General features: G+C 41.9%; 4 protein-coding genes and 3 long non-coding RNA genes across 14 annotated transcripts in view; 4 read left to right on the top strand and 3 right to left on the bottom strand.

Moving 5' to 3' along the window:
* Positions 1–16,581, top strand: part of LOC121694795 (ATP-binding cassette sub-family C member 12-like) — a 55,939-nt gene extending 39,358 nt beyond the window's left edge. For all 4 annotated transcript variants that reach the window (XM_042075143.1, XM_042075139.1, XM_042075142.1 and 1 more), the window contains 9 exons: positions 731–868; positions 8,366–8,552; positions 10,965–11,054; positions 11,410–11,599; positions 11,763–11,922; positions 13,058–13,136; positions 13,962–14,075; positions 14,549–14,713; positions 15,501–16,581. In XM_042075143.1, the coding sequence (XP_041931077.1) occupies positions 731–868; positions 8,366–8,552; positions 10,965–11,054; positions 11,410–11,599; positions 11,763–11,922; positions 13,058–13,136; positions 13,962–14,075; positions 14,549–14,713; positions 15,501–15,593 (1,216 nt within the window). In that variant the 3' untranslated portion in view covers positions 15,594–16,581. The remainder of the gene's footprint in view (positions 1–730; positions 869–8,365; positions 8,553–10,964; positions 11,055–11,409; positions 11,600–11,762; positions 11,923–13,057; positions 13,137–13,961; positions 14,076–14,548; positions 14,714–15,500) is intronic.
* On the top strand, positions 2,985–5,682 carry LOC121694798. 2 transcript variants are annotated; one of them, XR_006025890.1, is made up of 3 exons: positions 2,985–4,165; positions 5,118–5,265; positions 5,495–5,682. It is a non-coding gene; the product is annotated as an uncharacterized LOC121694798 (long non-coding RNA). The 2 variants fall into 2 exon arrangements; XR_006025889.1 differs by having other exon boundaries at positions 2,985–4,463.
* A 2,612-nt stretch (positions 16,582–19,193) lies between the features above and the next one.
* On the bottom strand, positions 19,194–52,481 carry LOC121694794 (ATP-binding cassette sub-family C member 12-like). 3 transcript variants are annotated; one of them, XM_042075136.1, is made up of 31 exons: positions 52,219–52,481; positions 49,649–49,739; positions 49,207–49,365; positions 48,698–48,844; positions 46,827–46,974; positions 46,404–46,640; positions 45,690–45,866; positions 45,294–45,441; positions 43,930–44,078; positions 42,786–42,893; positions 42,489–42,677; positions 41,480–41,551; positions 40,684–40,808; positions 37,517–37,589; positions 36,942–37,145; positions 35,421–35,555; positions 33,781–33,874; positions 32,140–32,226; positions 29,002–29,274; positions 28,788–28,891; positions 28,496–28,687; positions 28,165–28,391; positions 27,346–27,483; positions 25,572–25,758; positions 24,565–24,654; positions 23,413–23,602; positions 22,824–22,983; positions 22,576–22,654; positions 21,301–21,414; positions 21,013–21,177; positions 19,194–19,801 (listed from the first exon to the last, which is right to left on the bottom strand). In XM_042075136.1, exons 3-31 carry the CDS (start codon positions 49,230–49,232, stop codon positions 19,709–19,711), a joined length of 4,131 nt encoding a protein of 1,376 aa, XP_041931070.1. In that variant the 5' UTR covers positions 49,233–49,365; positions 49,649–49,739; positions 52,219–52,481; the 3' UTR covers positions 19,194–19,708. The 3 variants fall into 3 exon arrangements, with proteins under 3 accessions (XP_041931070.1, XP_041931072.1, XP_041931071.1); XM_042075138.1 differs by lacking the exons at positions 29,002–29,274; positions 49,649–49,739 and having other exon boundaries at positions 52,219–52,477; XM_042075137.1 differs by lacking the exons at positions 49,207–49,365; positions 49,649–49,739; positions 52,219–52,481 and having other exon boundaries at positions 46,827–46,969; positions 48,698–48,785.
* An 18,723-nt stretch (positions 52,482–71,204) lies between these two features.
* LOC121694796 (carnosine synthase 1-like) lies at positions 71,205–102,019 on the bottom strand. The gene is made up of 8 exons (XM_042075144.1): positions 101,911–102,019; positions 96,387–96,476; positions 90,799–91,256; positions 81,416–81,617; positions 81,205–81,290; positions 80,344–80,566; positions 73,365–73,627; positions 71,205–73,233 (listed from the first exon to the last, which is right to left on the bottom strand). The coding sequence occupies exons 1-8, from the start codon at positions 102,008–102,010 to the stop codon at positions 72,019–72,021; spliced, it is 2,637 nt and encodes an 878-aa protein (XP_041931078.1). The 5' UTR covers positions 102,011–102,019; the 3' UTR covers positions 71,205–72,018.
* LOC121694801 lies at positions 93,309–96,517 on the top strand. The gene is made up of 4 exons (XR_006025892.1): positions 93,309–93,396; positions 93,528–93,751; positions 94,331–94,422; positions 95,961–96,517. It is a non-coding gene; the product is annotated as an uncharacterized LOC121694801 (long non-coding RNA).
* A 914-nt stretch (positions 102,020–102,933) lies between the features above and the next one.
* On the top strand, positions 102,934–105,205 carry LOC121694797. Of its 2 annotated transcripts, none has more exons than XM_042075145.1 (4): positions 102,934–103,136; positions 103,474–104,364; positions 104,471–104,684; positions 104,921–105,205. In XM_042075145.1, the coding sequence occupies exons 1-3, from the start codon at positions 103,042–103,044 to the stop codon at positions 104,517–104,519; spliced, it is 1,035 nt and encodes a 344-aa protein (XP_041931079.1). In that variant the 5' UTR covers positions 102,934–103,041; the 3' UTR covers positions 104,520–104,684; positions 104,921–105,205. The 2 variants fall into 2 exon arrangements, with proteins under 2 accessions (XP_041931079.1, XP_041931080.1); XM_042075146.1 differs by having other exon boundaries at positions 102,934–103,359.
* A 242-nt stretch (positions 105,206–105,447) lies between these two features.
* Positions 105,448–106,368, bottom strand: LOC121694799. Its single transcript, XR_006025891.1, has 3 exons — positions 105,989–106,368; positions 105,697–105,871; positions 105,448–105,592 (listed from the first exon to the last, which is right to left on the bottom strand). It is a non-coding gene; the product is annotated as an uncharacterized LOC121694799 (long non-coding RNA).
* Between the last annotated feature and the right edge of the window lie 37,811 nt (positions 106,369–144,179).

The raw sequence follows: 144,179 nt of genomic DNA, 5'->3' as shown, positions 1-144,179 counted from the left end.
GCCACACGCATAAAAAAATACATTTTTTATAGCCTATAATTTAGTATGAAAAGTATTTGTTTTAAAATATTAATTGCTTAAAAATACTGCTAATTTTATGCTGTTTAACAAATGTATAAATTGTGCACTGTCGCTTTAATTCACGTTTATTTCTCAATGATCTTCTGCCTGCTCCGCTATGGCTAGTGCTGTACCTATACGGCTGGGCCCTCTCACAGTTTTTAAATGGTCAGTAGTGGGAACTACTGTTGCCTTCATGATTTCCTTTTAAAACTTTCTTATAAGAAGCAGATATCAATTATCAACAATCACAAGCCAGCTGGAACCTGCGGCTCTCTCTCCCTCTCGTGAGTGCAGACGTGTTCCCAATTAAATGGATTGCATAATGCTCACGTTAGATCTGCTGCAAAGGAGATAACTAAGAGTTAACTTAGTTTAACATGATGTTATCTCTATTTAACATGATGTTTTGACATTGACATTGTAAACGTTATCTAAGGAGAGTGAAAAGCAGTTTGCAGTAGAGCTAACAAACGTCGTCTCTATCGCAGGAAAAAAATAGCGAGCAGCCTGATAACTAAATGAAATGCTCGGCGGGCCGGATGAAAGTGGGCCGCAGTTTGCCCACCCCTGCTTTAGGCGCATATTGCAAGGGAAAAAGTGCAAATGTGTTAGTACAACTGCCCCTTAGTAAACTTGTGTTCGTAAACACTGTGTTTGTGTTTGTCAGCATGTTCCAGCGGAGCATCCGTGAGATGAAGCGTTTGGAGAATGTGAGCCGCTCACCATGGATCTCTCTCACTACCTCAGTCATCCAGGGCCTCAGTACTATACACGCCTACGACAAGAGAGAGCAGTACATCGAGCAGTAAGAAATCACACACACACACACACACACACACACACACACATCATCATCATCATTAGCTCTTTAATAATCTTACTTCTTTTGATGTCCGGTAATGTGTATCCAAATCTGGGGCCTACACCTCCTTGTATCAATGTATCTACCCCATCTGACTTCAAAGAGCCCAATGGCCTTGGTTTGCTTCATATTTTTCTTTCTGTCACTAATAAACATGCCCCCCTTAGACACTTCATATGAATGTCAGAAGTCTTGATCCACAAATGGATCTAGTCAGGGTTTGGGTCTCTACCTCAGACCCTAATATCTTAGTATTATCGAAGACCTGGTTGAACAAATCTGTTTTGGATTCTTCTATTCAAATTAATGGCTATAACATTTTCCACAGTGACCTTCCAAGCAAGGGTGGTGGTATTGCCATTTATGTTAAAACCAGGTTAGCTGCAGAGTAACAAAATCATTCTCCCTTCCTAATCTCTTAGAGCCAAGTTCAATTCACGTTCACGACGACGAGACGGCACTAATGTCCTGAAACACTAACTAAGACTATCTTAGACTCTCTTCATTTTCGTCTACAAAATGAGAAGACAGAATATCTAGCTGTTACGTTTTCAAAATATTCTGAATGAGTTCATGCTCCTGTAGGCTAGTCTACGTGCTGCTGCTGCAACCCTGTGGCTGCAACACGAAACTACATGGAACAAGAACACCGGAGATTTCTGCCAGAGTTAAGCTAACTACCTAGCTTTATCACACAATGCTACATACCCAGAAGTTGAAGCTTCTCTCATACAAACTAACATCCCCCAGAATGTCCATACGAAAATGTTTAGCATGCAATGTCAACTATTTGACTAGTTACACTGATGATGCAAAGTTTTCTAGCAAGTAAGCTAATATGGAAAGTTCGCTAGCAAGTTAGCTATGGATAAGATGGAGAGTTTGTTTGGGGAATGTGTTGCCTTTGGGCGCATATTGCCATCTAGCGTGGCGGAGTAAAACATTAATACTTGGGTCTACGACAGTGTTTCTCAAACTTTTTCAGACGAAGGACCACCTAACTAACCTGACCCTAGCCAGATGAATTTCGCTCCGCCTAGCTCCACTCATCCATCTGGAACCGATCAATTGAAGTGTTGCTTCAGAAGGCTGGGCCTAATCAAAAAATGCTTGCATATGATTGAATAAGCCACTTGTCCGTCATCTATTGACGTGCTACTTCAACCACTCACATCGAAGCCAACCCGTGAGCTAATAACAGTCTCACAGTCCCTTCTACGCTATGTCACATCTATGAAACTCCCGCCCTGCGTCCTGATTGGCTGTACCATAAAATCGGTTGCAGAAATCACTCTCAATGGAAGAGGTCCCAGATGGATGTGAGTGAAGCTAGGCGGAGCTAAGTGGAACGACATTCATCTGGCGAGAGTCAGGTTACCACGTAACTAACCCTAGCTAAAAAAAAAAGAAAGATTAGACCTACTTCACCAGTATATTAGTCTACACAATAGGCCTACTCACTGAACCACCTTGCTTATTGTCTTTGCACTTTGCTTATTGTGTCAGAGGATTCATATGATTTAAACTGGCATATCTTACATAGACAGTGTTGCAGAACTGTTTGGATTTACATACAAGTTGGTTCAATATTGCAAACAACTCATCTATATTATATTTTACCACGTCTGCTCGCGGACCACTTGGGATAGCTTGCAGACCACCACACTTTGAGAAACACTGGTCTACGAATATCATGACAGTGGTCCAGTCAAATCTTTTACTGTCTATGGTCAAATCCCAGCCGAGCTATAATTGTAGCTTGACTTACCTGTGCATGTAAACATACTGACAAAAAATCAGAATGAGTAATTATAACAGACGAGTAGCTCTGTGGACACACAATATTGTTGGAAAATTGAGATGTGTGAAACACTATTTGACTCAAATGGTAATCAGAAATAATTTGTTATAAAAAAAAAAGACTAAACTGTTTTGACTAAAACTGACTAAGACTAAGATACCTTTAGTTTTCATTTGACTAAAACTAGACTAAAATGACAAAACTTTTAGTCGACTAAAACTTGACTAACAAAAATGATATTTGAATGACTAAATATGACAAAGACTAAAAAGGACATTTCATCACAAGACTAAGACTAAATTAAAAATAGGTGACAAAATTAACACTAAGTCCCTAATAGACCTAACACTCACCAATACACCACAGATATATCCAGCTGTATGTGTATTCTCAAATGACATCAGTGACCATTGTGCAATAGGTTGTGTCAGGGACACCCGGCTTCCTAAAATCGAGCCTTGTAACTTTAGAAGGTTTGTAGAACAGGCCTTTCTACAGGTTTACACAACTGTGACTTATCTAGAATTAGTCTTATTCCCGGACATTAACACTGCCTGGAACTACTTTCATTCAATTTCTGTCACTAATAAACATGCCCCCCTTAGACGCTTCAGTATTAAGGGGCGGGAAAACTCATGGTTTTACCCTTAACTGGCTTCTCTGATTTATGAGAGAAATGTCACATGAGCCTTAGCAAGGAATTTCAACTCTCAGTCTGACTGGACTGACTTCAGTTACCTCAGAAACAAATGTATCGGTAATCATCGCATGAGAAAATGTAAATCTGACTTCTTCCTCCAGTCAGTTTCTAGTAATCTGAATAACCCCTTGAAATCATGGAAAATTATTAAATCTCTAATATGCCCTGTTACTGACACTGCCCTCACCCAACATATTGTACAGGATGCTCAGCAAATCCATCCTGACAAAGCTTCCTATCCATATGTCTCTCCACCTAATAACTGCTTCTCTGGTTTATCTGCCCCTCTGGACAGATAAGGTTTGACTTTGAATGCATCCCCTTTTCTTTTTTAAGGGTCTTAAAGGGGTGATAGAATGATGATATAGGGTATTTTGTGCTGGTTCTTAAGGTCTCTGAATAGGGTGTGTAACATTGGTTGGGCTGAAAATGGCATATGTGCTGTTCTGTGCTAATGCAAGCCTGGTTAAAAGCCCTAGAATGAAACGAGAGGTTTTCTTCCTTTGATGGTATGCTCATGAATATTTAGATGACCTGCGTGCTGATTGGTTGGTTTACAATGCGCGAAGCTCCGGAACAAAGACGCAAACATGGACGACAGCACTCACTGAAACAGCCAAGGTGGAAATACTATGGAGACATAGGTGGTGAACAGCATATTTGAGCCTGAATCAAAGGAAGAATCTGAAATAGAGGAGCAACCAGTCGTCCATAGATTGGAAATGACTACTTCAGAGTGGTAAGTTTTGTCATTTACTTGAGTTTGCCACTCGTAGCCCAGTTAGCTAGCTGTAATACTCGCACGTTAGTGTCGTAGACTAAGCTAAACATTGTATTAGGTTCGTTTTTAGCATTGTAAGCAACAGAAGTTATTCATTTGCACACAAACAAATGTTTTACAACTTGTACCCTTGTGCAATTTTTGTCAAGATGTCCAGTTAGAAACTAGCTGAAAAGTTTGTAGCCCGTCGTGGGCAGTTCAGGCTATGCTGTAGTGAAAGGAGTGCTGCTTGCAAGGAAAGTACTCGTTTTAGTCAGTAAGTATATTCTCCTGGTGAATAGGTCATCTGATTAGGAGTTACATACATTATTGTAGTGGTAATATGCGATCTTACAACAGGACGTCCAGTTAGCTGGGCAGGAGCTCTGTGCAGTTCGTAGGCTATAACGTTATTGCTGAAGTGAAACGAGTAGCCTACTGCTCGCGTCAATGAAAATATTACGTTTGTGTCAGTAGGTCTAATGTACTCGTGTAACTACTATCCTGCTGATTAAGTCATCTGATTATCGAGATTTTTACGTTCTTTCCATGTAGTAATGTATGATCTTACAACGGGACGTCCAGTTAGCTGGGCAGGAGCTCTGTGCAGTTTGTAGCCTATGGCTGAAGTGAAACGAGGTCAACGAAAATATTACTAGGCCAATTTGTGTCAATTCAAAAACACTTATTTATCCCCAAGGGGACATTTACATAGTAGGCTACTTAAAATACAGTAGGTACAGTCAGTGTAATGTAATCTTGTAACTATCCTGCTGACATCTGATTGAGATTATTACCTTCTTTCCCTGTAGTAGCCTAATATGTGATCTTACAACTCTGGTAACTAAAACTGGAGACATTTGCTACTTTGTGCTACCTGCTCATTCAAAATTACAAAATAACAGCAGGGAAATTATGTTTGTTTTTACAGGTTATTAAAAGAATGACCCAGGTTCCTGAGGAGCTGACCTGAATGACCCATCATGGCCTCAATCCGTTGTGCCTCTATAGTCTTTGCAAAATGCAATGAATATTTACTGAGCTGACCATGGCCGTTTGAGAATCAGAGGAATGGAAAGGTGAGGACAATCTGATACAAGTGTTAGCAGTTACAGAATATAAATAAAATATTTTTAACAAATACACATTCGTTATTGGTTCAGCATATTGCAAAAACACAGTTTGATCAACACCACAAAATGATAAACTTTATTTATTTTTTTCAACAATCGTCCAGTGATACTCTGATGTAAAATATAAAAAAATAAATAGTAAAAAATTTGCTTTTCCACCCTGTTCTCGTTGCAGGCAATGAAGTGACTTGGCCTACAGGTCTTTTGTGAGCAGGAGCTGGGGTTTCCTTAGAAGAAGTGTCCGTGTCATGATCCCCTTGTGTGTGGTGCTACGCATATGGAGGGAACTTCCGGATACTTCAGGGCAGTATGTTGGATTCAGACCCCTTTTCGACTGAACCACGTGACACATGTTCAGCAACAGCATCCTCCATGGAAGGTCTGTCTAGCTGAGCACACAAGTCCTGGGGCACAGGAATCCTCTGGACGGCATCCCAATAAGGAAGAGGGTCTTTGATGATCTCGAAGAGGACAAGAAAAAGGACTTATATTGGATACTGTAATACAGTGCATTGTAGGCTATATACTGTACAATAAACAAATTGTATGGCCCTGAACATTGTGCTTTGTTTACAGTACTGATGATGATTGACACCAGTAGCATCAGGTCTAAGACAGCCTGTTGTGTGTGAATCGATAAGTTCTTTTTAGTGCCTATACTGTTGCACATTTTGATTTGTTGTTTGTAATAAAAACATATATTTTTATTAAACTTACAAATTGTTTGGCAAGTCTGTACATAGTTTCTCCTTGGCTGTCTTCTGTTGTGGGGACTCACCATTGTCATTGAAGTGCATGGCTGCTAGATAAAACCTAAACCAAACAACAGAAAGTTGTAACACAAGTGAAAGTCACTTTTGCATGCACACACCAAGCTGTTAACTCACAGCAAAAGCATTTGCTAATATTCTAAGCTCCGCAAGATGCCACGCATCTGTTTGGCATGCTGCCGTTCTTGTAATGTTCTAAAATAAGAACGTGCAAATAAATCCATTGTATCTAGACAACACGGTTTTCAACATATCGACTAGATATCATTTGAATTGATAACAAAGTTGTTTCCACTTCTGACGTCAAAAACGTATGTGTTATATGGGTATGGGTTATATTACAGCTTAGCAACCAAACTATCGTGTTACTCAGCTTCAGTTAGCTACTGTATCTTGCTGAGAACATAACCTGTCAGAGATCTCGACAAACATGCATAGTAAAATGTAGGTTAACATGACAACACAGGTTTTATCCGTGTTGTTTATCCGGAAATGTTGCTGCTGCAGCTGGCGTCTTTAGGGGAAAGTCCGTAGGAGTCGATTGCCGAGTGTGGAGTAACACGCTCTGGAAATTCACAATTTCGTTGCCGTTTTTTTTAAAAAAAAAACATAGTCCAGTATTTCTTTCGAAATTGAAATGAAGTTGTATGGACTGGACTATGTTTTCGGCGACGAAATTGTGAATTTCCAGAGCGTGTTACTCCACACTTGGCAACCGACTCCTACGGACTTTCCCCTAAAGACGCCAGCTGCGGCAGCAACATTTCCGGAAAGGTACTGGCTTGATGAAATTCATTCTGGACTCTCTATCCGACCACATAAAGACCTCGGGATACTTCGGTTTGGCTTTAGGGACCCTCTACTCACTACCACGTAAGTGTAATGTTGTTTGGAACTGTAGAAGAGGTATAAAAATAGCGTTTTGTAGCGGCAAAATGACTTGCCCTGGTCACTTCCAGGCTAACGAGTTTTGACTAAAAACGGTAAAATCAAACTTTCTCAAAACACATCCGAATGACATGATTTTGATGTCAACTCAACGTATGTACTCCCAATCATCCGTAAATTGATCTAAAGTGCATTTTACTCCGGATAATTCCTTTAAGTGAATGACGTGAAAGTGAAAGTAAGACATTCGAAAGGCCAACGAAAGTTAAGGTTGCTTTTGGTAGTACAAATACTTTCACCACAAAAACTGGTGCTCTAAATAGCGATTCTGTTGGCTTTGAAAGGTTCTCTTATTGACGCATTGAACTGCAATTTGGATTAACACCTGCTTTTACAAGGCGGAAGTATTTAGGTGCAGAATAGACGTGCGCTTTCAGGAGCAGTCTTTGTACATACCGCAGAATACATAATTAGGCGCTCTTTACTCTTCCCCTCCCCCTTTTTACGCTAAACTCCCACTTTCCCTTGGATCCTCCCATGAATGCATATGCATGACATGACAAACGCAATCTGCCACTTTCAGCTCCCGCGACAGGCAGTTTTTGCGCTTTTACATCATTGCGGCCTGTTTGTACATACCTCGCAATGATTTTACACGCACATTGCGCCTGAAGTGGGCGTAAAAGCGTTAGTACATCTGGCCCTGTGTATCATGGTGCATTACGCTTCATCACAAATCCCAATGCATGTATGCATCATGACTGTCTTTTTACAAGATGGCTGGTTTTAGTTCTCTTGGTCTCTGTAGATGGTTTCACTAGCCTTCTTCATTTGGAATCACAGTAAATATAGTCTCCGTTCCAATAAAACCCTGCTCATTACCATACCACAAATGGCTCAGAACTGGGAAAGATTGCTTTTATACTCTGCCCCTTGGTGCTGGAACCTCCTTCAAAAATAAACCACTCAGACCACTCAGACATTTTAAACATTTACTTAAGACACTAATGTCATATCACTGCACCTGTTTCACCAATAACCCTCTCCCCTTTTTAGTTTTTGTCTATATATGTATTTGGCTGTTGTTAAATGTAGCTCTTTTTGTTATTTAACCTATTGTTTGTTGTGTCTGGACCTGTCATTGTTTGTCTTTGTTGTATACCTTTCTGTTGTTTTTGTTGTATACCTTCTGTTCTCTTTTTTTCTGTACTTTTGCGAGCCCAGGGCTCCCTTAAAAAAGAGATGTAAGACCTCAATGGGACTCACCTGGTAAAATAAAGGATAAATAAAATAAATCAGCTAAATCACCAAATGTAAATGCTTGTTGTCTATAGTAAAAGGTGTTTTGTGGTGCAGAAGAAAATGGTGTGTGTGTGTGTGTGTTATAGATTCAAACGTATGGTGGACACCAACTCAAACCACTTCCTGCTGTTTAATTGCGGCACGCGGTGGCTGTCCTTCTGGCTGGACTTCATGTCTGCCTTAATCACCCTGACGGTGGCGTTGTTCGTAGTGCTCAGCCCAGACACCATCAGCCCCTCCTTGAAGGGTCTGGCCCTCTCCTACACCATACAGGTGAGCAATACACCATCACTACACAATACAGGTGAGATATACACCATCACTACACCATACTGGTGAGCAATACACCATCACTACACTATACAGGTGAGATATACACCATCACTACACTATACAGGTGAGCTGTACACCATCACTACACCATACAGGTGAGGTATGCACCATCAGTACAGCCTACAGTTGGAATATGTACCATCCTCTCTTTGTTTCTCCTGCCTAAGTACACCCCAGTCATCAAACTTGTGAAACCAACAACAAAAGCCGTTAAGGTCTGGATGGAAAACGCAGACTCCACTCTATAACAACAGTTCCAGCACACTGACTGGAATGTGTTTGCTGCTGACGCCTCGATGGACTCCCATACAAACATTCACACATACACCAACTCTGTCCTGGATTATATCAACAAGTGTGTACAGGGAGTGACTACACATAAAACAGTGAAACTATTCCCTAACCAGAAACCCTGGATGAACAAAGAAGTTTGCCTCCCCCTCAAGGCTAGGGATGCAGCCTTCAGGTCGGGAGACCAGGAGGCCTACAGCTCAGCCAGATCCAACCTGAGGAAAGGAATATCCAGGGCCAAACACACCTACAAGAAAAGGATTGAAGACACTTCAACTTCTCCGACCCCCGGCGTATGTGGCAACTGGCAAGGTCTACATACAGTCACCAACAAATACCCTTGCAACTCTTCCCTTCCCTCCCAGACGAGCTGAACCACTTCTATGCTCGATTTGACCGAGAAAACAAGGAGGCAGCCTTTAAGTCAGCTGTTTCAGCGGACGAGGACATACTCCAATTTTCCACCTCAGAGGTCTGCGACATCCTGGGCAGAGTGAATGCTCGGAAAGCTGCTCGGAAGGAGTCCCCGGACGTGTGTTGCGAGCCTGCTCGGAGCAGTTGGCTGGTGTCTTCACCAACATCTTTAACATGTCTCTGGCCCACTCAACAGTCCCCCACAGTTTTAAATCTGCCACTATTGCTCCGGTGCCTAAATAGTCCACAGCCAAAGAGCTGAACGACTTCCGCCCGGTTACACTGACACCCATTATTGCGAAATGCTTTAAAAGGCTGGTCCTCTCACAGCTGAAATCATTTCTGCCTGTTACACTGGACCCGTATCAATTTGCGTACCGACGCAACAGATCAACAGAGGATGTCATCTCCACTGCGCTCCATCTGGCACTCACCAATCTGGACAGTCCCAATACATATGTTAGAATGCTGTTCATTGACTTCAGTTCAGCATTCAACACTGTGATCCCATCCAAGCTGATCTCCAAGCTAGGCCAGCTTGGCATCAGCAACACACTTTGCAACTGGATTATGGACTTCCTTACTAACAGACCCCAGACTCTCCTCCACCATCACTCTGAACACTGGCGTGCTGCAGGGCTGTGTGTTGAGCCCTCTGCTCTACTCCCTCTTCACCCACGACTGCGCCCCTGTTTATGGCTCCAATGCTATAATCAAGTTCACAGATGACACCACAGTGGTGGGCCTGATCAGAGAGGTTGATGAAACAGCATATAGAGATGAGATTCAACACCTACTGTAGCTATGTGGTGCAAAAACAATAACCTGGCACTCAATACCCAGAAGACCAAGGAGATCATTGTGGATTTCAGGAGAGATTTCAAGAGCAGGGCACACATCCCCCTCCACATCAGCAGTGCTGTACCTGTACTCTGCTAAATGACAATAAAGTTGAATCTAATCTAATCCAATCAGGTCACCAAGGAGGTCAGCAGGTTTAGCACTGCCCTCTGGTAAATCATGAGGTGTGTCCTGCCAGACTGGTTTTACCACTGTGGAACTGATCCAAACACTTTAAAGCTCTAAACGTTTAACTACCATCTGAAGCTGTACATTATAGCTACTGGCTCTGGTCCAATCTGAGAGATTAGGGGTAGAGGGGTAGCTCTCTTTCAGGAGTTAAGGCAGTGGGGTACTTCTTTATCAGGAGTTTGAGGTAGTTCTCTTTCAGGACTTTGGGGCAGTGGGATAGTTCTCTATCGGGAATTTGGGGCAGTGGGGTAGTTCTCTATCAGGACTTTGGGGCAGTGGGGTAGTTCTCTATCGGGAGTTTGGGGCAGTGAGGTAGTTCTCTATTGGGAGTTTGGGCTTTATCTGTTCAAGGGTATTGTGGGAAAGGGGCTTAATGGATAAATCCGGCCGAGGTAACCAAGTACTGTTGGTACGAAAAACCCCCGAAAACAATCCGTTTTACCTAGCTCGAGTTGCTACAGTCAGCAGCTAACGCAGCTACAGCGCTACACTCTGGGGGCATGTCTGTGAGCTCCCATGTACTGTAGCTGCCTGGCTGTGCCTGACTCCCCCCCCCCCCCCCTCTCTCTCCCTCTCCCCCCTCTCTACCTCTCTCCCTCAATCTTTCTCTTTCAGCTCACGGGAATGTTGCAGTACGTTGTTAGGTTGTCTACGGAACTGGAGGCCAAATTCACCTCCGTTGAACGTCTGATGGAGTACATCACGGTATGACCCCCCCCATCTCTATCATCAGTAGGTCACAGTGTATCCATGAGCATTTTTTCATTCTCTCATCTCTCTTTCTGTCTCTCCTTCCCCCTCTCTAATCTCATCTGATACATCATAAGGGCAAAAATGCCTCACCACATGTTTCATATTCACTGTATTGGAATATTATGCAATTATATATGCCATAGTTGTATTTTGAATGGGAAAAGAGGGACTCTTTCACACAATGGATCTGATTCAGTTTGGACACTGTGGCTCTAGTTTTGGACAAACACCATTAAACATGCCAGAAGCTAATGTAACGCCACTATAACTAATATATTTCTGTGTGTGTGTGTATCTGTGTGTGTAGGGTTGTGTATCAGAGGCTCCTCGGCGGGTGAAGGGGGTTAACATTCCGGAAGGTTGGCCCCAACAAGGTTCCATCACCTTCAAGGACTACAGCATGCGTTACCGTGACAACACACCCATCGTGCTCAATAGTCTACACTTCACCATCAAGGGAAAAGAGAAGCTCGGCATTGTGGGAAGGACTGGATCTGGTACACCTTAACTTACAGAACTTAACTTACGACTACTCACAAATACACACACACACACACACACACTGCTGTTGCTGTTATGTGTGTGATGTGGTTTTATGTGTGTGATACTGATGTGAAATTCTTATGTGTGTGTGTGTTTGTGTGCGTTTTTTTCTTGTAGGCAAGTCGTCTCTGGGCGTGGCGTTGTTCCGCCTGTCTGAGCCAGCAGGGGGCACTATGTTGATAGACGATGTGAACACCAGTTCCATCGGCCTGCAGGACCTCAGGAGTCAGCTGTCCGTCATCCCACAGGACCCAGTGCTCTTCATAGGAACAGTCAGGTAGGACACTCTCACACACACACACACAACTCAGACAAACACATATAAACTTTCAGTCATACCACACCCAGTGCTCTTTATTGGAGGAGGTTCATAGGAACAGTCAGGTAGGACACACACACACACACACTTTTATTTTGCTGCCTTTGTACAGCATTATGTAACTAATGGCACGTTCCAGTTGTCTCGTAAAACGACTAGTTATTCGGAATGATGTCACATTATTATGCATTTACATTGTACATTTATTAATCTACATTTTTTCCAAAGCAACTTAAATATGTCAATTATATTATATTAAGGGCCATTGGGTTTAAGTGCCTTGCTCAAGGGCACAACGGTAGATGCTGGGAATTGAACCCACAACTTTTCAGTCTACTGCATGCTTGCTAGTATGCTAGCTAGTTCATGTAAAAATCTGAGCTGGTTGTGTTCCAGTTGTCAACAAGTTGTGAAAACAAAATGCTACATTTGTTCGACTGTTAGCAATTTATTGTTACCAGATATAGCAATGGCAGTTTGTAATGAAGCATTAAATAGTATTTTACACAAACGTCATAGCAACTGCATTTCATTGGCTTTGTACCTGTACTCTGCTAAATGACAATAAAGTTGAATCTAATCTAATCTAATCTAAACATGGCGACAGATAAAGGGTTGGACACTATTGTTTCTACGACTGATTTAATGTGAGACAAATTGGACAGAACTGAAACCGATATCGACGGGTCGCATTTACTGTTCTTGGAAATTTGAACTTGGGTTATTCTGACTTCGACCAAGCTGAGGAGTCGGGATAGAACTTCAGGGGCGTTCCTTTTGCAACTTTCTGTTGCAAACAACTCTGTGACCAACTCGGGTGGACAAATGGATTATGGCATTGGCATTACATTACATGGCATTACATTACATTACATTACATTTGGCTGACACATTTTTAACCAAAGCGACTAACAACATGGAAAACAGTTTACGTTTTAAAGCAATTCTTTCAACAATTTTAGGACAATTTATAAATGGTAGAGTACAGTAAGAATAAGTGCATCAGTGAGTGCTGTTACTACACACACAAACTGCCATCTGTCCTCTCTCCTCTTACCCTGCTTGTGTGCTTCTCTGTGGGTGTATCCTGCAGGTATAACCTGGACCCGTTTGATAAGTACAGCGATGAGGAGATCTGGCAGGCACTGGAGAAGACCTACATGAAACCCACGGTACGCCTCCCTACTGCTGGTGATAACAACAGCTTGTGTAGACTATGAAATGGCCCTCAGTTTCTGGGCCAAAGGGGTGCTGTACTAGCCTGAGCACCTTCTACACGTTTGTAGAATCCCATTTTACATCTTAAAGATGGCAGTGGTGGTTTTGCTATTCAGTAGCCTAAAATATGCTAATATGACTAACAAGGTTAACTAGGCTGCATGGCTAAAAAGGTTACCTAGACTAACATCAGAGAGGGTTAAAGCAAAGCTAGTAATCAAGGATCTTTGCTAACATGTTCCGAGCCTCATACCTACTCTTCAGAAAACCTTTGGGTGATGTCACAGACATTTCAAAAGGCTTGAAAGTGGTCAGAGAAGTCCTACTATAAATGTAAAAATCATTGAGTATGAGCAAATGCTTATGAAGGGGGTCAATTTATTCATCTAATCTGCATATTATGACATCACAGGATGGCAACCACCTTGTATTATGCACCTTATGTAAAACAGGAAAACAATCAAATGTAAACCAAAATTAGTAAACTATAACCACAAAGCAGGCTAATAAATCTGTTCCTATCTCGGGTGACTGTAGTTCTTCAGAGCCCTATTCTTTACTACCTCTGCAGTCTGTACCACATCCATTACGAACACTATGATCACATTTACCACTACCACCTCCAACTATGTTGGACAAATGGTCAAAATAAACATGTGTATGCTTAGTGGACACTGTCGTGCAAAGCAAATACGCACCTCCATTCAAAGACGCACCATGACTATAGGTATGTTTTATCCAAACTATTATGTGTGTGTGTGTGTGTGTGTGTGTGACAGATTACAAAGCTCCCTGAGGGTCTTGGGGCCCCGGTGGTGGAAAATGGAGAAAACTTCTCAGTGGGGGAGAGACAGCTGCTGTGTATGGCCAGAGCACTGCTGAGGAACTCTAGAGTAAGAACACACACACACACATACACACACACACACAATGGTGTTTTAAGCCCCCAACGTCATCTTTCAGGCAGCCCTGCCACCGTTGACTTCAAGGAAAATTCCGGTTTTTAGCACTTTTTTGAAAACGAACGTTAAGGGTTGTTTTAGGACATGTTTGAGTAGCCTACTACAGTATGCCCATTGCCAGCCACCCTGAGAAACGAGTCAGAAAAGTCGAGACAGGACCAATCGTCAAAATTTCGGTGTCCACCACTCTAGTTCATCCAAAACAAACCAGAAAAGGGCCGGAATTTTCCTTTAAAGGCACCTAATCCTAACCTTAACCCCTAACCCTAGCGTCTTCCAGGCAGCGCTGCCTTGAAGACAACGTTGGGGGCTTAAAACACCAAGAAACCACACACACACACACACAAGCGTGCGTGTACACACACACACACACACACACACACTGACAGTGTTTTCCTCATCAGATCATCTTGCTGGATGAGGCCACGGCCTCTATTGACTCGGAGACGGACTCTCTGGTGCAGCAGACCATCCGGGAGGCCTTCAGGGACTGTACCGTCCTCACCATCGCCCACCGCATCAACACCGTCTTACAGAGTGACCGCATCCTCGTCATGGACAATGGACAGGTACACACACACTCACCACTTGCGTAACTATAGGGACTGCAGAGGGTGCAATCGCACTCGCAGACTGACAAAGCCTATTGTTTTGTGACGCAGCTAAACACTGCGCTGGGGTCTTGTTTCGCCCTGAAGGGACTTATTTTCCCATAATGACCGGCGTTCTATACATTATCCCGCTTATTATACGGCTACTTGCCAAAACGAAAAAATAAACTCCACGATATGTCTCTTTACACTTAATTGTTACCGTTTCGTCGTGGCTTTTGCTGAGAAACAAATAGTTCGCAACACACGCTGAACTTGAATCAAACATTCTTTAGAACACAGCTGATCAACCGTCTGCTTTCACTTTTGAATGAAGTTCCAATGCAAGAAGTGACCGGAATACTTGCGGAGTGATATGATCAGCAGCACAAAACCCGTTGCCATTGACAGCGGTAATTATATGTTTGCAGCGGTAATTACATGAATTTATTTTACCGTAGAACGTTGGGAAATCACATTCAAGTCAATGGAGCGTTCTACTAGCATTGTGAAGAGCCGTATAATAAATCTATGTAAAGCAGGTAGAAAGTACAGAAACAAATTTATAACACCCATGCGCACGGGAGAACCCCCTCTGATGTATTACAGGAGTCCTTTAAAGACAGCGTAATCATGTAATCAGCTGTGTTATAACAGTGCTCTCCTCTTGTTATAAACATGTAATCAGCTGTGTTATAACAGTGCTGTCCTCTTTTTATAAACATGTCATAAGCTGTGTTATAACAGTGCTGTCCTCTTGTGTCAGGTGGCAGAACTGGATCCTCCAGAGGTTCTGTTGCAGCGGCCAGACTCTCTGTTCTCCTCCCTACTGGCAGCAGCCAACCAGGTCAACACGTGATGATGGACACACACACACACACACACACACACATGAGACCTGAACACACACACACACACTTACATGCACACACACCTACACATACACGCATATAATTACATACATATACATGCATACATGACATACAAACACACTCACACAAAGTTGGCGTTGTCATGGAGATGGCATAGAGCAGAGGTCACGTGCTTCTGGACCTATGTGTGTTTTCACCATTTAAAGGGCCCTGATAGCTGTTTGGATGACTTTATAATGTGTATTGTAAATTATTTATTTGATTTTATATGTGTATTAATATAAAAAGCACTGCACATACACACATGCACACTCACAGAATTATGCGCACACACACATGCACACACAGACGGGTGTCCCCTGGGCTTTGGAAGCCAGGGTCAGCAGAGACAGAGACACAGCCAGGACATCTGCAGAGAAGAAAAGACGATGACGGACACAGGCAGGATGTCGACTCCACAGAGAAATGACAGATGGAGGCAGGGCTGGAGGCCAAGAGCAACAGAGCAGGAAACCTCGAGGAAATTATTTTGTAATATGACTATATCACTATTATTATGATTCAACTGTTGAAATGTGCCATTTTTATGAAATAAATGTTTAAATTGTTGACAAAATGGGGGGAAAAAATGTTTGTTGTGAAATCACCAATATGTCAACATGTCAGGGTATTGCTTATCATGACCTGCAGAAGTCTCCTGCAGGGCTGTAGTAGAGGCTAAACGCACATAAACTCTGTTTACCTACCTGCTGAATTTCAGAAATGGTGTATACGCACCTCTAAATTGTACATATGCACCTCTAGATCACATTTATCCACTTCTAAATAGCTAATCGTTCTTAAGCCATTCTAAATTAAGCTTATGTCATTTTACAATTGTCTATTGTTTTGTATTGTTAATACATGTTCCTGCACAAAGTGCAGTTTATCCAATGTTGGTTCTCTCTTTATTGTGATTGAATAATCTTTATATTATTCCTTCTGGAGTCTGTTGAACTATGAGTTTGGATTCATTGAATAGTGATTGTGTGGCCTATGATGGAGACCCTGCAATACCCCTGGTGCAATGATGTGGTCAGGATCCATATATGCCATGATCCACCTTACCAGTGACCATGGTGTGGTCCACTTGATCACATACTTTATAGTTTACCCACAACTTTTTATTATCACACACACACAAACCCCTGGTCACCTGTGGTGGTAATTTTGATACCACAGATGAATGAAGACCCAGTCAATGGTATTTTCATAATTTTGCGTTTTATTTACAATGATCGCATCAAGGGCAAGACATCATGGCTTCACATACAGTAAAGGTCCACCAGCTACTCTTAACTAAACAAGTCAGGGTTTTAGTATCCTTTCAGGTTGACATGAGACAGTGCTGGTCATTCCATCTTACCATGACCACACTGAAGCGCCAACCTGGCAGTCTCGCCATATTATAGGCTACATACTTGCCAATGGTAGAAAGGGGGTGACACCTCGTTTCCACCCAGTTTTGTGTATGATCATGAAGACGCTGTCACCCAGCCATTCCTATGGGAACCTCTGTGAGGTCACCCTGCCATTTCTATGGGAACCTCTGTGAGGTCACCCAACCATGTGAGGCAAGCACATCGAACCTCTGTGAGGTGGCTCAACAGGTAGATCTATTGATAGGCTAAACTCATTTTTCAGGCATCTGACCGACCGGGTTGACACTTCAGCGTGAGAAATCGGGGGTGTGGCATGTGAAACTAATCAAATGCGTGAGAGTTGGCAGCTCTGCAATGCACAATGACAAAGAAAATAGGTAGGCTTCCTAATTCCGAATTAATTTGATATAATAAATACAACACATTGGGCTTGGCAAGAAATTTGGCAATACTTTCACACAAGTGATGGCACCCCTGGCTCCACTATATATATGTATGTTGCTATGGTTACAATAAAGCACTACTTGACTTGGCTGTTAGGCCTACCTGTCCACTGGTTTAGCCTAGTCTGTTATCTGTTGGCTGACTTAGACTAGTAACCATAGTAATGGTGCTCTTGCACGGTCCGTCTCCGTCAGCGGATCCCATTCACGCCTGTGTGCAAATGTCCTGACAGAGTTATCAAGTGAGAAAAACAATACAGCAAGAATGGCATGTTGGCACAGAATACTTACCAAAAGTTTCACTCCAACTCAAAGCACTCGTCACGTTCTATGGTCAGTCGTCGGCACAGAATACTTACCAAAAGCTGCACTCCAACTCAAAGCTCTCGTCACGTTCTGTGGTCAGTCATCATTTTCTAGGCGCAGCTACCAGATTAGTTAACACGTTTCATTGCTTTTACGTCACGTCTATGTCACTAAATTGTGCTTGGGAAAGGTAAGGCAAAGCAAAGCAAGGCATGGCAAGGCAAGTTTATTTATACAGCGCATTTCATACACGGGGCAATTCCATGTGCTTTACAAAAGCAAATAAATCCACAAAAGGTCAATATAAAAAAATGCAACACAGATAGTAAAGATCACAGTGTTTTGCATAAAGCACAATCCGTGTGTTGCTGCTGATTTGGAAGTGTAATTCAAATAGTGCATGTGTGTATGTTTGTTTCAGTGTCTCTCTTTGGCATATATGTCAGCTGTATATCCAAGTGTTATGACTTATTTCACTGTGTGTGTATGAGTTTTTATGAAATAAAAGTCATAATGAGCCAAATTCTGCAAAAAGTATATAAGTGTTGCACGGTGTACCAATACTAGAAAGGTATCACACAATGCCCTCATGCAAAAAACGATTTCGCGGATAGTGAAGGCACGCCATTAGGTACACTGAGGCCCATCTGTAAAATATGTTTCTCCTCCCCCAGAAAATTTTTCATTTGTTTGATGTGATTTCCTGTATTCTGGTGCATTTTGGGGATGGCCAATACTAAATTCAAACAGATTCATAGCCTACATCCTGATTTGTTGATATTGAGGTAATGATTCCATGCAAAGGCTTGGGCTTCAGGGCCCCCCTGACCCCTTGGGCCCCTGGGAATGGGCCCGGTAGGCCCTTGCAGTAATCCATCCCTGATGTAATGTATGAATGCACACACAGATATATTGCAACAGGTAATGGTGTATCTGATAAAGAACTGAGTGGTTGAAACATACTTATTAAATCACAGAAAGGCCAATGGTAGCCTACATCAGATGGCCTAATACAGGGCCGTAGTCACCATAGACTTTGGGGGGGACGTGTCCCCCCCCCCCCCCCCCAATATTCAGACGTGACCAAAATGTCCCCCCCAATATTCGGACATAGAAAAATAAATAAAGAAAAAAACGCTATAGGCTTACAGGAAACCAACCTACACTGAGTGGTTTGTCCTGGAGGTTTTGCGTTTATCGTTTGAGGCGTGCGCTATCAAAAGCTTCCTGCACCCTGCTGCGGTGCGGGCTGTCACAATATCGCAAAAGATACCGGTACAATTCTCACAAAACTTGTTGAAAAGGTGTAGCACTGTCTAAGGAAACCCCATTCATTTTTGAAGCTGATCAGACTCAAAGGAAACTTTGAAGCAATTCCATATTGTAGCCTATTTTCTTGCAATGATAGCGAAAGTGAAAAAGCGAAAGTGTCCTTTTATTTGAAATTGTGCGTGCCTGTGTCATTCATTTGATTCATTTTGTGATATTAATCAAAACAATTTTTGACATAGAAAGCTTAACATGTATCGATTCCTGAGACTCAGCTTTCAAACGAGGTATATTATGACTGGTGCTTCATGCTGTTGGAGCCGCCACTTAACTCAATAAAAATAATAAACATGTAAGAAGTTTAAACCTGCACACTACCAAAGTGCACCAAATTACACACAAATGACTCCGTACACATGGAGGTCTGCGTCCTTTCTTCTCCAGGTATTTTAAGATTTTGCCGGAATATTTATGGCAGGTTTTGTATCGCAGTCATAATTTTGGTATTGTGATAACACAAGTGTGTAAGCAATAGGCAAAAACGAATAATTAAAAAGTAAAGTACACAAAATAGAATAATTAAAAGACCTTAAAAAACATTAAAATACAGGGTGCAGTCAATATGTGGAAGGGTCTGGAGGATGTTTGTGTGTGTGTCCATCATCACGTGTTGACCTGGTTGGCTGCTGCCAGTAGGGAGGAGAACAGAGAGTCTGGCCGCTGCAACAGAACCTCTGGAGGATCCAGTTCTGCCACCTGACACAAGAGGACAGCACTGTTATAACACAGCTTATGACATGTTTATAACAAGAGGACAGCAATGTTATAGCCAGGGCCGGCGGAAGGCAATCCTGCGCCCTGGGCGAAACAGGAATATGTCGCCCCCATGTTCATAGACTGTGTGCCACTTTTGACTGTGTGCTACCTTCGCAGAAGCCCCTGGCTGCAGTGTGCAGATCGGGGCTCGTTTCAATGTGTGGGGGAGCTCAACGTTGCTGCTTTCCAGTGCTACTGGACCACACAGAAAAATAAAAGTTGCGGGACAATTGCGACCAGGCCTCACAGAAGAAAATGGTAGCCTACAATTAAGCAAGGCTTTCACGTAACATAAACATATTATTATTACAGGCTATTACACAGAAATCGGACTACCTATTTAATATGATGCCGTCTGTTAGGTGTGTATTTAAACAGGACATTAGGAACAGGCTGAAGATCAGCACCCATATGTGGGAGAAAAGTTTTTCAACCTGTGCACTTTTCTGTATTCTGCAGCACTAGGCTTTGAACGTCTCATTCATGACTGTTATTTAATTTAACCGATATCACTGAAAATGAATTACTTGCTGCTCCCGCATTTAAACCGTCTATGTCATTATTTGAATATGAATGTGTTTTCAATGTTGTAGCCTATAGCTTGCCACGCTGTGGCACCCCGGTAGTTTGGCGCCCAGAATGCCCATGCCTTCCACCGGCCCTGGTTATAACACAGCTGATTACATGATGCTTATAACAAGAGGACAGCAGTGTTATAACACATACAACTATGCTCAGTATCCTGAATTTTGCATGGCAGTTAAAATAAAGTTTAAAACATCTTGTATCTGTCCGTTGTCCATGTGGAGGACGCAGTCACTTTGTAGGACGTGTTGATGTGATGGGATAGTGCCGTGTGTTCTAGAGCCGACCGATATGGGATTTTGAAGGCCGATACTGATTTCAATATTTGAGTTTTTTTAAAAACGATATATTGGCCGATAGTCATTTTTAACAAACACAATCTAAAAATGTTCTCCCATAAAAAGGTTCTGATCAAGGTGGGGCATTATGTATTTGAATAGGCCTAACTATATATTTTTTAAGAAATAAAAGAGTGTCTGGTCTTTGTTCTGTGATAACCACATTGCCACAATCTACAATCTACCCAATCTATGTGTGTGTGTGTGTGTGTGTGTGTGTGTGTGTACCTGTCCATTGTCCATGACGAGGATGCGGTCACTTTGTAAGACTGTGTTGATGCGGTGGGCGATGGTGAGGACGGTACAGTCCCTGAAGGCCTCCCGGATGGTCTGCTGCACCAGAGAGTCCGTCTCCGAGTCAATAGAGGCCGTGGCCTCATCCAGCAAGATGATCTGAGGAGGAAAACACTGTCAGTGCTTGTGTGTGCGTGTGTGTGTGTGTGTGTGTGTGTGTGTGTGTGTGTGAGTATGTGTGTGTGTGTGTGTGTGTGAGTATGTGTGTGTGTGTGTTCTTACTCTAGAGTTCCTCAGCAGTGCTCTGGCCATACACAGCAGCTGTCTCTCCCCCACTGAGAAGTTTTCTCCATTTTCCACCACTGGAGCCTCTAGACCCTCAGGGAGCTGTGAAATCTGAGACACACACACACACACACACACACATTTCTTACCTCATTATCATTATAACCATTATGGACAGTCATGTACCAAGGGAAAAACACAGGGTCTATTCTGTGGTCTTTTGTCTCTGCACATGCTCCCACTAGGTCTAGGACATCTTATTATATGGTTATGCATGATTACTTCCAAATGTATGTACAGTATTTTTAAAACATTGCTATATAGGAATACTCAATGAGTGCATTGTGGGTATGAAATACTGTATGACTCACAGGAAATTCTAGTTCTAAATTAAATGTTGGCAAGAGGTTGTTTTGTTTGGCCCTGCCACACTATCCAAGAACCTGAAGGATAACTTGGGCTCTCTAAGCCACTTTAATAAAACAGGTAAAACACCTTTGACACAGTTGATATTTGATAAGCACATCAATGCTGTGGCTATTGCTTCCTGCTTGGGAAATCTCCTGACTATTTTTTTTTTTTAAACATTAGATCTTGGGAAAGCCATACATTCATTTGTCACATGTAGACTGGAGTGCTGCAATGATCTGTGAACAGGAGTGAGCAAATAATTAGCTTTTTTATAACGAGCTTGGCTCAGTATAATGCAGCGAGCAGGAATTGAACCCCGGTCTTCTGCGTCATAGAGTGACCTGTTACTGACAGTCCTATCCGTGTTCTCGAAGAAAATGTTCATATTGATTCTATATTCCGATAATGTTCTATATCATACCAGCTATGCTTTTTACAAATATGTTTCTGATGGAAAAGCCAAATTGCAAGGCTGGTTTTCTGCCTGCGAAGTTGTACCAGCCATGCTAGCTGCACGATTTGGCTTGTTACACGGAGGCTTCTTTCCCCTACTCAGTGCTTGGCTTCCCTTTTTTCATGATCATTCCTCTTTCCCCTCTACTATTTAGTGTTGTTATTACTATGATTGTTACTGTGTGTACTGCAGTAAAGGGGAATTCTGGCCATTTCTGACATAGATATCCATTTCTCGAGGTCACCGAGTATTGTCAGTACGAGAAAAAAAAAAACACTGGAAAACCAAAGCAAGTCAGGGAGCCGTGGTTATTTCAGGCAAAACTTGCTAACCAATGACGGGACTCAATAGAGCTGTGAACCAATTGAAGATGACATTTCATCGTCATCAGCAGCTGAGAGACGTACCGTGGGTTTCATGTAGGTCTTCTCCACCGCCTGCCAGATCTCCTCATCACTGTACTTATCAAACGGGTCCAGGTTATACCTGCAAGACACACACGCACACACACACATACAAACACACACACAGACACACACACAGGCAACAAACTGTTATCTGTCCTCTCTATCTCTCTTCTTATCCTGTTTGTGGTTCTCACTCTATGTGTGTGTGTGTGTGTGTGTGTGTGTGTGTGTGTGTGTAAGTGTCCTACCTGACTGTTCCTATGAAGAGCACTGGGTCCTGTGGGATGACGGACAGCTGACTCCTGAGGTCCTGCAGGCCGATGGAACTGGTGTTCACATCGTCTATCAACATAGTGCCCCCTGCTGGCTCAGACAGGCGGAACAACGCCACGCCCAGAGACGACTTACCTACAAGCAACCACACACACACACACCAGCATCACACACAAACACACACACACACACATACACACAGACACACACACATCTGTTTATAGATAATATAGCATATATAATTATTATATCTTTCATTACTTTGTTCATAGATGTACTTAGCTGTTATTACTTTACACTTAGTTTAATCTGCAGTGAGTTTATAGATACAGTATGTAGTTATATCGGCTTAATTACTGTGATTACTATTACAGCTGGCCTTTAAAGCAATGGGATATTTAAATATTGGGAACTTAAATGTCGGGTAGATGTTGCAGTAGATGTTACAGTAAATGGTCAACCACATATTGTTAATATGTGGTTGACCATTTGTATATGTTTGAGAGACAGAAAGAAAGAGTGTGTATGTGTGTGAGTGTGTTTGAGTTGTTAGTTAAGTTGTACCAGATCCAGTCCTTCCCACAATGCCGAGCTTCTCTTTGGGCTTGACGGTGAAGCGTAGACTATTGAGCACGATGGGTGTGTTGTCACGGTAACGCATGCTGTAGTCCTTGAAAGTGATGGAACCTTGTTGGGGCCAACCTTCCGGAATGTGAACCCCCTTCACAAGTCGAGGAGCCTCCGATACACAACCCTACACACACACACAGAGATCAAAATTAACTTTTTGGCCTACCAGCCAAAGTGGCTAGTAGATAAAAAAAAAAAATAATAATCCTGGGCAGACATATTTTTTACCGATCAAAAGTAAACAAAGCTTTTCATAACTATTTTTTAAAGTAGCCTATCATTAGCTTATTATGGGCTCTGTGCACTAGCTTACTTGAAGTCGGCAAGCCAGTTTCCTTTTCTTTGACATTGCTGTCAACACACACCTGAAAAAGTGTGCTCACTGAAAATCCTTCCCCCCTTTATTTTGTGCAGCCACTGAATGTAGGCTAGTGTTTTTAGGAAAAAGGTGAAAGCTAAAATCGCATTTATAACGACTTGAAGCCGAGCAGAAGGGCACATAGCAGTGTTCCTTAGAGCCGCCCATGGACATTAAGACTCAGGTACATTGGATTTCTTATGTTTTGGTACAACTAAAGCACTCATCTTCAGGTGCTTGTTGACAGGAAACTGGTTTGCCGACTTTAAGTAAGCTGGTGCACAGAGCCCATACAGCTTTTCAGAACACTGCAGAGGTTCACACGTTCGGCTGCAAGTTCCATTCAAATGAACGGGCCTTCCCGTAGGTCCAATAATTTTGTAGCCATTAGATAGTCTTGAAGCGAGCAAATGAATTACGTGCCTCTATCTAATCAAGGACCTCTGCTATAATGACCACTGCGAAAATATGACAGTGGCAACGGGTTTTGAGCTATGAATCACGTCTTTCATATCATTGTGGAATTTCACCAATAAATTGTTCATTACTCGAGAGTTGGTGAGGGTTTAATGAAACCATATGTCACAATCTACATAAACAAAGTGTTTATGGTCATTTTGAGCCTTATAGTGTAATTTGTTAGTGTTTCAACTCATGCAGCCACCACTGCCTGGTAGACATTAGCATACATGAATACAAAGAGAACAGAGATAAAGAGAGAGGAATACCGTGATGTACTCCATCTGCCTCTCAACAGAGGTAAATCTGGCCTCTACTTCTGAAGACAACGTCACCATGTAGAACAGCAATACAGTGAGCTACAGGAGAAAAATGGAGAGGTAAGTCAAAGTAGCATTGACCATTCACAAGTCCCAACCCTTTTAGTTACTGTTGCAATATCTGACAGATTACAGAATGTTCACCTCTGTCATGCTCACATCAACAATGTGCGTAACACCAACATGGAGTAGACTACATCGCAAGGGAAAATTAGTGATCTAATTAAATACTTGTTGTGTTGCCATGGAGGCTGAAAGGGTTATAGTACGATGACTACAAGACGCAACTATTAACTGAACCAATGCAGAGCACCCAGATCCTGCAAAACCCCATTGACTCATTCTAAAACACAATCCACAACCACCTTAACTATGAGAGAATGCTCTGGCACTGTTGAATACCCGGTAAGTTAACTCTTTCAATTACCGGTACTGTTGGAATATTTATGGTTTGTAAAGCCAGTTAACTCAGTCAACACATTATTTCATCAGCCTAATACAATGAATGCAACAAACAAGTCCAATAAATCTGTGTGTTTACCATGAGCTGATTTGTTTTTCTTGTAATTAGTTAGTTAAAAAAGAATAGATAGCTGCAGCCCTAGTGTATAGTTCACCTATAGTAGTTTACCTATAGATGTAGTAAAGGTGTACAGCTCACCTGTATGGTGTAGTGATGGTGCATACCTCACCTGTATGGTGTAGTGATGGTGTAGTGATGGTGTATATCTCACCTGTATGGTGTAGTGATGGTGTATATTGCTCACCTGTCTGGTGTAGTGGTGTATATTGCTCACCTGTATGGTGTAGTGATGGTGTATATTGCTCACCTGTCTGCTGTGGTGATGGTGTATTGCTCACCTGTATGATGTAGTGATGGTGTATATATCACCTGTATGGTGTAGTGATGGTGTATATTGCTCACCTGTATGGTGTAGTGATGGTGTATTGCTCACCTCTATAGTATAGGTGAGGGCCAGGCCCTTCAAGGAGGGGCTGATGGTGTCTGGGCTGAGCACTACGAACAGCGCCACCGCCAGGATGACTGAGGAAGACATTAAGCTCAACCGGAAATAAAGCCAGCGCATGCCACATTGAAACAGCAGGAAGTGGTTCGAATTGGTGTCCACCATGTGTTCAAATCTATAAAGAAAAAACAGAAAAAAACACACACACACACACACACACACACACACAGCAAAAGACACAGACACACAGATTTAGCTTAGGTCTCTGTCGAAACTTGCTGATTGAAGCACTCCTCTATCTTGTGTCTTGGCGTACATGGCACCAAGGCTGTGTATGTGTGTGTGTGTGTGTGTGTGTGCGTGTGTACCAGGGGCGCCTTAATACCACCTGAGGCCCCTGGGCTATATGTTTTTAAGTCCCATCCCCCCCCCCAAACCGCAAATATTAATTATGATACCCGGCCCGCGATCTGACCCGCCTATTTACATAACGTGCACTTTTGGTTGATATAGCCTAACATGCAGTGTAGCCTATCATTATTGAGCCTATGTAAAACATTTACATAAACAGGAACAGAAAGCCCTTAATCACGTCAGCCTACCCATGACATCGCTTATCAAAAAGGTTAGCCTACTGCACGAAAACAACAGCGTTGAACTTTTACAACACTATAGGCTAAGTTAAAAGATGGGTTACACATATGGACGTTTCAAGCTTTTCAAAAGTGCATGTGTTTGTCGTGTCTGGGGGGTTCCCCAGGAGGTTTTTTGAAATTCTGTCTACTTAACACACCATTCTAACACAGATTGGGAGGGACAGAAATACTATGTGACGTGAACATTGGCTATATGCATTATCACTACACTTCCCAACATGGAGACATATCTCACGTTAACAATCAGAAAACATAACATAGGATATTATTTGTGCGAATATGGGTTAGCACAAACTTAGCTTTTGGTGAACGGAGATGCAGATCACTAATTAATTTCTTTGCGCAACAGCCCATGTTCTGCATTCACTCCAGTGAGACAAGTGAAATAGGCCTACATGTTTTTAAAGCCGTTTCATTGCCAGGCTATTTGCTACGATATTTACCTGCTATGCCTTCTGTTTTCATGGACAGTTACAGGAATCCACGTCATTCGTTTATCGTTGCTTCAATCCAACCCACGTTATCTCCAGAGTTTGTAAATTTGTTAGTCAGTTTCAGCCTCTCCTGTAGCTCCTCTACTTTGGGATTTATTAAGTTTTGTTACATTTTGTTACACTTCAGAAGAGAAGACAAAGGGGGCCTCTGCATCGATGTCATTGTAGAGCAGTGCAATGTGCTCAATTATGTGGGCTAGCTCCAGAGTAGGCTAATGACTGACGCCGCGAATACGGACACGGCCGTTTATTATTATTGATTCATTATTATTATTATTAGGAGGCCCCTCATTGGTCGAGGCCCCTGGGCTTCAGCCCAGGTAAGCCCCTGCATTAAGGCGCCAGTGGTTATTACTGCTCGATGTACTGCGCTCTCTTGTCGTTATTGTGCGTGTATTGTGTGTGTGTGTTTGTGTGTGTGTGTGTGTGTGCGATTTCTTACTGCTCGGTGTACTGCTCTCTCTTGTCGTCGGCGTGTATTGTGTTTGTGTGTGTGTGTGTGTGTGTGTGTGTGATTTCTTACTGCTCGATGTATTGCTCTCTCTTGTCGTCGGCGTGTATTGTGTTTGTTTGTGTGTGTGTGTGTGTGTGTGTGTGTGTGTGATTTCTTACTGCTCGATGTACTGCTCTCTCTTGTCGTAGGCGTGTATAGTACTGAGGCCTTGGATGACTGAGGTAGTGAGAGAGATCCATGGTGACCGGCTCACGTTCTCCAAACGCTTCAGCTTACGGATGCTCTGCTGGGACATACTGACAAACACACACACACACACACAACTTACAAAAGGGTTCAAAGATTGTACCAACGGAGTGTTTAAAAAGCTTGTCCTGTAGGAATGTGTGCTTGTTAGCCAGTGCAGTGTGTGTGTGTGTGTGTGTGTGCTTGTTAGCCAGTGCAGTGCGTGTGAGTGTGTGTGTTGTAGGAATGTGTGCTTGTTCCAGTTCAGCAGTCATCAACAGGTTACAGTCTTACATTGGAGCATCACTAATACTGTTACTGTGTTAATACTCATTCAAACTGCGAGGGACTAGCAACGAGAGCCCATGGAGGGTTAATGTAATTCAGCGCACAGTGTAAATAAACCATTAGGGCATGGACTAGAGCAGGTAAAACAACAGTGAGCAATCAAAACAGTTGGGTCTGTGGATGCTACTGCTCCCAATGCGGCTGTCATTTTGTTACATTTAGAATTTCAGCTGGTTCAGCTGAAAGCCTTGCAAGAGAAAGTCCTTGAAATATGCCTGAATTGTTTTTAATTTACTGACAAAACCCTTTTTCAAAATAATTTTGAGCCTGGCTTTATCAACCGATCTGATTTTGTTTGTAAGCAAATAAGTGCATATTTAATGAGATAGGGCCTCATTTGCATATTTAAACATTAAAATAGAAATAAACATGCAATGCACACACAAGAGTGCTGAAACACTAACTAGAAGATGAGAGCGAAGACTGGTCCGAGGACAGCCAGGACCGTGAGCATGTAGGAGAACGCAGCAGAGATGATGATGAGGGTGAAGATGATCATGAGGTAGCACTGCAGCAAGCTGTCCATGTTGATTGGCAGGGCCGTGTCCAGCTCATCCTGGTCCTTGGAGAACCGGTTCACCATGCGGCCTGTGGGCGTCGTGTCAAAGAAGCTCATCGGACTGAACAGGATCTGCAGAAGACATGGGGGTTAGGCCCTGTGTGTGTGTGTGTTTGTGTGTATGTTTGTGTGTGTGTGTGTGTGTGTGTGTGTGTATGTGTGTGTGTGTGTCTTACCTTGTGGAACATGGTGTCGTGGAGTTTGGAGGAAGCGTGTACCGTCACCTTGGTGAAGGAGTAGCCTTTGATGAGGCTGAACATTATCATGGCAACCACAGAGAGGCCGTAGACCATGTGGTAAAAATGGAGGTCTGGGTTCAGGGAGATGTCTCCTGCAGACGCCCCCTCAAGAGTAGAGTTAGCACAGCTCTGCAACGCAACACAGACATAAACCCTAACTAAATTACCTAACCTACTTAGAGTATACTGCTGTGTTTATGTTTCTGTGTGTGTGTGTGTGTGTGTTTACCCCTGATCCTTGTTCCAGCCAGTAGCTTAGCCACATGTTGCTGAAGGCCGTTGTCCCCACCAGCAGAACAAAACTCAACATTATGAAAAAGAGAAGGATATAACCTGGAAACACACACACACACACACACACAATGATCAACAACAGGGTCTACCCTGGAGAGATCATGGATTATGACGTAGGTATATGCATGCAGTCATCTTGTTCCCCTCACTCCCAGTAGGTGAGAAGAGGGTCTGTAGTTGGGTCTGTGCTCCCAGTAGGTGAGAAGAGGGTCTGTAGTTGGGTCTGTGCTCCCAGTAGGTGAGAAGAGGGTCTGTAGTTGGGTCTGTGCTCCCAGTAGGTGAGAAGAGGGTCTGTAGTTGGGTCTGTGCTACCAGTAGGTGAGAAGAGGGTCTGTAGTTGGGTCTGTAGTTGGGTCTGTGCTCCCAGTAGGTGAGAAGAGGGTCTGTAGTTGGGTCTGTGGATGCTACTGCTCCCAATGCGGCTGTCATTTTGTTACATTTAGAATTTCAGCTGGTTCAGCTGAAAGCCTTGCAAGAGAAAGTCCTTGAAATATGCCTGAATTGTTTTTAATTTACTGACAAAACCCTTTTCCCTTGGAAAAATAATTTTGAGCCTGGCTTTATCAACCGATCTGATTTTGTTTGTAAGCAAATAAGTGCATATTTAATGAGATAGGGCCTTATTTGCATATTTAAACATTAAAATAGAAATAAACATGCAATGCATTTTTTTCTCATCTTAACATAAGTAATCAACTGAGAAAGTTTCATGGTGATAGCTATAATTTAAAAAATGTACCCTATTCACACTTTAATTTATCTTATTATGCTAATTATGCAAATTTCCCAAGGTGCAACTTTTAGCAACCAAGTTGAAATCCATCCACTGGGCCTATATATATAGAAATAATAATAATATATATAATAAATAATAATATATATAATAAATAATAATAATAATTATATAATAAATAATAAAAATAATTAGAAATAACCCGTGTCCTCCAAAGTCTCCCTCTGTGACTGTTTGCTGTAGGGTGTCTGATTGACTTCACCCCAAGGACACAAACATAGCCTAGGCCAGGTTAAGGGGTCTTGTAACATCCTTATCTCTGTTGATACTAACTGGATGGATGGATCATTGTTGGGGGTAAGTTTCTTGTGATTTTCCATGTGTGTGTGTGTGTGTGTGTGTTAAGAGTATAAGAACTGGCTTCACCCAGAGATGTGTGGGATTGTTACTTGACATTTGCTGTGGGTAACAGTCTCCCGGTATTGTGAATAAAGCTGCAGTCTCACACCAGTTGCCTTGACAACAAGCCCTCTCCTCTACTCCAGTGTTTCCCAAACTTTTTTTCTGGCGACCCACTTTTTAAAAATGACAGACCATCGCGACCCATTTCACTTCAAATCTACCCTGCAACCACCAATATTGTTTTAGGCCACAGGTTCTCCAACTTTTCTATGCCTCCCCCAACCATACATTGCTATAGGATCTCTGCTTTGAACACGGTTGTGTTGCATTTTGAGCACCATCAGCATGAAAAGTTGGAAATGACTACTGAAAAGATACGTTTTAATGCGCATCCGAGAGTAGGGGAAATTCTCGCATGTTGCGCAGTCGTCATTCGTCAGCATAGTAAGCTGTTCCTGTATTTCTAAAAATGTTGTAGGCTACATTGCGTTGCAGACAAATGGGTCCATAACACTGTGGACGTCAATTCCAATGTAAACAGCAAATAACTCCAGTCGTTATATTGTTGTATTATATTATATTGTATAGTCGTTATATCAGAACAAGAGGCGTTTGCGCAATAGCCGGAAGAATGCGCCTTTACTTTGGAGTTAGCGAGGTAGAAAACGAGAGGAATAGTGTTTAAAATGCCCATTTAAATTGTAAACTAATATAATGCACTGTTGTGCATTTTAAATCAGAAATAATGTGAGGAGGTTGCTATTAACTTTAAAGATTGCATCTGCAATCGAAACTATGCAAATTGAATGGCCTTATGTTCCGGTCTATGGATGTCTGCTTTAGTTGACAGCACGGTCACTAGATTTTAATCGGTAAAGTTGAGGAACTGGTATCTATTAATGTGGCAAATAGGCGGATTCATGTCCCTTGCAGTTTGCAACTGCGAGGTACATGGCAGGCGCCCCACAGAACGGTTTCATTTTGAGAGGTAGATATCCATGCTCAGGCACCCCCTCTGCGATGCGTTCGTCCCCCAGTTTCATGCGCCAGTTTCATGAGCTTTTATGACAAAACCGTGACTGTGGTAGTTAACAATCTACATCCTAATAGAAAACTGTTAGCTTTCCTGGTATCAAATGACAAATGGTATCAGTTAGGCCTATAACACAACATAAATTGTGCTGGCGACCCAAATAAAATCTCCTGCGACCCACCTGTGGGTCGCGACCCAGACTTTGGGAAACACTGCTCTACTCCCTCTTCACCTACGACTGCACACCATTGTCAAGTTGCAGTTACAGTGATTGGTCTCATCAGCAACAACGATGAGACGGCCTACAGGGAGGAGGTCCAGCACCTAACATCGCGGTGCACTGATAACAACCTGGCTCTCAACACCAAGAAGACCAAAGAGCTCATTGTGGACTTCTAACAGGAAGTCTAAAGCTAGCACACACACACCCATTCTCATCAACAAGACTGAGGTGGAACGTGTCACCAGCTTCAAGTTTCTGGGTGTCCACCTTTCTGAGGACCTCTCTTGGACCCTCAACACTTTTACCCTGATCAAAATAGCTCAGCGTCTCTTCTTTCTGAGGAGGCTAAAAAAGGTCCACCTGTCTCCTCAGATCCTGGTGAACTTCTACCGCTGCACCATTGAGAGCATCCTCACCAACTGCGTCACAGTTTGGTATGGCAACTGGCCATCCAGGGCAAGCGATGCTTGCGTAAGGCACGCAGCATCATCAAAGACTGTTCTCACCCCAACCACAGACTGTTCACCCCACTCCCCTCAGGGAGGCGTTACAGGTCTCTCCGCACCCGAACCAGCAGGTTCAGAGGAAGCTTCTTCCCTGCGTCTGTCACCCTGAACCCCCGCCCACGCCTGATGCCTCCTTGCCTGTGCCTGTTGAGGTCCTACCCTATCCCACCCATAGTGTTCTATTTATTTACAAATGTAGATACTGCAATTACACTTTTATAGCCATATTCTACTGCTCTTCACCCTGCACATATACAGAAGAGCTGTGAATGTTGGGCGCCCAACTGAAAGGGTGATCTGGGACCTGGGATCTGGTTGATTTGATATGGAATGACTGGTGTGTGTGTGTGTGTGTGTGTGTGTGTGTGTGTGTGTGTGTGTGTGGCTAACCTCCTGCAGCTTTGCAGTACTGGTGATATGTTCGCCATGTCACTGATCCCTCCTGAGTGACCTCCTGTTTGATCAGCTGTTGAATCTCTGCTCACACACACACACACACACACACAGACACAGGTCAGTGTTTAACCTCAATTTCCATATCGGCAAATTACTCTCTTAACTTCTAGTATCTTTGGGCATCCACAGGAAAAGGTGTGCTTTTTGACACTTGTAGGTCATGACGTCAGCTAACTGCCACCTAGGTGTATATGTATAACAGCATAACATGTAGATTTAAATGCCCATTGAAGAGGTTTTTTTTTACCTTAAAATAACGGTAACACTTTATCATAACTACTCACTATTAATCATTAATTAAGCATTTGTAAACTATTACTAAATGCATTATTCCTCATTTGTAAAACATTTAGTTTTTATAAATGATGCAATAATAATTTGTTAATGTAATAATCTGGACATTAGTTAAGTAACATCCATTATTTGACTTATTAAGGAATTGTCTATAGTTTATCAGTTACAATGGGTATCTTAATTATTAACAAACTATTTACACCTACAAAAATAATGATTAATCGCTTATACACAAAATGTACTTAACTAATTATTTCTAACTCCTGAGTTAATCATGAATTATAGCATTAGGAAGTGGTTTATAAAACATGTATCCACACCCTAACTCATAAGTGCATATGTTTAAGGCATGCATACATGTATGTGTACATTAGCAACCCATTATAACTGATTTTATAAACAGTTATAAAACTTAGGAAGTTGCTGTTTGGGTGGGAGCACTCCTACGATGACCCTTGAGGGAGCAGGGGTGTGGCCTTCATGTATATAAGTATAAGTATATAGTATAGTATACTTTTTTGATCCCATGAGGGAAATTTGGTCTCTGCATTTATCCCAATCCGTGAATTAGTGAAACACACTCAGCACACAGTGAACACACAGTGAGGTGAAGCACACACTAATCCCGGCGCAGTGAGCTGCCACTGGAGCCTGCTACAATGGCGGCGCTCGGGGAGCAGTGAGGGGTTAGGTGCCTAACTGTGTGTGTTGGTGATCCACAAATGCAAAATTAGATTTCACAAAGGCAATTTTCAGTTTTACAAATGTCATTTCATTTACAAATACACATCTACAATTGTGAAAACCAATTTACAAGTTACAAATATGATTTTTTTATTTGTGGATGCAAGTCAAGAAATATTTGTGGATGTCGCCATCCACTGGATTGCGATTTCTGTGTGCCGTTGAATTAAAGTAGGCCTATTTACGTGTGGATTTGTGTGACTTTGATGTGAAGAAAGTCTCAAAAACACATCACTTTGGAAAGCGAAGAATGCGTGTGCTGGTGATCCACAAATGCAGAATCACATTTCACAAATGAAATTTTCGGTTTTACAAATGGCATTTTATTTACAAATGCACATCTATATTTGTAAAAATAATTATACGAGTTACAAATATGATTTTTTATTTGTAGATATCAAAACACACATGCAAATCAAGAAATATTTGTGGATCCCCCTCTGCGCATATACAAATATTATTGAGACAAATTTAGCTCCATACTAACTACTGTCAGAGTTCTGAAGAAGTGAGATTGCAGTGGAACGCGTGACGTACCAGGGTTGATGACTCCGTTGTTCTCGTGTTTGTCTGCAGTCAGCTCTGGAACCTCAATTTGCTGCAGATCAGCTGGTGGTTCCTTACTTTCCTCCTTTACAGAACATATTAAAGAGAGACACCAATCACTATTTTTGCAGAACATATTAAAGAGAGACACCAATCACTATTTTTGCAGAACATATTAAAGAGAGGCACCAATCACTATTTTACAGAACATATTAAACAGAGGTGTAACAGCGGTCGTAATTCGACCGCCGCTCACGGCCCTCAAACCCGCCACCTCGACACACACCGGCATGGGAGTCGAACGCTCGAATCACTATTTTACAGAACAAATTAAAGGGAGGCACTAATCACTATTTTACAGAACAAATTAAAGAGAGGCACCAATCATTCAGACATGGGCAGTATTTCAATTAGATGAATTTGAAATACATATTTAATTACTTTAGCATATTTTTGTAATTTGTATTTAGCAAAAAATCAAAAGTAGTTTGTAACAAAATACTTTGAGGGATTGTATTTACAGTATTTCAAATACTTAAATACTGAAGAAAAATATGTATTTTTTGTGCTCAAATAAGCCAACATGAGGCTATGTTTAACACCATAGTAAAACATTTTGCCATATTTTCTGATGTTGGTAATGTCAGGTTAGATGCACGAAAATAATGACACACCCTGGGGATTCCCTCAGCGAATCAGCTTTGAACACAGGAGAAGAAGCGACTCTGAACACAGGAGAAGAAGCAAGCAAAACCCATTCACCAAGTGAATAGAGTCACTTGTGATTGGGAATCGATAAAAGAGAAATCCGGGAGATTTTTACATGGATCTTGATCGCTAGATGTCAACAGGAAAAAAATAACAAAAATCGGTGCGACCGAACTGGAGTAGCTGCAGCTAATGGCCAGTACACTCTTAAAACGAATGTGTCCCTATCTGGACACAGAGATGTGTTAAAACAACACAAGTTGCGTTGTTTTCAACACATTAATTTTAAGAGTGTACTCCCAATCAGCTCCAATGCTAGGTCTGGGGGCATCATCTAAACGTACCTTTTACCGTCATTAAAGGTCTGCACTATATGAACTATATGAGTTGTTATGTGACAAAACGATGCGTTTTCTACTCATTAGCTGCAAGAAACCGTCTAAATTCAAATTTGCTTCTTACTTTTCAAAATATGCATGTGCATATGGACTTTTGCTTGGTGGACTTGAAGAGAAATGGACACACACACACAGACTTAAGAAGACACTCTTAAAGGGTAGCTGCATCAACCAGCAGAGGGCGTGAAAGGGAGTGAGACTTTCAAACAATTTTTTTTTTTGCTTTAAGTTTGCTGTGCACGTTTGCAACACACACACACACACACACACACAGGAGAGAGAGAGAGGTGAGAGTCTGATGAGACACAAACAGTATGAGGTCTCTGGACGTTGGGTTACTGCAGGTCCTCTCTGGACCCTGGACGTGGGGTTACAGCTGAATATGTATGTTTGCCTCAAACATCCACCTTCGTTCAGAGAATTTTGCACATTGGGAGTGAAAGTGTTCTATCCACAGTGAGTGTTCTATCTGGAGTGAGAGTGTGAAAAAGAGTGAGTGAGAGAGACTGTGTGTTTGTGACGTACATGCGTCTGCTCCAGCTGGAAGTTGTTGATGAGCTGTGCGTAGCGCCCCTGGGCCTTCATCAGAGACGTGTGTGTCCCCGCCTCTTTAATCTCACCGTTCTCAAGAAGCATCACGTCGTCACAGAACTCCAGGTACTACGCCAGAGGAGAGAAGGAGAGGAAGAACAGGGGAGGAGGAGAGGAAGAACAGGGGAGGAGGAGAGGAGGGGGAAGAGGAGGAAGAGGGGAGGTGGAGAGGAGGGGGAAGAGAGGAGGAGAGGTGGAAGAGAGGAGGGGGAGGAGAGGTGGAAGAGGGGAGGTGGAGAGGAGGGGGAAGAGAGGAGGAGAGGTGGAGAGGAGGGGGAAGAGAGGAGGAGAGGTGGAAGAGGGGAGGTGGAGAGGAGGGGAGGTGGAAGAGGGGAGGTGGAGAGGAGGGGGAAGAGAGGAGGAGAGGTGGAGAGGAGGGGGAAGAGAGGAGGAGAGGTGGAAGAGGGGAGGTGGAGAGGAGGGGAGGTGGAAGAGGGGAGGGGAGGTGGAAGAGGGGAGGAGGAGAGGAGGGGGAAGAGAGGAGGGGAGGAAAGGATGGAAGAGGAGGAGAGGTGAAGAGGAGGAAGAGGGGAGGAGGAGAGGAGGGAGTAGAGGGGAGGGGAGAAGGAAAGGAGGGGAGGAATTAGTAAGTAGGTAAAGTAAGTACATTTTATTTATATAGCGCTTTTCACAGACAGGATCACAAAGTGCTTGACACAAAAGTGCATGAAACATAAAAGCATAGGAGTAAACAAGAAACAAGAAGAAGCATAGGAGTAAAACAGATACAATCTGCAGTTGCCCCTTAAAACACTCTCAAGTGCTAATTGGACTGACTAGTGCTAATTGGAAGAGCATTCCAGAGTCTGGGGGCACACTCTTAAAACGAATGTGTTGAAAACAACACAACTTGCATTGTTTTGAACACATCTCTTGTGTCCAGATAGGGACAACACAGTTTGTGTTGTTTACTTTTTTTTATTTGTGACACAATATGTGTTGAAAATAACACAACTTGCATTGAAAACAACACAACTTGCGTTGTCCAGATAGGGACAACACATTTGTTTTAAGAGTGCAGTAGAGGCAAAAGCTCTATGAGAGGAGCTCTAGGAGAGGAGGAGAGGAGTGAAGGGGGGGGCAGGAGAAGGAGGGAGGGACAGAAGCTGGGATGAAAGAAGGAGAGGAGAAAAGGAGGGAGGAGGAGAGGACAGGAGGATGAGATAAGGAGAGGGATGAAAGAAGGAGAGGAGGGGAGGGAGAAGAGGAGGAGAGGACAGGAGGATGAGATGAGGAGAGGGAGAAGAGGTGAGGAAAGAAAGAGGGGAGGAGATGAGAAGAAGAGAGGAGGTGGGGAGGACATGACAGAAAGAGGAGAGGATGGATATGACAGAAGGAGAGAGGGAGAGGAGAGGAGAGGAGAGGAGAGGGGAATTATGTCCACCAAGGAGTGTTGGGTTAAGAGCCTCTCTCCACTAGGGGTCAGTACAGGGGGGTGTTAGGAAAGGTAGTTACCTGTAGCTGGTGTGTGACCAGGATGACAGACTTGCCCTTCAGGGCTTTTTTCACACACTCCTCAAAGATGTGTTTGCCCACGTGAGCGTCCACTGCAGACAGCGGGTCGTCCAGCAGGTAGATGTCCCGGTTTGAGTAGACCGCTCGGGCCAGACTGATCCGCTGCTTCTGACCGCCCGACAGGTTCAGCCCACGCTCACCAATCTGAATACACACACACACAGATTTACACACGCACACACACACACACACACAGGATACACATGCACACAGTCACACCTATGCACACAACCATTTACACACAACATACATACATACACACCCACCCACACACATGTAACGGATGCCAGCTAGCTTATCTGTGTGTGTGGAACGTTGGTAAACCTCACTCCCCGACACCTCAAGAGTGCTGCTGGCATGCGAGCTAGTAGCCTGAGGTGCTACTGTTCGCGGGGCCTGTGCAGGGCTGACCCATGCAGGTTCAACACAACACAGTTTGCACACACACACTTAAAAGACATATACACATAACAGACAGGCAAACACACACACACACTTGGGTGTATACTACTCACCTCAGTTTCATCACCATAGTAGAGTATGGCCAAGTCTGGCTTGAGGGAGCATACGTTGATGACGTCATTATACCTGTGAGAGAACACACACACACACATGGAATATCTGGGACCTAAGACTTTTCCTGCACATTTATAGCCTACTTGCCATAAGTTGACACATTTGATGATTTAGGATAGCCATATACCGGTAGGCTATGTGGAGAGGATTACTTTCTCTTTGGAAAACACTGGTTTCTACGCTCTGTTGATAAATGAGGGCCATTGTGTCTACATTGACCCTTGCATCACCACCACTTAAGCAATGTGTGTTATTCTGCAGAGACAATGTAAGGGTCTGCCGGACCTCTGTGAAGTTACTGTTACACAAAATGTAGGAAGACTGGTTTTGTTCAATCAGCCTTCTCATTTAGAGCAGTAGAAAAGTGGAACTCTCTAATTCTCTAATATCATTTTCTATTTTCGGTCCATTCATGGAATGGACTTTTAGGTTGCTAGGTTACTGGGAAGCTGCGGACTGACGCCACTCCGTCTGGCTTGTTTTTGTTTGACTTTTAACTAATTTTATGATTTATTATAAATATTCATCAGATCAACCTATTGTATTATTTAGTTTAGTTACTTTGGTGTATATTTTTGTTATTTTTATTGCATTTTTCCCTGAGACAAATCAGTATTATTGCCTTGCCCTGGGACTGTCACTGCACTGAGTGGACGATAACGATACTGCTACTTACAACGCTACACTACGCTGAGGACTTCAGCGGTGTGGCTTCTCTATCTGGTGGATGGCTGTTCTTGTTTGCCATCTCTCCCTCTTCCATCACGTCTGCTATCTACGGACCTGTTTCTGGGTATCTAGCCGGTTGACTGACCAGCTAAACTGAGAGGAGGTTTGGTGTGACTGCGCCAATAACGTTAGCCCATTACAACGCCACATTTCAGACTGATGATTTCAAGATACGTGTTGGAGCTTGTGTTTTGGCAATGGGGGGGGGGGGGGGGTTCACTACACAGCCCTTGTACTTCGGTAGCGCAACTCAACCAAGTGTCTCACAACCTAACAGGATAATTTCTATTAAAGGGGTGATAGAATGCCAAACCGAGTTTACCTAGTCATAGTTGAATAACGGCAGTTCCGTATGTAAAATAAACATACAGGGAACTTCAAAATCCCATTGTCACCTCCTTCCTATGGAAATCTTTTTTTTTTATTATTGCTTATAAATGTTGCTTATTTTGCTTTAGTTTATTTGTCCATCTCACTATAACAATTGTCTACTATTTATTTTGTTGTTATATATGTTGTTTTGTTGTTTATTTTATATTATAATCTCTGAATCACTGAAAATGAGGACTCCCTACAATGAACCTCCGAGAATAAAGGTTGGATGGATGAATTCATTCATGTGATGAGAGCAGGGCTGTAGTCAAGACCACCTTTGTCGAGTCCAAGACAAGTCCAAGACCAGGACTAGTCGAGACCAAGTCAAGACCGAGTCCAAAGAGGTTCGAGTCCAAGACAAGACCGAGTCCAAAAAGGTTCGAGTCCGAGTCAAGACCGAGTCCAGGATAGGAAAAAAAGTCTTGTGCATGACAGTATCAAGACAATCATTTTGGGTTATTATTATTATTATCTAAAAGCAAAAACAGTGTGAACACACCCAGGATTTGTAAGTGTAGCCATTCCCCTTCTCCAATATTATTATAGGGCTGTCAAACGATTCAAAATATATATTTTGAAATGAATTAATCTCGATTAACCGCAATTAAAAAGTTCCTAAAGACTAAAGCTTCAACATAAATCACAAAATGAATGAGTAACCACAAAGGTAAAAGTAAAACACTTTTATATTATTTAAATGATAATACTGACACAGTAATTGTGTTTTAAAGTATTAATTTCTTAAGAAATACTACACATATGATGCTGTTTAACTCATTTGTAAATGGTGCACTGTTACTTTAAGCCCATTGTGGCCACGTTCTTATAATGATCTTTTTTTTACCAGCTCCATTGAAATATAGCCTATAGCTAGTCCACAAGCTCTAATATTGTTTGTACCACATGTATTGTACAATATTAACAATGATAAGCATGATATTAAGTTGGTATAAACAGTTTTCATTCCTTTGGAAATAGAAGCATGTAATGACATGATGCTAGCTAGACATTTTCTGTTTACAATTAAAAGTGAATGATGAGCCTGAGCCAGTCACCTAGCTATCTGAATGGAATGTGTTTCAATCGGCATAATATGTGCTTCATGTAAACAAATTATTGAAGACTTCAAGACTCACCAGTTCCATTACACAAAGGCAAAGACAACTCTTCATATTTTTGTCCATTTTTCAAATCACAGTGAGTGCAGCCTACATACATGTTTATAACTGGTCAATAGTGGAAATCGGATAAATCCGCAATCTCCTCTAACCTCGTCTTTGTTGCCTTCCTTTTATAAGTTTCTTATATTAAAAAGGAGATATCAATTATCATCAACAACGACAAGCCAGTTGGAGCCTGCCAATCGTTTTCTCTCCTTCTCGTGTGCGTTCAGACGCGCTCTTAATTAAATGGAGTAGCATACGTTCAAGTTGGATCTTAATGGAGAGGAGCCGAAAAGTATCATCTTTATGTAACTGTTGCAGTTGGTGCATTTTGACATTGTAAACGTTATCTAACAAGAGTGAAAAGCAGTTTGCAGTAAAGCTACTATTTGGCTAAATGTTGGTTCCTCTTTATCTTCAGCTAACTCCACAGACAGTAAAATAAACTCAGGCTTGCGGTTTTAGGTTTTGCGGCTTCCGTTACGTGACATCAGCCCCCCACAAAGGTAAACACTATTGAGTTAATATTTTGTAACGCATTATGTATTTCAAAATGAATCGCGGCGATTAACACGTTAATTTTGATGGCCCTAAAGACACCTGGACTCGGTCGAGACCAAAAGCCATATTTGGCAAGACCAGTGGCCGAGACCGAGACAAGACCAAGTCCAAATACTAGCGAGTCCGAGACAAGTCCGAGACCATAGAAAAACGGTCTCGAGTCCGGACTCGAGTCCAAGACCGGACTCGAGTACTACAGCCCTGGATGAGAGTGTATGTGTGTGTGTGTGTGTGAGAGAGAGAGAGTGTGTGTGTTTGAGTGTGTGTGTGTGTGGTACCTTTGCTGGTTGAAAGGCTGTCCCATGAGGATGTTGTCCCTCACGGATCCGTGGAAGATCCAGGCCTGCTGGGAAACGTAGGCAAATGTCCCGTCTGCAATCACGGATCCCTTCAGCAGGTGCATCTGAGAAATACACAAACACACACACACACACACACATCTCTGTTTCAATCTTTCACATACAGTAGATCTCTGTTTCTCAAGTCACCTACTGTCGGTATGGAAAAAAAACCCGAAAACAATCGGTTCTACCTATCTGGAGTTGCTACAGTCAACAGCTAGAGCAACTCCTGAACATGCCCCAAAGTGTAGTACTGTAGCTGCCTGGCAGCTGCCTCCAGCTAGGTAGAACCGATTGTTTTGCTTTTTTGGTGGTGTTTTGTATCGAAAGTACTCGATGACCTCGAGAAACAGAAATCTATGTGAAAAATGTAACAATTTTCCAATTAATGTTGATGGCATATGGTCAGGTAAAAGACAGATAAACACACCTGCCATCTAGGCCATGCACTTTTGATCTTAATATAACATTAATAACACTTGGTTATATTTATTTTTTGCAGTGTGCAAAATGATTGAAATAAGAAAATCCCATCAATGTTTATGGGCTGCCTAGGTATGGAAACGTGATTCACATGTGATTTCAGAAAATTATCTTACATTTGCATGATACATACACGTTACCTGTGATGCATGTACTACATATTATTAGAAACATCACCGACTGACAAACGGTCGACTCAGATTCCATTTCCTGTAGCCCTCCATATCTATAGCCGCCTGCATTTATTTACCTGTTCTAGGACGCTGGATATGAGTGATGTTTTTCCACTGCCCACATTTCCACAAACTCCAAGCAGGTTTCCCTGGAAAACCAAAAGATTATGTAAGTCATGTGTAATGGTAGCCAGGATGTACGTTGTGTAAACCTCCCTCCCGACGCCTTAAGACTTGTGCTAGTGAGCGTTCTAGCAGCCTGGGCTTTTAGCTCGATTACTAGCACGCTAGACTTCCAATCCGAAGTGCTGCTGTTTGCTGGTTCAAGTCCGGGCGAGTGCAGGGCTGAGCATCACGGTTCAACACAGCTGGTAGGTAAGAAGGTTACACATGGCCATATCTCTCTCTCTCTCTCTCTCTCTCTCTCTCTCTCTCTCTCTCTCTCTCTCTCCTTGTTGGTGCCCTCATCAAAGGGTTACATTTTGTTGCTGATCGGGTCACAGCAACAAAGAGGTATTTGTGGCCGCATCAAGGGCTTGCGGTTTCTGGTTATATTGCTTATCGGATCATAAACGGTCACAGTGACGAAGAGGAATGGACAAAATATTTGTCAGTATTTGTTGGTAGAGAACCCATTATGAGTACGGATGGGGGTGTGTCTGGGATGCCAGACACCACTGCTGAGCCTTCTGGAGATGGAGTTGTGGGCCTAATACAGCAAAACACCAATTAAAGAAGATTCCTACTTGATAACCCCAAACTAACTAAAAACTAACATCCATGAAGTCCACTCTGTCACACCACCGTCAGTCCAGTCACACAAAACATTATCAAATAACCAAAAAAAATTATTTGAGAAAATATTGATGAATCGATTTGTCAACTGATGAAGGTGGGGGTTTACTGTATATCCTCCATCGGTGTTTGTAAAAAATCTCCTTGGTAAAGGTGATGTTTTTTGCAACTAGTCCTCCATATGACTCAATGCTCAGATTCAATAAGAATATTTTTTGCCCAAAAATTTTGAAGTGACAATGTGCGTTTCTGGTAGAATATACAGACACATACACACACACACACACACACCTTGGGCAGGGTGAAGCTGATGTTTCTGAGGGTGAGTTTGTTCTCTGAGGTGTGTGTTTCATTGTTCGTGTTCTCAGGTGAGCTGTCAGGTGACTTCCAGCAGAAGGAGGCGTTCTCCATCATCAGAGCCGCTCCTAGCCCCTTCTTCTGGGTCAGATAAGACTCAGGGTTCTGCAGCAACAGCAGCTTCTGAGGACGAACACACACACACCATATATATTACACACACACACACATACACATACACGTCATGTATATATCATGTCCGCACACACACACTACACATTTCATACAAACCTTGAGTCTTGAAAGGGACACAATGCCCTCCGCTAGACATTTGATAAAGTAGGGCATAAAGGCCAAATAGAAATTCATTGTGTTAAAGACAGCCATGATGGTGAAAGCCTGCAGAGGAGAGAAGAGGGAGAGGAGGAGGGAAAAAGAGAGGGAGAGAGAGGGAGGGAGAAAAGTTGTAAATATGGACAATCTACTGCAGCCTGCCTCCCTTAACAGTTCCAACAACCAACATTTTCATGGGCACTTTTACTTCCATTTTAGAACACAAAATCCCAACTAGAGACGCTTGAAAATCTTGTTTATGTGAAACTATCAAAGGGTTTATTTATTTATTTATTTTTTTTTTAGAGATCAAAATTAACTTGTTAGGTTAGGTTTATGTTTCATTCAAGAGCTTGACAACTGTGATGGAATGAAATACAACGGTGGAAATCATATACCTTTTTTTGTTAAATGACTCATAGCAATGAGCAGGTCTATGGAATCAAAATTGACTCATATGTTTTGTACGTGTGTATGGCATTTTGAAACTGTAGAAATAATTTGTGACAGTGAAAATGATTCGTACAAGTAATCGTAAATATTATACACTACACTTTCAATCTATTCTACGAGTACAGATCGGTTTTACAGCTACAAATCATCCTACGGTTAGAAATAATTTTCCATTACAAATATATTCTACAGTTACCATTCAATGCTCTACATACAAAAAACTGTCCTACAGTTACGGATCTTTTTTGCAGGTACAAAGACTTTTGTCACATTGAGAATCAAAACAAAACAGAACAAAATAAAAACAAAATATATGTTTTACAAAATGATAAAGGAATGTCACTGTAATTGGTTTAATGGATGTTACGCCCAAAACTCACCCATGACTAATCAAGAAACATAAGAACAACCCTTTCGAAACCATGCACCTGGCGTGTCATAACTTACTCACTTTGAACCGAAAGAGCAAGAGAGAGAAAAAGAAAGAAAAAGAGAAGAGAAGAGAAGAGAAGAGAAGAGAAGAGAAGAGAAGAGAAGAGAAGAGAAGAGAAGAGTGCATTAGACCACACCACATTAACAATACATACTGATAGTGCTGCTAATGCATTAGACCACACCATGGGGGGGGGGGGGGGGGGGTTGTACTGACCGTGGAGGGGTCCAGGGGGAGTCCGAGGAGTGTGTGTACAATAAACGTGAGGATGGTTGCCAGGGTGGGGACGATGGCCGTGTTTGCAGTGTTCATACTCTGCACATAACCCGCCTTCTGAAGCAGGCTCCTCTCTTTCATACGGATTTCTACACACACACACACACACACACAGAGTGAGAGAGAGAGAGAGACCTCTGAAACTGTAGGATGCCACATGCGGCACACTCGGGTTCATCAGAAAAACAATTTGTTTTTGATGACAACTTTGAACTAACTTTTCAGGTTCCAAACCAATTTATTTTGGTCAAAATGCTCAAAATGTTCAAAACGGTTCAACATGTTGAGCATTAACCAGAACGGAACCCATTCTCTTTTTGTGGAAAAGGCCTATATGTGATATGAGTGGATCTCAATGACAATTTTACTTGAAACCGAGGGGTAAGAAAAATTCCCAACATACACCGCTCACACTAGAAAAACAAGCACCAAGATAATAATAATAATAATAATAATAATAATAATAATAATAATAATTAGCTTTATTAACGCCACTAACCACTAATAATAATTAGCTTTATTAACACCACTAACCACTCGGTGAGTTGCACAGTTTTGAAAACGAACGTTAAGGGTTGTTTTAAGGACATGTTTGTGCATGCCTGTAGCAACCACTCTGAAGTAGTCAAAGGCGATTCAAAACGAGTCAGAAAAGTCGAGACAGGACCAATCGTCAAAATTTCGGTGTCCACCACTCTAGTTCATCCCAAACAAACCAGAAAAGGGACTCAAAGTGCTAAATACCAGAATTTTCCTTTAAAATCAATTATATAGGAAACAGAGCCAGTGCAGTTCAGCTAACACAGGGGTGATGTGCTCTCTCTTCTTAGTCTTAGTTAAAAGTCTAACAGTAGAGGTCTGTATGAGTTCCAATTTCTTTATATGTTTTTTTGGGAGACCCGTAGAAAGTGCATTGCAGTAGTCTAACCTGCTAGAGATAATGAATGGATTTGTTTTTCTGCATCTTGATAAGTTAAAAAGGGCCGCACTTTGGCAATGTTTCTCAGGTAGAAATAAGCTGTCTGGGTAACTTTACTGATATGGGGCTTGAAGCTTGACTCTGTATCTAAGAGGACACCTAGGCTTGTTACTTTTGGTTTGACCTGGTGTGCCAGGTTCCCAAGATAACGGTGTCTCGCTTTAATTTTGGTCCAACCAAAAGTACCTCATTAATGTAAAACTTTGGCATTAATAAGGATTCTAAAAGTAAAATGATAATTGTTTTAAGTTGAATTCAATCTTGTGATGATATTGAAGGTGAGTAGACCTCTGATATAGTTGCTCTGAGTGGATCATGCTGGTACCTGTGATCTTCTTCTCAAAGGACTCTTCCCAGGCGTACATCTTGATGAGTTTGATGCAGGTGAGAACTTCATTCATGGTGCGCACTCGGCTGTCAGTTACCACAACAGCCCTCCTCCGAAAGACGTTTATCACCTTGGCAGCACAGAACTACAGCCACACACATTGTCAACAGGAAAGCACTTTAAACACACACAAACAAGTAGCATCAACAGATCCAATTATTCTGCACAGGTGAACAGACACAGAGGTATGTGTGTGTGTGTGTGTGTGTGTGTGTGTGTGTATTCATGGGTGAATGAAACCCAGATAGACTGAGATTCCGATGAGGGCGGTGTATCCGAAAACGTAGCAGGAGAGAGCGTGTGTGTGTGTGTGGAGGGGGGGGGGGGGTGTACCTGTATGGGGATGAAGCCCAGGTAGACGGAGATTCCGATGAGGGCGGTGTATCCGAGGATGTAACAGGAGTAGGAGATGCAGAGCAGAAGTGCCAACAGCACGCCGGACAGCATATAGGAACCGTACACCACTGCCTCAAACATCCGGTAGCTGTCCACCGTCAACACGTTAATGATCTAGACAAAACATAACGTGGGTAGCAGCAACAAACAACGTAGCCTATTTAAAACAACAAACAAAGTGGATTCTTGCTGTCCATGAAAACAGGATAGAGCCTGGCTAGATCTTTAAATTGACACTAGTTAAGCATGTTTAAGTTAGGCTAATGAACATGTTGCATTCTATACTGCCTGATTACGTCATTCTTTAAGCTACTGTCTCCTTGAATTTCCCCTTGGGGATCAATAAAGTATCTATCTAGTTTTCCTCAACTTGACTAATTAAGAAGCGATAATAGGATATTTGACCGGCATATCATCAAAATGTCCAGTGTCACTTTGACTGGCACCATTTTTTTCAAGCAGAAACTCTGGTGTGTGTGTGTGTTTTTTTTTTTTTGTGTGTGTGTGTGTGTGTGTGTGTGTGTGTGTGTGTGTGTGTGTGTGTGTGTGTGTGTGTGTGTGTATTTGTGTATGTGTGTGTGTTTGTGTATGTGTGTGTGTGTGTGTGTTTGTGTGTTTGTATGTGTGTGTTTGTGTGTGTGTGTGTCTCACCTGTCCCACAGACACACCGGTGATGATTCTCAAGTTGATGATCTTCCTGAAAGCGAGCATGGAGAAGGCCCCTTTGACGCGAGTGGCCGTGCGCAGGCTGATGGCCCATGTCAATGAATATAGGAAGGTTCTGCAGACCTCCGAGCTGAACAGGGCGAAGCACATCCCCAAACCGTAGCTCAAAGAGTACTGACCTGGAGTGTCCACATAGCTCAGGATCTCATACACCAACACAGCCTGGGGAGAGAGAGAGAGAGAGATGGCATTACAGCATATTTCAAAAAAAGGCTTTTAAATGTGTAAAATAGGACAGTCTCTCTTTCTGATGTAAGAAATTATGTGGCTCTGTTTCTGTCTGTAACAGTGTACAATGGGTGTAGGGGCTTCAAATGGGTGAAGATGTGTGTGATCGCAAAGACGTACCGGCCCCAAGAAGAGCACTACCGTCAGGAGGAAGGAGGAGAGGACACTGAGGATGAGGCGGGTCCTCTGGAAGCGCAGCATCACCCTCCCCAGAGACGCTTTCTTCAGTCCCACACGAGACACCTCCTCCTGCCACAAATGCTCTAACCTTACACACACACACACACACACACACAGAGACACACACAGACACATTTAGTAAAAAGAGATATAAAATGATATAAAATGGAAAAGATGAGGCACAATCAAACCTTGAGGAGAAGCAAATATTTCCACACTTACATTTAGTACTTTATAATGCCCCCCTTCACCAATAAAAGGGTTGTTAGTGTTCTGCAAAGTTACAGAATTAAAAGCAAGGGGCCGTTTCTGCTTAAAGATTCTCCAGATCGTCCAGATTCCTAGGTCCTCTCTATTGCATCACACCATTTTTGCATCACACCATTTTTATGTTGATCTGGACCAATGCTTTTTATGACATTGTCCTGCTGGATGACCCACGTCTAGCGTATCGGCAGAAGCAGTCAGATGGCGATTTAAAATGTCCAGCTATGTTATGGAGCTTGTGATGTCAGGTCCCCTAAACAGGTACACTGACTGGAGACACAGCTCCACAACATCACAGACCCTCCATCAGATTTATCAGTGGGCATGGGGTTCTTTTCACGCCAAACCCACTTTGTGTTTGTTGCCAAAAAGATCCATTTTCTTTTTATGTCACCATCACAAATCATGGGGATTACTATATGAAGAGTTTGGTTTCAAAATTCTATATCTGTTTTTAAAAACATTACAAAGTCATGTTATTTAATTGTGTATTTCAGGTAATATCAATCAGATTGCAGTTGTGTTGTTTTGATTGAGTAAAGATAAATCAAATACTAATATACTCAATTACAGTTTTACTGAAATTACTAGGAAAATAAAACGTAAAATAATATTTGTGAACATTCATTAAAATGGTGGCGTTTTGGAACCAAACTATTCATATGCATGTATCTATCTCTGTAGATGTATTAGTGAAAGAGACCAAAGGATGCTTTTCTATGTATTCAATAGACCCTTTCAACAATAAAAACAAAAACAATGCTTGAACATTCTATTTGGGCCCCAATCTACTTCCTCTGCATTAAGATAACATATGGAATGTTAAAAAGTAAGTCTTGTGGGGCCAACTATGATGCTGATAATGGAACTCTCTTGAAAGGGTCCATACTGTGCATCAACTTTGCTTTGTCTGTCATTTGCTCTCTCCATGTCACGACTTTCTAATAAAGTTCATGCAACGCCCGAGGCAGAACAGGAGAAGGAGACGGAGCATACTATGGCAAGAAAATGCTGAAGGATGTATTGTAGGTATTGTATTGTATTGTACTGTACTGACCTATTATCTTACTTCCTTGGAGTAGCCACATGAATTGTATTGTATTTCTGCATGTATGAGGAGTTTTGGAAAATACGTATGTCTTGTGTATGTTCAGGTAAGAAGGATTCATATGATTTGTATTACTACGATGTAACTAACTAAAGTATAAGATGGGGTCTTGCCCTAGAGAACTCTGGGCAGTGTTACTGGAACATGCTGTTGCTGGTAACACTATAGCCTGGCGTCGTAAATAAACCGGCAGTGATTTTTCACACCTGAGAGTGCCTGGAGATTTTTGACCACAGAGCAAGGAGAAAATAAGGACATATCAATCACTACTCCAGGTTGAAAGCGCACACAAACGCATGCTTGCTCACACACACACATACACACACACAGTTATTAGTTATCGAGATCATTAGTTAGTAAGTATCAGGATTCTTTGTTAGTCAGTAACTGGTCTGTTTAGTCAGTGGCAACAAATGTGGAGTGCAAAGGAACAGACCGGTCCCCATTGGTCCTGGCTCCGTCGTGTGGCGAGATGATCAGAGAGCTTTGGTCTAGACGGTTCCGTAAAATTCTCCACATAACGGGCGTCATCCAGGAGAAGGAGGCAAAGGAGAAAAACCCTGCATTGTCCAAAGGGTGGGACCTGGAGACACACACACACACACACACCACATCAAGGACAGGTACTCTTAGGATCTCCCCTGAACACCACATCTGCAAGTCATGATGTGTGGAGTTGCTGTCCCCCCACACAAGGCCCACACTCCACACAGTTGTTATTTGGCCATTCAAAGGCCCACACTCCACACAGTTGTTATTTGGCCATTCAAAGGTGAAGTACAGTGTACTATGTGATCTGAAAGCTGTGGTACTGTAGTAGTGGTGGTGTTGTGTGGTGGGTGTGTGTGTGGTTTTGTGTGTGTGTGGCTGTGTGTGTGTGTGAGTGCATGCATGCATGCATGCATGTGTATGTGTGTGCATATGCATGTGTGTGTGTGTGCCCACCCTGATGGCATGCAGAATGGGAACATGTTCTGTAAGCCGTGGTGGTAGCAGTGCCGCTCTGGCTGGGGGGCTGTGGGGGGGGGTCTCGTCCACCGGTTCCCCCACTGAAGGCAGCTCCTTTGTTAGGATTGGCCAGTAATCACTGAACCTACACCACTTCTGGAAGTAGATGGGGGGGGGGGGGAGAAAATAGCTAATTGAAGGTTTTCTACTGGCAAGAACAACAGACGGAGGTGCTGGATGGGTGATCTCGAGATGGACATTTGGACATGTACATCTAAAAGGTCGGCAACAATATTCTAACAGATAATGTACAAAACTAAATAAGCCTGCTTATAAGCCCTGTTATTCACACGTTCACATCATTTTATTTTGGGGGTCTACTAGAACAGATCCTCATAATTGAATGTTCCAAAATTTTTTATATTTTTTCATTATTTACCTATTCGGTTGCTAAGTATGATGTCACATGTTGATTCTGGGCCCTCTCATTCCAAAAAGTTTAGCGCAAGTAAACCCTGTCAGCATCAGCCCTGTTTTAGTGAGGGTTAGACCACAATGCTACATCAACAGAGCAATTAGTGTAGCTATGCAGCCAGATGATGTAATCAAGGGTAACGTCCAGGCCTCCACAAAATAGGATTTGACCAGGCAGCAAGTGAGCAGCAGCATGACACTTTTCTTGTAGGAAACTGTAAATAGTGTTGTGGGATACGATACTGCAAATAGTGTTGTAGGATACTGTAAAAAGTGTTGTAGGATACTGCAAATAGTGTTGTAGGAAACTGTAAAAAGTGTTGTAGGAAACTGTAAAAAGTGTTGTAGGATACTGTAAAAAGTGTTGTGGGATACTGTAAAAAGTGTTGTAGGATACTGTAAAAAGTGGGAAAAAATGGTTTATTTTACTGTCTATGGAAAAAAAGTCAGTGGAAGAAAGTAACTCTGCTCTCTGAAATGGCCCTCAAGATTCAAAATTCAAAATGACTTTTATTGTCATTCCAAAGAACACTAGGAAGTGCAGTGTAGAACGAAATGTCGTTACGTAGGACCACCATAAAAACAGACATAAAAAACACCATCAGCAGCTAGAAGAATGCAATTATAAATAAATAAATATGGTGTATTAAAAATATTATATATAAATAAGATTGAGAAAAAATAACTGATTACAAAAAATAGCGCAGATTAATCGATTCCGTATGACCTTTGACCCCGAGCCGTTCTAGTCAGTAACCATTAGACTGTAAAATGCGAACATGATTGGGCGAAAATCACTCAACCCAATCTGGCAACACTGACTGTGACTAGAATGTGAACCTCCTAACCGGACTGTTCAAACTCATTCTCATTAGCGATAAAGCTGCTAACCTGACTCTTCAAACAAGTTGGAGGCCTGCCACCCATTTAAAACAAAGAAATGTAGTAGTTTTAGGAAAACAAAAGCATGTCGGGGTGGGGTGTTTCAGGAGAGAAATAAGCAACCGGGTTTAAGGAAACAAGCCCAAAAGAGGAGACACCTACAAATGTATTGCAGGGCTTAAAGTGGAATAAAGGGGGATGGGGTGGGGCTGGGGATGTGATGGGGCACCCAGTGGATTGGGGGGGGGGGGGGTTGTAGGCTACATGGGGCCCACAAGTATTGGAAATACAATCTATAGGACCAGAGCTGTTAATCATAATACTGCTGAAAAAATAAAAATGATTGTGCACATGCTTTATTGACCGTGTTGCCAATTTAGCAACTTTTGGCCATCCCTAGCGACAGAAAATGTCATCTAGCACCTTGAACAAAGAAAAGTAGGCTACAACTTCATTCACAAGCAAAGCAGATAGTTCAAAATTGAGCATTCAAGTTAGGCAAACCTACTGTATAGCATTCTTTTAGGCTATATAGCCTCAATTTTATCAATGCAGGACAGACTGTTGGCTGAGTAAAAAAAAATGATGTCGGTCTGTCCGAGTGACATTTAAGCATATATTATGTGTATCCTAAATATATCCAAAATATAGCCATTATCGTAAGGTTAAATTTCGTGTAGCCTATGGTAAAGTTATAGCCAGACTACAAGCAATGCAAAGCAGATGCAGCAGTTGGGAATAGGTTGAAAATGACTGCTTTTCAGCCACCTGATATGCAAGTATATTTGGGCTATAAACCTGATTTACATTTTACATTTCTGGTGTAGGCTATGACAAGATAGTATACAGAAGTGCAAAGTGCATCAATGTACAAGTAGGCCTATATTAACACATATACTTAAATAGGTTTTTAAAGTTGCCTATATGAGCAAAAGAAAAGCAAACTGGTGTAAAGGTGAATTAAAAGGACATCACTGGATTTTTTTTTTGGGGGGGGGGGGGGGCACACGGCGTGCTGGCGTCATTGATATGCAAATTAGCGCTTGGTCATCTAGTGACCTTAAGCGACTTTTGCATAGGACTTTAGCTACTTTACATTTGAAATAATTGGCAACACTGATTATGCATGCAGTCGATGCTTTCAGTGAAAGCCCTTTCAACAGTACGTGTCCACTGAAAACATCATCTGATGACTGCTTTACAAATAAAACAGTTAATTCTAACTACAAATGTAGGCTAATGTCAATGTTCCATTGTGCTCAATATGATAGGACTATATTGGTTGCATGAGAAAAAAAATCCCGAGCAGTTTTCAGCCATTACTTTGAGAACTTTTCTTAGGCAAGTGGAAAGAACATTTCGGCCCACACGCATTTTTATAAAACGTAGCCTAATTGTTTGAATGAAACAACCGGTTACTTCGGCGTGGCTACAGATACATTGGTGATATAGCAAGAAAAAGAATCACGTTATATTCAATTCTGACTAAACACAGTCCTCCTGAGGATTAGCAAGTCTATAATTGTTTTTAAAAAGCAGTCGTTGGAATCCACTTCGTTGTAGGCTAAACGCTGTGGATTATCTGATTATCTGCAGCACTAGGTTGCGAATTAATTCACTCGCAGACGCGCACATGCATTGAGCTCTACCTACTGTAGCCTATGTTGTGCCTCCGCCTTTGAGAACACCACATAGTAGCCAACCACGTATATCTTGATCGAGATTTCTTTGTTTTCATTTTCTAACGCTCCGTGATTTCACGACACCATCATCAATGATCATCAGGCGAGTGACAGAAGTGTATACTCCGAGTCCGTAGTAGGCTACTTCATCTCGCACTCCCCGCGACACTGTGGTCTACTGAATAGCCTCTCTTCTTATAAGAACGTGCACCCAAGTCCCGCCCTACTCTGCTTTTGATTGGCTAAACACGTTTGTTAAATTGAAAGCGAGAGCTGCCATTGGTAGGTGAACTCAGAGCGGTATCTCGAACCACGAAAATGATGACTCTTATATCCCAACTTTTTCTCCTGAGGAAATTTTTTCTCATAGCCAGGACACCTAACACGCTACCGGAAATACTTTAAGCGGCCCTTTGCCAGGCTACTGTATAGACATACTTTGAAATTCCCTTTGAGTCGGACCTGCTCCACCTTTCCACCAAGTTTTGCAGAAATTGTGGCCGTGGTTTTTTTGCGATATTGTTGACAGAAACTATTTGTGTGGTGCAACCTGTTAAATATAAGTAGTTCATAAACTCCAACGTAGTGCCAATTTAGATTGAAACTAAACTAAGATGGAACATACGTTCAACTTAACGTACAAATGTAACTAGAAAACGCAATTCCAGGGAATTACCAGTGCATGAAAATGCAAAACATATGGTGTGAAATATATTGTTAAAACAGATTATGTGCTAATTGGCAACCAACATGATGAGGTTTAATATAGTTGAAATGACTGAACTAGGTAGATGAGGTTTAATATAGTTGGAATGACTGAACTAGGTAGATGAGGTTTAATATAGTTGGAATGACTGAACAGATAGGTGGATAGTTTAAAAGGTTAAATTATTTGCTAGGTAGACGAGGTTTAATATAGTTGGAATGACTGGACAGTTAAATAGGTGGATAGTTTAAATGGTTAAATTATTTGCTAGGTAGATTAGATTTAATATAGTTGGAATGACTGAACGGTTAAATAGGTGGATAGTGTAAAAGGTTAAATTATTTGCTAGGTAGATGAGGTTTAATATAGTTGGAATGACTGAACTAGGTAGATGAGGTTTAATATAGTTGGACTGACTGAACAGTCAAATAGGTGTATAGTTTAAAAGGTTAGCCTGAGAAACTGATAGGGTGCAGGTGGCCTGGCCACCTGGCCTAGGAATCTAATTCTAACGGCAGTCTTAATAGAGCCATATTGTATGCTTAAAGCCTGAGACAGAGTATATAGTTTTAAAGTTAAATGTAGATAGTGTAATGGATGTTGATAGACAGAAAGTTGAATGGATGTTGATAGGCAGATTGTTTAATGGATGTTGATGGATAGTTTAATGGGTGAATGGTTTGAAGAGGATGAATGGATAGAAAGTTGGATGAAATGTGTCTTATATCCTTGTAGAATGGAGAAACACAGAGAGAGTTGGTCTAGTTCAGTAGAAAGCAGTTGATACAGGTGCAATCAGTTGAACTGATTCTTTGAGTGGGCCTAGATGAGCAGCTGGAAGATGATACAGGTGCAAATCAAGTTAATTAGTCCATTGTGATGTCATCAGCCCATGTTAAGTCTATGGGGAAATTTTGAGTAGTTTTTAATTAATAGTTTAAAAAGTATAAAAGTTACAAAGCTGAAAAATACAAAGCCCACATGTCCTAAGTAAGACCTACGCAACATAGTTTGAATGAAGTTTCTACGTTAAATGGTTGAAGCTGCATTAACTGCGTTAGAAGAAGAAAAATAATAACTAGAAAAGCATTTCCTGAAGGAAATACAGTGCATGAAAATGCAAAAATATGATGTAAAATATCATACAGAGTAAAAACAAACTATATTGGTTGCTAAGTAGATGAGGTTTAATATAGTTGGAATGACTGAACAGTTAAATAGGTGGATAGTTTAAATGGTTAAATTATTTAGGTAGATAGTTGACGATAACTGACAGTTGGAATGGCTCTAATGTTTGCAAGCAGTTATGGTAACTATGTTAACAAAGATAATAATGTTAACCAAGTTACTATGCTAACTAGCATGCTAGCATGCTAACTATGCTAACCATGTTACTTAGCTAACTTAGCTAATCATTTTTAGCAGTTTTGCTAAAAATGTTAACTAGCATGCTAGCGCTAGCAAGCTAACTATGCTAACCATGTTACTTAGCTAACTTAGCTAATCGTTTTTAGCAGTTTTGCTAAAAATGTTAACTAGCATGCTAACTATGCTAACCATGTGACTTAGCTAACTTAGCTAATCATTTTTAGCAGTTTTGTTAAAAATGCTAACTAGCATGCTAACATGCTAACCATGTGACTTAGCTAACTTAGCTAACTAGCTACACTGGGTAGGAGTCATAGTTGATGACAAGTAACAGTTACAATGGCTGAACAGTTAAATATGTGGATAGTTTAAATGGTTAAATTATTTAGGTAGATAGTTGACGATAACTGACAGTTGGAATGGCTCTAATGTTTGCTAGCAGTTATGCTAACTATGTTAACAAAGATAATAATATTAACAAAGTTACTATGCTAACTAGCATGCTGCTAGCATGCAAACTATGCTAACCACGTTACTTAGCTAACATAGCTAATCGTTTTTAGCAGTTTTGCTAAAAATGCTAACTAGCATGCTAACTATGCTAACCACGTTACTTAGCTAACTTAGCTAATCGTTTTTAGCAGTTATGCTAAAAATGCTAACTAGCATGCTAACTATGCTAACCATGTGACTTAGCTAACTTAGCTAATCATTTGAAGCAGTTTTGCTAAAAATGCTAATTAGCATGCTAACATGCTAGCATGCTAACTATGCTAACCATGTGACTTAGCTAACTTAGCTAATCATTTGAAGCAGTTTTGCTAAAAATGCTAACTAGCATGCTAACATGCTAGCATGCTAACTATGCTAACCATGTGACTTAGCTAACTTAGCTAACTAGCTACAGTGGGTAGGAGTCATAGTTGATGACAAGTAACAGTTACAATGGCTGAACAGTTAAAAAGTTCAGTAGTTTAAAGGGTTAAATTGTTTAACAGTAAAATATTATAGTGAGGACTTTTATTTTGAAACCGTTTTTGGCAGAGGAAGCAGTTGATCAGGATGTGTAGTCTTAATAGGGCCAGTTTGTATGCTTAAAGCCTGAGACTGGCAGTTGATTCAGGTGGCCTGAACACCTGCCATAGGATTCTAATTGCTTAACGGCCGTATTATGATGTCACAATGGGCAATGTTAAGTCTATGGGGATTTTTAAAAAGTTTTTCTTTAATAGTTTAAAAAGTATAAAAGTTGAAAAGACATAGCAGCTTGGTCCGTTTGAAGACCTACGTTACAAAGTTTGAACGAAGTTTCTAAGTTAAACTGTTCAAGAGAAATTGAGTACGGAAAAAGTGGTAAGCGGAATAATAATACGAAGTTGTTGATGTTGTTGCCTTGGAAGAACAGTACAGTGCATTTTCATGCACTGTAATAAATCGGATAACAATAGAGTGCATTTTCATGATAAAGTGCATTTTAATAATAACTAGAGAATGTAATTCCAGGGAATTACGAGTGCATGAAAATGAAGCTAGGACAGGCATAGCTTAATAAAAAGTTGATAGTTTAGACGTAGACAGTTTAAAAGTTGAATCTAGATAGTTTAACAGTTGTTAATAGACTGATAGTTTAATGCGTGTTGATGGACAAATAGTTTAAAGGCTCTATATACTGTATGTCATGCATATTTGTATTTGTTCGTCTCCAGTTTCCATCAGAAAGTGACAAATCTGCAAGCGGCCACATCTGTCAAAGAAACGTCATCACTCGTGAAACGTCACCAACGCAGCCAGTTAACATGGGTGCCAGTTGCCATGTAACACCGGCGCTGGCCACAACGTGAAGCCGAGACCTAAATGAATGCGTTAACGCCTCTCCATAGAGAAACAATTGGCCAACGAGGCGTTTGACGGTAGAAGCTATGCCTTGAACTAGAACGTTAACGTTACATGACCTTAGACCAGCACATAATGTAGGATAGATGTTGCCAACATGCCTGTAATATAAACCTCCATAGGCATATGGACAATGGATAACAGGATGATAAAACACAAAATCTACCCTGAATCCAATGCTATCACATATTTTCTCTATGGTGGCGAAAAAAGATCTAGAAAATCTATAAACTTAGGAATATATAGCCTATCAACTTATTAGTACACTTATTTTCTGATTCTTATGTTACAGCAAACAAACTTATTTCTAAGTGTGCCCCTAATAGCCTACTTGTGTTGAGTAATTATGGTCACATATGAGAAGTAGTGCTGCATTTTGTTAAATTAACATACTTGTGTTGCATTGTAATGTTAGAGCAGTGGTCACAATTTCACACAAGTTTCTTTATTCACCACAGCAAGCAATAGTCTTTTTAAAGACTTTCTCCATCTCCATCTTCCCTTGTGGTGCGGCAGTCTTTGCCACAGAAATACTCCAAGACTCCCATCCTGTCTTCCCTCGCTGTGCTGCAGACTTTTCAGGTATGTCATTTTAATTATTTTTACTGCTAGACCAGCTATGCTGCTTGCTTACACTTCTTGGTTACACAAACATGTAAATTGTGTTTTTATTGACATTGAAGAAAAATAGCTACTTCACTGATTTAGTGTAGACCTACTGTAACCTATAGAGGCAATGTGACTGACAAAACTAGCAAGTTAGTTAAACTAGTTGACTTGCAGTTTGCTTGTCTTGATGTCAGAATGGTCAGTCCTCCATGTTTTTAAGTACCATATCGGCATCGACAACTACAAATGTGTCCAAATGTATTTTTATTAAAAGTAACCATCATATCACATAGCCATAGCAATCAACCATCACATACAGTAAATCCTGGGATTTTTTTTAACCCTATAAAAGGGTGACTACAGACAATCTAATGTGCAGCTGCCTACAAAATCTGCTCCTGATCTGCATAATATACAGCTGAGCTGAATTTTGTATTAGTTTTCTTTGCTCACTTCACTTAATTCATCCTATGTCATTAAAACCGGCCTATTGCTGAAATTGATAGAACCGAGAATGCTTTTTTACTGTGGAGCGAGCAAAGCAGCAATGTTGCCGTGTGTGTAGGCTTGTTCCAGACCAGCCCTGTCAGAGTGGTGTCTGCGTGTCACTGCCTGTCATCGTCTGCTCACACTGCACTGCACTCACATACAACAGAACCCACTAACGCCTACCTGCATACATATCTACGACAAGAACTGAACACTTACTGACTGCACATACTTGAATACTGAGAATACTGGATTGAGAATACTGAATACTGAGAATACTCGATTGAGAATACTGAATACTGAATAGCTAACAACATTGCTGACAACAGAACCCACTAAAAAACATAACGGCATACACATTGGTGACAAAACTGGTTAACACTGTCTGATTATATATCTTGGCTGCACATACTGAGACATATACTGAGAATACAGAATACTTGAATACTGAGAATACAGAATACTTGAATACTGGGAATACAGAATACTTGAATACTGAGAATACAGAATACTTGAATAGTGAAAATACAGAATACTGAGAATACAGAATACTTGAATACTGAGAATACAGAATACTTGAATAGTGAAAATACAGAATACTGAGAATACAGAATACTTGAATACTGAGAATACAGAATACTTGAATAGTGAAAATACAGACTACTTGAATACTGAGAATACAGCATACTGAGAACTATACCTGGGAACCTCTTCATACAGAGAAGTTTATCTGTGAACTATACCTGTAAATTATAACTGTAAAACCGCTACAATACATTTTGATCATCTGTTCTGTGAAAGTTATCTGTGCTGTTAGATTTGAGCTTTTAGACCTGAGGTGTGCTGCAAGACCAGATCTGCGCTGTGAAGATTTTGAGATTCCAAGTTCTGCATAACCTTACCACCTTCAGTGCTGCCTCTTGTTCTTCAGTGCATCATTAAGTGTGATCTGTACATTACCATTCCTAGTGCTGCCTATTCAGAATTACCACTGATGGTAATAAAATACTTAAATAAAGAATATTGTGTATATTAAATTAATTAAATTACTTTTGTACTGACTTTATATATTCAGATAAGTTTGATTGTTTCACTTGGAAGTGGAATAGCAAGTGGAGTGAATAATCACACTCATTTGTACAGCCAATATTAGACTTTACACTATACTAGTCCAGTAGGCTTCAGTTGCATACTACAGCTGTCTTAGTAACATAGTGAGACATGCCAAGGAAAGGACGTCGTTCAGAGGCTCAGAAGAGACGCTGGCGGAAATTGGACCTCTCTGAAGTTGAAACACCACATCGCTCTTCATTTGAACAGAATGAGTCGAGTGAGAGAGAACAGGTAAATGAGGTAACTAGTGCTTCCCAAATGGAGCAGGGAGGCATCACATGTGTTCAAGCAACTCATAGCCAATGTGATGTAAGGTATGGGAACAACAGTAACAAGCAGTGCACCTGCAACTCTCCATTACAGAACTGAGCTCAACAGTGATGATCTTGACTACGTTTTGCAAAAAGGTAACTTGATGTACAGTGAAGTATTGGTAAGGTTGAGCGCGGGAGGCAATGAAGCACCCGACCACTTGGCTCTTGATGAATTACCTGATAGTGTTGAGATCTATGGACAGATGTATCATATTGAAAAGTGCCCATCACGGTTGTTCCCATACCTTACATCACGTTGGCTATGAGTTGCTTGAACACATGTGATGCCTCCCTGCTCCATTTGGGCAGCACTAGTTACCTCATTTACCTGTTCTCTCTCACTCGACTCATTCTGAAGGACTCTTCTCATCCTAACAATGGATTATTCCTACCGCTGAAATCAAGAAGACGCCTTTCTGCCCCCCCCCCCCCCCCCCCCCCAACCCCCACCCCCAACACACACACTTACATCATCACTGTCATCACTTCACATACATACAACACACTGCTTGCTACAGTAAGCCTCCTCTACATACTTGCTGCACACTGCCCCCCCCCCCCCACATACACAGCACATTGTCTTCAGGATCTTCTCCAACACACATCCTCTACATACTTACAGCACACTGCCCCCACCTACACACTACACACACACACACACAGTCACTGCTCCACTCCCCTCCCGCCCACACACACATCTTCACTGTCATCACTCACATACATCATACATACAGTACTCTGCTTGCAATAGTAAGTCCCTGCCCCCCCCCCACATACACAGCACATTATTTCATCAGGAAGCTTCTCCAACACACATCCCCAACATACTTACAGCACACTGCCCACACACACACACACACAGTCACTGCTCCACTCCCCTCCCGCCCACACACACATCTTCACTGTCATCACTCACATACATCATACATACAGTACTCTGCTTGCAATATTAAGTCCCTGCCCCCCCCCCAACATACACAGCACATTATTTCATCAGGAAGCTTCTCCAACACACATCCCCAACATACTTACAGCACACTGCCCCCCCCCCCCCAATACACAGCACATTGTCTCATGAGGAAGCTTCCCCAACACACATATTGCACACTGCCCTCTCCCCACATACACAGCACACTATCCCATCTCCCCTGTCATCCCCCCAACACACACACCAAGACCCCTGGCAGTTGGGTTAGCCCCTTGAGCCGTGGATCTGCCCAAGGTTTCTTCCTTGGTAAGGGAGTTTTTCCTTGCCCCTGTTGCTCTTGGGTGCTCCTTGTTGGTGCCCCCCACCCAATCCCAATCCTCCCCCACCTTTTTTATGCAGCCCTTGCCACTTAATCTACTAAACCCCTCTTCTACTGCACTCTTACCCCCCCCCCCCCCCCCATTAATGCACAAAAAGGCTGACACCAGACATAATTTCACTGCATTTCTTACTTCCAGTAACTATATGCATGTGACAATAAACTTCCTTGTATCCTTGTATCCTTGTACGGTATGGTTATCTGAGGCAAGGTGGACCTGATGGTGTGGACTTCCTACAGCTTTCTGAAAGACTGCATTGTTTGTCAAATGATGTAAAGTTTGCACTGCTAACTGTAGGTAGCTCAACAATAGCTTTGTTTAGAGATGATGATAAATATGGGGTTTTTGATCCACATTCAAGAACACCTCATGGATTTCCAGCTCTGGCACTGCTGTGATGTTGACCTTTGTCAGCTTGAGTGACATGATTGATTATCTGCTTGCATTCTGGACCTTACTTGAATCATCTGATGAATGGGTTTATGAGTTAATGTCAGTGTTATTTACATCTGAGTGTAATAATGAACAAGGAAGCCACAGTGGCAATGTGCAACCTGCTCGGACTACAGAGTTTCACGCTCCAGCCATTTCTGTGAATTTACTTAGGCCTACTAAATGTGAAAAGGATAGGCGCCGAAAAACTGCTAAAGCACAAAAAGATATGTCCTTCAGTGAGAACAACAGAATCAGACAGGGAAAATATGAACGGAATAGAATGAAAAAAAATGGAATATGAAAGAAAGAGGTATGCAAACTGCATTCAACACAAAAACAAAGCATACCTCAGAGACCGTTACATGCATGAAAATAACTACAAGTTGAAAAAAAAGCTATCCTTAAACAGACAGTACTCCTGTGACCCGAGTTTTAGGTTGAGGAAGCAGGCTTACATACAGAACCGTTATGCCCATAATACAACCGTTTAAGACAGAAGAGTCAGATGCAGAAACATTATTTCGAGAGTATGAAGTATCGATGCACCAAGAAAGCTAAAATACAGGAGCGATACTTCCAAAATCAAATTTTTCGTTCAAAACAGAAGTTGACCATAAAACATCACTATGCAAATGATCCAACATACAGACAGAAAACAAAGGAAACCTTCACTGACAGATACAGAAATGACCCTTTATTCAGGCATTATCGTTCTCTACAAAAAAAGAAGAAAGCAGGTGTGAGCCTAAATAACAGTTTCCAGAGAATGATTCACAAAATGCGTTGTGCTTTACAAATACAGCGTACTGTAAGTACCATAATCTTGCACGCCGGTCTGGACTTCAATCAGAGCATGAGGTTGAACAACAGTCAACACCAACAGAAAGCACCCTTTTGCATGATGCCATCGCATCTTTTCGAATGGATGTACAGAACGGCCCTACTTTTGTTTGCACAGTGTGTCACAGAGCTTTGTTTTATAACCAAGTAAAAGCGTGCAATCATGAATGTTATAAAAAGAATCGAGGCATGGTTGATCAATGCTTAATAGGCAAATATGTACATACATGCAGCGAGCAGTGCAGTGCACTTGAAAAAAGTTGTGCACCAGATGAAAAGACAGAGTGGATTTGTTACAGCTGTGATGAAAACTTGAAGATGGGAAAAATGCCGGCCATTGCTGTAAACAATATGTTAGAGCTATCACCAATTCCTCCAGTGCTCAGTAATCTTAATATACTTGAAAGGCACATTATAGCACAGTACATACCATTTGCAAAAATAATCAGTCTTCCCAAAGGCCAGCAGAAATTAATACATGGTGGAATCGTCTGTGTACCTTCAGAAATAGAGGCAACAGTCAACGCTTTATAGTAGCCAGTCGCAACTTTTAAAAGTGAAGTTGAAAAGAAGAATGAACTATACAGGGCATTACCAGTTCCAAACTGTAGACATGACCAAAGTATTACGTAAGAGCAAGAATGCTCCAAGACAAACGTGAAGTGGAAAAACTGGTACGCAACAGAGATGCCACTCGATTCATGCAGCCTTTGAGAGGAACACCTGCCTACTGGGAAAAAACCCTCAGAGACCTCTTTGCAATGCTTCGCCAGCTGGGTACCCCAACATTCTTCTGTACATTTAGTGCTGCTGAAATGAGATGGCCAGAGGTCATACAAACAATATAAGCACAGCAAGGACAGCAGGTTGACTTTTCTGAACTTGACTGGGCATCAAAATGTGAGATTCTACGTAGCAACCCTGTCACCACCATGCGCATGTTTGACAAGCGAGTTGAAGCACTACTCAGACTAGTGAATGGTTCATTTGGAAAGATTGGTAAAATAATACAGAGATGGTTACTACGGTGATGCTAGGATAGACATGGTGGTTGCATAGCTTAATAAAAGTTGATAGTTTAAAAGTAGACTGTTTGAAAGCTGAATGTAGATAGTTTAAAAGTTGTTGATAAACAGCTAGTTTAACAGATAGTTTAATGATGGTTTAAAAGTTGAAGGTAAATAGTTTAAAAGTTGTTGACAGACTGGAAGTTTAATGAATGTTGATATTCAAATAGTTTAATGGCTGTGTATAGGTAGATATTTGACGATAACTGAAAGTTGGAATGGCTCTAATGTTTGCTAGCAGTTATGCTAAGATTTTTAACTATGCTAACCATGCTACTTAGCTAATGTTTTATAGCAGTGCTAGCAATGCTAACATGCTAACCATGCTTCTTAGCTAACTTAGCTAACGTCTTCTAGCAGTTTTGCTAAACATGCTAACTATGTTAGTAATGCTAACTATGCTAACCATGTTACTTAGCTAACTTAATTAACATTTTCTAGCAGTTTTGGTAAACATGCTAACTATGTTAGCAATGCTAATATGCTAACTATGTTAACCATGTGACTTAGCTAACCTAGCTTATCATTTTTAGTAGTTATGCTAACTATGCTAACTAGCATGCTAACTATGTTAACCATGTGACTTAGCTAACCTAGCTAATCATTTTTAATAGTTATGCTAACTGTGCTAACTAGCATGCTAATTATGCTAACCATGTGACTTAGCTAACCTAGCTAATACTTTTTAGTAATTATGCTAACTATGTTAACTAACATGCTAACCATGTTACTTAGCCAATCATTTTTAGCAGTTTTGTTAAAAATGTTAACAATGCTAACATGCTAACTATGCTAACCATGCTAACTAGCTACAGTGGGTAGGAGTCATAGTTGATGACAAGTAACAGTTACAATGGCTGAACAGTTAAAAAGTTCAGTAGTTTAAAGGGTTAAATTGTTTAACAGTGAAATATTGTAGTGAGGACTTTTATTTTGAAACATTTTTTGGCAGAGGAAGCAGTTGAACAGGATGTGTAGTCTTAATAGGGCCAGTTTGTATGCTTAACCCTTAAAGGAGTACCGTCACACCAGTGTGACGGGAATGTTGAGAAATGAACATTCTAAAGAATATCTGGGTTTATTGAATTCAACATAGAATTTTAGAACCTTCAATTGTTGCGGAACTTTTTAAGTTGTAAGTGCAGTAGGCCCCTATCTGCCCCTTTGGAATTATATCTCGAGCCTATTATAAGGTCCAGTGCGTTATGTCCTGGGATTCGGACGTGCTCCAAAAGAAAAGAAAAAACACTTTTTTTATAGACGGTTATGAAGAGCAATATGAGTCTGAACTCCGTGTCATTCAGACTCAACCCTCTTGTTGCTTTGATATCTTTTTCGTTGTCGTTTGAACGTCGGCAATCAGGCATGTTGCGGTTGCAATTTAAGTAAAATTTCTACAGTAGGCCTACAACATGCAACATGCTTGTTAGGCTGGGCTACTGTCAATGTACTTGTACAGGTAAATGTTCAACAATTGCTGGTGTACAGGCTATAATCAATAATTAATCATTTGTCTAGCTGTTTAAAAAAAATCGTGCTACATTCAAACGCAAAAGGTGCTTTGATATCTTTTTCGTTTGAACGTCGGCAAGCAGGCATGCTGCGGTTGCAATGAATGAGGATAATTGGTTTTATCTGCGGATTTATTTTTTGCATTATTTTGAATATGACTCGCTCCAGTCTCAACAGCACGTCTACTTTTTCCACACGCATTTCTCTCTCTCCATCCCTGCGCACGGTGCTTTCTTAAAGGAGCTGCACCATCTTACAACAATTGCATCTACATTTTCATATTAGAATGTTTTGTCAAGTGTAAGCTTAAACTACGTGATCAATTTAAGTTCCTGTGCCCCCGCTGAAAGTCTCATGCGCTTATCGTTACACTATCAAATCTATAAGTAACCGTGACAAATAGGGTATAAGATATATAAACTCACGCTATTGTATTATCATATATGTTTGGTAATGGCTCAGCTTTCTCTGATTGTTCTACTGACTTGGAAACATGGAAGCAGTAAGTCAAGTTGCATCAAAAATAGTAGTGGCAGAACTCCAAAGTGACACCTTGTGGTTGTTTGTGTCAACTGCAGTTTGTGCCATTTCTGCTGAGAAAATGGGGTGCGTGATTCCTGAAGGAACCCGTCCAAACTTAACTGGGACCCACTGTAGGTGTACTGTCCGTTCCATGCAGGACAGTGACGGAGGGCTTCTTTGGGTTGATGCTAGGCTTAGCACTGGGCTTGGCTTTCACCCCTCTGGAAGACAGTTGGCCATCGAAGTCTTGACACCAGGCTTCATGCTTCTGCCACTGAGCTAGGTCGTAGAGGGTGTAACTCCTTTTAGACTGGCTGAACATGCATCTGCGGAAATCAGCTCGCTGTTCTGGTGGTAGCTTGCTGAGCAGCCTTGCAACGTGGGTACCGCATAGGAGCTCCACCTCACCATCAGGGCCAAGTGTCTTCAACATTCCCACCAGTGACTGTATCTGAAGGGAGAAGGCCACTGCATCGCCCCGTCTGATGTCAGGTGTGTCCATCACCTCAGCGATCCGCTTAATAGTCAACAAATGAGACTGTCCAAACTTCTCATTCAGGGCCATCATTGTGTCAGTAAACAGTGTCTGGGAGTGGATGTAGGCATCAGCTATCAGTTTGGCCTCCTCTAGCTTCAGGTGATAGACTTGATACTTAAACATTTCGGTGCTATCAACAGGTAGCAGGTTCTCTAGGGCAATCTTGAGGTGAGTAAACTCACCAGGGTCTCGATGAGAGAAGTTGGGTATGGTAGCACGGGGGCCACGATATGCTGATTCTACGATGGAGGTGTGGTATGATGGCCTGGAGTAGGTTGGCGCCTGCCTGGTTGCATATGGCAGACCCTGAGGAGGTGGTGGACGTTGCACTGGCGGAGGGCGGAGTGCAGTGGGGTTCAGAGGCGAGCTGCGGTGGAGGTGGGGGCAAACTAGACCATGCAGGGCGCTGTCGCTGGGTAACTGTAGGGTCGTGGCTATTACTGGGGTAGGTGGGCCCGAAAGGTTGCCTAGTTGGTGGTGCTGACAACGGCTGGGCTACTGGCGCCACATTCGGCTTGGCTGCTAGTGTCTCATTTCTTAATAGCTGCAGTTCACTCATCAATCGGTCGAGGCGGCCGACCGTGGGCTGCTCACTCGCAGGTGGCACATCTCCGGTGTTGCTTAACCACAGTGGTGGTGGTGGCCATCCTCCATCAACATCCACCGTGGTAGGGTGATAGCCATGTGCCTCATGCGGTTGTTGTAGACTGCGTGCAGTATTCACCAGCTGTAGCATGTCTGCACGGACTGCTTTCAGTTCTGCCAGGCCTGCTGACATGCGCTGCTGGGACTGCAGTGACTGCTCCAACATGTGCTCTAACACACGCCTCTCATGCTGGATGTCTTCTAGCTCTGCGTCATAGGCTGTGCTCTTAACAGGTGAGTGACTCAGGAGATGACGAGGAGTACTGTGACTACGTACATTTTCCTCTTCATGCCAATGAGCACCAAGCCCCCTGTAGTCTACTTCATAATCTTCATAACAGAGAGGAGGGCGTGTCTGGCGTCGGGGGCGCGCACCGGGGAATTCAACATCTTTCATATCCATCTTGATTGAGTACAATGTACCTCCGGCTCGAAGGACCATTAATGTAGGGGAGATAGCAGGTGGTTGGACTGTATATTAGACTATTAGGTTGCGCCGTTCAGTTTTCATCTAACACAATCAAGGAGTGCCGGCCAGAGTCCTGAAGATGTTGAATGGGGGGTTTGGTTGGAAAGGATGACGCAAGGCGGTTTGAGTAAAGTTGACTTCTTCTATTGAACTGCAGTATTTACCATACATAGGTTTGGATCTGCGTTTATGTGTTTGCGTGATCCTAAACACAACAGAAATAAATACAATAAATCAGATGCTGTCTGTGGCGTTACTAATCTCTTCACATCACACTAAGCACTATTCCAATCATTAATACACATAACTGAGGTAGATGAACTGGATTTACATTGGCAGCATGTGATCTAGGCAGGTTCGACACAATCTACCAAATAACTACAGGATTACTCACAAATATACCAAATATGCATCAATACTAACTTAACTTTATCTAAACTGCAATATTCGGTTGGTCATTTATGCACACAAACTCAAGGATTAATTCAGATGAAAAGAGAAAACTTTCTAGCCTGGGTGTTCCCATGCTGCCTTGCGCGCGATTTGATTCACGCTGCTAAGGCAGCCTGGAGACCATGGAGCAAATTTTCGCCTGAGATAGGGAACCAATCACAGAACAGGGGGGGAAAGCAAGACGATGATGAGCTATGCACAGACGCATTTGATAGACATCCGTGGCACCCAATAAACGGATCGGGGCATTTTTTTCAAATACGAGAAAATGAACGTTTGGTTCCCAGACCACGTCTCATTGAGAAGTGGTGGCGCTAGCCAGGCTAAAAACTTTCTGAAGTCAGGTATAACTGAATCATGGCATCTGAACTACACAAAGATGGAGGAATGCATGATGTCATATCCTGAAACTAGCGATGTCAAAATAAGAGTCATTAAGCTAAACTCAGGAAATGCATTAACCAGGGAAAATTACTTATCAAACTAAAAGTCCATAGCCTTTTCTACATCTAGAGACTGAAATTCTGGATATCTGGGTGATCTGCTAAGTAAAATATAATTCAGCAAAACACGAGAGCCTGAAGTTTAACGGGGTAGACAAGGGAAACGTCGGGTGGATCGTAATGCCAATTCTGCTGATTGAACAGAAAAGTTGCTGAGAAAAGTGTCTTTATGATTAGGTTCAATTTCACTTGCGCAGACACACATACATTGAATGAGCGCTCACATTACCCCCCAATTGTAGGCTATGCATCTTCATTTGATCACACACAATTAAGAAATATTGCCTAATCTGGAAAATGTTACGTTTTTTTCGGCCAGTGGTTCATTAACAGTCTATCATTCATTTGTGTCGCAAATGAACAGATGTGTGACAGAAGCATGGGCATAGATTATTTATAGCCTAACATAATGGTGGTGAACACTGGTCGGTAGGGCCCCCTTGAAATTTTTGCTTGGGGGCCCCCACAGACTCTAGAATCGCCTCTGCTCTGGCGGGTTGCATACAAATTGCCCAATATGTTGCCACTATTGGTCTAAAATCGTTTTCATTTGTTCAGTTATACTCCATATATCATTTTTATTAACTTTTCTTAATATTCATGACAAGTTAAATTTAAAGAGATGGTGGTCCAACGGCGGACCACAAGTGGCACCCTACCGGCGGCATTTCACCAGTGGTACGCTATCTGACAATCTGATTTTGCTATCTGGGCTAGAGAGAACAATAGAGTAAACCTTATGAATTAATATGAAATGTTGTTATTTAATGTAAGAAAGAACTGTTATTTCATACCTGTCAACATTTAGCTTTCCAAAAACGGGAATTTTTTTTTCGGGGGGGGGGGGGTGTCAGTGTTTATACCGGATCTGTGTTTGCATATTTAATACGTTTCATACACGTGTTTCAACACTGCATTTCGGTCGTTGCTTTTACCTTACCATTACCTTACGCATGCCAGTTATGTATCCACCAGCTGCCTGCCTGCAGCCTACTTCCAAAACTCCAAAGCTGCTTGCTGTCAGATTTGGTTCCGAGGGCACAAGTTCAGTGTATCAACAACACTCAATAACAGTTTAAGTGATGTGTTAATCAATTAAATTCCCAACAATTTCACAACAGCTAGTTCTGGAATAGGCCATTCAACTAGCCCGCTTGCTTACGACGAGACTCAGGCTGCACAGTCGGCACCCGCTTCCTTATTTGGGTTTTGGGTTGCCAGGTTTTAGCCTATGACAAAACGGTTGAAATTGAAACTAAGTGATCGTGTATGTGTAGGGTGTATTTCATACACAATCTGGTAACCTGAACGGATCAATGATTTTAAAATGAAGTTTGATGGCCATGCAAATTACGGGAGTTTTCCGGGAGAAATAACAAAACGGGAGGGTGCTGGGAGATGACCTTGAAATACGGGAGAAACCCGGGAAAAACGGAGTGTTGACAGGTATGCGTTATTTACTGTAAGAAAGAACAGTATATGACAGCTATATGCCTTGTTTGCTCAGAAGTGGGTGTAGTAAAGGAGTAAATCACCAAACAACAATATGATAGCTACCCATGCAGAAAAACATGTAAACAATACATTCTTGCAGTTGGGACGACAAGAAACAACATCCATGACTTCTACATTGTGGTGGATGGTCAGCTGATTCCCTGCAAGGCTAAGTTGCCACTTTCTGCCTTCGACGAACTTTTCAAAACACACTACAGTATGTGTTGGGCATCTCCTATGACCAGGCTCTGCACAACGTGTATACATTTGTCCAGACCACCATTTACAATATTGATGTAGGACTAAGATTCTTAATTGAAACAACTGAATGGAATTGAATAAGATACTTTCATGTTTTGTGTGCAAATTTACGTTTAACTCTGTTAGAGATCTGGTTCGGCATCTAAAACTTTCCCATGCCTTTTACCCTGGTAAGAAATGTCAGTTGATATGTGATCAAAATGGGTGTAGTCAAAGGTTCAGAACTTTTTCAGGCTTTAGAAAGCATCTCCACAAAATACACAGAGCTAGCAATGTAGATCATTGTGACAAAACCTCTTCGTCTTGTTGTCCTGATCAACAAATTGAGCCTTCCTGTGATGCTGTAGAGCAGCCTGAAAGTTCAACAAGCAGTGAAAGGACTAGGCAAAGTACCCGAGAGATGTGTGCATCCCTTATTGGAAAACTTCTGAGCTGTGGTGTAGCAAATACGGTAGTTAAGTCTATTGTTGACAATTTAGAGGAACTTGTAGATGAGATTCATACAAATATCTACTGTAAGACGATATTCTAAATTTACTTCCTGAGAATGTGAAAGGCAAATTAGACGATTATTTCGAGAACCTGGATAATCCATTCACCAATGTGAACACAGAGACAAAATGGAAAAGATATTATGGTGAGAAATGGGGATTGGTGGAACCCGTTGAGATTGCTTTGGATGTGCGGTATGACTCAAGAAGAAATCGAACCTCTGGAACCTATGATCAGGTTCCTGTCACAGACAAATTTGTGTATATCCCCTTATTGGAGAATTTAAAGGAATTATCCGGAGTAAAATGCACTTTAGATCAATTTACGGATGATTGGGAGTACATACGTTGAATTGACATCCAAATCATGTCATTCGGATGTGTTTTGAGAAAGTTCGATGTTACCGTTTTTAGTCAAAACTCGTTAGCCTGGAAGTGACGCGGGCATGTCATTTCGCCACTACAAAACGCTATTTTTATACCTCTATGTTTTTTTTGTTTTTTTTTAAAACGACGACGAAATTGTGAATTTCCAGAGCGTGTTACTCCACACTCAGCAATCAACTCCTATGGACTTTACTCCGGATAATTCCTTTAAGTTAAACGGTGTGATTGTCGTGAGAGCACGATTCATAGGCGCTTGCATAGTGTTCGGCCGTATGTCTGCGTGCGCACCTGCCTACCATCAGGCTACTCAGCTACTAGAGAAAGAATTTCCCCTGTTTGTATGTTCACTCCAAGTTGGCCTACCATAACTTACCAACTCTGCACTGTAGACCATAAACTGGCTATTTATATTTTTCTGTGAAATAACCAAATGTATTTGTTCAACTTTATGAAGCAGAATTACGCACTAGGCAACGTAACACATTTTTGTTTGTGCAGGAGAGCGATTAACAAATTGCACTTGTTGCTGTTTACCAATAAATACTATATATTTTTGCAAACAACAAAAACAGAAAGGATGGAGACAGGAACAAGGTCAATTGGTAGATATGCTTATCAAAACGTTAGGGGCTGGATGTGGATGAATGAAGCACAAGCATGCTTTACTAATGTTAAGCATGCACGCTGTTTAACGTTACACGGTATACTAAAAGTAAACCAAAGGTAAATGTAGCCTTTTTAGGGTTGTGTAAAGTTGACCAAATTACTGTAATATAGGCTGTTAGGCGTGAATAAAGTAGGCTACTTTGTTGCTACAACTGCAACCCTTCCAACGTTAATGGGGACGAATGTTGACATTTTCCTGTATTTTGGGTGAGAAACCCAGGTCATCTCCCTTATTTTCAATGTTCAATGTTGACACCTACAGTATGGAACGAAAGAGAGCGTAATATGGCGCCAGAAATCACATTCCCTCTAGAACCTTTGCTAGTGCCTAGATGTCGCTCAGTCTCCATTGAGTTTCTACGAAAGCCGCAGCGCGAGGCCTTCCTTTATCTTGCTACTCTGCAAGAAAGAAGGAAATGAGGGGTAAACGTGGTGTGCAGAGAGGGGTGCCCGAAGTGTGAAAACTGAGACTGGGAGCTACATGGAAAAATATGCACCAAACAGGCCACTTTGAAATGTTGCTGTTTTCATGATTACAAAAGTTGGGTGACCCCCCCCCCCCCTCCTAGACTAAAAAAAGTTGGGTGACCCTCCCCTCAACAAAGAATAAAAAGACATGACCCTCCCCTATTTTCCTCCGGTGGTCCATTCCATAAATACCGAATGGTCCCTTAATCACATTAGCCAGCGGCAAGTTTCCTATTGTTCTCTATAGTTCGGCAACGAAAAAGTAGCAACGCTGGCGTAACGCTAGCATTTAACAAGCTGAGCGTTGAACTTGGTTCAACTTTCAAAGCGCAACGCAAGTGTATTCAATTGTCAGTTAAGGCAAACTGTTTGTGTACAAGATAGAACTTATTATGGTCTGAGCGTGTGTGATTAAAAGAGTCATTTTTATTATTTTATAACAGGCCCAAATATATTCATGTTCCAGACATTAAACATTAAAACATAATGGATACCTAATATTTCAGACATTCTGAGATAATCAACCATCATCTACCTAAATATTATTCACCTTTACATGTAAAAACATTCAATACCTACACCCACTTGACCCCCTTTAGCTTCAAATACATATTTAACATCTAGTTTGGCAGTGGAAACCCAGTGTTTGACTTGGGCTATACACAATTTCCATTAATGCCAGTATATTTCATCTTCAAGAAGTCTAAAAACACAAAGAATTCTATATATAAATTCTATATATAAATTTCATATATAGAATTTTGAAAAGTAGCATGTGTCATTTGAATTACATGGTGCTTGGCATTCTTCATCAGTGAGCTGCAGCTCGTTCTGCAGCTGGTCCTAGTTAACCTGAAATGTCCTACCCTGGAAAAAAAAAAGTTCTCCCGAGAGCTAAATTTGAATTTGCTCAGCAAGTAACTCTGGCGATGAGTATTGATGTTCATTACTTATGCCCATGAAACCAAGCTGCACCAATCACATCGGCAGATGATATAGGCGGGCCAGAGGTGAGCTAAACAGAGGACGATAGCGCTGTGACATAGATGTCTGGAAACATTGCTCATAGTGTTATCCAATTGCGCGCAGTGATATTTTCAAATTCATGCTGGGCCCTGCCCCTCGAGTTGAGCCATTTTCATTACTCATAGCCAGACCCTTAATCTTTCAGATTGGGTCTGGTCCTCCAGGCTACAAATGCCCTATGAAACTATGAAAAACTACATGAAAGGTTCCAAGAAGTACCTTACAGGATAATCTTCAGAGTCTATGCATAGCATTTGGGAAGCCAGTAGGATGTTGTTGATGGCGTCTTCTCTTTTCTTACTGAAACTTGACAGGTTAAGGGTGGCGACAGGTGCAGTGTAATCCTTAACATCGGTTATCATGCTAGATTTCACAAGACCTTTGATAATCAAACTATTCAGAATGACATCAAATTCCGGTGTCTTCTCCTTGGCACGAAAGTGCTGTTTTATCGGACAAGATATGCCAACAGAGTATCCTCTTGGTTGAGGTGTCCAAACCTGAGGCTGTATGTTGCAGGCGATCAGGAAAGCAACTGTGAAGATATCAACACCATATACTTCCTTTATCCAAGTGGGAAGAAAGTTCCCCCCAGTGCGTGGATTGATTTCTATGAGTTTGGGCCCATGGTCAGTGAGTTTGAGGTCAACATTGTAGACTCCATTCTCCAGACCACAGTGGAGGCAGCTCTGATAGGCAGCAGCCACCATCTGGGCCTCCTTCTCCTGGCTGACACCAGAGGGCATAAGATGGGAGGAGCTGATGAAGTACGGCAAGACAGAAGGACCACACCAGGACACGAAGGCCAAGAGCAGCCTTCCTTCAAAGATTGCCAAGTCCACCACATACTTAACACCTTCTAGAAACTCCATAATCATAGGTCTGGAATCAAAGCCATCATTAGGATCCAAGGTTTTTAGAGCCGTCATTTCTTGGACATACTCCTCACACTGTTGAGCATTTTCCACCAGTTTCACAGAAACAGAACCAGCTCCATACTCTTGCTTCACCACAGCAGGAAATCCAAAAGATTCGGCAGTTCTGGTGAGATCGGTCAGGTCCTCAAAGTTTTCAGAACGGACGGTATACTGCCTAGGGGCAGGGAGGTGACACCAGCCCTGATCTACGGCAGCCAGGTGATTCTGGGTGTGGCTCTTCCTCTTGGCAATGGAGATGGCCTCCACTGTATCTCCAGGCAGGCCCAGTTTGGCCCTCACCAAAGCACAGAGAATTGTGTTTTTGCAGATGAATGTTAGACAGCCATCTGGTTGCAAACCCTTTTTTTCCAGGAGGGACACAATGTTCTCAGTGTGGACTTCATCTTGTGTGTGATCCATGTAGTCGTAGACCAAATATTCGGAGACATAGTCGTATGCAGGGTGTCGCTCATTGTTGCAGACAAGAATACTCTGGTAAGAGAAAGCGTCAGTTAAGTTTAAATTCATTGTTTCGAACATATTATACATTAACTTACAATTAGGTTTGATATTGTAAAGGTCACAGTCTCTTTAAAAAACAGTATCATATTCATTTCATCTACCTTAATGCCATATTGCTTGGCTGTGACGAAGACTCCAAGTTTTTTTGACTCCCCTGCTCCGATAAACAGCAGAGTCTTTCCAGCCAGGATGGAGCAGTGTGAGTGATGACATATGGTCTGTAGCAGGGGCTCGATGGCTGAGGATGACAGCTGAGGATGAAGAAGGCCATTTGGAGTGCTGAACATTCCCCTTGAAACATTTTTTATCCCCAGGAGGAAAGGCAGCAGCTCACCATCCATCTTCCCCAGGGAAAAATCAACTCCTAAAAATAAATAAGAACATGACTATATGAAATATAACTAAAAATAACAAAATATGACCGCCGCTCAGTCCTGCACATTCTCAATTTATCTCCATCTCTTACTCCATCCCCTACTCTTAGAATAGTTGTGTATGTAAATGTGTGTGTTCATGTGTGATCATCTCTCAATGCAAATCAAACCAGCTATTAGGCTACCTGAAATAAAACTATGCCAATCTCTAGGTATGGTGAAGGGTATGTTATGATGTGGAGCTATTTTAATTCCAAAGGCCAAGGGAACTTTATCAGGATGCATAGTATCCTGGATCCATGAAATAACTGGCCTTTACAAATAAAAAATCTGCCTGTCTCTATGGGAATTTAACATAGTGTATATGTCTCCTGTATTTTAAGGAAGAACATTTATTTATTTAAAAAACATTCATTCACAAAGAAAATTGGTGTCCTGAAAGGTTGGATTTTTCCTAATTTAAAAAAAAAAAATTAAGCCATGAAGATGATTTTTATTCCTCCGATGCATAAGGATGTTTTGTTCGTAGTACCAGTTTGCAACAATAATTTTAACCCTAAGTTGTAAACCCTTTTTTAAAAAAAATAAAAAACTGGATACACCAAAAAACCTTTATGTAATCGCTTCCTGCCAGGACTTTTACAGGCTTTTCCCAAATCATGGAAGTAACGTCGCCGCAGCGGTAAATAGCAGCAGAGAGTAGAAGCCATCGGGCAAGTGTTATTTAAATAAACTCCTGGTGTACTTACAAACTTTCCAATGCCTCGTTTTATGAGTACAGAACATATTTGTACTACTGTAGAAGTGTCGTACCATTCAGGGCATTATTAGTAGGGTAATTTATAGAGATGCACCGATTGAAATTTTCTGGGCCGATACCGATTTCCGATTTTTCATAGAGTTTGACCTGCCGATACCGATTTTAGCCGATTCCGATTTCATTTCTTCTAACCATTTTACAGCACACACACAAATAGTTATTTTCTATCTTTTCTTTGATAGAACATGTTAATATAGACGTGTAATCAACTTATCAATGATGAAATGGCTGTTAAAAAAAAATGGAACCGGTGAGCAGACAGATTCTTTTTCAAGTCTAACTTCAGATGCAGTATCAAATTATGGATTAAGTTAAGTTATGGAACACCCATTTTATGCTTCTCACATCCAATATCCAACTAAAGATTTAAGAACAATTTTCATGATACATTTGAACATACTACCATGTAACATATTTTCATATGCATTGATGAATTTATGGGAGGGCGAGGGAAAGGTGGTAGCAGCCTAGGCTATCACGCAAACACAGGGGAGAAGTGCTAATAGCGATTAGGTGCTCCACCATATGAAAACAGTGCACGTCTGTTTTGCGGTGAAAGATTTAAATCCAAATTTCGATTAAATGCATCAATTAGGCTATAGAAACTTTCAGAGACGACTGATTCAGTATTCAGAGCATCAGTTTTCTTCATTGTAGGCTACTATGTCAAAAGCAACTTTAACGTTTGTTTGCCTTTCTAATAGGCGTTTGTTCACTTTCACGACATCCACTTCTCAATCTGCTAGACTAGGGTATTTTAAGACATAGCCCTAGTCTACGTGCAGTAAATAGTTAGAGTATTTTTTTTTTCAGTGGAGTAGAACTACTAGGGCTACTGTATGTCGCTGCTTGTTGACATCTTTGATTATTTTTAATGTCGCAGTTGTTTATCTCCGTTCAGCAGGCTTGTGGTTCAGCTGTGGGCACGCAATTAGCGGCAGTGACGGGCGGTGATGAGCGATGTTTACGTAGCCTAATGAAGTGACAGCTTAGTAAATTCCACGCAGTAGGCCAATGGTAAAGCACAGCGTTTGCTGCATAGAAAAACTCAATAGCCTATTAGCGCTTTCTTTGTAGCCCTACATCCAGCCCTGAGTGGTTGCTAGCTTCTTCAAACTTTGCAAACTCAGCTGGGTGTTGTTACAATTGCGGCGCACGAGTGTATTTGACCGGCATAAAATCGGCATGTCTCAGACTGACTGGCCGGTCGCCGGTCATGGCCGATCACGTGAAAATCGGCCGATTCCGGTCACCAGCCGATCTATCGGTGCATCTCTAGTAATTTACGAGATACTCTATTGGTTCCATAAGTGCCTGCACAAGCCATTCATTTCTGTATTCGCCTGACAGCGCTACTCGACCAATGTTCGACCAAGGGAAAAGGGCTTCTGGGAGGGTGTTTGCCTCGAGGTCTTGGTGCAAAGGACCCTAGGGTGAAATTACTCCGAACCATCACTTTAAAGGTTGTATCAGCGATAGCGGGAATACGTCACTTCTATTGATGTTCAAACAAAACAGAGAGCTAGCTCGCTACTCCCTCCCCCTCCCTCCTGTGCAATTAAAACTCTCCTAAACGCGCATCTCGTCGGTTATTGGTTGAAACACTTTCTTTTGCCTTTGAGTGGGTTGCCAACCCTTGATGGTAGCAATTGTTTTTGTGTACAGATCTCGGAGCCTCGGCTGCCTACAGAGACGCAGTTTTTTGACAGCCTCCTTATGGGGCAGACAGCTAGCGGATCGTTAGGAAAGATTAGATGAATGTGATCATTTATGTTTGGGCCTTTTTTGGGCCTGAAATTGCTGATACAACCTTTATTGTTAAAGCAACACCAAAGAACTTCCCCTCTGTCGCACGCACGCTATTTGTTTATCCAGCACCGGCTTTGCAAATAACAATGTCCACAGACAAGGTAGAATATGTTGCATGATTTATGAAAGTACGATGTATTGCGACATCAAACGCAAGTCAAATTTGTAGTTTCTTATGTCTCATTCCATCGGACTACAGATCCGCTACCCGATCTGGCACATAGTGCGGTTATAGCCGATAGAGGGCTGTGAAGCGAATGCAGAAGTTACAAGTTGATGAACCACTGAAACGATTTTGGAAACATTATTTTAAGGTACAAAAAGCTCTTTGGTGTTGCTTTAAAGAATAAGTTGGCCCTTGCTGCTAAAACGATGCACAAATTATTATTATTTTGTTATAATACTATTCATATTCAGTCAGACTGTTGGCATTAGGTTTTTGCATATTAAGTCTACTGTTGGAACAAAATAGGCCCAGAGTGATATGTATGCCTATTTTATTCTTATAGATATGAGAAAAGGCCAAGGGTGTCTTAAGCACTGGGTGAGGCTATTTGCACCCCTGGTACAATTAACAGTGTATTCTATACTTACCCTGGTGCTTTTTCCCTCACGGGATCAAAGGAGTATATATACTTATACAATTAGAAGTGAATGCTATTCGTACCGTGGTGCACACAGCAATGTGTTCTATTAATACCCTGTCTGATACAAATATCAATGTACGGTACTTGTACCCTGATGCACACAGCAATGTGTTCTATTAATACCCTGTCTGGTACAAATATCAGTGTATGCTATTTGCACCTTTGTGCATTTACCCTAGCATATTGATCACACAATATAATTAAGCTGTGTGGACTGTGCTATTCGTACCAGGGGTGCAAATAGACACTCTGAATAAGGTATGCTGTTTGCATCACTGTATAATTAGAAATGGATGCTATTCCTACTCTGGTGTATATAGTAATGTGCAGAGGTGGGAGTAAGTCACAAGCAAGTCTCAAGTCTTAACCTTCAAGTCTCAAGCAAGTCCAAGTCATTTTTTGTGACAGTCAAGCAAGTCAAGTCAAGTCATAGCTTGCGTCAAGCAAGTGAAGTCATCAAACGCTGCCGCCGACGTCACTGCCAAACTTGGGTTTTAGGAGGGTTTAGGACCGTCAATACTATATCATATTATACATAAGCCTAACATGTGAAATAAGCTACTTTTCTATGCTAATTGCTGGCAGTTAGCTAGGCCTACTTACTGTTGTTAGCCTACTACTAGGCTGTAACGTATGAAACAGGGACGTGTTTGAGGGAGGGAGAAAGAGAGACGCTTACTTTAGATTACATTGGGAACATTTTCGCTATATATATAGATTAAACTTAGACAAGAAAATGTTTCACTTTGCTATTTCAATCTTTTTAACCTAATATGGTGTTAACTAAAAAGCATAATAGATTCAAAGCCAACCCTTAACATGCCTCAAATTTGACGTTAGGTTTCTAACACGACTAACTTCGGATGAAAATCAACGTGGTGGTGATTATGTCGCTATTTTGCAAACTTGCAGACTGCTGTTCATTTCTCCTTTGACTTGTCAGATTACATCATCTGTGAAGCCAAACATTATTATGTTTTGGTATAAACGTAGAGCCTTCCATATTTGCAAGTTAGCCTACCTCAGTCTGTCTCATTTGATCTGCCACTTGCTGTTGCTCTTTCGCGTCACTTGGTACAATGACAGGTTGCTCGTGCATGCAACAGCACCTAAGCAGATTTTCTAAAATCGTAAAGTTAACTCCTTAATATCTATGAAATAAATAAAAAGTCAAGTCATTTCAAGTCATTTGTCTCAATTCTAAGTCAAGTCTCAAGTCATGAATAGCAAGTCAAAGTCAAGTCGAGTCTTTTATACATGTTGATCAAGCAAGTCTCAAGTCTTAAAAAAAGTGACTCGAGTCTGACTCGAGTCAAGTCATGTGACTCGAGTCTCCCTATGTCTGGTAATGTGTGCTATTTACACCCTACACCTCTGTCAAAATGCTTTACACAGGACTGCTTTACATTCAGATTAGAGTTATTAATAGGCCTGAGTGTCATAATCATGAAATTTTTGTTAACTAACAAACTGACGGTTGTATGTATTCACTGAACAAAGATTATGAAAATAAAACACAACTTTTCCACCCGAAACTTAATTTGAAAAGATATTAGTACCAAAACCTTTCAGAATTCTTCACTTTCTGCTGACAAAAAAACAAATGTCTGCCACGTTTTTTGCGCACGCGAGCAACGTGTTTTTGTTGTTACGTCACAGGGTCCCAGACGTTCACATTGCATGTTTGTTTGTAATGGATGCAACCGCAAGATACTACTACGGCTACGCGCTTCACCTAGCCTGGCGGGCCATCCTATATCATTGAAATGTATAGTCTGGCATCGAACCATTCACCTTGCTTAATCCAAGGGGCGGGCAGAGAATTGTCTTTCAAACTGCCTAGGCATGCAATAGGCCAGCGCTACGACCATATCTGTATCCGGTCAGCAAAACGGCAAATACATCCTTCTTCGAAAGGAATGACTTATGTGCATTGTGTTGCTCAACTTTCAAAGAAAAGCACAAGTCCAACTTCTCCAAAGTTGACGCCAACGCCGATTCAAACAACCGCTCTTCGTTCGCCATAGCCACCTTCCTTGTTGTTCACCGTCGCAGGACTGTCGTTATCCTGTTAAGCCCGCCTTAAGACTCTCTAACAAAATAGAGCACTGTGATTGAATAACATCCACGGTGTTAGCCAATAGAAATCCCTATGGTTTGATACTAGACGTACAGGCTGAGTAAATTAATTTGCCGCCGCTAGGGTGCGTCTAGATTCATATCTTTGGGCTTCATTCAACATTTTGTTCTTCCACTGGAAATGACTCTTCTACATTTGCTGCCTGCTGCATCCTTTCTGTTTTTATTGTTTGACGTCTTGAGTTAATGCATTAAACATTGTTTGCTGGTAACCCGCCACAAATAGCCTACAGATTCTTGGGTGCGTACATTCTCTATTCTCTCCAAAATGTGCCCGTTCTATTGGCTGGCCAAGTGCGTAATTCTGCGGCATAAAGCAGATGTATTTGTTTTTTGTACAGAAAAATAAAAATAACCTGTCAAGAAGTCAATTGACTAGATTGCAGTCAAGAAGTAGGTCAAATTAATTTACAAAACCAAGACGTGGGTCATAGTTGTCTAAGCCTCTCTTGCCTAGCCTGTTAAAAACGTCGCTAGATAGTATTAAATCGCCAACAACATTGTTTTCTGCAGAAGCCTACCCTAAGCTACAGATTTATTCTGAACAGTTATTTCTCTACTGGCTCAATTATCAAAAAGGTGCTTTCTCTTCATATTCCACAAATGAAGCAGGTAGTTCCGTATAGAGACATTAGAATAAATTAGCGTTTGCGATTGACAATGTTGTGATAAGTAGGCTATAATACTAACTTTGCAAAGTTAACTTGAATGCATCAATTTTGAACAAAGTTGTGTAGGCTACACCGAGCCAGTTGTAGTCTGCATGAACAGTTCTTGCACAAGACACTGTTTTGATTTGCGTAGTTGCGTTACCCCCAACACTGACAATAACGTAGAAAGCAAATTAAGATATTTTTTTGTTTTGTGGAGCGGCACCGGTAGGCTATCAAAAGCAGATTTCGATTTTCATTACCACTGTGCAGCCAAGCCTTAAGCCATACCCAAGTAGCTTTAATCGAGGTAATGTTTAATTATGCATGATTTATTTTGTTATTGAATCGTAGGCTGGGATTCCTCTCGGCAACAATTATGTTTAAAGGTACAGTAGCCTCCTGCTTTTTCAGAAGGGGCAGCAGGCAGGCTACTGACAGAGCGATGTGCAGTGGCAGAGCGACTCACAGTGGCTGAAAGTGGTACTAAAGTTTCACACAGCTTCACGCCACGTAATGAGCGACTGAAGTGGCCATTTCAAAGTAATGCCCACTGTATATGAACCCATGCTAAAGTTGACTAAAAAGTGGATTAAAAATCATATATATGAACTGAATCGGATTTTTATCTTAAAATGTACCAATCAAATCTGTCCTTGCATGAAGTCCCCCCTTTTTTGTGACCTCTAACTCTGACTGGTGGTCCATAATAGCTTGCAGGGCTGTCTTTGCCCATTTCTCAAGGGATGAAATTATGTCATCAAGCTGAGACAAGCCCCAGTCTCTTAAAGTTTCCTCCAGGCTCTGCAGTCTGCTGGGACCAGCTCTCGGGTGGGTCTCTGCTCGGTCAACCCAACACAGCATCTTGAAGAAATTATGGGAGAGGAACAAAGAAAAGAGAGGCCTTATTCAAAGTTACATCCCACCATTCCTGTTCCACTCCAACTGTACTGGCTAAAGAAGCAAGCAGCCTAGAAGTCATGGGTTTGATTCTAGGGTGCTCCCTGAGCAAGGCATTTATGCTGTGTTCATGTCGTAAATTCGCAAATCTCGACCTCCGACTTGCATGGAAATATTGTGCCCAATCGCAGCGGCTTCTGTTTCACACAAGAGGCGAACTTTACTCCCATTACATATCTGGCAAAGTTGTTTATCACTAAATTAAGACTACAAATAGAAACATTCACCTGACATGACAATCTTGCTCAAACACAAAAAGCAATTTGAATAACTTATTCATGCGTCCTCTGTAAAGACAACACAAAAACGCAAACATGTTACTGAGGGAATCTATGAACACAGCATTAACCCCGAATTGCTCCAGGGAAATTGTCCCTACAGCTGGTCTATATAAATCCCTTTGGATAACAGTGTCAGCTAAATATGTAAATAACACGATATCATGTTTATTTACAGCTTGTTTATGTGTGTGTGTGTGTAGTTTTTTAAACTTTTTTTTTTTGAACATTCTGATTCCTGATTCCCCAGTTACCAATATATACCTGAGTCACTTGAGGCTGGTCATCTGGTGTTCGACACACCTGGGCACTGATATGAAGGAAGAGCTGTTCCTTCTTCACAGTGGGTTCTATATAACATAGAGATAATTTAAAAAAATAAAAATAAACACATTTTCTCAATAAACACATTTTCTCTGAAGTCCTGAAGGATACATATTAATTTTAGACTCAGACAAGAGGATGTTATCTTTACCTTTGAATAGTGAGTTCTTAACCATAGTTCTTTGGAGAGGTTGAATGGAGGGGTAGCAGGCTGTCAGCAGAATGGCCTCTCCCTCTCTCATCTGTGGGACCAGGGCAGCTGCAGCTCTCAGCAACCCCTCCCTGTCCTCTCGCCTCAAAACAGCAGCACTCTCCTGGGAGCCCCAGCCAGAGGTGGAGAGCTGCACCAACACCTGAGACACAACAAGGTTAAACATTCTGTAAATCCATTTACTGTATGAATTACAATGTAATTCGATCAAAGGTGGGGGACCAAATGCCCCATATAGAAATTCATTAACAAATGGAATTATGTGCTTATATATGTTTTTATTGTATATAGTAATATTACATAGTCCTGTTCTTCCCTTTGTATTATTCTATCTAATGGCATTGATTAAGGATGAATTCATTACAACCATAACTGTATTTGATCTGAACAAAAATCTATGCATTGTTATCAGAGGTGGACAGTAACTACTATACTTACATTTTGAGTATCTGTACTTTACTGAGTATTAAGATTTTTGGAAACTAGTGACTTTTACTCCACTACATTTGAAAGACAAATACTGTACTGTTGACTTCACGTTATCATGTTCTTTGATTTCTCAAGTGCTTTTAACACCAACCCCTCAGACTGGGAGACAAGCTCTTGCAGATGGGTGTGGACGCTCACCTGGTAACCTGGATTACAGATTACCTGACCGAGCGACCACAGACTCTCTCCAGTCCTGTTCACCTGTACACATGCCACATGCAGAAGTTTTCTGACGATACTGCAATTGTGGGGTGTATCAGGAACGGGCAGGAGGAGGAGTACAGGAGCCTGGTGGAGGACTTTGTGCAATGGTGCAAACTCAATCATCTTCAACTCAACACTTCAAAGACAAAGGAGATGGTGGTGGATTTCCGCAGGTCTAAGCCCACTTTGCTACCAGTCCCCATTGATGGGGTCAATGTGGAGGTGGTAAGCACCTACAAGTTTCTGGGTCTCCACCTGGACAATAAACTGGACTGGTCAGCCAACACTGATGCACTCTACAAGAAAGGGCAGAGCAGGCTGTACTTCCTGAGGAGGCTGCGGTCCTTCAATGTGTGCAGCAAGCTCCTCAGGATGTTCTACCAGTCTGTTGTTGCCAGCGTCCTCTTCTATGCAGTGGTATGCTGGGGAGGAAGCACAAAGAAGAAGGATGCGGGGCGAATTGACAAGCTGGTAAGGACAGCTGGCTCTGTAGTGGGAGCTGAACTGGAGTGCATCACTTCAATATCTGACAAAAGGACCCTGAACAAACTGATTAACATCTTGAACAATGAGTGTCACCCACTTCACAACACTATTGTTAAGCAGAAGAGCCTGATCATCTGGAGACTTTGCTCACTGCCTTGTACAACAGGGTCATTGAACTGTTCAATGCTTCACTTAAGGGAAGAGGAGAGATAGACTTCTCTGCATAGTCTGTCTGCCTCTTCACCAGAGGCGCACCTTGTCAACAGGCAAACCAAGCAACTGCTTGGAGCCCCGAGCCGCTAGGGGGCCCCCGAGCTGGTCTCAGCGTTTGCCGGTGGGACAAGCGAGATTTTGCGTGCTCCTCTCCTGTTGTAGGCTACAAACAGTAACTTACATCTGTACATGTAGGCCCTATGCTATGGCCTTATAAACAGCGGTTCTGTGTTTAAAAGAGTGAGTTCAAAGAATCTGCATATATTTAGGCTACTATGGTAAACGTTAATCGAGGGTGCAGTGATGACGGATCAACATCGGAGTTTGGCATTTACTCAATGAAGTTATAGGCTAATGTTGCAGAAAGATTGAACATGGTTTGCTACATCTATAATACAATAAACTTCAGCTGGCTAGCGACAGTTAGCCTACAACTAGTTAAGTAAGTAGATGGTTAACGTTATGTTTGTGTTATGGCTGACAGCCCTAATACAGTGTTAATCGTGATGCGAGTAAGGACCAAGCATACGCGTCAATTTTTTTAATGTGTGCCGGCAAAGATTTTTAATATTACACCGTCACTTGTTCTGTTATCAACGATTCTCTTTGGCTGCCAATATTTTGACCCTTTGATGCACCGTTTCTTGTCCTCAAACTGACAGACACCCAGTAGGCTATACTTCGGTCTGCCTTCCTCCTGTAGGCCTAGTCATGAAGATATTAAACACTAACGCAGTTCTGAACTCCCGGTCGGCTGAATGGCCGTTATATCGGCTCAGTCGACATGGAATTAAAACATCACTGAAACACCTCAAGTTTAAACTATAGGACTAATCTACGACATGGGTCGGCGACAGGCGGCCAAAGCTGCCGCCACTGATATTGTTTGGCCCAGTCAAATTATTTTGGCAGTCCTATTTTTTAAAATCGTTTATTTTACGATATCAATTTACAAATAGCCTATTCACCAATCAGACTGCGAGTTGGTGCTTAAACAAATAATGCACTGGATCCTGCTAGCTGTGCATAGCCCTCGGCTAGCGCTTCAATATTGCACCTCTGTGCTTCTGTTTGGAGCAGATAGGCCACCTTGAAGGTGCCACTGCGTTTCGTAGTGTGGTATGATATTCTTTTCAAACAGCGTTGTTGCATATCAGATACACAGGTTTTGCATTTGTGAAACCGGGTAAGATGAACGCAAAATTTTCTTTCCACTCCTGTTTTTAGGCCCAGTTATTTTTCTCCCAGCTCCCAACTCCTGTAGTTTGCTTCTCACTCTGCATGCTAATATTTCTTGTAAGCAATCAATAAACAATTGTAACATTGTCAGGAGATGGGTCAACCAAGCAGCTTATTTAAGAATAAAAGATAGACTTTATCCAAAGAAGTAATTATAATAAGTCAGGCTCCATGTTAAACTGTCCATCAATGCCACAATTATTGTAGCCTAGCCTAGCCTAGACTGTTATTAGTGCCCCCATTTACTATTCACAATATTGAAAGGGAACTTAAAACAGAGTTCATCAAGATAAATTAATTACTAATTTTGGGTATAGGACCCCAATAAAACTACTTTATATTGGGTTTTTAAAGTAATTTACTGTATTTTATTCTATTCTATTTATTTATTTATTTTATTCTTTACATTTGTATTTTCAAAATAACAAGGTTTTTCTTGTTTGGAACATTTGGAATAAAAAAAAGGTTTTATTTAATACATTTTCCGTTGGTAGATTATTTATAGCCTAACATGAACACTGGTCGGTAGGGCCCCCTTGGAATTTTTGCTTAGGGCCCCCCACAGACTCTAGAATCGCCTCTGCTCTTCACCCCCTCCATGTTTGGATACTGTCTGTCCACTAGCCACTTTTTACCACTGTCTTTCTGCCTCACTGTTTGCGTGCTATATTAGCACATTAGTACATATGCATAACCCCTCCCTCCATGCCACAGCCGAACTGTGGCCACACTTTTTACCTTTTCTTAAAATAGTTATATATATATATAGATAGATAGACTTATTCTAACACTGTTGCACTGTTGGACTTACTCATTTGCAGTATCACCGTGACCACTATCACCATTGCACTATCACCGTGACACACCGTGGCACCTTACCTTACTATGCATAGAGAATCACAGGCTCAGTCCCTGTCTCAGTCATTGCAAGCGCCTCTTGATTGATTAATCACCACTATGTGGATACTGTTTTTAGAATTTAGATTAAGTGTTAGTTAGTATAATTTGTATTTTAGTATATTTAGTATATTCTTTATCTTCTACTGTCCTTATTGCTTAGTTGTGTTTTTATATTATATACTTTTAATTACTTTTTCTGCTGTTAGTGAATGTGTGTGTGTTGTCTGTATGCTACTGAGACCTTGAATTTCCCCTGGGGATCAATAAAGTATCTATCTATCTAGGCGGAGCCAAAGCTCCACCGGTGGCGATAAGGGTGATTCTCGCGAAACCCCAAAATCTTATGGTACTAAGGATTTGATGGACAAATATGCTATAAATCCCACTGATTACACTATTTAACAATATATGTACATGTGCTTAAACTTGCACACAAGGTAATTTCTCCATATTTTATTGTTATTTTGTATTTTTTATGCGTTTTATGAGTAAATTATCATTACCGCAATGTGTCCTGGCTCAAATCCCAAGTGTTTGATCATTAAGAAAATCCTTATCTTTTACTTTAAAATAAAATAAAGTTCTACATATATTGTTTTAAGTTCAATGCTTCATCAAAATGTGTGTTTCAATAATATTAATATTATAACGGTTATAATATTTAAAATGATTTGTCATCAGTCATAGTTTTCATTACCGCAATACTTTTGAGTACTGCAATAAAAAGCTGTAGGAATGTAAACATGAAATGGAATTTCCCATCATGCATCAGTAATAACAGAGGATCAAAGATGGCATGAAGGTAAGCATGTATCCTTTTGTCTTTATGTTGAAATTCCATGATTTGTCTAAAAACTGTCTAAACACAACACTAATGATTCTCATTACCGAAATTAGTAACAGTTTTGTGATAAAAACTTTTTTCTTAATTCAAATTTGTTTAGTAATAAGGTAATAAAACACATAATGTCATGGAGGTATTTTTTTAGCTAGGTCATGCTAGCTAAATCTAAAATTAGCATTTTTGCGTTAGGTCGTCTCAATACCGCAATGCACTTTATCATTACCGCAATAGTTAAAGCCAATTTCGGTGTCGAAAATTTTAATTTCGGTAATGAAAATATTCAAGGATTTTGCATTTTTCAACGTCGTTCATGACATTTTTAATTACTTTTTAATAAGAGACAACCTCAATGTTTTGGAGGGATATTAATGAGATCAATATCATAAAAGTTTTTGGGTTGTTACACTGTACTTAATGAAGTAGATACAATGTATCAGAGACCCTGTTACCCTTTTTTTCCCCTTTGAATCTCATGAAAGTTGCTATGGTCATATCATAGTAATGAGTGACCTACATCACGTGTAGATTACTGCCATAGACTTAAAATGTCACATTATTGGAGTCATGGAGAGTGCATGTTTACAATTTAAAGATTGATTACTATGATGTTCCTTATCTGTGTTTTTCTTTCCATGATTGCATTCACATTGGCCAGGGGGTATTCCAAGTATGTGGATTAGTGACAAACCTGGGTGAGTTAACTCAGAGTAAGTGGTAAAGCTCCTAATAGAAGAGCTGCATGGCTTCATTCTCCTAACAAAGCAATGCCATAGGGCTCTTGTTGTAGGAGGCTTACCACTTACTCTGAGTTAACTTACCCAGGTTTGTGTCAAAACCACGTACTTGAACACCCCCCTGGTTGGCAAAAAGTGCACAAAAGAAAGCTGCAGCAAAGGAGTTAAAGTTTGTAGGAAGCACAGAGAAAAGATATACACCAACCCAGAACTTTTAGAGGAATACAGAAGGAAGGAAAAAGAGAGGTGATGGATTGGTTTAGGTGGTGTTCTCAGTCAACGAGTAGTTTTAGAAAATCAGTGAGCAATTTACTTGAGTGTCTCATAATGCCAAAACCTTAGGCCTTAGGCATGCGTTTTCAATGAACAGAACGACGACAACTTGTCAAAACAAAAGTCCAACAACCGCAAAGCAGCATTGCCGTTTTTGTTCCAAACCTGTTACCTGATCACGTCACATCTGAGTCAATGGGCTAGTCCAGTTCCAAAAAGACAGAACATGGTCAAGCAAATAATATTTGTTTCATAAAAATGTATTTGTTTTATGATGTAACCTTTGCAGATGATTTCTCATCTTTTGCTACTGAGATTGTCCAACCATTCCAACAAATGCACACAAATACGAGTCAGCTGAATGTAGGCTAGTTTACCTCCCAGTATTAAACTCAGTGTTTATGAATACTTCACAACTTGTAAAGTAAAGTGACATTCGATGTAAATATTTACAAAGGCTAGAAATATTAAATTAATGGTATCCTTTAGGAAATATTGGAGGCAAATTTAAAACCTGAGTTTAACACTGCTGCAGCCCACGCCAGCTTGGTCACGCCAGTTAGCGCCACTAGATGGAGTCATTTCGCCACTGACCAAGCGCATCCAGTACTGGCGGATGCATGTGAAGTCAGACTGGATAATAAAGATTATAGCGAAAGGCTACCGTCTACAGTTCACTACACCCCCACCCCTGTTCAATGGGATTGTACAATCCCACGCTACAGGGGAATCTGCCCATGTTCTACAGGGGGAAATAATTTCCTTGTTAAACAAACAAGCGATCAGAGTAGTCCCTATCGAGCAACGACGCATTAATGCGCTTCGTGCGCCCGGGCGATTGGTTCACCTCAGTGGATCTGACCAATGCGTTCCTACATGTCCCGATCTATCCGCCCCACAGAAAGTTCCTTAAGGTTCACCTTTCGAGGTGTGGCCTACGAGTGGCTTGCCCTCCCATTTGGCCTTGCGCTCAGCCCCAGAGGCTTCGTCAAGGTCACCGAAGCGGGAAAAGGGTTTACGTCTGGCTACTTTTATAAACGACTGGCTGGTGGCCGCGCACTCATACCAGGAAGCGCAGCAACATACGGCTCTCCTAACGGAGCACCTGTTGTTACTAGGCTTCAGAATAAACTGTGAGAAAAGCGTGCTGCACCCGTGTCAGACCACCACCTTTATAGGGCTGTCTTTAAACTCCGTCTCATTCAGAGCACGCCTGTCAGCGGAACGAGTCAAAGCGTTTCGCGCATGCCTCACGCTTTTCTGCAGGGGGGTGAAGGGGGTGAAATTCAGGGTCTGCCTCAGACTCCTGGGCCTCATGGCGTCAGCCTTGGTGGTCGTACCTCTCGGCCGTAACCTTAAGGTCTTGTAGGCTAATCGTATCTTAACCTATTTTATACAGGAGGAGGTTTGTTGCACTTAATGTTCTGTAGCATACATTACTAATAACTAAGTAAGAACTTTGTGAGGAGAAGTGCTTTGTCAATTTTGACCCGCCCCGCCCGCACCCGCGATATTTTCTGATGAAGCTTACCCGCGCCCGCCCGACCCGCGGGTGACCGTAGGTTGCTTACTGAGTCAAACCACTTGCTGAACTACACGTTTCTATGTTTCTATTTACCTGATAGAAGCCTACTTTTCCATGTATAACCCGTTCATCGGTAGGGGGCGATCAATTACCAACAGGTACATAACAGAGACAAATTGACAAGCGTGATTTATTTTTGCAAAGAGAATAGCACAAATTTGGCTATATTCTTCCACATCAGTCTGTTCTCATTATTCTTTTGGTGAGTAATTTTGTTCAGAAAATATAAAATCAAAATTAACAAAATTAAGGTCATCCAATCTGGCTCTTTCACTTTCAACATGACAGCACTCTGTGTGTTTTTGCATGGATGTAGGCATAATGTGGTTGCAGGGAGTGGGATCACCTATTTTGGAATTTTACCTGGATACAACAAATGCTATTTTTTGATTGGCTGTTGGGTGGCTATTTATTTTTTGATTGGCTGGTGAGTGCTTAGACACTGTGTTTTTCTGTGTGAGAAATACAAGGTGTGGTATGTGAGGGTGTGAACTGGTTGAAATGTGTTGTCTCATGCCCATTGAGAACCCTGCCTAATGCTCATAACAGAGATGATGAGCGATTATAGGACACCTTGTGTCTCTGTAAACCTCATAGACTGGTATTATCTGGTAGATTATCAGATTTTGTGTTGGGTTTTTTTCTTTAGAAATACCAGAGAATGTCTAATAAGGGGAGAACTGCCACTCTCGGAAAACTTCCGGTTTCTGAACTGGTTGCAGTTCCTTCTGTGGTTCCACATGAGGGCACTCGTCCGCGAGTGCAGAATGCATGGAGGTCTATGGAGCTGTACCCCTCAAAATCCACTTTTCTCGGGATATAATTTTTTTTCAAGTAATTTGAGTATTGTATTCGAAAGGGGAGGCAAAGAAAATACACTTGGTTGAGTATTATATTTTTTAAAGTCACTTAATTGTTCTAAAAAGCCTTTAAAATGTGTCAATGACGTCATTCATTAGCACAATGCTAGCTAGCGTGTTATGTGCAACAACGACCCAACCTGTAAGAAATCAAAAGGACATAAGTACTCGTTCATTCAACTTTTGACCTATAACCCATGTTGAAGTTATACAAACTACAATCAAATCTGAGATTTGTCAACGACAATCAGGTGAAAGAGACAAATTTAGCCGTCTAGCTCCATTGACTCCCATTCATTCTGCACTCATGGCGATAGCCCCCAGTGGAACTCTGGTGGAACTGCATCCAAAATTCGGTACAATGGGACTTAATACAGAGTGGCAAGGCTCTCCGTAGACGGGCTCTGGAAATACCATCAAACACTAGCCTAGAAATCTAGACGCGCCCCTAGCGGCAGCAAATTACATTTGCTGGCAGGGCTAGTCTAGCAGCTCTCCGTTGGCTTGTGAGCTCCAGAAATCGAAACTTAATCAGGCCAATGAAATCGTGTATAGAGTCGTTAGGTGGACTTAACATAATGATTGATGGCAGAGTTTCAACGGTTTGGCTTGAATTCCCTGCTACTTGAAAACAAATAAGATGGATGTTGCTGCTGGCGAACAGTGTGACACGAGTTAAGCTTTTATTAAGTTGGCAAACGTTTGAACTAGCCAACTAGCTCCGCTGGTGGGAAACGCATGGGACTCATAGCGCTGCCGCTGTCCTATTGCTTGCAGAGGGAATTTGAAAGACAACTGATTATCCCGCCCCTCGGACTGAGCGCTGCAAACGGTGAGTGCCCAGACCCTACATTTTAATGTGGTTCTGGCTCATCAGGCTAATCAAACACAACTGTAAATGTGTATATGTGTGTGTGTGTGTGGATTAGTTATAATAAAGAAGGGGGCAAGGCTGTAATCATACAGGAAATGAGGATCTAACCATGGTCATGTCCATGTCCCATGACAGTAAATGTTTTCATACATGCAGTGTGTGCTATGTATTAGTTGTCCATTCCTGAACTTCATGCAAGAATTTTTTTTTATTGATAATCCCTCTAATGTTTTGAAGAAGCAGAGCAAGCATGCAATTGTTGCACGCCCACGTTTCTAAATAAAACAAAACACACCTTGTTAAGCTTTGCCTTAATATCTGGACTTATTCTTCTTAGCACAATTTTTGTTCATATCATTATAGTGACTTTTGTAATTATTAATCCCTAATCAATGCCATTAGATAGAATAATACGAAAAGGGGAAGAACAGGACTAATACTATTAAACGCTATTGTAAAAAGAAAACGTATATAAACAAATCTGTTCATGAATTTGTATATGGGGCACATTCAAAATTGACTTTATGGCTACGGCCTACAACAATATATTGACGTGTTACTTAAGTATCACTTCATTACACAGCAATGGCATTACTTACCGATCTTGATAAAGGGAACTTACTTTGTCAGAACCTTGTACCTCCGGCTGTTGAAGAAAGTCACTGATGACCTTCTCCATAGATTCCTGTAGATCTTCCTTTTCTTGTGTAGGGTGGAGCATGAGGGAAGGGTGAGAGGAGACTAACCCCTCTGGAGGGCGATAGGAGAGGGCCAGCATAGGAGGGAGAGGGACCCCCTTCCCCCCCAAGAGCTGGTAGTTCAACAGAACATCCTCAGTGAGGGTATTGAGTTGGGGAGAGCTGCAGGTCAGGCAGTCCAGCCCCTCCCCCACAGAGGGGCCCATTGAGCCATCTTCTAGGAGGTACATGACACGACAGGGAGAACCGAAGGTGTCCAGGTAAGTATAGCCCCCAGCCTCAAAGGTAACAGCCTTCAGGATAAACAGGGAGAACAGGCCTGATTGGGTGTTGGAGGGGGATCTGCACACCCAGGAGGGGCACAGGCAGAGCAACATTCGACCTGAGAACAAAAGCAACAAAAGATATTTTTCATTCCTGATATAACTTTGAATATCTGGCGATACCGATACCGGGGATGGACAGTATTTCAAATACGTATTTCAAATACAAAATAGTATTTTGTCATTTGTATTTTATTGGATTGAAGAAAATGACTGTGTATTTTATATCCAGGGTTGGGACAGATTACTTTGAAATGTAATCCATTACTGACGACAGATTACATGGCAATTTTTGTAATCAGTAACGTAATCAATAGGATTACCCAAAACATGTAACATAATCTGATTACTTTACTTTTTACACAACTTGCACACGACAAACACATTCTTATTTTCCACAGTCTTTATTATTTAAGATGTGATATTGCAAAGTGCTGAATGCAGTTTTCTGGACTCGAACCGGTCTATCGGTCAGCGTCAACGGCTCCTCCATCTTAGGTTTTGATTTGAACCTTTTTCGTCAAGAAACTACACAGGCAATAGAGCTGGTAAGTCCCGCCCTTTCCGCTATCCCCGCTGGACCTCTAGATTGAAAAATCGTTAATGCAAGTGAATGTGAGAAAATAATTATTTTCTGGTCCCGTTTGAATTTTGCCATGAATGTGAACATATGCTGTCTGTGAATTTTTAATATAAATTTTCGTGTAAAGATTGCTACAATTGAGCGGGTAGAAGTTTGATGCGGTTAAACTTTGTGTGAGAGTACTTTGTGGACTACAACTTTCCGCTAGACGACAGCTAACTAGTTTCCCATAACAAACATCAGTTGGTCGAGATGTAGAGGGTTATTAACATCGACTTTGAACACAGTGAACCATACAACTTTACAATCACACTGTATCATAGTGTGTGAAGCTAGACATGTTTCGAATATTTTTGTTACCATGTGTGTTTATTCCTGCCGTTACAAAAACTAGCATCTCAGTTAATGTTAACGATTAGAGCTAGCTCACGTCACAGGCGACATGTAGTCTTTCTCGTTATGTCTTTTCCACAACTGATAGCCGAAGAATCATAATATACTGTCAAACTCGTAACATGAAAAATTATAGTAAAAATTCACAGACAACATATGTTCACATTCATATATGTTTATTGCTCTTAAGATTCCAAAATAAAATACTAGGCCTATACAAGTGCAAAGTAATGCATTCTTAGTCAGAGGCAGCATTCAATAAAGTTCAGTAGTGTATGTCTAATTGAGTGTCATTTTAAGACGTTTGTGTGGGAATCCTTGCAATTAAATTAACACAGTTAAAAGGCTGTTGATATGTGGATGCAATTCATAACGTATTTAGCTCAAATAACGGTTCGTACTTCTCCTTTGGACAAGCACTTCTGAGTCTTGGAAAACACTTTTCCATTTACATCGGGATTTTGCAAACATTCAGAGTCAATAAAATGACCATCAGTAACGAATAGCTACAAGCAGCTGCAAGTAAGCATGCTAAACTTGACATCCAAACAGTATTCTAACGTTAGCTTTGAGATAATGTACTATGTTGTGATAAGACCTTATCAGAGTTTACTTTAACTTTAATGCAGCAGTTTTGAACAAATTTGCGCAGCATGGTCACGATGCTAAGCGGATTTAATAGCAATTTAGCCCACTGTGTTCTATGCAGTGCTTCTATGTGGCAACAACAATCCTTCAACAGTCGTGAATATTTTGTTAAATGCACATGCAGAGGAGGAGCAGCAGGCTCGTTACGGAGAGAGAGCGGGCGGGGCGAGGAAAGGCTGTGTTAGTAAAAAGTGCAGCTCAATGAAATTATTTTATCTTATCTGAAATTTAAATAGTAGGCCTACAACATAGAACATCAATGTGTGGTGGCCGGTTTTGATTTCGTGGTGCCCAGCCACAGATTAGTCAACGTATGGAAAACATTGAAGGTGTAAAATTAAAAATATTTAGCAGCACACGTTATGCTTGACGAATCGACGCTCATATTTTGCGTCAACGTATTTTTTGCGTCGACGTCATCGATTACGTTGACGCGTTGTCCCAGCCCTAATCTGATTACATCATAAAAGTGCAAAACAATGAATGTAGCCTCTGACTGGTCCTGGCTTAGTCATTTGCACAGACTTATTCATATTGAGATTCAGGAAGATGATCCAGTGAAAGATGAGTAACGTGTAGGTTGCTCACAGACACAATACACTCTCTCTCTTTCTGAGCATGTTGCTGGGCAATGTTTCAAGTAGTTTTATTGTCATGTACTTATAAAATTAATTATAAGTGATGAAATTCTACCAAACTTCCTCAGCCACCGAAGAAAGAAGAGTCGTTGTCTTGCTGACTTTGTGTCCATACGTATATGGTGTGACCAGCTCAGATCCTCACTGATGTTAATTCCAAGGAATCTGAAGCAGCTGACTCTCTCTACTGCTGTGCCTCCAATACAGATGGGTGTGTACTCTTCCTGCTGTCTCCTGTATTCCACAATCAACTCATTGGTTTTGCTGACGTTGAGCAGCAGGTAGTGTCTTGGTGAGTTCCTAAGTACTGTTGTTCTGGCACGTTCCCTCATTTTTCTTGATCATCAATAGGTCAATTAACTTCATGGGCTCTATCTTGGCGATCTAAAACGCATGGTCACTAGAGAAAAGCTTAAATACATTTAGGGGTGTGTCCAGTCCACATTCAGGGTGGTTTTGTTATCAAACTTGGGGCGCTTGGCACAAAAAGGAGGTTCTTATGTTACTGAAAGGAGAATTCCGGTGTGATATTGACCTAAAGTGTGTTGAAACATGATACCGAGTGTGAACATATGTCTCATAGCTCATCTCGGCTTGTCCCCTGCACTCCGAAATCTGGCACCAACAGTGCTACCAACAGGTTTTCAAAGGGGGTGCCTCGAGAATCAGCCTAGCCATGCAAATAAATCACAGATTTCGGAGTGCAGGGGACAAGCCGAGATGAGCTATGAGACATACGTTCACACTCGGTATCATGTTTTAACACACTTTAGGTCAATATCACACCGGAATTCTCCTTTAATGTGTTTTGGCCGTAACATCCTTTAAACCAATGAAAATGACATATGTTATTCCCTTTAACATCAAGCAGCACAACTTCAAACAGCGCATTGGTAGCGCATTTGATCACAGTCAGTGCCGCATTTGAAGGAATCTGCTTGCACACGAGACCGTATGGAACAGGTATTCCACTAAACCATGCTTAACTAAAACCTGTTTGTGACTAGCAGAGTATATGCCACACGTGTCTGCACTCGTCTATTATTTGAGCTCATAGGCAAAGTGAAACTAACTTCACCATGGTGTCATAGTCAACAACAAAACAGTTGAAGAGTTCAGATGCAAAACCCTCTAAATCCGTCTGACTACTTTTCTTTTAAATGAGCATTTAAATTCAGGCTCCTATAGGTTTTTGCCTATAAATCGATATTTCAGACCAGGAAGAGAGTGGTATTTAGTGGGTTTAGAAGTTAAATTATTTGATTAGCGTATACTATGTGTGGAGAGCATCCCCTCACCATCTTTATCTCATTTTTGACATAGGTGGCATTTAGAGGCTTTTGCATCTGAACCCTTCAGTTATACACAGGTAATACTTTCACTATTGACTGACAAGGGGTTACCATTGAAAACATAGCCTGAAAAAAGCAACACTTACCCCAATAATGTTCGAATGACTAAATAAAAAACCTAAGGACATTTAGCCTGCAGGAGGTGCTGCTTACATCTCCCAACAGTGCGTCATCAGCTGTGCTTCATATGCGCCTTTCACTATAGACCAGGTTTTTCTTGGTCAGTGGCGTAATGCTTTTTAGTGTAAGATAGCTATTTTTAGATCATGCGCCAGACCAGACCTTATGTCGTTAATTGCCACACCCCTGGGCGCATTGTTTAATAAAAGTAAAGCGCATGGCGATACATTTCAGTGTAGGAAAAAGCTTTGCGTTTAGAAAAGAATAAGCTTTGCGCCAGGTTTCTAATCGTCAAAATAGGGCCCCATATGGGATATGCCATTTCTAGGCTTTTTCCCCCCGAAATTGCACTGTGCCTACTTCAGAGGGCACTGTTCCCACCTATTTTTGCCTACAATCAAATGCTTGACCTCTTAAGAATGCTAAGACCCTGTAATTTCTTAGGAAACAATCAAAATAATTGTCTGAAGTATTCGCACAGAGTAACAGAGGCTAGAAATTTTTTTTTTCTTTCTACCGGGTTACAAACATCTATGAACTGACCACATTTCATCCATCTAAGTCACTTGAGAAACACAACTCAGCCCTAGCACCAGGTCTTGTGAAGCTGTGTGTAAAAGTAGATCAATATAGAAGAAAAGATGAATGGTTTACACAATTATTTGTAAAGGTATGTCCAAATGTCCATGCGACAGACTCCCCATAGGACTTTTGGTTATCCAAAATGCATACTGACAATAAAAGGCTTACTGTATATGAACCCCTTGGTGTAGAAGCATAATCATGGTCCCAAATGAAAGGTAACACACTGAAGTTTCTTGTCAACTTATATTGGATAAAACAACATGAATATTATATTTCTATGGATTATTGTGGATATTTCAAGACCCAATATACTGCATATTGCTACACAATGGCTAGAGGGTAGGGAAGCACTTTCTCATATCGAAATCGAAACACATGCAACCAGTTATGTGCAATATTGTTCAAAAAGTTGCCCCATGTATCACCTAACATATTTGTTGACAGTTTGCAGATTTATGGCATGAAAAGGCAGAGAAAAGCTGTTGCTCTCAAACACTGTCCACTTAATCAACAGAGTCAGGTATGAAGGAACAGATTAAATAGACAGAAGGTTTGCAAAGTGATTTCATGCTCCTTTTAAAGAGTATTTTAGTATTTTTAAAATACAGTAGGCCTACTTTATTTTGATACATGGTGTGGCTACTGTATTTTGTGGTTTATTTTGATAGACTTAAGATCAGGGTTAATGTATTTCTGCCCATCCCTGACCGATACCAATCTGATACCATCACTAGTAGAGACAATAGAAATCTACCCCAGTGAAATTGCATGATATTCTGTTGGAATATCATGCCATTGGAAACGAGGCATTCATGAAATTATACCCTTATGTGGTCATTATTTCTGCAATTAAGGTAGATTGTCAATTACCTGGGCATTTCTTGCCACCAGCCAGCAAAAGTGAGAGGTATTTATCAGGAGATGCCATGACACAGATTATTACATCACACCTGCCAACATCTGCAAAAAAAAAGAATACCCTTCATATAATACATCCAATGTGAGGCTGTGTCATGTGTATTGCATTAACTGAAAAAGCATTTAACACTTTAGTTTAGGGAACACGATATTAACCATTAATACATAAGTAACGTCTGTATTTATTGGTGCTCAATAAGATCTGTATTAATTGTCATTACACATGTATTATGTCTTTATTCAACAATTTCTTACTTACACTGAATAGGTGATTTATTCTTGGTAAATCATACTAGTTGGTCTTGATCTAAGGTTATTGATATATAACGGATCAAAATAAAAACTAAATAAATACTGGCTAAGAGTGGTACTTCTCACTGAGGTCACCAACAGGACATACAGGGGAATTACAACTATCCAACTACGTTCCCATTCTTCCTATTCTACGTACAATTATCCAACTACGTTCCCATTCTTTATTGTATTTCCTTGTGATGAATTAGAAAAAAAAAATAAAAAAAACATAGTCCAGTATTTCTTTCGAAATTGAAATGAAGTTGTATGCAACAGCAAACCCTAGCTTACTAACAGGTTGGAATTTTGAAATGTCACGTGACGTGATGTCGTGCAACAACGTGATGCAATCGACTCCTACAGACTTTCCCCTAAAGATGCTAGCTGCAGCAGCAACATTTCTGGAAAGGTACTGGCTTGATGAAATTCATTCTGGACTCTATCCGACCACATAAAGACCTTGGGATACTTCGGTTTGGCTTTAGGGACCCTCTACTCACTACCACGTAAGTGTAATGTTGTTTGGAACTGTAGAAGAGGTATAAAAATAGCGTTTTGTAGCGGCGAAATGACATGCCCTGGTCACTTCCAGGCTAACGAGTTTTGACTAAAAACAGTAAAATCGAACTCTCAAAACACATCTGAATGACATGACTGTTTGACAATTTGATGTCAACTCAACGTATGTACTCCCAATCATCCGTAAATTGATCTAAAGTGCATTTTACTCCGGATAATTCCTTTAAGCCTACACATTTCCTCACTTTCTTACTCGGCCTTTAAACGTCTTCTTAAGTGACACCCCGAAACATTATTGCACAGGCAGCACACACAGTAGGACTCTCACAAGTAGCAAAAAACTGGCATGACCGATGTACCGAGTAGCCTAAGCCTAATATGTTTATTTATCTTCCAACAAACATAAAAACAATCTAATCTTAAATAATTACAATTGTGAATTTATGTGTAGATCCGAAGTTTAAACAGTAGCTGTGACATGCAGTCACCTGACATCACCATCAAATTAGAGGATATTTCAGAACTATTAACGTGGACAGCTCCCCTTAAAACAGGGCTGGACTGGGACAAAAAATCGGCCCTGGCATTTTTGGTCCAGGTGGCCCACACACACCACATGATTGGTCAGACACATTCCCTGCAGACAGTTTTTTTCATTTTTTTTTTTTTAATTATTACTATTGATATTTGATATTGATATTAATGTTATTATTACTATTTTGATTAATATTGTGGATCATATTGGCTTATGAGGGTCCAGGGGTGCTGATCTGTGATTTTAGTACCCTCTAAGGTTAAAAGGTGACTGGTTTGGTGTAAATAACAACTATATTAATAGAGGGGTTTACCAAGCCCAGGGAGCCAGAAGTCTAGAGAGGAGCCTCAAAATATTTTTGGCATGTGAGCAATGATGGATTATTGAATGAGTCTACCGAGCCCAAGAGGTAAAGGGGCCCTGAAGCCAAAGTAGTTGCGTGAAGTCACTACCTCTATAAGTCAAAAAGCAAAAGGCTATGAATCTGAACAAATTTGGGTGTTGCCCTTCTCCTGCTGACCATCCCAAAAATGCACCAGAATACAGGAAATCACATCTACCAAATTCAGAATTTTCTGGGGGAGTACCCCCAGAACCCCCCCCCCCCCGACCCGTCTATACCCACTTGTACAAATAGGGTCCACTAGGGTCCTTATTCATACAGTATGTACCCAAGGAGACAGTTAATAATCCATCACTGTATTAATACATAACCTCACTGTATTAATAATGTATAATGTAACATTATAGCGTGACATTTGTGTCAATAATCACCAAGCACAGGTGACTCCGCGTTGTGGGAGGGGGCCCCCAAATCAAATTCTGCTTAGTATAGGGCCCCCAAAAGGCTCGAGCTGGCACTCCCTATACGCACACTAACGCAAGTTGCGTAGGTCCCCGCAAGTTAATAAAGGCCCCCTTCCCCGTCTCTCCTTGAGTCAAGCTATAGTGACAGATAAGTATACAGTTATAGCGACAGTGCCTCATACATTAAGAAGGTGAACATGAAACCGAATTACCATTCAGGGCATGAAAAACAGAAGAAACGGGAACAGCGGTCGGGGAAACTTGCGTTCCTTCCATGGTTTGATGTCAACATGCATCTCTCCAACATGCATCTCTGTTGCTGGCCTAGCCTAGGCCTACCTAACAGGGAAGTGAATCCCCTGATCTGTCTGTGGCTTGCTTGCCAGCCTTTTCCAGTCACAGTACTTCGTAAAGTTGTGAAATATAATTACATATCCTGTTTTTTTAATGCGAGCGACTGGCTACATTTTTTTTTTAAATAACCGCATCATTAAATGCGTTCATAATAACGTGCAGCTCGGGTTAGCAGTTTTTCAGCAGAAACTTGCAAGGACCCATTTAAACTAATAGGTGATTTCACTCTTCCCATACATTTTTAAAATAACTAAATTGTTTTACAATATTTCAGTCAAGCTTTAGTTATAGATAGCCTACAACTGAACTTATGCAAAATGGAAAGTAGTCTGTATTAACTTTGATTCGCTGTGCTGCATGGACAATAGATGCACATCGTAAATTAGGCCTATATGAAGTATTCAAATGATTGTTTTAAATAGTCTATGTTTAAAAAAAAAATTAAATAATATATTAGAGAATCAGGGGAGCCAGTTCATAGCCTATGTCTTTGGCAAGTAGCCTACTACAGACACACAGGTGAAGAACAGTCAGTCAGTATGGTACTAGCACAACCTTTAGAGAACCATAAGCTAACGTTCCCGAACGTTCCCTAAACGTTCTGTGTTAGTGGGGACCAGACCCTTACAAATAAAAAAAAATAACTGCATTACTTCAAGTGTAAAACTGCAGATTTCTGAGTATGAAAATTGCAGTTTTGGAGAAAATATTTGCAGCTCTTATGCAGGGAATGCAGTATTTTAGAGGCAAAAAAATGCATAGTACTGTACTATATCTGAACTGTAGGCTACTTTGAAAAAGTTATTGCAGTTATTTTTTGCAAGGGGATATGTAGGCTACAGCAAGCATCAAAAGCGAACAGCCCGGACCGCCTCGAACCTAGGGGAACTGGTGGTGTACCTGCCGCTGCTGTGTATGTCCGCTGAACAGGAGTGTCTGTTGCCAGGGGTGGGACCTTTTATGCAATGAAACTCCAGACACACGTGTTGTGTGGCATCAATTGAAGTGTTTCCCTCCCTTATAAACCTGGCAAAATCTGGAAACGTTTCATTTGCCAAAAATTAATTGGAACCGGAGACCCATAGGCTACCGGAGGGAAATGGACATCTAACTAGGGATCGGTCGATATATCGGGCCGATATTTACGTTTTTTTTACGTGTATTGGCATCAGCCAATAAGCGGCTGCGTTTGCGATAGTTTTTCCCCGCATTATTTACATACAGGCGTCCAAAGGCAGCTCTGTGTTGCTGGAGAAGCTGCAATTCACGTGCAGACTGCCCCTCCCCGACAAGCAGACTGCTGAAAGCCTGCTCTTCAAGACAACAGTAAAATTTAAACTTTCAAAGCATCTTTTAACTGTTTGACTTAGCTGAAATATTGCCATACACTTTGAAGGTGGAAGCAAGTTTGTGGGTCCAAATGGAAAACGCGAATGATAGATAGATAGGTACTTTATTTAATGCTTAATGCCTCGTTTATAGAACTGCTTGCCATTGTATTTAGGGAGCTGCAAATAGCTAAGTTGTAGGCTAGGCTAGCGGTAGCTGTTACAAACACTGGTCACTAAGTAATGCCAACGTTGTTCTGTGGTATTTGTGGTGTGAGTTTTATTCCGTGTGAGTTTTATTCAGCGACCACCTGGCTGAGTGTTGGACGCGTGTGGTGTGTGTGTGTGTGTGTGTGTGTGTGTGTGTGTGTGTCTCCTTCCCTGAATGCCTCTTCTATAAACCTGCTTGCCATTGTATTTAGGGAGCTGTAAATAGCTAAGTTGTAGGCTATCCGTATATGCTTGCGGTAGCTGTTACGAACACTGGTCAATCATATGAGGACGCGTGTGGTGTGTGCGTCTCCCTCCCCTTCTCCCTTCGAGCTGGGCGGAGTTGCCATCGCAGTGATATAAGAGCTTTAATAATGAGAGACGTGTTATATGTAGTTGACTTAATTCGTGTTAACGTTTACCATGTTCCAGACATACCGTGTATGCCTTACTTTTTTAGAGCAGTTTGCTAACGTTATCATTATCAATCCAGTTCAATAGTGGTTCGTCAGCTACCAAACAGAAGTTTGTGTGTGCATCTGTGAGACGCACGCATCACAGCGATATGAGAGTGCTGCGCTACCTGAAGAACAGATTTTAAAACTTTGAGAGATATGTTTTATACCTTTTGACGTTGATGCCGTTTAGAACAGAAACATCTGACACCACGTTATTTTCTGTAACGTTCTGTGATTGACAAATCTTGCAGCTTTTTTTAGAAAAATATAGACATAGAAAAATTGAAACCATGCAGTCTTAAATTACAAATCAAGCACTTAATTTCAATAGCTACTTTTCAGGCTTATTGTTTTTTTAAATTATTTAAATGTGTTGACAAAGGACATTTTGTGATGACCTGAATTATGTGTTATAGTCAGCAAGCAATGCATCATCAAGGCTGTAAGATGTTGATGAAAGCATTTTGCACAGTTAACCATATCCAGTGCACCCATCCATAAGTTCAATAAATGTTCCTATTTTAAATTGAGACTTATAACATTTGTTATCATCATTTGTGTAATTATGTATCATTTGTTTGATGTAAATTGAGGGAGCAAAATAAAAGCAGTATTGGCTCAAGAAGATCGGCAGCCTGTATTGGTCATTGGCTAAGGCTGATGGAAAAAAATCGGTATCGGCACTAAAAAATCCATATCGGTCGATCCCTACATCTAACCGCTGAGTAGCCTAGCCTGCAAATGTTTTACATCGATACAATTGACTCTGATATGTCATATAGCCCTATTTTGTTTGGTTTTAGTTTGTATTGTCAGCTAAGTGACTCGGTCAACCAACTATGACCGGCAAACGACTCAAAGTAAGCCATTGTTTGTATAAACAGTCCGTTTTAATACACTATCTTTAGCCTACAAATTATATTTGTCAATGCCTCGTTTTATACTGTACATGCGTATAAATGAGCTCTTACCTTTTCTAGGGTTTTGAGTACGGTCTCTAGTCTTGGGAAGAGCAAGTTCACATAATATTTGCTGCAAGGTCGAGTAGCTTTGGGGCAAGAAGCTGTCCATGATAAGCAGACTGTAAAATGTGTGTTGTGTCCTTTATACTAAAGTTAACACTGAAAGATGGGTCAGTCTGAGGCAGGTAGTGCATGACTTTAAGCTTAAGTGAATGTTCCCGCCCCCTTCTCAAAACCCAACCCCTAGATCACTTCTTAGCATTTTCTCAAACTGGGTGGTCCAGATTCCTAGGTCCTCACTTCCCTTACGAAAAAGAACTCCAGTAATACTATAAGATTTAGTAGTTATATGGTAGTATAATACCTCCATAATATCCTTACCTTCTACAGAGTTCTACAATTCTACAATCGTATAGTAGGCCTACTTCTATAGTATGTTCCAAAAATACTATGGTATTCCTACAAGATTACTAATATTTTGTCCCAAAATACCATAGATTCATAGTTATTTTTTTAAGGGTCGTAAGGGTTAAATATAAATGGGAAAAAAGCTTGTGTTGCATTTTGTTTATACGATTTTCTGGGGGATACCAATAAATGTGGCACTTTTTGTTTTTGTTAAATATATTTATGAGACATTCCTTTTTCTCATTCCTTGCTTCCCTTTAATGTTTGATTTTTCCTCATCGCTGAGATTAAGATAAATCGCAAAAAGATGATTTTTTTTTTATAGACCCTTTCATCAATAAAAACAAAAACAATGCTTGAACGTTCTATTTGGGCCCCAATTTACTTCCTCTACATTAAGATAACATATGGAATGTTAAAAAGGAAGCCTTGTGGGGCCAACTATGATGCTGATAATGGAACTCTCTTGAAAGGGTCCATATACGTTAGACCGGCACATCCGGGAACTTGACTCGTGACAAACGTTCCCGCCCCTTTCGGGGGGAAAACAAACAACCCCTCATTAACTCCAATGCAAATTAGGGTCAATAAACGTAATTCGTACAGAAATCGCAGGAGTAAATAATAACAAAAAATACTACAAATCAATATGACCACTCAACACATAACCACTTTGCCGGTCGTTGACCGTGAAAGATACCTACAAAAGCTTAATTCAATCAATATAGAAACATGTCCCTTCAGTCTCCCGACATGGTGCAACAACCCCACTCAGTGGCCAGAAGTGTCATACCCGGACATTTACACGTATCTCATCGAGTCTCCAGGTAAGTAACTAAATTGTTTTCCTGTATTTTTGGAGGCACACATATTTTTCACTGATGGATGGGTGCAGACAATCTATCATAATAAACCTGATGAATCAGATTGCACCATCTTTAAGACCCAAGTCAAGCCATCTTATAAAGTTACTGAAAAGTGTCACAACACCTGGGTTGCTGTCAGAAGTGACGGGAATATCCTTGCCGCCCATTGTGACTGCATGGCAGGGTGAGTGATAGAGGAAGAGTGATAGGGAAAGAGCAGTTTGGGGTCTTTGTAGAGGTAAAAAGCCTAAGGGCGAATATATTTAATTAATAAACCTAATTATGATTCCTTTTTCAGACTTGGAGAAACCTGCTCACATGTTGGGGCAGTACTTTTTAAGTTGGAAGCCTGTGTCCGCCTGGGATACAACAAAGTTGCATGTACCAGTGTTGCCTGTGCCTGGAATGGTGTCTCAACCAAAACAATTGAGCCTGCAATGATTAAGGACATTGAATTCTACAGTGAGCAAGCCAAAAAAAAAAGAAATGTTAAAAAAAGAAGACCCATTCCAAAAGCCTCAGCCGCACAGCAAAATCAATTCCTGCAAATGCTCTGTAACACCAAGGAGCTTCCCATTGGTCTCAGCTCTTTTAAAAGCTATGCTGATGTCTTTGCCCCTATACCCTGGTACAACAACTTGGAAGGTTTCACGGAAGAGCAGTGTTCTTTTGTGGAAGAAGAGACAAAAGGACAAGCAGCCTGTAAAGCTTGGCATCGGCATCGCGTGGGCCGGATCACAGGTTCAACTGCACATAGGGTTTTGCACACATCCCTTGACAGGCCATCAAAAGCACTAATTAATGACATCTGTAGTTGCTCATCCATCGTTCTTGGCGTTCCGTCTTTGCAGTGGGGCAAGGACCATGAGGTGGATGCCATTAATACCTATAAATATGTTCTCGGTCTGTGCAGTGCTACACCCAACACGTCACCTTGCATCATTGTTTCAGAGGACATTTCAAAACCCCACAATAACCTAAAGGTAGACACAGCTGGGTTTAGAATATCTCAGGAGAGGCCTTACATCGGGGTGTCATGTGATGGATATGTCTCATGTGAGTGCTGTGGCAATGGCGTGGTGGAAGCCAAGTGTCCCTTTAAGTGGGCAAATGAGGGTTCTACCAACTGGACAGAGGGCCACCTGGACACACTGATCTCCTTAAAAAAAATCATACATACTATACACAGGTACATTTGAAACTATGTTTTATCTGTTACACAGGTACATTTTAAACTTTGATCCTATGTGCTATGTCTAACAGTGGTTCACAGAGAAATGTAATTTATCTTACAGGTCCAGATGCAGATGTTCACCTGCCATGCAAAATATGCAGATTTTATAACATGGACCCCACAGCAGAGCAGTATCTTCCGTGTTGCCAGAGATGAGGATTTCATCGTGAAAAGCCTAGATGTAATAAGCAGGTTCTGGGCTGGACATATATACCCACGTCTGACAGGAGCCTCATCCACCACAATGGACCAGGAAGTGGTTTGATTTAAAAAAGGTAAAAGGTCCATTTATTTCCTTTTATAAGCAATTAATCAAGATATACAGTATTAAGAAAATAAGAAAACACTACTTCTAGGCAATTGATCTATATGGCTTTTATTGTGCTGATTCTGCATCCCCAACTCTGTCATGGTTGAACACCACGCTTGGTGACATGTTTAATAAGGCAGCACAAACATGTACAATTTTATCAATTGTTGCAACCTCTTTGTTCTCCATTTCATCTCGCAGGGACTTCACGAACTGGACAGGAAGTGGGCCATCAAGAACATGGAACCTATTCTTCAGTGCACCAATGATGCGTTCTACAAGTAAAACAACATAGATGAAACCATGATTGCATTCGAAATGTGTAGTGTTTGTACAGGAGTATGGGTATTTTGCAGTGTGTGTGTTGGTGGGGGCAGAAGGGTGGTGGATGGGTGGTAGAGAGGAATGTTGTGTGTGGTGTGTAGAAAGATGTATAACAGATCCATGGGGTAGTGGGGGATGTATGAAGTGCTGAAAGTTAAGTGTGTGCGTGTGTATGTGTGTGTGCGCGCAGTGCATTGTGCTGATGATGTATGTGAGCGTGCAAAGTAGTGTGTGTTTAAATGGAAATGTCTTAGCGTGATGATCTTTAAGTTTACTTATGATACGTCCAAAAAAAATACTGTATAAGTTAATAAACCCATAATATTGCACTATATCCTAATGTGTTGTTCCTTTATAGTTTGCAAAAAAAAAAAAAAAAAACATTGTGAACAACTTACCGATATGAATCCGCACATTGGATTTCAGTCTGGATTCTTCCACTTCTCTTCCTGACAGCTGTTTCCTCCCCTTTGTAAATGCTGGAGTAATGAGATGTGCACCTAACAATGCAAAGTCCTCTTGAAGTGTAAAACCTCGATCAGCTAAGATCTGGAACACATAGACAATCCAAACAGTTAGATATCAGGGCAGTTCTACCTATCCTCATTTTTTTCACTTCTGCAAATGTTTTTAGATTGAATAGTGTACATTACCTGATCTCCAGGTTGGTGGTACAGGTGGGATATGAATCCTGACTGTCTAACAATCTTGACATCAGATGCTCTGCCACCCCATCCCTTCGATAAAAACGTGACACTCCCAGCTGGGTTACAAGCAATGAAGTACTTCACCGTAGCCCACTTCTTGTAGTGAGAGTACGTCTTTGCTCTGTGTAGAAGTAAAAATAAAATAAAAAGTTTTTCATTACAAATCAATCAGTAAAATTATGGTGCATTGTTTAACAATCAATAAAACTGAAATACTGTTCACAATATTTGTATTTACCTTGCCTTCAATTTCCTTGAATATTCGATGCGTATCTCAAAACAGTCAATGATGGATGTTAGCTGTGGGAATTTCGCTTTCATAACAGGAGGCATTGCAGTAAAGATACATTCCCTGTCTGGCCAATGAATGAGAAATGTTATTTTGGAATGCATGATATTGATCCATCTGGTTAGCATGTCAGTCACGGTCGAGGTTTTCATATTCAGGACATGACAGAGAAGGGAGATTGATGGGTTTTGTCGAAGTTTGAGCAATGTTATAAATAGTTGGTCTTGTGTAGGCACTTTAAAGCTTCTTTCTTTTATAAACTGGAGTAAAAAATCGTGTAAACACACAAACACTGTCCAGCTGAGACCTGTCATAGCTTTGCATTTACGGTCGTCTCTCTCCACAGCTCGGGCACTTAAGCGTTCTCGGGTGATGTTCTGGCACTCATCTCTGGCCTGGTCTCTCTCTCGTCTTAAAAGGTCGATCTCCGCCATCATTTGTGCCCTCTCGCTCTCCACCAGGGGCTTCGCGAAACCAGTTTTATTCACGCCATCACCATCACTGCATTCGGGTTCCCCAGGTGCATCGGATGAAAGAGACACCGCCACCGAGACACCGCCGTCACATGATGTTAGCCCACTGTTTTTCTGCTTAACACTCTTCTTTGGTCCCTGGGCTGCACGTTTGATGGCACTTCGGAAACGTTTAACTTTTGTCATCACAGAAACAGCCTGTCTCCGGTGGGGAAAAATTGAGGGCACATAATCTGGGTGTAGGTGGTCGTTCACTTGTGACCCTGCAAGCAGTAACGTTAAACGTTAACGTCAGCTAGTTAGGTCTAGTCATGGTAGTTAAGTGTAACTTATAGCACTAGCTGCTAGCTGTGTCAAGAATACATCACGATGGGCCTAATTTAAACGAGTAGTTTATATTGTTTAGCTATGCCATTTACACATCGCTAGCAGTAGCATAGGTTATGTTTTATAAATTAACCTACCATTTACGAAGTGTTCTCCACACACATACGTATGTGGTGATGCAGGGTCCCACAGCTTTTGGTTACGGTCTTCTCTTCGTATGGCTTGTAGCCATAATTTTCTTCGGTCGGGATTTTTTTGAGGACATGGCAGGCAAAAGAAACTCAGGGAGGGGTTCTTAGCTTTGTTGTTGGTACACCCAACCACACAGCAACTTTTCGGCATGTCTACCAGTACCGGTTCACTTGGCTTGTTCTAAGGGAATGTTTTCCCCTCAAAAGGGGCGTGGCGCAAACAACCTGCTCTGTGTGACGCGGGTCCGGTTGTAAGTATACCTGGTTTTAGTCAGCTTAGGAGGGCCAATACATGTGGAGGGCACAATACATAGACTGTATGAGAGCACACTACAGGTGCTTGGCCTCTCCACAATGAGCTTCGGCAAAGATAATGAATGCGTAGCAAGATGGGTCGTCCTAGTTCATGTCTATGAGGGCAAAGTGGAGTTCAGTCAGAGACGGGCTCTGGTTCAGTTCCCGCCTGCACAGGGGCGTGTCACTGACGTATGACTTACGTTTGAACGCCTCGGTTCCACGCCAGACAAGTAGGAGTACAAAATAAACTTGGTGTACACCTTCATTTTAATGTTGATTTTTTTGAGGGTCATACTATCACGACATTCTACTGAAATAGGGAGGAGGGTTTGGAGATCATGATACCATGTCCGAAATGTGCATCCATTGCTCAGAAAAATAAGACTTTGACAAATTCTGGGAAATTCTTGGATTCTGCCATAGACCTCAATGTTAAAAAGAGAGCCCGATCACTGCATAAATGTGCGGGGGCGTGTACTGCTACCCTTTTTGCATAAATTTCCAGGGACAGGAAATGGCCTCTCATGAAGTATCTTCGTAATCAACCATCTTTGGCTTCGGGCTCTGTGTCTGCCAGTAGAGGCTTGGGTGTGTCTGTCATTTACATTCTTGTAGTTAGACCATTTTCTGCTTGCAGCTACTCTTGACTACTCAAGGCATTTTTCGACCAACAGAGAATGCGTTCTTGAACTGATTCCATTCAGAATTCTTTGAACTTTGGTCCTATCCAGAGCCATATAAAGGTAGAGTTGCGATAATGGGTGTTCAAAATTCGTTAAGGTCAAGTGGTTCATGTAAACTTCAAAAAGTTCCCGGCAGTGATTGACAATGGATTAGAATGCATTAAATTGAGCTACTGTTCAATGAGACACAGAGCCACAATTTTGGGTAATTGACAGACAATAAATGCATTGATATACAATATTTATAACACAGTGTAATTATTGTGTAAACTGTGTAGTTATCCTACCATTACAACAATATTAAATTAAATTCCAGACCGCAGCCTGCTAACCTGACTTCGCCAGATGGATTTGCTCCGCATATCCATCTGGAAACTTTTTATTGAAGAACTTTTGGGAAGGGGCGGAAATACTGGTTAGCTGATTGGATAAACCATCTGTCTATCACCACCTTTGTTGGTTATCGACGGGCCAAATCAACCAATTAGATGAACAAAGTGTTCTTCTAATGCCTTCATTTAACATACAATTAAGTTAGGTAACGTAACTAACGTTAAGATGTTTTAACTTACCATTTGTATGTGACATGAACCTAATCAACGACAATTCCCATCAAGTTTTCACGGTAGGCCCTACACTTCTGAAGAAAGTATATTCCTCCATTATGAACTGGAATCGGCCGTGGAGGATGTCTGTGTCGTTCATTCCTCCCAGCTGCATGGCTGAGACTCATAGCTTCACAGCTTACCCAGGAATACTTTCTAATTTGAATAAAACTTGCGCGATAGCTATGCTCATCTCATCTGTGGATGCCGTCATGTTGTTCGTTGCATCACACCTCAACCCGCCTCAAAGCCAACGCTGATTGGACATTCGTTTGGTGAACTGCTCCAAATTCGAACGAAAAGTTGCCAGACTGATCTGCGAGTGAAACCCTGCAGCTCGCGAGATCAGGATGGTCTCACGTATGGCAAGCGATTTTAACATTTACCCGCTAAGTTTGACTATCTGGAATTAACATTGTAGATATCAACAACGTCTTTTTCTGACTAGTCGCAATTACATTTTGGATAGTTGGAATTGTCATTCAAGATATCTGTAACGTAATTGTGACTAGTCAAAACGTCAGATAGAGATATCTGTAATTTAGTTTTGACTAGGCAAAACTGAATTACAGATATCTGTCATCACGTCATTGAAAAAAAACATTGAACTCGTCACACATCTTAAATGACAATTTCAGATATCTTTAATTCAGTTTTGACTAGGCAGAATGAAAGGTGAAGATATCTCAAACGTCATTATGACTAGTGCAAATTATTGTGCAAGACGTTGCTCTTTAGATCCGTAGCAGAGCCTGTCCGTAGGCTAATTTCCCCTCCCCAACATAATCGAAGAAGAAGTGGGCTTATTTCCTTATTTCTATGAATGGAAGAAGAAGAAGCAGTCATGGCTGTAATGTCTTGTTGACATCTAAAATAACTAAAACTCAGGGACACCGTGTGGTTTATTAGACTTGCACGTTATCAACTGGCTTGATCTCTGTTTCGTAGCCTACATAAATTAGTAGGCCTAGGCTACTAAATGCACCAGCACTATCTACAGGAAACTCCATTCATAATGGTGTTGGCTGTAGGCTAATCGAAAAAATCAAAGCAACATTGAATCATCAATTCTTGCTGCCAGTTCCTGTCTTGCATAGGCTGCAGCATTAAAAAGACGATTAAAAACTCCTTCGCCCTCTGGCTGCTCTGACATGATGCTAATTAGTGCTAATTACAAAGTTAACAGTTAACAGGTGCTATGTGATTTGATGACTTGAACAACAACACGCTCTGCTCCTGCCTAAAGTGGGATGCGGGCCTAATTTGCATAGCAATACAGATATCTCCAACGTCATTTCGCCTAGTCAAAACTCTAATTCAAGATATCTATAATTACATTTTGACTAGGCAGAATGAAAGTTATAGATATCTCCAATTTCAGATATCTCTAATCAAAACTCATTCAAGATATCTATAACTTGATAATAGCTATCTACAATCAAATTATGACTATCCCTAACTCCAGTTTGAGATATCTACAACGTCATTTTGACTAGTCATAATTCCATTTACAGATATCTACAATGTCATTTCGCCTAGTCAAAACTTAATTCAAGATATCTGAAAAGGAACATGTAGATATCTTGAATTGAGGTGAATTAAAGATATCTTCAACTGGAGTTATGACTAGTCAGAATCAAATGGTAGATATCTCTAACTGGAATTACAGATATCTACAATTCAATTGCAGATATCCGTAATTCACATAGTGGATATCTGCAACTGAATTGTAGATATCCCTAATGATAAACCCCATAGAAATTAATGGCAAATGTGGCGTCATTTGTCCTAGGAAGAATGTCTTTGTGGATATCTGAAATGACAATTATGGATAGGAAGAATTCAATTTGGGCCAGATTTGGTCCAGATCTTCATTAGCATTTGGCGCAGATCCTCTAAACGGACCTGCCCCGGGGTCATTTCTTCCAACGGGCCAATACCGGAACAGGTTGGAATTACGGATCAGAGACAGATCTGGACCAGAACTGGCCCAGTACAGTTAATATTGCCATGGCATTTGGTGCGGATCTGGCCCAGACTCATATCTGGGGCTCATCTGGCCCTGGTCTGTGATTCATATTTAAGCCATCAGACAATTAAGACCCACACAATTTGTAATTTTCAAAATAGTTTTTTATTTTAAAAAGGCAAAAGAGAACACTGTGTCCGCTAGCCTAAGCTTAGGCCTAGCCCTACAACATAACACAAACCAATAAGTGAAATATAAGGCTTATGTTGATAAACAAACTTCGCTAAACGCACTGAAAGAAAATGTCATGTTAACATAGTCCGTTGCATCTAACCGGCTGATGTCCCGATGATGACAACGGCGCTGCAGCTGTGTCGGAGGAAGATTACTGGCAGTCTGGGGAGCACTGAAAGCACAGAACAGTTGGGCGATCCTGCAGATCAGCAGGTCGGTGGACTTTGACAGCGACAGTTTGTTATTTTGTGAATTCTTCGACGTTTGCTAGGCTACTCAATCCAGACTGCAGGGCAGGCTGCTATCATGGCAGCTCGCAGGTCAGCAGCAGTTCCTTGGTCGCGGCAGCGGCAGATCTCTCGCAGAGGCTAGCTGTCCTGAGAAATATTTTCGAGCAGACGGTGAATAGCAGCGCCGTTCACGGATGGATGTACGGACGGATGGAGGACCAGGTCAAAAACAAGCCCAATGGACTAACGTTAAAGTTAGGCATTAACCTGCGATTCTTCCTCACTGCTCCTGTGAGACGTAGGCTACAAAAAGCACACAAAGCAAAGAAGCAAAGAGTAAATATTAGATTCAACATCCAAAGATTATTTATTTTATAACAGTAACGTTCGATAAAAAGCCTAGTGTTTATAGCCAAGTTTTTCCACTCTAAATCCATTTTAAACAGGCTTAAAAAACACTGGCCGTCTATGCAATACCTGCAGTGCTACTAGCAGCAAGGCTAGCTACAGACAAAGTGGGTAACGTTAGCGCTAATGGCTACAAATTTGCAGCTAACACACAATGGACACGATATTAAGCGATTTTGGTGATTAATAAGCAAAGCTCACCAATTTAGCCTTAAAGCTCATGTTCACATAGTTGGATGCATGTTTAAAAGAACCTAGACTACAAGCTAACCGTAGCTACTACCCAGCTTGTCTGGCACGTTTCAGGTTGTCAGAATTTCAGAGTAGGCTAAACTAAGTTTGTAAACTTTCATGTTTAATACAGGCCTAAATATTTAGCAGACTAAAATGACATCAACACCAGTTTACATTTAAAATGATACTTGTATAATGTACTTACCAATAATCACAAAGACGGTGCAGCCTGTAGTCTTCCACTCTGCATAATCACATAACGTAGAGTTGCAGGTTTATGTGGGGGAAAAGTGTTCCGTTAGTTGTGGCGCGTCAGGTCTGCGCAGCTCCTGCGGATCTGGCCCACACCCGCCGGGCGGACTCAATTCAGTTGTGGCGCGTCTGGTCTGCGAAGCTGCCCCGGATAGGCGCCGCACCCGCTGGATGGACTGTCACAGTCAGAAGCTACAGACAAGTCTGGCACAAAGTTGGTGCAGATCTGCATAGTGAGTGCGACTGCTGCGCGAATCTGCTGATTCAAAAACGGATCTGGCACAGATGTAAATGCTGTCTGGGCTAGTATGTGACTCAAGAGCTGTAAACAGTGTTTTTGAGACTGCGTGTAGCCTACAAAAGCGCATGGAGATTTTGCAACGAGAAACTGTAACACAGCTAGTCTAAGTCTAACATTAACATTGTTTTAGTTTTCTCCCCAACGTTTTCTCTGGTAGTTCTTCACTGATCTGAGATAATGAGCGAACTACCTTAAGTAGCTAGCGTCTCGGGAGAATAAAAAAAAGTTTAAAGTTTTCTAACATCTCTCCAGTGTAATGGTGGGCATGTTAAGTTAACCGTAGCATTACCTACAGTAACCCCATGGTAATGCGATGCGAGTAATCATAATAACATATAAAACGTGATATAGTCCTTGATAAATAACCAGGCTATGAACTCATAAACAACAGCATTTTGTCACCGTTTGTCATTCACCGTGCTGTGAATACAGCATTAAGATGATAGGCTAAAGAGCTTGAGATTCAGACAACCTGACAACCATTTTTAAAAAAAAAAAATAACCCCTTAAATAACAACTTCTGGTGAGATTTTTGGAAAGAAGCATTAACACTTTGAGACCTTGAATATGTCATTGTATACATCCTCTTGTTTTTGTTTATTTTTCAGGACAGTCTGGGATTTGTATCTTGCATAGCTTATGTCTCTTATGTCAGCCTTTATATCAAGGGGAAACCATTTGTGTTTTTGTCACCAGGAAGCATGTCAGTAGAAATAACTTTTGATATTTAGGTGGGATATATTGGAATTTTCAAATATAATAATCTTGACGGTGGGATATTCTATGGCTCACCAATTTACGAGATATATGTACTGAGTGAGACAAATATTTTATTTATTAGGCTAATTGCTTTATTCACTTGAGTAGTCTATTGCCACACAACCATTGGATCAAGAATGGGCATGCCGAGACCAACTTTTTATTTTTTATTATGGTGGTTCGTTGGCAGCTCATTGTCTGTAGCAGTCCTGTATCTTTAGAAAAAAATGTATGTGTAGAATACTTGCTCAAATTGATAACACTCATTGATAATAAGCTAATTTCATTCATTGTTGACATGGTCCAGCCATAGAGGCTCAGACGGGTGTCCCGGGACCTGATGAACACGCCGCTAAAAAGCACAAAAGAGTGCGAAAGTTGCAGCTGTGACGACAGGGAAAATGCAGGCAGCCACGAGAGTGGTAGGTCGTATAAAATGAACGTTGCTGATGTCTGGGTTACACAAAGCTACAACGACACTTCATTATGTTTTCTTAATGACCGACAGTTTAGTTTAGTTTATAAATAGGAAAATAATTTTGCCATAATGTAAGCTAGGCCTACAGCGTTACAAGTGTTTGCAGAAAGGCCTGATTTACTCACACTGTTAAAGTGCCATAAGTAGGCTGGTTTACCAAAATGACAGACAGTTGAATTTCTGAATAAAAATAATGTTGGTGCAGTTTTGACATCTTAAACATGTAACCCCACATAAGTGCACAAACATAACGTGGTGTCCTATTTTGGAATTTTACCCGGATACAACGAACACTATTTTTTGATTGGATGTCGGTGGCTATTTATTTTTTTTGATTTGGCTGGTGAGTGGTGCGCTAGTTCTGAACCCTGCGAGATATCCTCTCGTATCCCTGCGCGTCCACTAATAATTATGCCGATACCTTGACATCCCTAGTAATATTTCTGCATGAGAAATGCACGGTGTGGCGTGTAAGCATGTGAACTTGTTGAATTGCGTGTGTCTCACGCCCATTGCGTGAGACTTGAGAACCCTGATCATTGTATAACCATTTGTGTAAGCAGAAATATTGTTGTGCTGAGTTCTAAGAACAGAGAGTTCAAGTTAAATGTTGTTTTGCTGAGTTCTAAGAACAGAGAGTACAAGTTACAGTAAGTGTGCACCCAGACAAACAGGAACTGCACCCTGTCTTGTGTGTGTGTCCGGGTGAGATAAGAGTATGTCACAATAAAGTCGCTATGTCTTGCTTCCTATTTTCTGTGTGCATCTGTACAATAAAAGACACAGCTTTTGGGCTGCAGACTCAGAGACTGATGGTGTGAGCAATTCTTCCTTACATTAGAAGTCTCTCCTCTTGGTACCAGAGTTTGTGGGCAAAGCCATACTATGTGTTGTGGTTCTTGTATCTATATGTTGGGGTTAAATTCCCCGACAGTTACCAACAATGTTAACAACAAACTCAGCTTCACTGCTGCAAACAAAGTTGGCTATATGCTTCGCCATATAACGAACCAATAGCCTTGTGATAACAAAATCTTTACCTTTTGTTTAGTCCACTGAAAGTTATCCACATATCAAACGATTAAATACACAGTTATGGAGGAATTGTTTTGGGGAAGCAGTTGCACTATATCCCACTTTTGCTGCCTTTAAGCCACTTAAATCCATAGCCTAGATGAGCATTGCGCATACGTTACAACTTGACGTGATGGTGAAGCTAAATGCCCAAGAAACGTCACGTCATAAAAGTTGTAGGCCTACTAAACGCAACAACTTAATGACAGCTTGTTCATGGTGGTGTAGTGCTGCCTAATTGAAACGGGATAGGCAAGGGTTATCTTATATTCGGCTATTGCGTCCTGAAGACGTCACTCGTCAGGACCAATGAGGGAACTGGGAGTGGTCGAAGGAAATCGTGAAGCAGTCTGCGCGCTGTTGGAAATAACAATTGATTATAGAACCCCTGTTAACCTAATGATTCTGACCCCGCTAGATATGGAGAAGTTTCAGTCAAAGTAATATTACTATCCATAATAGGCCGATGTAGGCATACCCACAATGCTGTTACAAGAATGCCTTCTAGCTATTTAATTAGACGCATCTTCCCCAAGAATAGTGTGCGAGGCCCTCCTCGGCCGATTAATTCGGAGGCACCTTTACTTGAGTAATGATCCTAGTGTGAAAGTCGGTCAGAGGCTATAGTGCTGACCTGGACCACTATGCTCATCTGGACAGAACATCTTACCGAAGCTACAGAGGGTTCAGGGTGTGCTAAGGTTAGCTGTCTAATCCCAGACTACTAATAAAATCAGTGACCCACCACAGTATAATACGACGGCCAGTTCTCCTGGTAGCATGCCTACACTTTCACTGATTTAGCCCCCACGGCCCTGGAGACTAATCCTAGCCGTTCCTCCTGGGGCACATCTTAAACGTTGAGGGATATCTAAAGAAGAAAGATATAGAAAACTATGCGGGTCAACGCATAACAATTTATTTGTCAGATACAAGATATTCATCCAATACATTATAGAAGGTACATCTAAATGAATAATGTGAAAGTTACGAAAACAGGTTAAAGGAACATTTAGGAAACCATATGAAGCAATCAGAGAATGAACATACCAGCTCAGAGAATGATGGCTACACACCAGAGTGGTGTGGGAGATTCTGACTAGAATGCTCTGTGAACCTCACTTAAATAGTTTATATAGTTTGTGGTTGGTTACATTGAAATGGATCACATGATTGGAGGTCAGCTGATTTTGGGTCACATGAGAAGTACTTTGATGAGACTTGAGACCATTCTTGTAGTGAGAGTGCATTAATCAAGACATAACAATGTACACATTAATTATATTTTCTGCTTCCTAGTTAGTTTCTCCTGTGAAAAAGGCAAAGGTTAGAGATATAATCAAAAGTTGTTGTAGCAGCAATATGTGACAATGGGCCCACCATAAGGTCATACCATTAGGACTCCTTACACGTGTGGCACATTTATTGGGCTTAGCTTTAATTTATTTGATGAGGAACTGATAAAGACTGAGCAGCAGAAAAGTCATAGTCGATACATAAATCGTTTATTATTATAAATAGGCTATTGATAGCCTACTATTACTTTACTACTATTACTGTTATTATTATTATTATTCGGATGAGGCAAAGGAATGTAAATCTGAGTCTGAAATGTTGGCTACAAACAGTCTATACTGCTGTAACTGCACTGCTGCTATTATTAATTGTTATTATACGGCTCTTCACAATGCAAGTAGAATGCTCCATTGACTTGAATGGGATTTCCGAAAGTTCTAGCGGTCATTATTTCTTGGGAAAGGACCTCTGAAAACAAGAATGACCGCTGTCAATGGCAACGGAGTTTGCGCTTGGAATTTCATTCAAAAGTGAAAGCAGACGGTTGATCAGCTGTGTTCTAAAGAATGTTTGATTCAAGTTCAGCGTGTGTTGCAAACTATTTGTTTCTCAGCAAAAGCCACGACGAAACGGTAACAAATAAGTGTAAAGAGACATATCATGGAGTTTATTTTTTCGTTTTGGCAAGTAGCCGTATAATAAGTGGGATAATGTATAGAACGCCGGTCATTATGGGAAAATAAGTCCCTTCAGGGCGAAACAAGACCCCTCCGCTGGCGCGTCGGGGTCCGGTTCGCCCTGTCGGGACTTATTTTCCCCATAATGACCGGCGTTCTATACATTATCCCTTACTTAACTTCCGGGAACTATTTGAGGCTTCCATTAGCTGCCATTGTTGGAAAAAAATGGAACATTAGCGTCAATGGAGTTGTCGCAACTCTACCTTTATATGGCTCTGGTCCTATCTATTGAACCAGCCCGCCTTGCCACCAGCATTGAATGGAACTAAGGATGTGTCATCAACAAAGGGTGCATAAACAAGAGTTAATGATATGCATAAACAGGAGGATGATATGACAGTGGTCATGTAAAAATGGTACAAATCAGCTGGGTAATCCAAACTTATGCAGTCTAATGCTAGTTTACTAGTTTTGTTTATTCAAGGCAACAGATGATACAGAGATAAAACTCATGCTTTTAGCCTTCTCCTCTCTCACCATACAGGGATGCATAAAACATTTAAAAAGTAGCAGAAAATAATAATAAAAATTATAAATTTTAAAACATAAAAAAGGCAGAGCAATTATTGTCAACAGATGAAATAGGCAGTTTTAAACAGATGTGTTTTGAGTTGTGATTTGAAATGGGGGAATGAATCAATGTTTGAGTTGGGGTGGTAATGAATTCCAAAGCCGGGGAGCAGAGCGGCTGGACCAGGTTTTTATTTCAGAGAAGCAATCAGTAAAGGGAGGTGGGCGGGAGAGGACGAGAGTTTGCTGGAGAGGTAGAGCTGGGTATCATCAGCATAACAGTGGAAATGAATGTTAAATTTGCGGAAGATATTGCCGCAAAGATATTGCCGAGGGGAAGGAGGTAGATGATGAAGAGCAGGACAGAGCCCTGGGGCAGACCCGAAGTGACGGGGGAGGGGAGGATTTAAAGGACTTAAGTTTAATGAACTGAGTGCGGCCAGAGAGGTAAGATGTGAACCAGTCTAACGGAGTGTGGGTGATGCCAATGGAAGACAGCCTGTTGAGGAGGGTGGTGTGACAAATGGTCAAAGGCTGCACTCAGGTCGAGGAGGATGAGGATCGTAATGAGTCCAAAATCAGCTGCCATAAGGAGGTCATTGGTGATTTTAATAAGTGCTGTGGAGTGGGCAGAAACCGGACTGGAATAACAAACCCACTCCGGTTCGCAGGGAAAAAAACAACTATTTTTATTTCAGCTGTGAATCAAGTGAACAGAATCGGTTCTCTGTTGGTGGAAAAGGGCTATCAGTAATCTTTCATGAGCCTCATGTTGTTGGCTACTCTTTTATGTAACACCAGACTTTCCAGAATGACTTGTTCTCTGAACTGGTTAAGCTACTTCTGTGAAATTACAAAATCACTTCGACTGATTTATAAAACCAGGACAAGTAGGGTCGGAATGGGACACTTCATTTTACCGGCCTTAAAGTTCCAGCAGCCCTTGGGGTGGGGGGTCACTAAAATAGCCTACATTGCATGCCTACTACACTATTTGTAAGACAGACAGGTAAGGGGGATTGTGGGATGCGTCTTTACAGGATAGATAGTTAATATAGGAATACAGGGTATATACAGAAATTCTTAAGTTGAATTTAATACCTTTTAATACCTTCACAATATTTTTTAATACCAACACAACTTCGAGTTGCAACTAGTGGCAACCTCTCGAAATTCAGTGTTGGGGGTAACTAATTATAAAGTAACGGATTACTGTCATTTTGTTACTTAACTTTCTGAGTAAGAAAGTGTAGCAATGCTTACAATTCAAATCAAGTATCTATTATTACAGTTACTGGATACTTTGTTCCTTTTTTGCTTCAATAAAAACACTGGCCTATACGCAATTATTTGTTATTTAATCCTAACCCAAGATAAAAAAGTTATTTCATTGTTATGTGTAGGAAGAGCACACACCATTTCTCCAGCACTACAGTCTTTCACTATCATTCTCAATCAAGACAAAATGACAAATGAAAATCAGAAAAGGTTTACTGGACTTTCTTCCAAATAGGCCCACGACCATATGCAGTACACACACACACCCTTGCTGTCTCATATACTTTGCCAGTCAAGGTATCCCGTTCAAAAATAGGTGGTCACATTTTACAAAAATACTAATTATTGATTGGGTGCTGCTGGAGAATGTGGGCCCCATGTGATAAAATACTTTTGGGCCTGCATGCTCCCCATGACGAAAATTTAAAAATAAAAAATAACCCCTTAAATGATGACTTCTGGGGAATTTTGTGGAAACTAATTGATAAATTGACTTGAAATTGAAATATATTATATTATAATACATTGATAGCATATTACAATACAACCTATAAAAACCTACACAGGTTGTTATATTCAACTAATTTTAAGCAAGTTGGGACTTTGATCTCATCACATCAAGGAAGTAAGCCTATACACTGTAAAAAGTAAAACATTGCTGTTTTTCATTTGATATACTTTTTTTCATCCCAATAGCCTAAAAGTATTAGATTGTTAAGTAAAATTACATTTTGTAAATTGTGTGTGTCCTTCAATCTATTTTCTTAGATTGATACAATATAAAAGTATAACATAACAATAAAATTCAAATTATACATTCGATCAAATTACTTTTATCAATCAAGCACGATTCGCGCATGCACACACATGAAAACTCGAGAGAAACTTCTGGAAGAAGACACCGAAGTTGCGTTTTTAAAAGGTGACTTCCTTGGCACCGTTTTACTGATAGCCAGGTTAGCTAATGCCAGTGACCGTTAACGTATATGCTTATAAGCGTTTGCAGGATAGCACAACCTATCATTTAAATATTTGTTTAGCATCATGGTCATATAATTTAAATGAACAGACACGCAGATTTTAAGTTTTTATAACGTCAATTTTGGCTTTAGCGGTATAGTGTTAACCTGGCGCCATTTGACAGCTAACAAATAATAGCTAGCAGCTATGAACATGCTAACGTTAACGTTCACTTAAGGTTCGGATACTGTTAGAAAGACCGCCAGAATGTTCTTGTAACGGGAGCAGGAATTATGCTACTGACCCTTGAGGTACAACAACAGACACACTGGATATATATAAAACTCAGTTTTATTACAACATTAAAAAAAGGCATATAAAAACACCCAATACATATATGTAGAAGTAACTAGGTCCTGGTGCTTCAAACCAGTGTGGAAGATCTAGAGAAAGTAGCTAGTTAGCTACTTCAAGCCAGTGTGGGGAATCTAGGGATGGCAGCTAGTTAAAATGTCAGCAGCTACAAAATACTGTTTTAAACCAGTGTGGAAGATCTAGGGCCAGTAGCCAATTAACTACTTCAAACCAGTATGAAAGATCTAGGGATAGCAGCTAGTTAAGTGCAAGCAGCTACACAATACTGCTTTAAACCAGTGTGGAGGATCTGGCGCCCTCTTGAGGGGAGAGAAATCATATAGTCACAGTTACTCTAACGCAGGTAGGCCTATTACTAGCGATTCACACTCGTGCACAAAATCACATCACACGCACCCACAAAAGATCACACTATTGTGAAAACAAGGGCAGAATAGCCACAAATGTAAATAGTAGAAGTATTCAATCGAACTAGCACAACACGTTAATCCAAAGGGTGACACGCACACACAGTTAATTGCTACTACGTTAAAGTAGTGTTTACACAATGGATTTCCCCACCCTGCACACACTTCTAAAGAAACTGTAGCGAGCAGCCTGACCTTCTATCTTAACTATGGCCAGCCTAGTAACACACAATTGATTGTACAGAGGATGAAGGAATAGTCCAGCAACCACTCACAACCCAGCCCACAGTTCGTAATCCACAACACAGAACCAGGAAGTCGCCGCCGCCTCGGCCTCCTTGTCTTTCGCACTGAAACAGGGTAGCTTGCACCTCTCGTCGCCAATGCTCCTTCTTGAATGTCAACAGTCGGCACTCCACCAGGAACTGCGAGGAGGAGGAAGTGAATCAGCAAAGTAGCCACAATAAATCGCGGGGTAAAACCCACTCACAAGACAACGGCACAATTACTTTCCTTCACGTGAAGAATCGGGTGCGTTGGATAATCCTTTCGCGGCCCTCACGGTGTCCGAACGGATGTTTGGTCAATTCGCCGTTGTAGCTGGGAAGTCAGAGGCGGTAATCCCGAGGTCTCGGCTCTCGTGGGTTGCGGTGCGTGAAGTATCCGGGCGCCTGTTGCAGATAAAGGGAACGCACCGATGAGAGGGCCGAGTCAGCTTTTATCCCCTCCAGCCACCAATCACGGGTCTTGTCAATTGTCTCCATTATCGGCAGCACCTGTGGAGGAACGTCTCACAAGCATACACACACACACACACACGCACAACCCCCGCCCCCAGACAGTTCATTCGACATTTTGACTGTAGAGCCCCGCTACATTTCCACCCCCCTTTGATAGTGCTCGTCCCGAGCACTAAGCGTCCAGTCCAGGTTTGGTGTGGTGTCTCATTGTTCAGTTGGTTACACGGTCTGTTGCAACCTTTAAGGTCGGTAACGAGCAGGAGGGTTCCCTCGGTTGTGGCGGGCTGGATACCGACTAGGGGCACGTGTCTCCGGGTTTTGGTAATGTCCTGGGGCTGGGGCTGGGCAGAGCTCTATTGTCTGTGGTGGAGCTATTATATCCCGACCAGTCCCTACTGTTCGCAACTCTGGGCCAGGGGCTTCATGAGAGGGCGCAGCGGAGGCAAGAGGAAGAGGTGACGTCGCTGTAGGGTTGAGTGGTATGTCGGCTGGCACTGGCATTGGGGTCTGTACAGGGTCCAGCTGAGCTGGTGTAGCTGGTTGGATTACCACAGGAGCAGCAGGCCTAAAGGGTTCTGGAGGATGGGCTGGCCCGTACTCGTGGCACCCATTTTGGGGACCTTCCTTGCTGTTAACGATCGTCACAGGGTCTCCTGGGCATGGTCGCAAGTTGTTGCGATGGAGGGTTCGACACGGACCATCTTTACCCTCTGGCCGTATCGTGAACACTGGCCGGTCACGATGGGGCTGTCCGACGATCACAAAAGGTGTTGGGAGCCACTGTGGTGCAAGTTTACCTTGAGCCCTGCGACGGAAGTTTTTTATCAACACCCTCTCTCCTGGCAACAGTGGCACGGTCCGAGTGTTCCGGTTGTAGTGCCTCTGGTTCCAGTGGTTGCGGCGTTCTGCGTTGTTACGGACAGTCTCATAGGCTTGCAGAAGAGTCTGATGGTGGCTTCTGACCCACCCATCTAGCCCATCTCTACACTGGGGCGGTGCAACGTCATACAACATATCCACTGGTAACCTGGCATGGCGGCCAAAGACAACATAATGTGGAGTCATTCCAGTGCTGGCGTGTGTGGTATTGTTATAGGCCTGTAGAAGTGCAGGTAGCCGGCTGGGCCACTGAGACTGGGACTGCGTTTCAATGGTACCCAGCAGAGATAAAAGGGTGCGATTAAACCGCTCACATGCACCGTTGCCTTGTGGGTGGTACGGGGTGGTGCGTATCTTTCTGCAGCCGTACATTGTGCATAGCTGCTGCATCAGAGTCGACTCGAAGGCTGCCCCCTGGTCTGTGAGGATTCGCTCCGGGCAGCCAAAAGGGAGGATAAGTGCAGTCCACAGGGCCTTCACTGTGGTAGGAGCCGTCTGATCCCTGGTTGGTACGGCCACTGCGTATCTGGAGAATAGATCTGTGATGACAAGAATATATTGGTACGCATCTGAAGGCCTCCCAAGGGACAAATAATCTAAAGCCACAGTCTCAAAGGGGTAGCTAGAAACAATTGGGCACAGGGGGGCTTTTGGTTGGGCTCCCGACTTCCCAACTAGACAAGTGGTACACTCTGCGGCCCATTTCCGGGCATTTGTACTCATGCCCACCCAGTAGAACCTCCTTCTCAGCAACGAGACCATTTTGTCACCACTCGCATGGGCTGCTGCCTTGTGATACTCTTCCCAAAGTGGTCGGGCCTGTGCTTCTGGGATGATGATCTGCTTCACCGGTGTGCCCGTATCTGGTTCAGCGACACATCTCACCAGGGTTCCATCACACAGCTCTAAGCGGCACCACTCCCGGAGCAAGCAGCGAAGCTGTGGAGACAAGGTAGAGGGGTTATTAACTACAGGGGGTTCACGGCTCACCTTCCAGGTGTGCAGGAGTTGCAAATCAGGGTCATCCCGCTGTTGTTCCCCCCAATGTTTCTGCAGGGCAGGTGGTTCTGTCGGTGCCATGCAGGCCATGGTGTGCACAGTGTGCTCCGTTGCCTCTCCCGGTAGCCGTGACAGTACATCAGCATTTCGATTGGCTGTCCCTGGACGGTAGCGTAGGTCATACGAGTAGTTTGCCAGCTGGGCCACCCACCTTTGTTCAGTTGCACCCAGTCTCGCTGTTTCGAGGTGGACCAGGGGGTTATTGTCGGTAAAAACAGTGACCTTAGCTCCCCATAGATAGTCTTTGAATTTGTCTGTAATAGCCCATTTTAGAGCCAATAGTTCCAGCTTAAAAGAGCTATAATTTTGGTCATTACGCTCAGTGGGTTGAAGGCTGCGGCTGGCGTATGCTATGACTCTCTCTCTTCCCTCTTGGACCTGGGCTAGGACCGCTCCGAGACCGTCCAGGCTAGCGTCAGTGTATAATCGGAACGGAAGCTGGAAGTCTGCATAGGCCAAGATGGGGGCGCTAAGGAGGGCCTGCTTCAGACGGTCAAAGGCCACTTGGCAACCCGGTGTCCATTGGATAGGGGCAGAGGGTTTGTTGGCTTGGCCTTGTAGGAGTCGATGGAGGGGGGCCGCTACCTTGGAGAAGGCTGGGATGAAGCGTCGATAATATCCGGCAAAGCCCAGAAAAGATCTCACTTGTTTCACAGTCGAAGGTGTGGCCCAATCACGGACAACTGCTACCTTGTCTGGATCTGTCGCTATCCCTCGGCTGCTGACCACGTGTCCCAGGTATGCCACTTTCCTCTGGAACAGGTGGCACTTCCGTGGCTGTAGCTTCAGGCCATGTTCTTGGAGGCGGCCAAAAACCTGCGCTAGGTGTTGCAAGTGGGTGGTGAAGTTGGGCGAGTAGACGATGACATCATCAAGATAGATGAGGAGGTGGTCATACACTTGTGCTCCCAGACAGCGTTGCATCAGCCTCTGGAATGTGGCTGGGGCGTTACAGAGGCCAAAGGGCATACGTTCAAAGTGGTATAGACCAAAGGGGGTGGTGAAAGCGGTCTTCTCTTGATCTTCTGGTGCAACCTCTACCTGCCAGTATCCACTGGCGAGATCAAGGGTGGAATACCACTCACACTTGGACAGGCTAGTGAGGGATTCTTCAATGCGAGGTAGAGGAAAGGAGTCTTTGTGGGTTACTGCATTTAGCTTGCAGTAATCAACGCAAAATCTCCACGAGCCATCCTTCTTTTTGGCAAGGACCACTGGAGCAGCCCATGGACTCGAGCTCTCCTTCACAACCCCAATGTCGAGCATGCCCTGCAACAAGCCCCTCAGTTCTGGATAGAGGTTTGGAGGAACTGGGCGATAGCGCTCCCGGATCGGGGGTGCCGTGCCAGTGGGAATTTGATGGGTGACCACTGCTGTTCTGCCAAAATCCTCGTCATGGGCTGCAAACACATGAGACCACTTCCCCAAGAGGGCCTTCAATTGGGCCTGTTGGTCAACGTCTAGCCCTTCACCATGCAGAGCTAGAGCTGGGTGGTCATCAGTAAGGGTCTGTCCCACCTGTTGTACATCGACCTCGATGATTTGGGGGCCAGTATTCCGCAAAACTAGCCTTGTCCGTCCCTGTACATCCTTTTGGTCGATTTGGGTGACTGTGGCCAGGGGGCATCGTTGAGGTAGTTCCATGGGAAATGGGTTTGGATTACAGATACGCAGGGGGACTCTCCCTCCCCGGGTCCAGCTCAGCGATCTAGCCACTCGCCATTCACATCCATGGTCCTCCAGGTCTTCAATCAGGACAGGGCAATCGGGCAGGCCAGCAGCTTGCGGTACATGGGCCCAGACGATCATTTCGGCGGAGGGAGGCAACACTACTGGGGGCTGCCGTTGGAGTCTAGCCACACCTTGGAGCTCTAATCCAGTCACTGATGCTTCGGCCCTCTGGCAGGCGGCGAACGCTGCATCCCAGACTTTTTCTGCAGAGGGGGAAAACACAGACTTAAATGCAGCGACTCCTGGGTGCCCACCTTGAAAGACCCCGGCCCAACAATCGGTCACAACGTTCATGCCCAAGAGTCCATATTCGGTGTTAATGCAGTCGTCACGGACAATAACTACTCCCTTCCCCTTAACATCTAGTCCCCCAATGCAAAAGTCTAGGACTGCATAGCCTACATAGGGAATGTGAAGGCCGTTAGCCGCTTTCAAGGCTAGCCATGATATGCGGCTAGGATCCTGTATGCACTCATCACCGAAGTGGCGCTGGAAAAGTGTTTGGCTAAAAAGGGTGACTTGGGAGCCAGTGTCCAGTATGCATGGAATTCGTTGGCCTTGGACAAATACCTCAATTTCGGGGCATCTACCAACCATGGCGGGCCTTTGTTGGGGCGCAGTTGGCGGCCCCTCCCGGTTCACTCGCCCTGTTGTGACCGGGGGTACCGAAAACCCGTCTGGGCTGGGCGTCGCCGTGGGCAAAATCTTTGGATGTGTCCAGCATCTCCACAGTCACGGCAGATAGCTCGACCTTGGGCATCCCACTGGTAGGAGGACTGTCCAGGAGGGGCTGATCCCAGGCGTTGACGTTGGGGGGCACTGGGTGGTGGACGCCAAGCTGGTCGAGGGGCTGTCTCAGTCTCCGGCGGTGGCTTCCAGTGTCCTTGGATCTCCTCTATGATCGACTTGCCTAGAAGTGTTACCTGTTCCTTCAGCTCTTGGCGCAGCTCAGCCTGCAGGGCTTCCTTTATTTGTTGAAACTCGGTGGCTGGGGAAGTAGGCCGTGGCTGAGATGTTGTAGCAAAGGTTGGGAAAGCACTGGCTTCCTCTGTATGGACCAGCTCCCGCTCTAAAGCTTTTGCCTCCTCACAAGCCTCCACAAAGGTGAGCGTTGAGGTCCTTCGGAGCTGCCTCTGTAGCTCCTGCTTCAACGATCCCATTCTTAGGCCCATGGAAAACTGTGTCCGCAGCAGCTCATCGTCGGTTCCGATGTTGAGAGGATCCCTAGCTCTCCAACTGTAATGCAGCTCACGCAAACGGAGAATGAAATCCTTGACACCCTCCCCAGGTTCCTGTCTGCAGCTGAAAAACTGGGCCCTCAGCTGAGCTAGTGGTTGTTGGCCTCCATACAGCTCACCTAGGGCCTCTAAAATCTTAGTGTCAGTATCACGTTTGTCCACTGCCAACAGCACCACCTCCCTTTTGGCATTTGCCTCCAAAGCGCTAAGTACAAAGTCCACCCGTTGCTCTGCATTCAGCCCCTGGGCCCGGATGAAGGCTTCAATCTGCGTTCTCCATTCTAAAAACTTTGATGCACCCCCTTCTCCACTAAACTTAGGGACCCATGGCCCGCCCATAAACCATGGCATAAATGCAGCTACCATTTGTGGCTGTGCACCTGCTACCTGAGGCTGCTCGCGGTTACTCATTGTTGTGTACGTCAAGGGTCCTGCCGACTACGCCAAAATTGTAACGGGAGCAGGAATTATGCTACTGACCCTTGAGGTACAACAACAGACACACTGGATATATATAAAACTCAGTTTTATTACAACATTAAAAAAAGGCATATAAAAACACCCAATACATATATGTAGAAGTAACTAGGTCCTGGTGCTTCAAACCAGTGTGGAAGATCTAGAGAAAGTAGCTAGTTAGCTACTTCAAGCCAGTGTGGGGAATCTAGGGATGGCAGCTAGTTAAAATGTCAGCAGCTACAAAATACTGTTTTAAACCAGTGTGGAAGATCTAGGGCCAGTAGCCAATTAACTACTTCAAACCAGTATGAAAGATCTAGGGATAGCAGCTAGTTAAGTGCAAGCAGCTACACAATACTGCTTTAAACCAGTGTGGAGGATCTGGCGCCCTCTTGAGGGGAGAGAAATCATATAGTCACAGTTACTCTAACGCAGGTAGGCCTATTACTAGCGATTCACACTCGTGCACAAAATCACATCACACGCACCCACAAAAGATCACACTATTGTGAAAACAAGGGCAGAATAGCCACAAATGTAAATAGTAGAAGTATTCAATCGAACTAGCACAACACGTTAATCCAAAGGGTGACACGCACACACAGTTAATTGCTACTACGTTAAAGTAGTGTTTACACAATGGATTTCCCCACCCTGCACACACTTCTAAAGAAACTGTAGCGAGCAGCCTGACCTTCTATCTTAACTATGGCCAGCCTAGTAACACACAATTGATTGTACAGAGGATGAAGGAATAGTCCAGCAACCACTCACAACCCAGCCCACAGTTCGTAATCCACAACACAGAACCAGGAAGTCGCCGCCGCCTCGGCCTCCTTGTCTTTCGCACTGAAACAGGGTAGCTTGCGCCTCTCGTCGCCAATGCTCCTTCTTGAATGTCAACAGTCGGCACTCCACCAGGAACTGCGAGGAGGAGGAAGTGAATCAGCAAAGTAGCCACAATAAATCGCGGGGTAAAACCCACTCACAAGACAACGGCACAATTACTTTCCTTCACGTGAAGAATCGGGTGCGTTGGATAATCCTTTCGCGGCCCTCACGGTGTCCGAACGGATGTTTGGTCAATTCGCCGTTGTAGCTGGGAAGTCAGAGGCGGTAATCCCGAGGTCTCGGCTCTCGTGGGTTGCGGTGCGTGAAGTATCCGAGCGCCTGTTGCAGATAAAGGGAACGCACCGATGAGAGGGCCGAGTCAGCTTTTATCCCCTCCAGCCACCAATCACGGGTCTTGTCAATTGTCTCCATTATCGGCAGCACCTGTGGAGGAACGTCTCACAAGCATACACACACACACACACACACACACACACACGCACAACCCCCGCCCCCAGACAGTTCATTCGACATTTTGACTGTAGAGCCCCGCTACATTCTCGCAGGCGTTGAAGCAGTGGAGTGAGAATGAGACTTTGTGCCTCGTGCGTAATTTATAAAACGTGAGTTTTGATGTTGACACCTAAATGTGTATCAGTACTGTTTGTAGAGGATTAAGTTGTAATGCTGTTAATAATATTATGGCCAAGATTGCTATCTGAACGAGACGTTATAAATCGCCCGTCTCGTATTATCGCCCTGTGTGTGTGTCACTTAATATTTCTATACACACTAACACGGCGGATTCATAAAGAACCGCAAGCACCCACACCATAAGTGTATATAAATTAGCTATGCACCAAAAATCTCATTTTACCACGACTAGAAGAGCTGTAAAAAGTGTTGTAAGCCTGCGTGTACAAAACCGCTTGGATCACGTTCATCTTGACTTAATATTTTGTATTAAATGCTTCTAAACGGTTTAAATGTACATTGGTTTACATTTATCCTATTTTAACATGTGGATGTAATGTTACTTTGCCATAAGATGCTGAATAATTGTATGTTTAAGATATCGTGTATAGTTAAGTTCATGGAAGATTCCAGAACGCCTTGTGTTCACCGCGACGTAAACACATGCGGCCACTAGGTGGCATTATTGCACCATTTGTCTACCTGGGAAATCCTATTACTAACGGTCGTAGACTGGTTGAACGGACATTATGAAAGGGGAAAAATAGTTTCACCCTCTCAATGTTGTAAAAAAAAGTTTTCATGACCAAAGTTTGCAGTATATTGCATTTTTCCGCCGACAATTAAATTAATCACCTCAATATGCGAGTGACGTGTTCACGGAGTTTAGGGTAACTTTTTCCTATACTGGCTCCGCTCGGGGAGTTCAATGCCAATATGAACGCGGATTTTGTTGTATGTTAAATTTTTAATTTGTGAAAGAGGAAATGCATTTAGACTTTGAAACTGAAAAACTGAAACTGTTTTTATGTTTGAATTTTAGGGATGCTGCTGCTTGGTTTGCCTATTTCCTGGTGCCTGGAAAGTCTGGTCAGCATTCCTTACTATGTTTTGTGTTGCCAGGATATGCCAGGTGATGGACTGGAGCTGGATGGAATGGCCGTCTTCATCAGGGACACGGACACCAGGGTTCTCATTGAGGGCACAGAGGTCCTCAATAACTTGCCCTCAACAGCAACTGCTGTGTCAATGTTATTTGGACTGACATATGTGCTAAATCTTCAGTATCCAAAATAATTGAAATGGTCGCCTCTGTACTCTGCTGCACAGTCAATGACAGCCTCTATTGAACATGTTAGCTTTGTAGAACACACACACACAGGATAATCTTTTTTTGTATTTATATATATATATATATATATATTTGTTAATCCACAATCAGTATTACTGTGAGGGCAGCAGACCACTTGTTTTTAGATCTTTGACATTTCTTATTTTCAACACACACACAGGATGGGAGAAGTTCAGTCTCCACTATATCTTTTGTAATAGAAATTCAGTAGTTTGCTCACTGGATGTGGTGATATTGCAATTGATGCTGTGGCTTTAATCCTTTGTAGATATGTATGTATATATATATATATATATGTCTTAACAGAATTTACTGTTGTATGTATTTGTATGTTATGTGTTTGTATTGTATTGTAAGACAGAATTTACTGTTGAATGAATTTGTATTTATAAAACAATGTATTTGTTGTTCTGCCAAAAAAGTTAATGGCTGTAATCTTAACAGTGCTTTTCATACATTTAATAAATATTTAAAAGAACGTTTGGTCTCACTGACTTTTTAGGAAAAAAAATATTGAGATAATTTTAAATGGTTAGATTATGCCAATTACAGAGCCTTTTATATTACAATAAATACATATTTCATATTGAAGAAAACTTCATTAAGATCAAGTCAGTTAAAAAGCTTTCTTTCCATTCAAGCCAATTCAATTTTTTAGTTTACATGAAATGCATGCATTTATTTTAATTTAAGCCAATTTAAAATATTGATTTATACCAAATACAAGGGGGGGGGGGTGCAGTAGAAGAGGGGTTTAGTAGATTAAGTGGCCAGGGCTGCATACATAAGAAAGGTAGGGGAGGATTGGGATTGGGGGCACCAACAAGGAGCACCCAAGAGCAACAGGAGCAAGAATAAACTCCCTTACCAAGGAAGAAACCTTGGGCAGATCCATGGCTCAAGGGGCTAACCCAACTGCCAGGGGTCTTGGTGTGTGTGTTGGGGGGATGACAAGGGAGATGGGATAGTGTGCTGTGTATGTGGGGAGAGGGCAGTGTGCAATACAGTGGGCATCGCTTTCAAATGACCACTTAATTCGCGCATTACGCGGCGTGAAGCTTTAGTACCACTTTCAGCACTGTGCGTCGCTCTGCCACTGTACATCGCTCTGCCTGCCGTCCCTTACATAATTGTTGCCGAGAGTAATCCCAGCCTACGAATTCAATAACAAAATAAATCATGCATAATTAAACATTACCTCGATTTAGGCTACTTGGGTATGGCTTAAGGCTTGACTACACGAAAATCGAAATCGAAATTTGCTTTCTACATTATTGTCAGTGTTGGGGTTAACGCAACTACGCAAATCAAAACAGTGGTGTGATAATTGAGCCAGTAGAGAAATAACTGTTCAGAATTAATCTGTAGCCTTGGGTAGGCTTCTGCAGAAAACAATGTTGTTGCCGATTTAATACTATCTGGCGACGTTTTTAACAGGCTACACAATAGAGGCTTAGACAACTATGACCCACGTTTTGGTTTCGTAAATTAATTTGCCCTACTTCTTGACTGCAATGTAGTCAATTGACTGCTTGACATGTCATTTTTATTTTTCTGTACAATAAACAATTACATCTGCTTTATGCCGCAGAATTACATTCATATTTGGCTGACTGCAGACGCGCCACTTCCCTCCCCATATTCCAAGATTAAGATAGTATGAAGTGCTTTTTGTATAGGCTACTATCATAAAAAAATAGTTAAAACGAATAGCTATTTGCAATTTGACAAAACACTGGTCCTCATTCTGCGAATGCAAGGACGATATGAGCCTATTGCATTTAGTTAGATGTCCGAGTCACGCATAATGTTTGAAAACCACTGGCTCGTAATCACAATAATTTAACACACGACAGTTGGATAACCTACTTCATCATGTCCCCATGCCTACATTTTTGTGAGTAGCATAGAGATCGTTAAAAACAATAAAGTATGGCTCTCCGTTTGGGACATCGAAAACTTATATTTTTAATAGACTACCGTCGAAGATGCTGACTTGCAAAAGCATCGGGATAACACGTTATCTCCACTATCATCAGTCATGCCCCTTGATCAAAGTGGGGAATGAAATAAAAGTTTGAGAACCACTGGCTTAACAAGTTACCTACAGTCCAGAACACAGAATCTGTTGCAATATTCTGATGATCGGCGATGATATCGGCAAATGTTTGTTTTCCAAAGTAAGAATTTCACTTCACCATGCACCTTCGACAATACCTGGCATCATTACAAACATTATTCTGTGTCCTAAAACTGGCATATTTTATGGCATTGTGTCATGTAAGAAATGTGTGAGGTGGTCAGCGGGGGACAATTGAGACACACATTGGATTGTGTTATTACTTGAACATTCCACACAATCCACAGCTGTGGTAGGCCTATCAGGGGCAGGAGGATTACTGTCAGCGCAGGCTTTATATAAAATTCTTCAACAGAAGGCCTCGAATGTTGTCTTGTTTGTGGAGCGCTTTGCTTCGCTTCTGTAATTTCGGCTTCATTGAAAATGAGGGCTTCCCTCAATGACCCTCCGAGAATAAATAAAGGTTGAATGAATGAATGAATGCAGGCTTGCCCAAAATAAAGGTATGTGGTTTGCGCAGCCTACAGTAAATAACAGACCCGCCAGAATGTGCGTTATGATGCTTTTTTATGAGCAAGATGTTTTTGGTACCCTACGCACACTGCATGTTCTTAAATAACAATGATCATCAGTAATATTCGACCATTAATTTGGATAAATGGGCAAGCGTGACCACCTTGATTGGCTGATGATTGTAACGCGGGCATGATTCCAAACACCTCCCTTACGATGATGAGTGACAGGTCTCAGAATGCGTGTGCTACACAAGGACGGAAGATGATGAATAACTGGGGCCGTAGGCTATTCACAAAGGCTTTTATCTTACTACTAGGAGTAGGCTACTCCTAAATCGCACTTAAAGATTTTAGATTGGAGTTTTCTCTTAAAAGTTATTCACAAAGCCTTTCAGACAACTCCTAAACTAGGAGTGAGTCTTCATGGCTATGGATGACGTCATTACTCATGCACGAGCTTGACTGAAGTGACCACCTTGATTGGCTGACGATTGTAACGCGGGAATTCCAAACACCTCTCTTCCGATGATGACTGACAGGTGACAGGTCGGAGAATGCGTGCGCTACACAAGTAGTGCGAAGGACGGAAGATGATTAATAACTGAATAAAAAGGCCTAGCCTAAATGAATAAAGAGTAAGGCAAAACAAATAGCTTAGTAGCCTAATGAAACATAGGCCTATGGATTGATGCAGTAGCCTACCTTTGCAACATTATTAAATTAATCTGTCACCATATCCCTAGGCTACGTTTGCAAAGAGGAGAACATTTTAATTTGATTCACAATGAAATGTTACATTTCATTTACATGTTAACAATGAGTAGTTTTGGTTGTTGTTGGTGGCGTTATTGCATCCCTTTTATGAATGCAAAATTGTTCCCTCGGGATTGGAAGCTCCTGTTGCAAAACATTGCAACGTAAAATGCCACAAAAAAGCTGTTTATAAATAGGTCTTAGTGAGTTAGGAGTCCTCTCGATTTAAGCTGTCCCAGACCTAGGTGCTACTTTTAGGTCTAAAATGCTTCATGAATTACTTTTTGTGAAAAAATTAGGAGTCCTAAAGTTAGGAGTGACACGCCCATTATTTTTAGGAGTTGCTCCTAAATTCGCCAGTTAGGAGCTACTTTTAGCCTTAAAATTCTTTGTGAATACGGCCCCTGAATAAAAAAGGCCTAGCCTAAATGAATCAAGGCAAAACAAATAGCCTAGTAGCCCAATGAAACATATGGATTGATGTAGTATCTTTGTAACATTATTAAATTATTCTGTTACTATGCCTACGTTTGCAAAAGAGAACATTTTAATTTGATTCACAATAATGTTACATTTAATTTACATGTTGACAATGATTAGCCTAGTTTTGGTTGTTGTTGGCGGCGTTATTGCATGTTAGTTATGCCTACAATGCAAAATTGCTTCCTCGCGATTGGAAGCTCCTGTAGCTGCATAGGATTTCAAAACCGCAGGTTTGTGAATAGGTCTGTGAGTAAGGAGTCCTCTTGACTTCTTTTAAGCTGTCAGAGGTGGGAAGGTGTGATTTTTTGGGGGAAGGGCCGGATTAACTGGGCACAATTGTCTGATGGCCCCCCTTCCCCCCAGCCAACGTGAATCGGGTGGTTAGTTAATAGGCCTATCGTGAAGATTTTTCCTGGCACGAGCGCATCTGTGAGGCCAAACCTCACCAAGTAGCTCGTTTGTTTACAACTAACATTCCATTTAATTAAACTGCTTTATAGGCTATGCCGAAATAGTTTTCAACATTTTGAATATTAGTGTCGGGTGAATTGAAATGTTCTCAAAGTAGCCTTATGGCAGAAAGCTGCTTGGGACCCCCCCGTCAAGCAATATAACCATACAAACGCGCTTCCTGCACTCATTGTTTCAAAAGGAGTAATTTTGGCTTTGTCAGAACTGAAGAGCTGTGGACGGCACGGCATGCCTAATGAAAATAAATTAACGCAACACAACACAACACAGACCCCGCTTCTCTCGCGTCAGTCACTGACATGAACGAAACACAGAACCCGCTTCTCTCACGGCAGTCACTGACAGTAACCTAGAATAAATGCATGGGGAAAAACACTTCCCCATGACAAAGACATCATAAAACACTGAAAGTTAATATTTTGTCACTAGCAACATTCATCTGTCCTTTGTCAAATGTATTATGTTCCAAGTACCCTATGCGTAATTCTGCTTCATAAAGTTGAACAAATACATTTGCTTATTTCACAGAAAAATATAAATAGCCAGTCTACAGTGCAGAGTTGGTAAGTTATGGTAGGCCAACCTGCAGTGAACATACAAACAGGAGAAATTATTTATCTTGCAGCTGAGTAGCCTCAGGTGCGCACGTAGACATAAGGCCGAACATGCAAGCGCCAATGAATCGTGCTCTCACGACAATCGCGCTGTTAAACTTAAATAGGTTAACATCACTCAAAGTTCGCCTTCAAGCAAGGAAAACGATGATTTGAAGACATCTGTTTCGTTGGAAGGGCAAGGGGTAGCAACAGGGCAACACAGAGACAGGCCCGATGGCAGGGCTGTTATGAGAGTATTAAAATATGGGATATTCTACGGGAAAACATTAAAACGGCAAGACAGCGGGGAAAGTTAAAATACGTGATAAACAAGGAAAAAGTTGGCATGCATTGTTTCGGTCCCCGTGCACAGGGATTATTTGTCATACTATTAATCACATATGATTATTTGTGAAATTGTGCAAACAGGCGCAACACATTTGAAAAGGAAGGACTGGTAGCATGCAAGCTCACGGGAAAGATTGATTTAAGAACGTTATCACAAAGTGTGTGGCTGTGGCGCGGGCGGAAGACAATTGGCAGGGGAGGGTCATGTATTTTTTAACAATTCTGTCGGAGGGTCATTGAACAATTTCTAGCAGGCAAGAGAGGGTCATGCAACTTCCAGCTGAAGCACTCAAAATTCCTCCGGTGGCCCCTTCAATAAATAACGATCAGTCCCTAGATTGCTGCTGGGCTATATGTCTTGGTTCTGTTAACAACTCATTGTCAAACGCATAGCCTATCTCGCGGTTGCATCCATTACAAACAAACATGCAATGTGAACGTCTGGGATTGGGGAGAGCACTAAATGGTCTACTGAATAAGCACGAAGTCAAACCTTTAAATGAAAAACACTCTTTAATAATCCAAAAAAATAAACCGCTAATGAAGTAAACTTGTGACCATCAAAAATCGTTTATCGCTTGTAACTCCGTGATACCAGGACGTAACAGGAAGGCATTTGGCTGAGCAACGGAGGTTAATATGCTCCATGTTTTGTCCAAATGATGACCGTCTATCATCGTTGCACTCGGAGAAAACCGGAATGTTTCATTCGTCCCCGTTTCAATCGTCCCGGTTGTACCTACTCAAAACGCAGATAGAACCTTATTATTCTAAATAATAGAAATAGCGTTCAGCATGATTCATGCCCAATTAATTCCCCCTGTTAAAGTGTTCGCCTTTGTAGTTTGGTTTCGTGATAGCCTATGATAAACGGCTTATGGCCAAATATGTGAAAACGTTAAAATACAGTAGGCGATAAACCCGGAAAAAGTTGACAGTGATTTTTTCATAATCACTTTGGAGGGTCATAGAAAAATGTATTGCTGGCGAGGGAGGGTCACGTCTTTTTGGACTAATGCTCCCAAAACTCCTCCGGTAGCCCCTTAAATAAATAACGAACAGTCCCTAATGAAGTAAACTTGTGACCATCAAAAATCGTTTATCGCCTGTAACTCCGTGATAACAGGACGTAACAGGAAGGCATTTGGCTGAGCAACGGAGGTTAATACTCTATATTTTGTCCAAATGATGTCTGTCTATCATCGTTGCACTCGGAGAAAACCAGAATGTTTAATTTGTCCTGCGTCTCTACGGCTGCAAACGGGATTCACTCGCAGTTAACCAAATATTTCTTTATTAGGGCAGGCATATTTCTGGCTATTACATTATTTCTAAACCAGTCTGCTAAAGTCTGTAGTGAAGTCTGTGTAGGGTTTTCCAGGCTCCATTTCTTTTTACGACACACCCTGCTCACTTGAGCCATCTACCGGTTGTTTGGGTTGTTGCAGCGTCTCACTGGAAAAATACAAATTAAAGTCGCGTGATCCCACGCGCGGACCGCGAGTGAAGCTGGCCAATTCGAAGCACTGCCCACTGTAGGCCTATTTCTGCTTCAATTTCTGCAACACTATGGCCTGCATCGCTTCCGCGTCATTACAAATGCACGTCTTTGTGTTTCTCACGTGTAATACAAGTATTTCCTGAAAACTTTGCGCAGCGATTTTGGGTTTGAATGAAGCTCTGGATGTCTAGCACATAGTGGAGCAGAGTACAAATGAGATTTGTCACTGTACTTGGAACTGTCGTCTATTTTAATCAGTATCGTTGTTTGTTGCAATTAAAAATAGTCTCAATGGCCGGATTACATTATTATTTTGACATACGACACGGGCCAGAATTGGGCAGGACGCAGGCCGGATATGGCCCGCGGGCCGGGTGTTTGAGACCCCTGATCTATTGGGTGATCGGGGTTACCATGCCTTCAGCAGCCAATCTCCATTATGACACCCTACCGGCGGCCTCTTGCAAGTAAGTGAAACCATTATTGTTTAACATTTTACTACGTCTAGTCCTGCTGTCAGTCTCTAAATAAAACCATTATGAAACAAAATTCAAAAGATTGAGTGACTTTTAATCGATTAACATACAAGTTCTGATGCACCTACATTACAATCAAGAGCAAAACAACACAACACAAGTTTCATTCAATTAAAATGTATTCACAAGTCTCTCAAAGAGACACAAGTAGCGGTCTGCCCTGTCTGTGGCTGCCCTCTCCCTCTCCTTCTCTCTGGCCACTGCCTCTCTCTTCCTCTCTCTCTGCCTGCTCCTGCAGAAAATCAAGCAGGCTGCCCCTGGACCTCTTCCTCTGCTGAGTGGCTTTGGCGGTAGTAGGAGGAGGGGGAGAGACTGGTGTCATGACCACACCGCCTGTAGTGGGGGTCAGGTTTGTCGCCACTACCAGGGGTGGACTGATGGCATGCTGCCCCTGGAGTGCGGCATCCATCTGGCACCCCCCCCCCCCAGCCTCTACCCTTTTCCCTGTTGGTGGATCCCTTAGCTCCTGAAAATGTATTGTATCCAATTTAATTTAGTATTTTTGTGTCCACCACATACACATTGTTGTCTCTTAGTTTTACATTCAAGCTAAAGCTAAAGAGTGTCATTAGAAGAAATAGGTTTATGGGTTTCTACAAATCAGACACATAGAAGGATTACCTTGTATTTCTCCTTTAAATTGTTCCACTTCTTTCTGGCCTGTTTAGTGGTGAATGAGAACCCAGTGGACACAAAAACTCTGGGGAGAATAACAGTAGGCCATACCTAACCAGCAATAACTGACTAATGTGTAGTATTTGTAGACCTATTGTAGTATTGCGATTTAAGATCCCTGTGAATGTTAATCTTGAATGATAATCCTCTAGCCTAGAAATCTAGACGCGCCCCTAATTTGCTGCCAGGGCTAGTCTAGCAACTCTCCGTTGGCTTGTGAGCTCCAGAAATCGAAACTTAATCAGGGCATTGAAATCGTGTATAGAGTCGTTTGGTGGGCTTAACATAATGATTGATGGCAGAGTTGCAACGGTTTGGCTTGAATTCCCTGCTACTTGAAAACAAATATCCTATTGCGTGCAGAGGGAATTTGAAAGACAACTGATTATCCCGCCCCTCGGACTGAGCACTGCGAACGGTGAATGCCCAGACCCTACATTTTAATGTGGGTCTGGCTCGCCAGGCTAATAATCCTCAGTAAACCACTTTGGAATTAAAGTGTGTGCAAAACGATAAATATGTATGCCTAGAACTACTTACTCCCATCCATTTTTGGAGGAGTTCCTTCGGCCAGTGAACAGCTTCTCATTAGCCGCTCGCCACTCAATCAGGGCCCTGGTTTCTTCATTGGTCCCTGAGTAAAAATATACAAGTAGGCTGTATGTTACTCACGTAATTACATACATGTGAAGCTAATTTAAACCTTAATGTTAATCGTGTTTTTCGGATAAGAGGAACGTTGACACCGCACGCTGACGTTAACGCTAAGTTAGACTAACGTTACTCATGGCATACCGTTGTGTTAAAGACCACACATTAACGACGTTAAAGAAAATGTATACTTCTGAATAACAGTGCAGTTTACATTATTATTACAACGTTTAAACACAAAACAATTACACAATTTAACTTACAGTTGTGTGGTTGCTCTTCAGGTGACCCTCCCCAGATAGCAAACATACACTGGGACGGAACTGGGCCACACCTACCACAACGTCCGGCACGGATCTGCATAATGGACCTGATCCGGCGTCCAAACGCACATCGGTCCAAAATTGGTCTGGATCCGTTTGACGGATCTGGTACCAATAAGGGCTAAGACTGGCCCAGTTCCAGATCTGTTTATCATATGCAATACGGGTCCACTTATTGTGTGTGGTACGGACTCGTTTATCAGACATCAGCCGGCTTTATTTGACATGTGATTGGTAATTAGGGCTAATTATCCTGAAAAATCTGTTTGCTACACATTTGCTAACAGGTTCGTTATAGGTTCACCCAGGCTAAAGTTCGTAACGTCTTCCCAACAGCTCAACTGATAAACATAAGCTAGGCTACAAACACAAGGGGGGTAAAAAAACTTTACACATAAGTGTCTTATTATTTTTTTTATTCAACAACCTGGCTGTAGAAGTGCAATCCCAGACAAAGTTTAAGTCGTGTTAATTCCACATTTATTCCTTTTTGCAAATAGGCTAAGTCACAATTACACTCATTTTTTTTATCATCAGTGATCCTGTTAGCGTTATCACTGTTTTTTTCCAAAATAGTTATTGTGATAGCTGTTTTGCTTAAGTTAAGCTAGTTGTTGTTGCTGGAAAATAATAGTAAAGTTATCAATCGCTCGGTTGCTTGTTGTTGTCTCTGAATAAACCAACAGAGATAAAAAGCAGATGCTACCTTGAAAAGTTGGGCTGTCCTAGTCCAACCCCAGGCTGGCAAATCATGTCAAAAGATTGATAGTGAGCAAACCAAAGATCCTTGATTAACATTACTGGTTGGACTTCTGCATGCGTGGCAAGAATATGGGGTTGTTTCATAGCACTGTTAGATCTGACACAAACAACAATTGACTACTTTTACCACTGCTAGGTAATAATAAAAATAATGAAACGAACATATGATCAATATTGAGCCAACTATATCTTCTTTTCCAGCCTTACTGTAGAAATGAAGTGGCCATGGGAACATAGTGCACCCCCATGGTTTCTAAATTTGTGCCATTCCAAAATACCTTTTTTTTCTTTAGCAGCCAGTTGACAATGAAGTAGGGAAAGGACAGTCAATTTAGAATCAGCACCTTAATTAATATCATTACCACCTGGGTCTGCTGTGAAAAAATGGTCCTTCGGCTCATATCCGTATCACAGGTTTGGGCCAAATCAGTGTTTTGTATTTTAAACGCATCTCCTGACTTCCAGTTGAGTTGCGGAAATTGGTCCTGGGACAAATCTGTAAACCGGTGATAAAACAGCATTGCTAGCAGAGCTGAAACCTGTATCGGGAGTAGACCTGGCCCACAGTCAGATACCGTATGTCCGCTACAGGCGGATCTAAAGGCTTTTATGCGGATCCGGCCCAAAGGAAATTGCTATCCGGGTCCTGCTGTCGCTGCGGCTGGCATTTCTCTTATGTGAGTGTCACTGTCACGGCTGAGCTGACGTAACGCATTGTGGAATGTTCAATCCAATAAGTCACCACCTGATGCATCCTTGATAAAACCAACGATTCGAGAACACTTCTGGGAATGTTATGCGTTCTTGAATGAATGCAAACTTGTGAATTGGAACAGTACTTCGGCGGTGATTGATGACGTTTCAGAACGATTTTCAAGTTCATGAGAACACGAGTATAGAAAAGAACGCATATTGAGAAAAGCCCTATGTATCTCTTCCACAGAACAGTGTTATACATACAGAGAAAGAAAGCCAAATAGCATAGATCACAAGAGCTGGTGATCCAACCATGGCCGAAAGGTCTGTTAGGATTCCACGTGTCCCCTCTGAAGGGCAGCCGGACCCCAACTTCCAGGAGCGGAGGCTGAGGAGGCCGATCCCTGACAAGAGAGAGCGGGACCAGTGGGTGAAGGAGCTGGAGAGAAAGTTAACCGAGGCGAGGGACAGGATGAGGGACGAGCTGCGGCGAATGAGAGGCTGTGGACCGAAGGAGCCAAGAGATGTGGGCAAGACAGTGGGAGTGGCAGTGGCAGTATGTACTCTATACATTAATAAGCTGATACTGGAAGTTTATGTACAAGCAAGACGCTCATATTGAGATTGTCCGGCATTTCGGTTCATTTATGATGTATGGGTTCAGTCATTAACAGTGTTTTTAAATCTACAGTATCTGTCAGGTGGCACTGAAAAAAAAGAAGGAAGAGAAAGAGAGACAAGGTGCCCAGCTGACAGGACTGGGGAGGAGAGGGTGATGAGAAAAAGAGATGACAAAATGGCAACCCTGAGAGATCAGGAGAGAGTGATGAATGATATCAAGAAAAAAGCAGTGGAGGAAGAGAGACAGATAAGGGAGATGGAAGAGATAGTGAGACAGTCTGAGAGAGTGTTGAGAAAACACATTAGGAGGAGGAAGAAAGAAAGACATAAAAAGGAGGAAGAAAGACACATAACATGACATAGAAGAAAAAGTGAGAGAGCAGGAGATAATGTTGAAAGAAAAAGTAAAGGAGAACAAAAGACAGATAAGGTAGGGTGACCAGACGTCCTCTTTTGCCTGGACATGTCCTCTTTTTGAAACCTAAAAATGTGTCCGGGCGGAATTTCAAAGTCGTCCGGGATTTTGTTATTCTAGCCTCAAACATGTTTACAGCGAATTTGCATTGCTCTCTCTTTCATTCATGGATATATCTATGTCTTTCATTCACATACTAGTCACGGCCTCCCTACAGTTCGCTTTGCATTGAGTGGAAAGTGTAGGGTGTTGAGCCTGACCTTAGCTACCGTCATTGGTCGATAGTAATCTCAAACATTTAATTGGTCAGTCAGTCACCTCAATAGCGCAAACTTCCTTGTTTAGTGTAAGTTCACTGACGAATTAAAACGTAAATTTCCATGTTTTTGTCTCGGTCGATATCAACATGAAGCTGAGTGCCAGACCTGCAAAGGCACTTACGCATCGGTCGCAAATAAAGGTGCCAACGACCCACAGGTAGGCTACACAATGTTCAGCAAAGCATCGAACGGCAGCGAGGGGTGAGAGCTCATCAGCTAAAGTGACAGAGTTTTTCGACCTTAACATTACGTCTCCAAAATCATTTCGATGGCACATAACCTCATAACCATAGACTGTAAATATAACATGACGAACGCCACTTCTGCCATTGTCTGAGCTATTTATTTATTTATTTACATTTAAAACTTTCATGTTTTCAAAATAGGCTAGCCCCCCCCCCCCCCGAAGTGTCCTCTTTTTCACAAACCCAAATCTGGTCACCCTAGATAAGGGAGATGGAAGAGAAAGAGAGAGTCTGAAAGAGTGTTGTAGTCTAGTTGACAGAAAGGTGAACCCGGAAATGTTGAGTACACCCAGTGTTGCCAGATGCCAGGAAGGGTTTCCAGCCCAAAACCTCGTCAAAAACCGCGAGAATGCACAAAAAACCGCCCAAATTTGCTTTTGCTTGTTTCTCATTTAAACACATTGAAATCATTAACAAGCTTTAAAATGACCCATTTTTCGACTTAGCCTATCCAATTTCAAAAACAATATTCAATCAAATGAACGCAAAAGTAGGCTACACGGACGTCAGACTATTATTCTATAAGCTTATGTTACGGAAAATAATGCAATAGGCTAAACATAGACTATTAATCTGTCTGTTTAGTGTCAATAGACGCTTGGAACAAAAGCATTCAGTAGGCTAGCCTAACATAAAAACATTGAGTGGATATATGAACATACAAAATAGCCTAATGCACAACATTTCAATTATTTATAATAGCAACATGACACATGCATATTCATGTATAACATTAGATGAAAATCGCATTGATTATAGAACAGGGGTGTCGACTCTTTGCAGAGGCAGTGCGTTCATAACTGGTGGGCCAACTGTAGGCTACACAAAAAATATTTTCATAGGCCTACCCCAAATGTAGGCTAAAGGCTTGAGTTAAACTTGAGTCTGACAGCTGTGATTTAGAACAATTAATTAATAGCCTACCTAGGCGCTATATATTCCCTGAGACAGGCAGTTAGGCCTAGAGTTTTCATGAAAATCGCACTGAATAGGCTATTTAGGACAGTGTCAGTGCGCTATTTGCAGAAGCAGTGCGTCCATGCATGGCAACTACACGCAAAAAATATTTTCATACGCCAGATATAGGCTAAAGGCAAACTTGAGTTTGACACCTGTAATTTAGAACAATTAGTAGGCCTACCTGACAGGCAGTTAATCCTAGTTTTCATGAAAGTCGCGTTGAACGAACAGGGGTGTCAGTGCGCTCTTTGCAGAAGCAGAACGTTCATGCATGGGCCATCTCTACACAAAAAACATAGGCCTATGGCCCTAGGCCCTTCGTGAAAATCGCTTTGAGCAATTGTTATTAGGCCTAAAAATAATTTAAAAGTTCTAGTAGGCCTAGGCTTCGTCAAACTTCCTCAACAACTGTCGGGCTGGACGGAACGTGGGCCGTAGTCCTATGTCAAGCCATTCGCGCAAGACCTGCGCACATCCATCAACCCTGAAAGAAGGGTTAAGTCCATCCTGTCTCGTAGGTAATCTTTCAGCAGTGTGCACACTCATGAAGAGATTGACTGTAATGACAAAATGCTCTTTGCCCACTTTGGCATATTGACATTGTCAGTCAGCTAGCTAAGTTTGAAAACCCCGCGAGCTGTGTGTTTGAATGGCGGTCTGCGCCAGAGTAGGGGAGAACCGGACTGAAACACTTTTTAATTAAACGTAATTTACAAAGACATCGTAAAACACTGAAAGCTAATATTTTGTCACAAGCAAACTACATCGGTCCTCTGTCAAATACAGTTGCATTTTCAGCTCTGAACAAAACCATTCAGGATTTATTTAAGGAGAAATCGAACATGCGTTTTGTTTCATTCGTCCCTCCAGACCGGGATAAATGAAACGACATGGGGGACGAAAGAAACATACAGCTTAAAATTCCCACAACTTCAATATTTGACAACATCATGAATGGTACTTGAAATATGTGTTAATTTGGATAAATTACTGCTGGGCTTTACTGTCTGCTGTTAATATCTAACAACTAATTGCGGTCATTGTGAAGCGCATATCTCGCGGTTATGGAAATACCATGCACTATTAGAATGCATGTTTCGATACATAAGGTGACGTGAGCTGAGAGTGTCTGTTGTGAGTTTAGGGGGGCACGTCAGCCAGAGGGTGTGTGAGTGAGTGAGTGAGAGACTGCTACCTGCTGACCAGAGACGGTCGCTGGAAGAAGGGTCTGAAGTGCCTTTGTTTCGGCTACAAAAACCCGCCGATCTGATCCGAAACCAGCCCAATTTTTATACACCCGCCCAAACCCATTTTTGCCCGCAAAATAGATTGCAAAACCGCCCAATTGGGCGGGAAACCGCCCAATCTGGCAACCCTGAGTACACCAAAGTTTTATGATAGAAATATATGGGTGATTCTCGCGAAACCCCAAAATCTTATGGTACTAAGGATTTGATGGTCAAATATGCCATAAAACCCACTGATTACACTATTTAACAATATACGTACATGTGCTTTATCTTGCACACAAGGTAATTTCTCCATATTTTATTGTTATTTTGTATTTTTTATGCATTTTATGAGTAAATTATCATTACCGCAATGTGTCCCGGCTCAAATCCCAAGTGTTTGATCATTAAGAAAATCTTTATCTTTTACTTTAAAATAAAATAAAGTTATACATATATCGTTTTAAGTCCATTGCTTCATCAAAATGTGTGTTTCAATAATATTAACATTATAATGGTTATAATATTTTAAAAAAATGTTTTGTCGTCAGTCATAGTTTTCATTACCGCAATACTTTTGAGCACTGCAATAAAACCCTATAGGAATTTCAACATGAAATGGAATTTCCCATCATGCATCAGTAATAACAGAAGATCAAAGATGGCGTCAAGGTAAGCATGTCTTCTTTTGTCTTTGTGTTGAAATTCCATGATTTGTCTCAAAACGGTCTAAATACAACACTAATGATTCTCATTACCGAAATTAGTAATAGTTTTGTGATAAAAAACTATTTTCTTAATTCAAATTTGATTAGTAATAAGGTAATAAAACACACAATGTCATGGAGGTCATTTTTTAGCTAGGTCATGCTAGCTAAATCTAAAATTAGCATTTTTGTGTTCGGTCATCTCATTACCGCAATGCACTTTATCATTACCGCAATAGTTAAAGCCAATTTCGGTGATGATAATTTCAATTTCGGTAATGAAAATATTAAAGGAATTTGCATTTTTCAATGTCGTTCATGACATTAATTACTTTTTAATAAGAGACAACCTCAATGTTTTGGAGGGATATTAATAAGATCAATATCATAAAAGTTTTTTAGGTTGTTAC

The sequence above is a fragment of the Alosa sapidissima genome, chromosome 20, assembly GCF_018492685.1.
Source record: "Alosa sapidissima isolate fAloSap1 chromosome 20, fAloSap1.pri, whole genome shotgun sequence".
Taxonomy (NCBI): Eukaryota; Metazoa; Chordata; class Actinopteri; order Clupeiformes; family Clupeidae; genus Alosa; species Alosa sapidissima.
Note: the sequence above shows the minus strand (reverse complement) of the source record. Positions and strands in the feature narration are given on the sequence as shown.

Excerpts from the sequence above, each read along its gene's own strand:
- LOC121694797 (XM_042075145.1), top strand. The coding sequence starts at position 103,042 with ATGTCCCTTCAGTCTCCCGACATGGTGCAACAACCCCACTCAGTGGCC. Across the intron at positions 103,137-103,473 it reads GTATCTCATCGAGTCTCCAG|ACTTGGAGAAACCTGCTCAC; the intron begins GTAAGTAACTAA and ends TTCCTTTTTCAG. Across the intron at positions 104,365-104,470 it reads ATCATACATACTATACACAG|GTCCAGATGCAGATGTTCAC; the intron begins GTACATTTGAAA and ends TTTATCTTACAG.
- LOC121694794 (XM_042075136.1), bottom strand. The coding sequence starts at position 49,232 with ATGTTCCCATTCTGCATGCCATCAGG. Across the intron at positions 35,556-36,941 it reads TGGTCACACACCAGCTACAG|TACCTGGAGTTCTGTGACGA; the intron begins GTAACTACCTTT and ends CCTCTGGCGTAG. Across the intron at positions 27,484-28,164 it reads GTCTTCGCTCTCATCTTCTA|TATGTCCCAGCAGAGCATCC; the intron begins GTTAGTGTTTCA and ends TGTGTTTGTCAG.
- LOC121694796 (XM_042075144.1), bottom strand. The coding sequence starts at position 102,010 with ATGGACAGCTTCTTGCCCCAAAGCTACTCGACCTTGCAGCAAATATTA. Across the intron at positions 81,618-90,798 it reads AGGTACAAGGTTCTGACAAA|GTGTTGGTGCAGCTCTCCAC; the intron begins GTAAGTTCCCTT and ends GTTGTGTCTCAG. Across the intron at positions 80,567-81,204 it reads ACCAGCCTCAAGTGACTCAG|ATGCTGTGTTGGGTTGACCG; the intron begins GTATATATTGGT and ends AATTTCTTCAAG.